This window comes from Thunnus albacares, chromosome 4 (genome assembly GCF_914725855.1).
Source record: "Thunnus albacares chromosome 4, fThuAlb1.1, whole genome shotgun sequence".
In the NCBI taxonomy this organism is placed as follows: domain Eukaryota; kingdom Metazoa; phylum Chordata; class Actinopteri; order Scombriformes; family Scombridae; genus Thunnus; species Thunnus albacares.
In genome coordinates, this window is record NC_058109.1 from 3,141,419 (window position 1) to 3,285,597 (window position 144,179).

The 144,179-nt window shown below is 40.0% G+C and overlaps 3 protein-coding genes and 1 long non-coding RNA gene across 4 annotated transcripts in view; 3 read left to right on the forward strand and 1 right to left on the reverse strand.

The window, feature by feature from the left end:
• Nucleotides 1-12,545: 12,545 nt before the first annotated feature.
• LOC122979999 lies at nt 12,546-18,357 on the forward strand. Its single transcript, XM_044347664.1, has 3 exons — nt 12,546-12,556; nt 13,398-13,399; nt 14,480-18,357. Exon 3 carries the CDS (start codon nt 16,726-16,728, stop codon nt 17,728-17,730), a length of 1,005 nt encoding a protein of 334 aa, XP_044203599.1. The 5' UTR covers nt 12,546-12,556; nt 13,398-13,399; nt 14,480-16,725; the 3' UTR covers nt 17,731-18,357.
• An 11,732-nt stretch (nt 18,358-30,089) lies between these two features.
• Nucleotides 30,090-108,056, forward strand: mmp24 (matrix metallopeptidase 24). The gene is made up of 10 exons (XM_044349993.1): nt 30,090-30,504; nt 60,874-61,022; nt 62,891-63,007; nt 71,981-72,080; nt 72,791-72,995; nt 83,493-83,654; nt 85,784-85,998; nt 94,252-94,390; nt 99,358-99,624; nt 105,774-108,056. Exons 1-10 carry the CDS (start codon nt 30,364-30,366, stop codon nt 106,136-106,138), a joined length of 1,860 nt encoding a protein of 619 aa, XP_044205928.1. The 5' UTR covers nt 30,090-30,363; the 3' UTR covers nt 106,139-108,056.
• Nucleotides 108,057-120,788: 12,732 nt separating this feature from the next.
• On the reverse strand, nt 120,789-129,896 carry LOC122981416. Its single transcript, XR_006403231.1, has 3 exons — nt 129,696-129,896; nt 121,941-122,068; nt 120,789-121,273 (listed from the first exon to the last, which is right to left on the reverse strand). It is a non-coding gene; the product is annotated as an uncharacterized LOC122981416 (long non-coding RNA).
• Nucleotides 129,897-134,440: 4,544 nt separating this feature from the next.
• eif6 (eukaryotic translation initiation factor 6) overlaps nt 134,441-144,179 on the forward strand; it is a 9,967-nt gene continuing 228 nt past the window's right edge. Inside the window, exons 1-7 of the mRNA XM_044349807.1 lie at nt 134,441-134,542; nt 135,692-135,826; nt 137,343-137,428; nt 138,050-138,225; nt 139,038-139,214; nt 139,410-139,594; nt 143,431-144,179. The exon at nt 143,431-144,179 is cut by the window's right edge and continues 228 nt beyond it. Of these exons, the coding sequence (XP_044205742.1) occupies nt 135,720-135,826; nt 137,343-137,428; nt 138,050-138,225; nt 139,038-139,214; nt 139,410-139,594; nt 143,431-143,440 (741 nt within the window). The 5' untranslated portion in view covers nt 134,441-134,542; nt 135,692-135,719 and the 3' untranslated portion in view covers nt 143,441-144,179. The remainder of the gene's footprint in view (nt 134,543-135,691; nt 135,827-137,342; nt 137,429-138,049; nt 138,226-139,037; nt 139,215-139,409; nt 139,595-143,430) is intronic.

Here is a 144,179-nt window from a genome sequence, read left to right on the forward strand (position 1 = left end):
TTTGAAGACTTTTAGTAGCTTTGATGTCTACCTTGTAAGTGTTGATTGACAGTTGTGATTCACAGTTTACTTGAACATTGACCCTCTGGTGGCGCAACAGGAAAAGTCAGGAGATCACCAAAGTCATTAGGATTCATTCTCTGTACCTGAAGAGAATAATATTAATTACAAAATATACTTGCAGATCTGGTTTATACATGGTGTAGCCTCTCTGTCTTTTGCTGAGTTTAATATTTGATTTTAGCTCTAATAGTGGACCTTGGACACATTGGGACATCAGGGACAGATCAACAAATACACCCAACTTTACAGAGACCTCATTGGTTCCTGGTGTCATCATCCCGGCTACATATGACTCTGGACTTTATCGTTATACATTCTGAATTACCTGAGGTTCAGTCTGTTGGACACGTCTCGTTCTTTCAACCTCACAGATCAAGTTTGAGAACATGGGAGGTGGATGCTCACACAACCCACCAGGGTACGATGAAACGTACGCCCTTGGTTTGTATGAAACAGCTTTACAGAGCTCATGCCTCCTACCTGATGTCGGCATAGATGAGTCCCTGATGAAATACTCTGGTCTCAACTCCAGCGCTGAACTGCAGGCGTACTCTGATGAGCTGCTCAACAGCGTACCAGGCTACGTCGAAAAGCTGTCAACTGGTTTGGGAGCATTAACTTCCGTCTCGAATGCTGTTGGACTTGGAGCAATAGTGATTTCCATGATTATGGAGATAGCCATCAAGAGCTCCCAACAAACAAGTCCTGATACATTCAGTTTGCTCCGACGTGTATTTGGCGAAGAGAAAGCCTCAGCTGTTCGGGACACGATATCAGAGTATCTGAGGCGTCATGAAATGTACATCGACGATGGCCAGCGTTTGCCAGAGGAATTACGGAGACACGAAGAGCAGCTGAGCAAACAACTCACCATTCTGAAAAACTCCCTGATACATGACAATCAGATGAGCACCAGAGGGTTCAAAATCTGGGTCAATGGAGCCTCCTTCCATGTCCAGATGATGATCCATGAGGCACGGCTGAAGGTTCAGGCAGGAGAACCTGCATCAAACTTGGTTAGAATAATTGACACTGCCATTGGTTTGTATTTGCAGGACCTTGAAAGTTTGCTGGAGAAATACAAGTCCTATAAGATTAGCACTATGGAGCTTCATCCAAATGTGGAACTCACCTGCGGGCGCAGAGCCTGTGGATATAAACATTCAAATTGTTTTATTATAAATCCTGATGTTGAAGGGTGTTGGATATTTCATAGACACGAATCACATCACAAATGTAATGGTTGTGACATGACTAAGTTTCTTATGAATAATGTTTTTTCAAAATATGAACCCATCTTAAGTTTGAGGAATCATTTTTCAGATATGAAGAACAACATTAACTCTCTAATCAACCAACATGATGTGTTCACTCTGCCATCAACAACCTAAGATCACTTTCCCCAATAACTTTGTTTAGTTTAGTTGTTGTTATTTCATCTTATACATCTTAAAGGACAGGTTCACAAGTTTTCAAGTCTGTCTTAAAACAGCAGTCAGGTGTCCATATGAACAGTGAGAGAAGTTTTCCTCGCTGTAATCATTCCTGCTGTTCATACTGGATATTAAAAGGTCCTTCAAATGTGCTTTCAATGGAAGTGATGGAGGCCAAAATCATCAGTGTGTCCACACAGTCATTTAAAAGTTGATGTGAAGCTTATATGAGGCTTCAACAGTCTGAGTTAGTCATATCAAGAGGATATCTGACACATTTATAGTACATTTACAGACAGATGTGAAAAATTGTGAACCCGTCCTTTAAATATCATTACTCATGCACACATAACACAGTAATGGACAAGAAATAATGTGAAGGAAAATATTGCACAAAATTTTAACTTCATCTGTTAGTTTGTTGTTAATTATTTGTGAACTGACTGATCAAGTGAGAGGATTTCTCATTCATTCATTTTAAAAGGAAGAACTGACTGAAAGTGTCATTTAAAAGATTTCATGGAAGCTTTGTTAATTTACTTTATTCTCATTTACATGTTTGATCTGTTTTTGAATTGTCTGTATTGATGATATAGGACAGTGTCAGTTATGTGATTGTGATTGTTTTGCTTTGCTGTTTGTGATGGATGTTATCAAATAATGATGTTCTACAGAATGATGATTCCCTACAGAAATGTTTTAAGGCTCATATTAAAAATACTTTTTTACATTTTAATTTGTGTCATATGTGTTTTATTCCCCAAAAAACATTTACAGTGTAATCATATTTTAATACATCTTCAGTAGAGTTTTATGTCACAGTTAAAGATGTCAGTAAGTTAATTATGTCTGAAATACACATTCAACCTTTGTGATTTACAGTTTTATTTGTTAACAAGAGCTACCAACCATGTGCTGTGGAGAGTTTCTTTGGTTCTTTATGTGAGTGGTCTGGTGTCTTTCCATTGGGGTAAATTAAATTAATCTAACAAACTCATAATCCACTAAAAGGGCTAATGACTCATAACTAATAATTATACCTGCATATAGTAACTTTAAGGTAAAGTAATTTTTTTTCCTCTTTTTGTGTCTAAAACATAACTCAGTCAGTTTCAGGTGGTTATTCACAGGCAGCCATGTAAACACTGTCAGCAGCAAGTTTAACCTGCAGTGAACTACATCACAGTGCTGCCACCTTGTGGTTCAAATATTCATCTACATGACACAGCAGAGCGTCTGCTGCACAACTCTTCAACTGATATCTTGACCACTTATTTAAATGTGTTATTTTCATATTAATGCACTTTATTTTGAACATTAACAGACACCCCCCATTCAATTTCATATATTTGTATTTGGAGTGTAGAAGGAATGACATCAGCTGGGAGTATATAAGCTGTGAGGCTGCGCAGCTTTCTTCAGTTGGCAGTTAACGTATAATCAGTAAAACCACTGAGGATCAGCAGACCCATATTTGATTTAGCTCTAATAGTGGACTTTGGACACAGTGGGCCATCAGGGACAGATCAACAAATACACCCAACTTTATAGAGACCTCATTGGTTCTTGGTGTCCTTTGTCCGTCCCGGAGTATACAGCAAATTAAAATCAATGATTTATGACATACTTACATTTTATGGTGAAACAGATTCCAGTAATGTAGGAATAAAAGTGAAAAAAAGATTAAAACAGAAATAAAAAAGACCATTTCAATTTAATAAATGAGTAGAGATCAAGCAGCATCAACCACATCTTGAGGCTGAAGAACCTTAAAGTGCAATACTACTGACGGTCACTACATGATCCGACTGACTCCCATCAAAAAATGTCAAATTCTCTCATGAAATACTGAGTCAATCAGTTTTTTTTTTAACAAGTCATTATGGTCTCAATCTTAAATTCAGGCCTTCTCATAAGTGTGCTGGTGATCATTTTGGAAATTGTTGCTCTGTTAATACGATTAGAAGACTTTTAGTAGCTTTGATGTCTACTGTGTGGGTGTTGATTGACAGTTGTGATTCACAGTTAGCTTAAAAATTGACCCTCTGGTGGCACTACAGGAAAAGTCAGTAATTAGGAGGAGGATGAGGAAGATCCATCATTAAGCCGCCTTCGCTTTTTCTTACACTGAACCAAACAAAGCCAGCATAATGCCGCCACCGAGCGTGCTTTTACGTAGCATGCCGTAACACAACAGCGTCAGCTCCCTGTCCCACTGTGCTGGCGATCCTTTACACAAACGTCAATCCAGCTCTGTGATTACCTCTGTTGTCGGCTTATTAACAGAGCTAGTTTAAAAGTGGAAAAAAACAAAAAAACAAAGGCACAGCCTCTAAATCCACTGCACCAACATCAGCAGCAATGATAATAGATGACAGAGTCTGACTCTGACAGTGAAACCCATGTATAATATGAATTCTACTCAAGTAGCCCATGACGTACGGCTGGTTGATGTGACTGACTTACTGAATAGTTTATTGTTTAATGGCTATTACTGTAGCAGTTTGCAGTGTTGTTACTTGAATTCAATTCTGTTAACGTTGTTGTTTGTAAGGTCACCGTTTACATTTACAGTTGTGAAACACTGAATTTTATTTCCTCAAATAATTTTAATAGACCTTCTACAGTTTCTAAAGAGGATGTTTTAAAAAAAAGACCATAAACTAGAACATTTGAAAGACTGCAATGAAGTTTTCAACTGATCTATAACTAATGCATTATACATGTACGAAGGCTACTAGAAGATCAATAGAAGCCTAAATATTTAGAACTGTCTCCTGCTTTTTCTCACACATACAGATGGTATTCTATACACATACACACACATTTCTCTTTGAAACAGCAATAGTTTGCTTTTTACTGACTCATGTTGGCACAAAGTGGTGATTACTGCATGCATTTTCTCATTTCACATTATGCACTAATTACTATTTTTAAAATGTGCCCCCCAATTTTTTTTTTCTAAATTCCCTACACTGATGATATAAATTACAAAATATACTTGCAGATCTGGTTTATACATGGTGTAGCCTCTCTGTCTTTTGCTGAGTTTAATATTTGAATAATAGTGGACCTTGGACACAGTGGGACATCAGGGACGGATCAACAAATACACCCAACTTTACAGAGACCTCATTGGTTCCTGGTGTCATCATCCCGGCTACATATGACTCTGGACTTTATCGTTATACATTCTGAATTACCTGAGGTTCAGACTGTAGGACACGTCTTATTCTTTCAATCTCACAGATCAAGTTTGACAACATGGGATCTAGATGCTCACACAACCCACCAGGGTACGATGAAGCGTACGCCCTTCGTTTGTATGAAACTGCTTTACAGAATACATGCCTCCTACCTGATGTCGGCATAGATGACTCCCTGATGAAATACTCTGGTCTCAACTCCAGCACTGAACTCCAGACGTACTCCAATGAGCTAGCCAACAGAGCACCAGAATATGTCTACAAACTGGGAATTACTTTGAGAGGATTGAGTTTAATCCCGAATGCTGTTGGACTTGGAGCATTAGTGATTTCCATGATTATGGAGATAGCCATCAAGAGCTCCCAACAAACAAGTCCTGATACATTCAGCTTGCTCCGACGTGTATTTGGTGAAGAGAAAGCCTCAGCTGTTCGGGACACGATATCAGGGTATCTGGAGCGTCATGAATTGTTCATCGACAATGGCCAGCGTTTACAGGAGGAATTACGGAGACACGAAGAGCAGCTGAGCGAGCGACTCAACGCTCTTAAAAACTCCCTGAGTCTTGACAATCTGATGAACACCAGAGGGTTCAAAATCTGGGTCAATGGAGCCTTCTTCCACGTCCAGATGTTGATCCATGAGGCACGGCTGAAGATGCAGGCGGGAGAACCTGCATCAGACTTGGTTAGAATAATTGACACTGCCATCGGTTTGCATTTGCGGAACCTTAAAAGTTTGCTGGAGAAATACAAGACCCACAAGATTAGTACAATGGAGCTTGAGTCAGACGTGAATACCAACTGTGGATATAAAATCTGTGGACCACCGCGTTCAAGTTGTGCTATTAAAAATCCTGATGTTAAAGGGTGTGAGATAATTCGTAAACAACAAGGAATTGTCAGATGTGATGGTTGTGATGTGGCTAAGTTTTTTATGAATAATGTTTTTTCAAAATATGAACCCATCTTAAGCTTAATGAATCATTTTTCTGATATGAGGAACAACATTAACTCTCTAATCAACCAACATGATGCGTTCACTCTGCCATCAACAACCTAAGATCACTTTCCTCGTTTAACTTCATCAGTTTGTTATTACTGATTTGGGAACTGATATGAGGTGAGAGGATTTCTTATGAATCAATTATATCAAGAACAACGTTAACTCTAATTAACCAACATGATGTGTTCACTCTGCCATCAGCAACCTAAGATCACTTTCCCCAATAACTTAGTTTAGTTTAGTTGTTGTTATTTCATCTTATACATCTTAAAGGACAGATTCACAATTTTTCAAGTCTGTCTTAAAACAGCAGTCAGGTGTCCATATGAACAGTGAAAGAGGTTTTCCTTGCTGTAATTATTCCTCCTGTTCATACTGGATATTAAAAGATCCTTCAAATGTGCTTTCAGTGGAAGTGATGGAGGCCAAAATCATCAGTGTGTCCACACAGTCATTTAAAAGTCTCTGTGAAGCTTATATGAGGCTTCAACAGTCTGAGTTAGTCATATCAAGAGGTTATCTGACACATTTATAGTACATTTACAGACAGATGTGAAAAATTGTGAACCTGTCCTTTAAATATCATTACTCATGCACACATAACACAGTAATGGACAAGAAATAATGTGAAGGAAAATATTGTACAAAATTTTAACTTCATCTGTTAGTTTGTTGTTAATTATTTGTGAACTGACTGATCAAGTGAGAGGATTTCTCATTAATTCATTTTAAAAGGAAGAATTAACTGAAAGTGTCATTTAAAAGATTTCATGGAAGTTTTGTTAATTTACTTTATTCTCATTTACATGTTTGATCTGTTTTTGAATTGTCTGTATTGATGATATAGGACTGTGTCAGTTATGTGATTGTGATTGTTTTGCTTTGCTGTTTGTGATGGATGTTATCAAATGATGATGTTTTACAGAATGATGATTCCCTACAGAAATGTTTTAAGGCTCATATTAAAAATACTTTTTTACATTTTAATTTGTGTCATATGTGTTTTATTCCCAAAAAACATTTACAGTGTAATCATATTTTAATACATCTTCAGTAGAGTTTTATGTCACAGTTAAAGATGTTAGTAAGTTAATTATGTCTGAAATACACATTCAACCTTTGTGATTTCCAGTTTTATTTGTTAACAAGAGCTACCAACCATGTGCTGTGGAGAGTTTCTTTGGTTCTTTATGTGAGCGGTCTGGTGTCTTTCCATTGGAGTGAATTAAATTAATCTAACAAACTCATAATCCACTAAAAGGGCTAATGACTCATAACTAATAATTATACCTGCATATAGTAACTTTAAGGTAAAGTGATATTTTTCTTCTTTTTGTGTCTAAAACATAACTCAGTCAGTTTCAGGTGGTTATTCACAGGCAGCCTGCATGTAAACACTGTCAGCAGCAAGTTTAACCTGCAGTGAACTACATCACAGTGCTGCCACCTTGTGGTTCAAATATTCATCTACATGACACAGCAGAGCGTCTGCTGCACAACTCTTCAACTGTTATCAGTCAGTTATAAGTCTCAAAAGCATCGACTGTGAGGAAACACACACTGTGCATTACACTACTGTCCCAAATCCATTCAGCAGCTCCAGCTTATCCAAAATGCAGCCGCAAAGAGTTAGATCATATCACTCACTTCACTGGCTACCTGTCCATTATAAAATACATTTAAAATCTTGCTTCTGGTCTAGAAAAGCCCTACATGAAGTGGCCCCTGAATATATATCTGACATGCTTCCAATTTATCAACCAGGCAGAGCTCTCAGGTCCCAGGACAGCCTTCTTCTCCAAATTCCCACATTTAAAGGCCAGATTCACAATTTTTTAAGTGTGGCTTAAACCAGCAGTCAGGTGTCTATATGAACAGTGAAAGAGGTTTCCCTCGCTGTAATCATTCCTTCTGTTCATACTGGATATTAAAAGATCCTTCAAATGTGTTTTCAATGGAAGTGATGGAGGACAAAATCCACAGTGTGTCCACACAGTCATTTAAAAGTTGATGTGATGCTTATATTCAGCTTCAGCAGTCTGAGTTACTCATATCAAGTGGATATCTGACACATTTACAGTCTTTTTAGCATCAAATTCCCTCTTTGTGTTTCCTCGGACAGTGTTTCCCTGTTGAGCTGCAGGTGGAAGTATAGTAACAAAAAGAGGGACTTTGGCACTAAAAAGACTGTAACGTTGAAAGATATCTACTTGATTTGACTCATTTGGACGCTGAAGCTTCATATTAGCTTCAGATAAACTTTTAAATGCATTTTTTGCACAGAGGGAGGACTGTGGATTTTGTCCTCCATCACTTCCATTGTAAGTGCATTATGAAGGGATCTTCTAATGGTCAGTATGAACAGGAGGAATGATTACAGCAAGAAAAATATGTTTCACTGTTCATTTGGGCATGTTTATTTGTTGATGGCCGGGAGCTTATAAGAAGATCAACTTGTTAAGTTTTTTTTTGTGCCTTAAACTGCACAAATCAGTGAAGTAAACATGGCACATAGGAAATTGACCACTTATTTAAATGTGGTATTTTCATATTAATGCACTTTATTTTGAACATTAACAGACACCCCCCATTCAATTTCATATATTTGTATTTGGAGTGTAGAAGGAATGACATCAGCTGGGAGTATATAAGCTGTGAGGCTGCGCAGCTTTCTTCAGTTGGCAGTCAACGTATAATCAGTAAAACCACTGCGGAGCAGCAGACCCATATTTGATTTAGCTCTAATAGTGGACTTTGGACACAGTGGGCCATCAGGGACAGATCAACAAGTACACCCAACTTTATAGAGACCTCATTGGTTCTTGGTGTCCTTTGTCCGTCCCGGAGTATACAGCAAATTAAAATCAATGATTTATGACATACTTACATTTTATGGTGAAACAGATTCCAGTAATGTAGGAATAAAAGTGAAAAAAAGATTAAAACAGAAATAAAAAAGACCATTTCAATTTAAAAAATGAGTCGAGATCAAGCAGCATCAACCACATCTTGAGGCTGAAGAACCTTAAAGTGCAATACTACTGACGGTCACTACATGATCCGACTGACTCCCATCAAAAAATGTCAAATTCTCTCATGAAATACTGAGTCAATCAGTTTTTTTTAACAAGTCATTATGGTCTCAATCTTAAATTCAGGCTTTCTAATAAGTGTGCTAGTGATCATTTTGGAAATTGTTGCTCTGTTAATACAATTAGAAGACTTTTAGTAGCTTTGATGTCTACTGTGTGGGTGTTGATTGACAGTTGTGATTCACAGTTAGCTTAAAAATTGACCCTCTGGTGGCACTACAGGAAAAGTCAGTAATTAGGATGAGTTCACTAACCAAGACCACTCCTTCTAGAATATGGATTTAATGGTTTATTGGGAGTGTGATGGAAGAGCAGGGTGAAAAGGAGGAAGGATAGTTAGAGGAATGGTTGGAGAGGGAAGGATGGATGGGGGAAGGGAGAGGGTCGGGGGTGTGAGGATGCGGGGGTGAGGGTCGAGGTTGTGGGATGCGGGATGAGGGGGTAGGGGTCGAAGGGATGAGGGTCGAGGGATGGGGAGAAAGAAGAGCAGGCGGGAAAGAGGGGAAGGAGGGAGGGGATAGGAGAGTGATAGATGAAAGGAGGAGAGGCGTCGACATCGGGGAGGTAAGTGGGAACAGGGGGTTGAGACTCAGGGTGGGGGTGCTGTCTCGATGATCTGGCATCTGTACGAGGCCCCCAAAGAGACTTTAACCAGAGGGGCGAGAATGGGATCTCTTAATGTTATCCGGGTCGTGATGGATGTAGGTATGAGAGTGGGACGAGGCTGGGCATGGTGCTCCAGAAATCAATTTAATGAAGAAATTGATTCCACTGAGGTAGGTCTGTATGGTGGAAGACTTGATCTTGAGTTGAGTGTGGGAGAATGTAATGAAGCAGGAGAGGGTAAGAATGTCTGGTGAAGGGAATGGGAGTCCGTGGGAGACGTGAAAGGTTTTAAAGGAATTCCAGCCGGTGAGGTATGAAGATAGTGTTCGAGGGGCGACGCTGTTGATGATGTTGTCCCGTGAAGTGGTGACCAGTTGTTCCAGTTGCGGGTTCAGTTGTAGATTGTGGCTGAAAACGGTGGGACTGGAGTTGGAAGAGGGTTGGAGGCTGGAGCTAGTTGTCTGAATTTCTGAAACATGAAACGAGAGAGTGAATTAGCGATTGCATTTTTGTGGCCTGGAATGTGGAGTGCTCAGATGATGAACTGGTGCTGGGCTGAAACCAATGTGAGCTTGCGCACGAACTGCATGATGTCCAGATTGTGTGACCGGCCTTTGTTGAGGATGTCGACGACAGCGCTGTTGTCAGAGTGGATGGCGATGGTCTTTTTGGACCATTCATGCCCCCAAAGAATGGCAGCAATGACAATCGGGTACATTTCCAAAATGGTGGAGGAAGGGGCCAGGGAAGAGAAGTCGGGTGGCCATTCGGCAGAGAACCATCTGCCACCGTAGTAACCACCGAAGCCGACTGAAGGGGTGGCGTCGGTGTATAGCTGGATGTCATTGGCGTCTGTAACGTGGACGTTGTAAAAGAAGGAGATGCCGTTCCAGGAAGAGAGGAACTGGTGCCACACTTTTAGTTCCATCTTGCACGCATTGTCTAGCGTGACGTGGTCGTGGATGGATGGGACGGCGGTGGCTATGGAGAGAAGGTGTGACAAGAAAGATCGGCCCTGAGGGATGATGCGGGTGGCGTAGTTGAAATGGCCCAGCAGAGAGAGTAATTGACGTTTGGTGCATGTGTTGGCCATGAGAAAGTTTTGAATGAGTAGAGAAATGCGGTGGAGTTTCTCAGTAGGCAGAGATGCTTGGAGTGTAATGGAGTTGAGGGTGATGCCGAGGAATTCCAAGGATGTGCTTGGGCCTTCTGTTTTCTCTGGAGACAGGGGAACGCCGAGATCTGAAAGACGGGAAAGGGGGGCTGGAGAAAGGGCCAATCATGAAGGCGTCATCAACTTCTTTTTGCAGTAGTCTGTCAACTGTGTTGGGTTCAGACAGGGCTGATTGCAAGTTGTTGCATATGTGAGTGGACTCAGGCGTGGCCTGCAGACCCGGATGGAAACCGTAGGTGAAGCCCTGAATGAGGAAGTTGACGAACTGGGTGTCTGGATGGTTTTGTAGGGCGGTGGCTAGGGCGTTGATGTTAACGGGGGTATTGAGATGCTTACACAGCTGTTGCTTTGTCGGGTTGTGTGGGCATGCGGCTCTGGTATGGGCTCCCCCGTAGAATGAACAAGTGTGGAGGAATTTGCAGCTGGAGGAGCTGCAACCGAAGTCGTTGAAGTTATTGCAGATCATCCGTCCTCCCTGGTAGAGGACAGGTCTCCCTCTCCTGTCCATGCCTTTGGGGCGGGGGCTGAGGATGGACGGGTGATCTAAGGCAGGTTTGGGGGTGATGGATGGTGGGGGAGCTGCCAATGGCAAGTGGTATGGCATGGCTGGGCTTCACTTGTCTGTAACCGAGGCGCGGGGCAGGGGGGCGGAGAGAGTGCATGCTGCGGCGGGATGGAAAGGGGCGCCGCATATTTTGCGGTGCAGAGAAGCACGAGCTGCGAAAACTCGGCAGTAGAGCTCGTGGTCCAGTTTTCCCCAGTGCGTGCCCTGGTTGAACTGTTGGAGGCGACCGGCGGCTTGGGAGGCGAAGAGGATATGGTAGGAATAAAATCCATTGCCGCCGAAACACAAGGCCAGGTCGAGAATTAATGACAAGTAATCATCGAGCTCGGACCTGCGGCCGGGGAAGGCTGAACAAATTATGTCTCTATACAATGAGAACGCAAAAGCGAACTCGGCGACTGTGAGGTCCTTGGAGCGAGCAGGAAGTGGCTGTTTAAGTTCCAAGGGGCCGAATGAGGTGAGCAGTTCCCTGGGGATGTGAGGATTAATTGATGTAGGGTGAATGAGTTGAGCGAGATCAATGTAATTACCGGTTAGGATCTGCTGCCTGAGGGTGGGAGACACGGGGGAGGGCCGGGCGGATGCTAGGGGGCGCACTGGTGGCTGGGCGGTGGCCAGGGTGTAGCTGCTGGATGGAGGTGCGGGAGCCAGGAAAAGGCCGAGGCTGGCCGTGTGTAAGGCTGTAGGATAAGGAGGTGAAGGTGCTGTAGTACGGGTAATGCTAGAGTGCGGGTCGTGGGGAAGGGGGGGGGTAGGGGAGGGGACAGGGAGGGTGAAAAGAAGAAAGAGGGGGGAAAAGGTTGGGTGTAACTCGTGGAGCTGCTGGGGCCCGCTGTTGTTTGTGCTGTCTGACCGGCTGCCGAGGTTGGTGCGGGTGGAGGAGCAGCTGAGATGGCCGGGAAGGAAGGGGCAGTAGAGATAGGAGCCAGAGAGGTGGAAGGGATGCTGGGGTGGTGGGATGTATACGCGTGGGATGTAAGTGCGGCTGAAGAAAAAGTAGGAGGAAATGGCTGTGGAGCAGAGAGCGCCTGCATAGGGTTAGAAGCAGACTGTACTGGAGAGGCTGAGGTTGCTGAGGAGGAAGGTGTGCGTGTGGCGGAGCGATGTGCCGTGACGTCACGGACGCCGTCGCGCGCGCGACACCGGGAACCCGGAAGATCGTGGGAAGATGGACGGGAGAGAGTGCTGTCCTGCAGGGAGTTTGTGTATAATTGAAACAGTCTTGCCTTGTTGTCGGTGCGGTGGAAGGGAATGTTATTTTGGCTGAGGAAATGCTTTAAGCGAGCGACGGTCCACTCGGACATGTTTGGGGCTGAGGAGCGTTCGGTACACCGGTGGCGAGGAGAGCGCTGCGCGCGGTGGCTGCTCCTCTTGGGCGTGCTCCGGGATCTCGAGCGAGGCTGGAGTGAGCGTCGGGAATAAGTAGCTTCCTTCGGATGCCGAGTACGGGACCTTCCCCTGGAGCCGCTGGGGATCGAGGGCTCGACGATACCGTCGTTGACGGAGGATGAGGGCCGAGAGGCCGGGATGAGGGAAACTGAGGAGCGCAGGCGAGGCTGCCGGAAAGATCGGACGCCGGGTGACTCCGGGACATCGAACAAGTCCTCGTCCGAAGCGTTTAGGAGCAGTTTGAGGTCCATGATGTGAGTAAGAAAGTTTTTTAGTTTAGATGCTGGTGTGTCACAGGGTACTTGCAAGCTGAGACAAAGAGGAGAGGAGCGGATATGGTGTGTCTAAATACCCTGTGGTGCGGAAATGGGTTGCGTACAAGGCGTGGTCTTAAGCCGCCTTCGCTTTTTCTCACACTGAACCAAACAAAGCCGGCATAATGCCACCACCGAGCATGTTTTTACGTAGCATGCCGTAACAGCACAGCGTCAGCTCCCTGTCCCACTGTGCTGGCGATCCTTTACACAAACGTCAATCCAGCTCTGTGATTACCTCTGTTGTCGGCTTATTAACAGAGCTAGTTTAAAAGTGGAAAAAAACAAAAAAACAAAGGCACAGCCTCTAAATCCACTGCACCAACATCAGCAGCAATGATAATAGATGACAGAGTCTGACTCTGACAGTGAAACCCATGTATAATATGAATTCTACTCAAGTAGCCCATGACGTACGGCTGGTTGATGTGACTGACTTACTGAATAGTTAATTGTTTAATGGCTATTACTGTAGCAGTTTGCAGTGTTGTTACTGGAATTCAATTCTGTTAACGTTGTTGTTTGTAAGGTCACCGTTTACATTTACAGTTGTGAAACACTGAATTTTATTTCCTCAAATAATTTTAATAGATCTTCTACAGTTTCTGAAGAGGATGTTTTAAAAAAAGACCATAAACTAGAACATTTGAAACTGCAATGAAGTTTTCAACTGATCTATAACTAATGCATTATACATGTACGAAGGCTACTAGGAGATCAATAGAAGCCTAAATATTTAGAACTGTCTCCTGCTTTTTCTCACATATACAGATGGTATTCTATACACATACACACACATTTCTCTTTGAAACAGCAATAGTTTGCTTTTTATTGACTCATGTTGGCATAAATTGGTGATTACTGTATGCATTTTCTCATTTCACATTATGCACTAATTACTCATTTTAAAAAGTGCCCCCAAAATGTTTTTTAAATTTCCTACACTGATGATATCAATTCAAAATATACTTGCAGATCTGGTTTATATATGGTGTAGCCTCTCTGACTTTTGCTGAGTCTCATTCTTTCAATCTCACAGATCAAGTTTGAGAACATGGGAGGTGGATGCTCACAACAGTCACAAGGGTACCAAGATGAGTATGCCCTCAATTTGTACCACACTGCTTTACAGAGCTCATGCCTCCTACCTGATGTCGGCATAGATGAGTCCCTGCTGAAATTCTCTGGTATGTACTCCAGCTCTGAACTGATGAGCTAGTCAACAGTGTGCCAGGCTACGTCGACAGGCTGGGATCTAGTTTGGGAGGAATGACTTAAATCCCGAATGCTGTTGGATTTGGAGCATTGGTGATTTCCATTTTTTTAGAGATCTTCATCAACCTAAGATCACTTTCCCCATTGAGCTTAGTTCAGCTTAGACAGCTCCACCTAATTCACTTCCATTGTAAGTGCCTTATGAGGGGATCTTCTAATGGTCAGTATGAACAGGAGGAATGATTACAACAAGAAAAACAGGTTTCATTGTTCATTTGGGCATGTTTATCTTATTTGTTGATGAGCGAGAGCTTATAAGAAGATCAACTTTGAAGTAAACGTGGCACATAGGAAACTGCCGACTTATCTAAATGTGTTACTTTCATATTAATGCACTTTATTTTGAACATTAACAGACACTCTATGGGCGTAACATAAATGCTCATTAAAAGGTCAGACAGCTCACTGTGTTACTATGTGTTTAAGGCTGTTTAATGAAGAGTGACAACATTTGTCAGACTCTGATCAATACTTTGGTGATCAGTTTGTAGTTTCAGTGTTTCTGTGCAAACTGATAACTTTGGGTGGGGCTGGGGCTTATTTCTACCATTTTTAGAGGAAAAAATCCAACAGGTGTATATAGTCTCTTGTCTGTGTGGCTGATCAATACTGTTGATGAAATCTTGTATTGCCTGTAAACACTGCAGTTCAGTGTCTAGTACATTATGAGGAAACAGCAGGATTGCCAGAGTGTGCAGCAGTTAAACTGCAGGAATTATATGCTAATTTACTTGATTGTTTTCATGCTAACGTTACTTTAATGTTTTTATGTTTACATTATTTTATTGTTTTCATTTTAACATTACTTTACTATTTTCATGCTAATGTTACTTTGTTTTCATGCTAAGGTCACTTTATTATTTTCATGCTGACGTTACTTCACTGTTTTCAGGTGAATGTTTATTTTTTTATGCTAACATTAGTTGCGTGAGGGAGGCTTCTGTGTTTTTAACTCATGATGTTTACACATTCAGTTAGATTTTCTCTACTTGTAGAGCTAATTTTGTGTAGTCTATGTAAGTTTCTGAAACGCAAAGATGAGTGTTGCATACAAAGTCACCTCTAAAAAGTGATTGTAAGGGTTTTCAGCAAGTTTATTTTTTTCTAAATACTGAAAATGTCCACATATAAGCTATCACGACATTGTGGCTACATGTTTTCTGACACATCCTCGATTGTTTGTTTGTAAAAGGGAAGCCGGTCCGTTACCTCAGTGTAATATTTCACTTTTGTGTGAAAATGATGGATGTCAAAATTGGTGCTACAGGAAAAGTCAGGAGATCACCAAAGTCATTCGGATTCATTCTCTGAAACTGTAGAGAATGATATCAATTACAAAATATACTTGCAGATCTGGTTTATACATGGTGTAGCCTCTCTGACTTTTGTTGAATTAAATATTTAATTTTAACTCTAATACTGGACCTTGGACACATTGGGACATCAGGCATGGATCAACAAATACACCCAACATTACAGAGACCTCATTGGTTCCTGGTGTCCTTTGTCCTTCCCGGAGTACACAACAAATTAAAATCAATGATTTATGACATACTTATATTTTATGGTAAAAGAGATTCCAGTAATGTAAGAATAAAAGAGAAAAACAAATAAAAACAGAAATAAAAAGACAATTAAATAAAATGTAAAGAAAAAAAAAACTCAAGTAAAATCAGGATAAGTTCTAAGATGAAAGTATGTTTTTAGAAGAGATTTAAAAGATTTTTTTAATCACAAAAGACTCATTTACAAAAATTAAGGCATAGAAACAGTAAACACCTGTAAACCAACAAGATACATTAGATAAAGAGAACTGAGGATAACAAAGAGAGACATGCAAAAAGCTGATCTACAATAAATAAACTTAAACGTGTGTGTGTATGTGTGTGTGTGTGTGTTTGTGTGTGTGTGTGTGTGTTTCTAAAAACAGAAAATGGAGATCTAGCAGCATCTACCACATCTTGAGGCTGAAGAACCTTAAAGTGCAATACTACTGACAGTCACTACATGATCCGACTGATTTGCATCAACTTCTCTCATAAAATACTAAGTCAATCAGTGTTTTCAGAGTCATTATGGTCTCAATCTTTAATTCAGGCCTTCTAATAAGTGTGCTGGTGATCATTTTGGAAATTGTTGCTCCATTAATAAGATTTGAAGACTTTTAGTAGCTTTGATGTCTACCTTGTAAGTGTTGATTGACAGATGTGATTCACAGTTTACTTGAACATTGACCCTCTGGTGGCACTACAGGAAAAGTCAGGAGATCACCAAAGTCATTAGGATTCATTCTCTGTACCTGAAGAGAATAATATTAATTACAAAATATACTTGCAGATCTGGTTTATACATGGTGTAGCCTCTCTGTCTTTTGCAGATTTTAATATTTGATTTCAGCTCTAACAGTGGACCTTGGACACATTGGGACATCAGGGACGGATCAACAAATACACCCAACTTTACAGAGACCTCATTGGTTCCTGGTGTCATCATCCCGGCTACATATGACTCTGGACTTTATTGTTATACATTCTGAATTACCTGAGGTTCAGTCTGTTGGACACGTCTCGTTCTTTCAACCTCACGGATCAAGTTTGAGAACATGGGAGGTGGATGCTCACACAACCCACCAGGGTACAATGAAGCGTACGCCATTAGTTTGTATGAAACAGCTTTACAGAATACATGCCTCCTACCTGATGTCGGCATAGATAAATCCCTGATGAAATACTCTGGTCTCAACTCCAGCGCTGAACTGCAGGCGTACTCTGATGAGCTGCTCAACAGCTTACCAGGCAACGTCGAAAAGCTGGGATCTAGTTTGGGAGGAATGACTTCAATCCCAAATGCTGTTGGACTTATAGCAATGGTGATTTCCATGATTATGGAGATGGCCATCACAAGCTCCCAACAAACAAGTCCTGATACATACAGCTTGCTCCATCGTGTATTTGGTGAAGAGAAAGCCTCAGCTGTTCGGGACACGATGTCACTGTCTGTGACGCGCTGTCACACATTCATGAACAATAACCAGCGTTTGCAGGAGGAATTACGGAGACTAGAAGAGCAGCTGAGCGGCCATCTCACCACCCTCAGAAACTCCCTGCTGTATGACGATCAGATGAGCTCCAGAGGGTTCAAAATCTGGGTCAATGGAGCCTCCTTCCACGTCCAGATGTTGATCCATGAGGCACGGCTGAACGTTAAGGCTAGAAAACGTGTATCAGATTATGTTGATTCAATTAAAGCTACCATCAGTTTGTATTTGCTGGACCTTGAACGTTTGCTGGAGAAATACAAGACTTACAAGATTAGTACTACTGAGCTTGCGCCAGACCAATATTGCGTGGCAACCGGATGGGGATATGTATGCAGGCCAGCAAATTGTTATATTAGAAATACTGAGAAAACAAAATGTGAAACACTTTATGAACAATGGCCTGATTACCCCTGTGTTGGTTGTGATATAACTGAGGCTTATATAAATCATGTTTTCTCAAGATATGAACCAATCACAAGCTTGAGAAATCATTTTTCAACTACCAAGAACAACATTAACTCTCTAATCAACCAACATGATGGGTTCACTCTGCCTTCAATATTCTAAAATCACTTTTCCCATTTAGCTTAGTTTAGTTTTTGTTATTTCAGCTCATTGACCTTAAAGGACAGCTCCCCCTAATTCACTTCCATTGTAAGTGCCTTATAAAGGGATCTTCTAATGGTCAGTGTGAACAGGAGGAATGATTACAACAAGAAAAACAGGTTTCAATGTTTATTTGGGCTCCTGACTGTTGTTTTGAAATATTGTGAACTGTTCCTTTAAATATCATTACTCATGCACGTACAACACAGCGATTCACAAGAAATAATGTGAAGGAAAATATTGTACAAAATTTTAACTTCATCTGTTAGTTTGTTGTTAATTATTTGTGAACTGACTGATCAAGTGAGAGGATTTCTCATTAATTCATTTTAAAAGGAAGAATTGACTGAAAGTGTCATTTAAAAGATTTCATGGAAGCTTTGTTAATTTACTTAATTCTCATTTACATGTTTGATCTGTTTTTGAATTGTCTGTATTGATGATATAGGACTGTGTCAGTTATGTGATTGTGATTGTTTTGCTTTGCTGTTTGTGATGGATGTTATCAAATGATGATGTTTTACAGAATGATGATTCCCTACAGAAATGTTTTAAGGCTCACATTAAAAATACTTTTTTACATTTTAATTTGTGTCATATGTGTTTTTTCCCCAAAAAACATTTACAGTGTAATCATATTTTAATACATCTTCAGTAGAGTTTTATGTCACAGTTAAAGATGTCAGTAAGTTAATCATGTCTGAAATACACATTCAACCTTTGTGATTTACAGTTTTATTTGTTAACAAGAGGGATTGTGTTTAAAGACATTGACCTGGGTGAATTTATATCATTTAAATATCTCACTCTTGAGCTCAAAGCAGATTTATCAGCACTCACCATTACAGTATATTAACCAAATAACCAAATTATTAATCACTATTTCTACAGGTATTCTCAGAGCTGATCTCACTTGGTATCACCAGATATGATTGGTTAACCATGAATAGAGACTTGAATATTCATATTGATAAAAAGAATGACTCCAAAGCTGTGGAGCTTATAAATTTATTGGACAGCTTTGAACTCACCCAACATGTAAATGAAGCCACTCATCAGCATGGTAACACTTAGTTATAACAACAGGGTTAAACATTGATAATGTTTCAGTTTTTGAATTACATATTTCTGACCATCATTGTTTGCTTTTGATACCAACATAATCTTAAGAAAGGCTAAAAGGGGATTTTTGGTTCAAAAGAGATTCTTAGATGGCGAGGCTGAAGTAAACTTCTCTAATATTACGATATTATTTTAGCCACACAGTGATGATTACTCTTTAAATGACATGGTTGAAAATTTCAACAATACCTTGTCATCTGCTTTAAATACTGTTGCTTAAAAAGAAGTCAACTGACAGAATCTCCCCATGGCTAAACAATAACAGCGTTAATGAAATCAAGAGAATCTGTCGGGCAGCTGAAAGAAAATGGAGAAAAACTAGGCTGACAGTTAACTGTAATATATACAAAGAAGCCATGACTGCCTGTAACAAAGCAATACATCTGGGAAGAAATGATTATTTTTCCAAGCTATTCAACACTGCCCCCCTTTTTCATATTCATAATTTCTCTGGTTTTGTTAGTTTTACTTGTCTTTGAGAAGTATTCCACCAAATATAAAACGTGAGATGACCCTGAAGCTAGGCTGAAATACAAAGTAAGTAACAGCGGGACCAGTGAGCCTTGTGAAATGTTCAAAATGCTTAATTACAAAATGTACTTGCAGATCTGTTTTTTACATGTTATTGCCTCTCTGTCTTTTGTTGAGGTAAATATTTGATTTTAGCTCTAATAGTGGACCTTGGACATCAGGGACAGATCAACAAACACGCCCCAACTTTCCAGAGACCCTGTTGGTTCCTGGTGTCATCTCCCTGCTATATCTGAAGCAGATGACTCTGGACTTTATACATTCTGAATTCTGAGATTCTACATTCTGAGATTTGAACTTTTGTTTGCGCCTTGTGAATCTCTCTCTCTCGTTTTTTAAGCCTCACAGATCGAGTGTTAAAACATGGGATCTGGACCCTCACAAGAAGATTATGATAGGATGTCTCTGGAGTTTTATGATACTGCTTCAGTGTACACATGCATCCTACCTGATGTCGGCATAGATAAATCCCTCCTGAAATACTCTGGCATGAACTCCAGCGCTGTATTGGAGGCCTACTCTGATAAGCTGGTCGACAGTGTACCAGGCTTCATCGAAAGTCTGGGATCTAGTTTGGGAGCACTGAATTCAATCCCAAATGCTGTTGGACTTGGAGCATTTCTGATTTCCATGATTATGGAGATCTGCATCAAAGGCTCCACACAAACAAGTGATGAGTCATCCGGCTTGCTCCGACGTGTATTTGGTGAAGAGAAAGCCTCAGCTGTTCGGGACACAATGTCAGAGTATCTGAAGCGTCATCACACATTCCTTAAAAATGAACAGCGTTTGCAGGAGGAAATACGAAGACTAGAGGCGCAGCTTAGCGGCCATCTCACCACCCTCCGAAACTCCCTGCTGTACGACAGACAGATGAGCTCCAGAGGGTTCAAAATCTGGGTCAATGGAGCCTACTTCCACCTCCTGATGATAATCCATGAGGCACGACTGAACGTTCAGGCTGGAAAACGTGAATCAGACTATGTTGATTCAATTAAAGTTACCATCGGTTGGTATTTGCGGGATCTTGATAACTTGCTAGAGAAATACAAGACTTACCTGACCAGTATTACTTCGATCTACATTATCAGGTGTTATTCCCCCGAATGTGCCATAGTGATTTCCCCATCTTGTGATCTTAAAAATAATGAGGCAACGTGTCGAATAGGAATTCGCTCACAGAGCGGTTGTTCAGATTCTGAGGTGATTGAGGGTTATATTAAAAATGTTTTTTCAAGATATGAACCAATCACAAGCTTGAGAAACCATTTTTCAAATATGAAGAACAACATTAACTCTCTAATCAACCAACATGATCCATTTATTCTGCCATCATTAACCTAAGATCACTTTCCCCGTTTAGCTTTGTTTAGTTTAGAGAGACTTTGGCACTAAAAAGACTGTAACGTTGAAAGATATCTACTTGATTTGACTCATTTGGATGCTGAAGCTTCATATTAGCTTTTACACAGAAGGAGGACTGTGGATTTTGTCCATTACCACTTATATTGAAAGTGCATTATGAAGGGATCTTCTAATGGTCAGTATGAACAGGAGGAATGATTAAAGCAAGAAAAACAGGTTTCACTGTTCATTGGGGCTCCTGATTGTTGTTTTGAGAAAGACTTGAAAAATTGTGAACTTGTCCTTTAAGTATCACTACTCATGCACACATAACAAAGTAATGGACAAGAAATAATGTGAAGGAAAATATTGTACAAAATTTTAACTTCATCTGTTAGTTTGTTGTTAATTATTTGTGAACTGACTGATCAAGTGAGAGGATTTCTCATTAATTCATTTTAAAAGGAAGAATTGACTGAAAGTGTCATTTAAAAGATTTCATGGAAGCTTTGTTAATTTGATTTATTCTCATTGACATGTTTGATCTGTTTTTGAATTGTCTGTATTGATGATATAGGACTGTGTCAGTAATGTGATTGTGATTGTTTTGCTTTGCTGTTTGTGATGGATGTTATCAAATGATGATGTTTTACAGAATGATGATTCCCTACAGAAATGTTTTAAGGCTCATATTAAAAATACTATTAATTTTAATTTGTGTCATATGTGTTTTATTCCCAAAAAAACATTTACAGTGTAATCATATTTTAATACATCTTCAGTAGAGTTTTATGTCACAGTTAAAGATGTCAGTAAGTTAATCATGTCTGAAATACACATTCAACCTTTGTGATTTACAGTTTTATTTGTTAACAAGAGCTACCAACCATGTGCTGTGGAGAGTTTCTTTGGTTCTTTATGTGAGTGGTCTGGTGTCTTTCCATTGGAGTAAATTAAATTAATCTAACAAACTCATAATCCACTAAAAGGGCTAATGACTCATAACTAACTAATAATACCTGCATATAGTAACTTTATGATAAAGAGATATCTTTTCTTCTTTTGCTACATAAAACATAACTCAGTCAGTTTCAGGTGGTTATTCACAGACAGCCTTCATGGAAACACTATCGACAGCAAGTTTAAACTGCAGTGAACTACATCACAGTGCTGCCACCTTGTGGTTCAAATATTCATCTACATGACACAGCAGAGCGTCTGCTGCACAACTCTTCAACTGTTATCAGTCAGTTATAAGTCTCAAAAGCATCGACTGTGAGGAAACACACACTGTGCATTAAAATACATTTAAAACATTGTTGTCTGGTCTAGAAAAGCCCTACATGAAGTGGCCCCTCAATATATATCTGACATGCTTCCATTTTATCAACCAGGCAGAGCTCTCAGGTCCCAGGACAGCCTTTCTCTCTAAAGTCCTACAGTTAAAGGAAAGATTCACAATTTTTTCACCAGGAGTTAGGTGTCGATATGAACAGTGAAAGAGGTTTTCCTCGCTGTAATCATTCCTCTTATTCATACTGGCTGTTAAAAGATCTCCTTCAAATGTGCTTTCAATGTAAGTGATGGACGCCAAAATCCACAGTGTGTCCACACAGTCATTAAAAGTTGATGTGAAGCTTTTATGAGGCTTCAGGAGTCTGAGTTCAATGGTGTTAATGTTGTTGATAATTAACACACATAGAACAGAAATTCACTGATTGGCGGTATCTTATTGCTGCTGTAACAGTATTGAACACTTTCATTCAGTGTTTTTCTCCGCATTCTGTGGACTTGTGAGTACATTGGGTTTACACAAGCTAATTGGATTTAATTCAATGGTGCACAAATCAAAACTAAGGTACCTAGATTAAATGCTTAGATTATATACTAATTAGATACTTAGATTAAGACTAGATTAAGTGGCCTAATAACTCAGAACATGGTAAAACGGCCACTATACAAAGTCTTTTGGTTTCTCGGCCATTTTGCAAGTTCCATACGAAAAAAAGGCAGTATTTAAGCCTGTATGCTGCTCATACACAAACAAAAAACTGTCTTCACCTCAGACCAGATATCGAATCAAAGTCCTTACCCACAATCCTCCCTGCTCACTGGCAGACAGTGTGTGAATAAACACCATCTGAGAAGAGCAGGGAGCCAACAGCCCAACATCCATCTCTGCTCTCACATCTTTATATTATCTATCATAAGAAGCGTTCTGGCTGTGTCTTCACTCCTTCTCTGCCCTCTCCACCTCTTCTTCCTCTCTTCCTCACATTAGATAGTCAGCTGTCCACCTTCGCAACACTTCATTCCCACTCTGCGTCATCTGTCAGCTCAATAATCCAGTCTGTCGGCCAGCTTCTCACGCTTTCGTCATGTCTTTGTCCCCCCCTCCTCACCTTTCCTGTATTACAGCTTATTTTTTTTAACTTGTTTAAACCTCTGTCCTCGCCTCTCCTCATGCGTCTGTCCTTCAGCGCTCCATCCCTGTTTTTATTCTCTCATTCTCTTTCAATCTTCCTGTTCTCTCCAGCCAGTCAGATAGCCAATTCTCACCACCCACTCCCTCCTGTTCAGTTATAACAGCTTCTAATTTCTGTGTTGTGACCCACTTTTTAGCAGCTGACATGTTCTGTTCTGGTCCAGTTTTGGGACTCCTTCTGCTCCGTAGCCTTCAGTGTTAGCAGACATTTACCAACACTCGGGATGTGATGTAACGATCGAGTGAATGAGTATCCAACAAACATACGTACCAAACTTATCAGAGCAACACATACAGTTTAAACAACTACAAAGAATGCAAAAGCACAAATAATAATAATAATAATAATGATAATAATGTCTGGTTGGAAGGATCATCTAGAGCAAATCTATGAATCTATAAATTTGTCTGCTTCTAGTTTCCTCATGAGACTTTCCTCCCAAAAAAAACAACAGTATCAGTTCTTTCAACAACTGCCCCACAACAAAATATGTTTGCGTTCACATGACAGCGCTCTCTAGTGGCAGAAGTGATTATGATGGAGGGAAAAGAGGAAATCAGGTGATGGTATTATTGAGCAACAAAGACCAAGTAGGGAGGAGGTTAGGGTGGATGGATGGATGAACAAAAACGTCACTTTAACATGAGAGATCTTGGACCGCAGCAGGCAGCTGTTTTCAGAGAAAAAGTTCTAAAAAGCCACTGTACACTACCTGCTCAGCACCAAACGGCAAATAGATAGTTAACTGTAGACTAGCTGGTGAACATAGTGGAACATTTAGCTGATAAAGAGCCAGATATTTCCCTCAGGATTTGCTAGAGAGCAAAAACAGAAGCTAAAAGAGAGTGAATATTGGACTCACATTCACCAGGTGGACAGAAACACGACTCCAAATGAATGATAATGTTGCTCCGTAACTGCTGGATGTGGAAATAATCAACTGTTTGCTAACAAGTTCAACATATCAACTTAAAAGCTGATGGATGTGATGATGATGAAGCTGATGATATGTCAGTGTTTGCGTAAAGAAGTACTTATTTTAACCCAAACCACAATCTTTCCCTAAACTTTACCAAACCTTGGCACATCATAAAAACCTTTCAGGTGGTAATGTGTGACGGTTTTGTAAGGCACAGAAAAATGATGTGGTCCTGCTGATAGGGGCGTCAAATCAGAAAACGCTTGTTTGAGTTGCTCTGGAGTTCATGGACCACCGTCTTTCGTTTAATTTGGAGGACTTGAAGATTCGTTCTGTTCATTCCTCCCATCCTGCTGTCTCTTCTTCTTTTTCCTCTTTCCTCTGTGGAAGCAGGTGACAGAAAATGTCCCTGGAATGACATAAACAGCGACTTCTCACTCATCTGAGCCATTTGTGATTCTATATTTGTAAAACTCTGTCGATTTGATTATAAGGTTTAGACTGGCAGAGTGCTTGTCGACAGGTCTGTCATTATATTGATTTCCTGCTTCAGCAGCTACAGAGCATTTTAAGTAAAGGGCAATTATAGAACATGTGGTGTACTGTGATCTCTCTGAATGATTAATACTTTCCCCCTATATCCCTCTTTCTCTCACTCTTCAGGTAGTTCTCCCTCTGTTTCACACACATGCACACACTATCACAAGTAAATACACACTCAAATACATGATTAGCACATACAGTGCTGCTTGAAAGTTGGTGAACCCTATAGAATTTTCTCTGTTTTTTCATGAATATGACTCAAAACGTGATCAGATTTTTACACAAGTCCTAAAACTAGATAAGGGGATCTCAATTAAATAAATCAATTCATTTATTTACTGAGGAAAATTATCCAATCTTACATATTTATGTGAGGCAAAAGAATGTTAAACCTTGCTTTCAGTAACTGGTGTGACCCCCTTTTGCAACAATAACTTCAACCAGACATTTCCGATAAGTGTTTATCAGCCCTGGACATCGGCTTGGAGGAATTTTGGCCCGTTCCTCCTTACAGAACAGTCCCAACTCAGGGATGTTGGTGGGCTTCTTTGCATGAACTGCCCGCTTGCGGTTCTTCCACAGCATTTCTATAGGATTAAGGTCAAGACTTTGACTTGGCCATTCTAAAACATTATCTTTCTTCTGCTTTAACCATTCTTTGTTAGAGTGACTTGTGTGTTTAGGGTTGTTGTCTTACTGCATGTCCCACTTTCTGTTGAGCTTCAGTTCACAGATGGATACCTTGACATTTTCCTGTAGAATTTGCTCAGAACTCATAGCTCCATCAATGATTGCAAGCTGTCCTGGTTCAGAGGCAGCAAAGCAGCCCAAACCATGATACTGCCACCATGTTTCACAGATGGGTTAAGGTTCTTATGCTGGAATGCAGTGTTTGCTCATCGCCAAACATAATGCTTCCCATTCAAGCTGAAAAGTTTGATTTTGGTCTCATCCATCCACAGAACATTTTTTCCAATCGCCTTCTGACATATCCACGTGGATTGTAGCAGCAATGTTCTTGCAAGTCTGCCATGAACACCATTGATGTTCAATGTTCTCTTGATGATGGACTCATGAACATTGACTGTAGCCGCTGTGCAAGAGGCCTTTATTTTCCTAGACGGTACCCTGGGGTCCCTTGTGGCCTCCCAGACTATTACACGCCTGCTCTTGGCATGATTTTTGTTGTTCGACCACTTCTGGGGAGGGTAACAATGGTGTTGGATGTCTTCCATTTGTATGCAGTCTGCCTGACAGTCGACTGGTGGAGTTCAAACTCTTTAGAAATGGTTTTGTAACCCTTTCCAGCCTGGTGACCATCAACAATTCTTCTTCTAAGGTCCTCAGAAATCTCCCTTGTTCGAGCCATGACACACCTCCACAAACCTGTGTTGTGAAGCTCAGACTTTGATAGTGAAGACCCAGATTTCTCTTTTTTAAATAAGGCAGGGACCCCATGAATCAGACTTGATTGTCATCCTATTGATTGAAACAACCAACTCTAATTTCCCCTTCAAATGAATTGATAATCCTAGAGGTTCACATACATTTGCCACACACAAATATGTAACATTGAATAATTTCCCTCAATAAATAAATAAACATGTAAGGTTTTTGTCTCATTTGTTTAATTGGTGTCTTTTTATCTAGTTTTAGTACTTGCATGGAAATCAGGAGGACAGACTACACATGCACACACAGGAGACTCACATCTCACCATTCATGTACATGGGAGAAGAGACAAGAAAAGACATTAGTCATAGAGGAGAGAGACGAGGGTAAAGACATGAGGTGAGGCTGAACTCCTGTAGGATAGGAAACCAGATCCAGAACCTCAGGAAATGGCACCGACAGCCAGGGAAGCAGAGCGGTTCCATGATGGATGCTGGTCCAGAAAGAGATGTCTGAGAGACAAGAGAGGACAAGAGGAGAAAACAGGGAGAGAGAGGGAGAGAGGAGTGCACAGCTCAGACTCTCATGTACTCGTGGAACAAAAAACAGGGAGAGATGTAATGGTTATCATAGCAGCTACAATAATCAATAATCTCGTCAGCAGGACAGCATTTAGTAAATTCATTGAGACAGAAACTGACCCAGGTCCCGCCCCTGCCTGCCTGCTGGGATGGGAGTCAGCACCTCCAAATCTGGGGACAATGCCAGTAGTAAGTGAGAGAGAAAAGTGAGTGGGAGTGAGCTGCTGCCCCAAGTGAAGGAGTTCAAGTATCTCGGGGTCTTGTTCACGAGTGAGGGTAAGATGTAGCGTGAGGTTGACAGGCGGATTGGTACAACATCAGCAATAATGCGGGCGTTGTGCTGGGCTGCTGTGGTGAATAAAGAGCTGAGCCAGAAGGCAAAGCTCTCAATTTACCAATCAGTCTATGTTCCAACCCTCACCTATGGTCATGAGCTTTGGGTGTGACTGAAAGAATGAGATTGCGGATACAAGTGGCCTAAAGGAGTTTCCCCTGGAGAGTGTCTGGGCTCCGCCTTAGAGATAGGGTGAGGAGCTCGGACATCCAGGGGGAGCTCAGAGTAGAGCCGCTGCTCCTTCACATCAAAAGGAGCCAGCTGAGGTGGTTTGGGCACCTGGCTAGGATGCCTCCTGGATGGGCAGACCCAGAACATGCTGGAGACATTAAATATCTCTCCTGGCCTGGGAATCCCAGGAGGAGCTGGAGGGCGCTGCGGGGGAGAAGGATGTCTGGGTTTCCTTACTCAGTCTGATGCCTCCATCCTGGATAAACAGCGGAAAATGGATGGAATGGATGGATGGATGGAGAAAATGACACACTGTGCAGTATGAGGTAATGAAGTACTCAATTTAAGGCAACTAATTGTAGGTTAAGGGAAAAAGATGAGTTTTAACACAGGAGCCCTGCATTTTGAGAGCCAAGAGCTTGCGACGGAATATAAGGGTTAAGGAGATGAGGCAGGCATGATGGGGCCCATTTAGGATTTTATAAGTCATCAGAAGCACCTTAAAGTCTGATCTAACATGGATAAGAAGCCAATGAAGGGAGGCTAGAATTGGTGTAATATAGTCAAATTGTCTTGTTTTTAGTTAAGATTCTAGCTACAGCATTTTGAACCATCTGAAGATTTTTAGGACTATAGCACATGGCAGACCTGAAAACAGAACATTACAGTAATCAAGTCTGGATGTAACAAATGCATATATTAGAGCCTCTGTGTCAGCCATGGACAGGGACGACCGAATTTTAGCTATGTTACGTAAGTGGAAAAAGGCAGTCTTGGTGATTTCCTTAATGTGCTTATAAAGGAGAGGATGGGATCAAACGTAACACCAAGATTCTAGGATTCCACACTTTTGTGAAATAGTTGTCGAGTGTCACTGTTACTTGATCAAACTGGTTTTATGTCTATCAGGGCCAATAACCAGCTCTGTTTTATCCGCATTTAGAAGCAGGAAATATAGTGATTACAATTTTTCACAACAGCCAAGCTGGCCTCTAATTTAGTAATTTGAGTATGATCATCAGCCTTTATAGGTACATACATCTGAGTATCATCTGCATAGCAACAAAAATTTATGCCATGACTTTGTATAATTTGGCCAAAAGATATAAAGAAAGAAAAGCAGAGGGCCAAGAACCGAACCCTGAGGTACGCCATATTAAACTTCAGAGAATTTGGATGTAATATTATTATAGCAGAAACACTGTGTGCTTTCAGGTACTTAGGTTTAAGCTAAGAGAGAGCGTGGCCAGAGACACCAAAATTACAATTTAGTCTGTCTAATAGTATACAGTGATCAATGGTGTCAAAGGCTGCACTGAGATCCAGTAATAGAAGCACAGAGGTGGAATCTGAATGCATCATTTACCATCTAGTTAGAGCAGTTTCAGTGGAGTGACGGGCCCTGAAGGCCGACTGAAAAGGTTCATACAGATAATTTTCTGTTATATGGGTCAAAAGTTGTTGAGACCTAACTCTCTCTAGTAGGCCACTTTACAAAAGAATGGAAGATTAGAGACTGGTCGGTGGTTGTTAAGAGAACCTGGATTGAGGTGCAGTTTCTTAAATAGAGTTTTAATCACAGCTGACTAAAGCTTCTAGGGACAATTCCAGTAGTAAGTGATAAATTAACAATATCTAGCATTGTAGCTCCCAGGAAAGACCACTACTACTTTACTGTGAAGTCCATTCTCAGTTTATGTGCATGACGGCTTCAAGTTTCCACATCATACTGGACCATGATTGGCTCCAAGCTAGTTGTGATGTCACAAATCTTGTGTTTTGTGAAATGTCGTTGTGTTTTGTGAAATGTCGTGTTTTCTGAAATGTTGTTGTGTTTTGCACCTCAGGGCCACTGTCATATTGGCTGTTGCACGGGGCAGATATGAGAGTATGGCTGAATCCAAATGTCTGGACTTCACCGCACTCGCAGAGTTGTGGACTTTGCAGGCGCGTTCCTGGGAAGTCTGTGAGTGCTGAGGGTGTCCAAACCCACAATTCATCAAGTCCACAAGGGACCTCCAGTGGACTTTCTGCAGACTTCCAGAGAGTCTGCTCAGGTTGCAGACTTCACCAGACTTTGCGTAGAAAATGACTCATAATCCTGCAGCAACAGGCTATAAAGTGACGATGTAAAGAATACTACTAATTATTATTATTAACAATAAAAAAACAATAATTATCATGATAATAATTGTAATAATAAGCTGTGTGAAATATTAACTTTTGATGACTTTTTCACTTTTGTTGTGTACTGAGGTATAATGTACACACAGAATAACATTCCCATAGGCTTAATAACATGAATTTGTTTATCATAATGTGCTAAAGAAGACGGGCAAAGGTTGTTTTTGTCCGTCTAATATGTGAAAGTCCTCAGTTTAGAATTTAATTAATGAATATAATATCAGCAGTGTTTAGCAGCTCACGTAAAGGAAAAATCTCACTGATCATTCTGACCAGATGTGCCAGAACATATCGGAACCGTTAAGAAACGTTCAGAAAAACACTTTGAAATGAGTTACAGGGTCAGAAATTTCAATCTCTTTATCTCTGTGGAAGCGCTTGGGCTCTTCAGTCCCGTCTCAGAGCGCATTTTTATCCCCTTGAGGCCCAGCGCCCTCGCAGACTTAACGCGATGACGGTGAACACGTCACGGTACGTACGACTGAAGTCCGCGAGGGCTCAGTCCGCAGGTCCGGTGGGTGGACATTAGGATTCAGCCTGTGAGAGATGTGTGTCTCTGCATCTGTAGCGCTCTTGGTGTTGGCGAAGCGCTACTGCAGCAGCATCCATCACATGTCTTCCCTCTCTCTCTCTCTCTCTCTCTCTCTCTCTCTCTCTCTCTCTCTCTCTCTCTCTCTCTCTCTCTCTCTGTGTCCGTCCCTCCCCCTTCTCCCCCTCAATGATACCCGAGCGGACCAACCTGCATCCGCGCTTTATTGTAACCAGGCTTCCCCAGCTGTACCTATATGAGCCTGCGCAATGAGCCCTCGTCAAGTGTAGGAAACCAATAGCGCGTCTGCACAAGTGAGAGACAACACACACACACACAGAGTGAGAACAGACGTGATGAAGCAGGAGCACACGGACTGTTTCCTCCGGTAAACAAGCGGAGCAGGAGCCTGGAAATCACCGGCGGAGAGCGGAGGGGGGGATTTTGGGGACACAGCCATGGCGACGGGAGGAGGAGGAGGAAGAGTGAAGCGGAGGAGGAAAGCGGGGCTCCCTGGATTGTGCTGGAAAACCTGCTACTTTCCCATTTTGTTCTGGGTCGTTTCCGTCTGCGGAGAGGAGAATACGTTCATTGTGGAGGTAAAATCCAAACACAAACACGGTTATTTAGATGAAAGTGGGAATTTCAGGTGTTTTTTTTTTTTTGTTTAATCTCCACCCTGATGTTGGCTGAATGCACAGGAATGAACATCAGCTCCGTTTTACTCCATCACTTCAATTCCGTTCCGTCTTACGCACGCAGGTTGGAGCGGAGTCGTGCGCTCCTCGGGATGTTTTTATGAGCGTTTCCACCTCTTTACCGCCGTTCCTCTCTCTCATCCAGCCTGCCTCTGCCACGAAAGTGATACCCACCCTTCCTGTAAGGAGGGACAGGGAAATAAAAGATTCAGGAGTCAGTGAAATGAATAAGTTAAAGCAGATCAACTAGAGAGCAGCGCTGTTATCTGCCTGCTTTGAGAATCCTCGCTGTGATCTTTTTGTTTTCCAGCTGCCGTTCAGCTGAATTGACTAATTACAAACAAAGGTGGCTTAATTGCTCATCAGGTTTAATTGTTTTCGTTCGTTCATGGGCTCCCTTTCGGTCGCTGTGAGAGCTCTAGAATCGTAAATGTGCATAATTTGCTCCTCAGCTGTTTGGGCTTTTTGGCGGAGGAGTCTAAAATGGTGAGATGCAGAGAACTGTGTCAAACAAACACCATAGTCCCTCATAACACACGTTGTATGACGGATTTACAGCCCGCTATTCATGCTTGTTCATGGGAGATTGGGGTTATTAATCCCACGTCTCTTGTGCGCAACTGGACACGCACAATGGACAGGGAGGGTTTTTGATTGTGTTATATTTCTGGTGACTGTAGAAGTTTCTCTGTAATGAGCTCTCAGCCCATATTGTCAATAAATACCCATCAGCATGCAGAGAGCATTAAAATGAACCTGAATGAATGTGCTGCTTTCATGTCTGCTGAACAAAGCATCTCCAGATCCCCCCCCCCCCCCTCTCTCTCTGCCTCCACTCAGTCCAAATATAGCCTTCCTCCATAATTTATGGAAATGGCAGGGAGTTGGAGGAGAGAAGAAGAAGAGAGATGGGAGAGGTGCAGACAGAGATGTTTCTTAAAACTCTTTTGCAAATGACGGCCAGTCGTTGTACCTGATGTGTCTTGAAAGCAGGTTGCTGTCACACAAAACCAGATGCAAAGAGAAAGTTGATAATGAAACTGTGAAGGTTTGATGATGAAATGATGCTCCCAGTGTCTTCTCAGCCTCAGCAGGTCTTTGTCCACATGTGTGATGAGATGCGTTGTTCTTCGGTGCTGAGCATGCATGCTACCCTGTTTTTAGGAAATTTGGGTCATGCATTATGAAATGGGATGTTTGCAGCACCTCTCAGCTCTGGCAGACGTTTTTATTTTGCGATGTTTGTGTTGCTAGTGACACTTTCATTCAGACAAAGGAAGCGCCTGTGGCTGTGCAGAGCGTGGCTGCTAACAGACGGGGTATATGTCATGGTGCTGTGCACAGGATGAGATGTTTTCCCTGTGAAATCATAATCCTCCCGTGCTATTGTTGTTACATGTCATGCTAATGTGACCGCACACAAATGTACGGTACAGTATGAGCCACAATTCAAGGTTTGATTACAGAAGAGCTGCTGTGAAAAATGCGCTGCCCCAAATCCTTTAGTCAATATTTCAGCCAATTTGTGTGAAAATGTCTGTGGATGAAACAGAAGAACTCACATTATGCTTTGCTTGCATGCCAGTGATCAACTCATAAGAGAATTAGAAGACATTTTAACATCTCATATAGTATGCAAACATAAATATAGTCAGCATGGCATCTTGAATTGAATGTTTTCTGTGAGCATCTATTCATATGTCGTGATCAGCTTATGTGCATTGGATTAGTGTGTTTTTACATATTTATTTGCATTATGTCTGTGTGCAAAGTGCAATAAAATGACAGATGTTGCTCCTTCCTCATATATTTCCATCTCTTCAAATCTGTTTTAAGAAAACAGTAACCTCCAAAGATCAATATATTGAAATATTTTCATTTCATAAGAGCAGGGATTATCATTTTTTCCTCCATATTTCCTCTTGAAGATGTTCTCGTGTAATGTTTTTAAGAAGGTTTCTCTTGTGAAGTCACAGCCAGCCAATCGAAACGCGCTCATCCTCGGATTTTCACAGCATCGAGGTTTCTTTGTGTCCATGTGGAGCCACTGTGTTAAGTAACTGCATGAACAAAGCTTCAGTCCCACAACAAAGACGTGGCAGTGTTGGAAACGTATCTCAGATTGTGATTTCTCCTGCTTTACTGTAGATCTTAATTGACATTAATTATTAAATGCATCCCCCTTTTTATTTGTATAATTGGAAAAGGTTTGGTATACAGATTGTCTGCCAGCTGCCTGCCTTGTTGTGTTTGAAAAAAGCTCAACCATGCTAGACTTTAAAGATCAGAGATGCTGTAAACATTGCTGTGAAGTTGTGTTTGGTGGTTGACAGGCTGAATGTGTCTGTGTGTTTAACCTTGTCTCTGAAATGATTATGAGCGCACATGCTGAGATCTTTTTATGACAACTCTGCAGAGGAGATGGGGTTGTAACTTTGGTCGCAGGGGTCATGTCTGTGTGTGGCGTGATGTTTTCTGTGAAGCTGCATGAAAACATGTTTTGATCACGTCTCAACTGTCATTACTGTATTTATTTGCTTCACTTGGTGGTGCACATCATGTTAAAGTTTGAAATAAGCTATGATCCTGGGATGTAATGAGCGATTTAACTATAGTTCTCAGAGGAAACTTCTTCTCTGCTTTGAGGTTCTTGTAATGTCTGCAGAGCTGCATGTATTGACTGTTTCAAACACATCTGTCCCATGTCACATGTGTTTAAGTCAGACACCGACACGCCCCTCCAGCTTCCGTCAATCAAACACAGACACCAACACGCCCCTCCAGCTTCTGTCAATCAAACACAGACACGCCCCCTCCAGCTTCTGTCAATCAAACTCAGACACTGACACGCCCCTCCAGCTTCTGTCAATCAAACACCGACACGCCCCTCCAGCTTCTGTCAATCAAACACAGTCACCGACACACTCCCTCCAGCTTCTGTCAATCAAACACAGACATGCCCCCTCCAGCTTCTGTCAATCAAACACAGACACGCCCCCTCCAGCTTCTGTCAATCAAACACAGACACCGACACACTCCCTCCAGCTTCTGTCAATCAAACACAGACACCGACACGCCCCTCCAGCTTCTGTCAATCAAACACAGACACCGACACGCCCCTCCAGCTTCAGTCAATCAAACACTGACACGCCCCTCCAGCTTCTGTCAATCAAACTCAGACACCGACACGCCCCTCCAGCTTCTGTCAATCAAACTCAGACACCGACATGCCCCCTCCAGCTTCTGTCAATCAAACTCAGACACTGACACACCCCTCCAGCTGGCTGAGGCTAAAAGGAACATTTCTGAACTGAAAAACATGTTGCAGTGAGAGATGATTAAATGTTTCAGTTGGACTTTGAAAGGTTTAGTATAAGAAAATCTGACATTTGGTATCAGCACTAAGGCTGTGATGGTATGGATTTTTTCTTATTGCTGTAAAAAGCAATGTATCTCCATGTTTTGGTGGGGTTTTTTTGTTGACATGCAATGAGATCATCTCAATTTAATAATAATAATAATAAACTTTATTTATTTAGTACCTCACATACAGGGGGTGTAGCTCAAAGTGAAGAAACAAAAGAATAAATAAAAACAGGCAAATTAAACAGGTACAAATGCTGCACGATAAAACCAAACAATCACATGAATAACAAACAAAAAGAAGCAGCAAAAAGCAGGAGCAATAGAATATGTGAAAGATAAAAAAATAAAACAAAAGAAGGCATAAGAACATTAAAACATGTAAAGGATAAGAATAAAACAAAGGAAGAGTGACAACTAAAAGCAATGTTGAATAAATAAGTTTTAAATTGTGTTTAAAGATATTCATGTTGCATCTCTTATATCCTTGGGCAGGGAATTCCATAGTTTTGGTGCATAGTTATAAAAGCTGCTGATTTTCTTATTTGTTTGATAGTTTTAACAGTAGTAGAGGATCTAAGAGGTCATGAAGGATTATAAAATGACAAAGAATTAGTAATGTAGACTGGTCCCAAACCATTAAGAGCCTTGTGAATAAGTAAAAGAACTTTAAAATCAATCCCAAAAGACTGTGGGAGCCAGTCCAGGTTAGCTAAAACTGGGGTGATACGTTCTCTCTTTCTTGTTCTAGTTGAAATCCTGGTAGCAGAGTTCTGAATTAATTGTAGTTTATCAATGGATTGTTTTTGAAGACCAGTGAAAAGAGCATTACAGTAGTCTAATCTACTTGAAATAAACACATGAACAAGTTTTTCATCATCTTGTTGGGATAGAAACAGTTGTACCTTTGCAATATTTCTTAAATGAGAGAAAACTGCTTTGGTCACTTTCTTTATGTGGGATTTAAAGTTTCTGTCTGAGTCTAGGATAACGTCGAGGCTCGTGACTTCTGATTTAACTTGTGGGGCCAAACTGCCGAGTTTGGCGAGAACTAGCTCTCTTTTTGTTTGTGGACCAACTAATAAAATTTCTGTTTTGACACCATTCAACTTAAGAACGTTGGTCTGCATCCACTTGTTTACTGCAGCCAGACCAGTTGTTAAATGGAAAAGGGTTTTGTCACCACTGTGTGTCATCAGCATAGCTGTGGAAACTAAGCTTATGTTCTCTGGTAAGAAAGCATGTACAATGAAAAAAGCAGAGGACCGAGGCAGCTTCCCTGAGGAACACCAAAAGGTATTTCCCTGATACAGGATCTCCCATCGTGACAAAAAACTTTCTCCCTGATATGTAAGAGCAGAACCAATTTAAAATACTCCCAGAGAGGACAACCCAGTTCTCAAGGTGCTCAATAAGAATACTGTGATCAGTGGTATCAAAGCAGCACTTATATCTAGTAGAACTGGAACAGAGATCTTGTTGGCATCAGTGCTGATCCTGAGATGGCTGACAGCTTCAGTGAGAGGCTGTCTCAGTGCTGTCCTGAACCCTGACTGAAACTTAACTGAAATATTGTCTTTGTTTTACTTTCTGTTTATTTTCTTTTGGCAAGCTCTGACACACGATTCCTAACTGGATGTGAACAAGCGAGCGAGCGAACATCAGATTGTCTTCAGTAGTTCCCAATGAAGATGTCTTAACCTGCGTCAGTGAACAGGCTGAGCGATGTGTCGCTCTCCCCGGCTCTTTTGCAAAGTTTCGCGCACCTAACCCTGTTTTCATTGGTCAAAATCGACGCTGACGTCCGTGACATTTCTGTTTTCCCTCCTGTCAGCAGTCAACATGGACGAAGAAAGAGCGAGAGTGAAGATAAATCCACTTTTTAATCCCAAAAGTTTAAAAAACAAACTGAGCTCTCCTCCCGCCGGTAACGGCTCCGGATCAGAACAGAACGCGGTTTGCCTGCGGCTTTGCCCTCGACGCTCTGTTAGCGAGCAGCGGCTCTGTCCCTCCGCTCCATCCGGTCCTCCACACTCACACTCAGCGCTGTGACATCACTCGTAGTAATTTTTCACGCTGCATCCACTACAGTTCGCTCACTCGCTGTACGTTAGGAAGAGGTGTGAGCATCCGTCAACAGCACCGTGACACATGAAACATTATACTGTATGTCTGATCACCGACCTCAGCATGAGATGCACTTCAGGTTGTTGCAGTGACACGGAAACACACAGCTTTGCTTTCTCAGCCTATAATCACAGAAGGAAGGTACAGCTTTGGAGTGAGGCTGGCGCAGTGAACACACAGATGGTCGGTTTTGTTAGCAGATGAGCAGATAGAGAGAGAAAAGAGAGAAGAAGGCTTTCAAGTCTTCGTCTGACTCACTGGCCCATGCTCCTTTGTCTGTTTGCATGTTTACGCAACAGGTCAAATTTCTGCGGTCAAAACCTACAACAGTTTCTGTGTTTTGGAAAGAATATTTTTGGCTGGCAGGTATAGACAACTGTTGTGTGGGTTGTAGCTGATGAATTGTCTTTTTGTGCTGACAGTTAAACAGTGTTAGTGATTATCCTAATGCTGTTTGATTGATTGATTAATTGGCTGGTTGATAAACAAAGGATGACAGTGTTTATAGATCACAAACAGACTGAGAGAGAAAAAAAAGTCATTTTTAAATGTCACTGTGGCTTTAAAGAAGAGCGAGTAGAGTGATATTTAGGGCTGCAACTAACAATTAATGCCTTATTATTAGACTTTATGTCTTTGGAGCTAAACAAACTAACGCGACCAAACTCTTAATGATGAAGGAACATGTCACTCAGTGCAGCGGTGAGACTCACTGCTGCACTGCAGCTTTTGTAAAATAGCTTTATAAATCAATAAAAACAAATGCTGATCCCTCCTCACTGATAGAGCAGGTTGGCCAGTTTTTGATATATTATGCAATGGTGTATCTCATATTCTCTCTATTATGGTGTTACTAACAGTACACATTTCAAAACTAACATAGTCAGTATTTCTGTCATTCGAAAGCAACATCTATTTTTTTTTTCTTTGCACAGTTTAGGACCAGTTTCAAGTGTTTTTGAAGAAGTTTCAGTGATAGCTGTAGATTTTGAGTGGCAGCATGAACAGAATCTGCACAGGAATAAAGAACCACATCATCTGCGTATAGATGGAAGTTGCAACTTTACAATGAAGAGTAGGGATGCACGATATTATCGGCATGTCATCGGTATCGGCTGATAAAAGCTCTACAATGAAATATCAGCATCGATTATGAGAGGCCGATATGTTGCCTTCCCCTCCGCCGCCGCCTGACTGTGCTTCCCTCGACGGACTGTTTCACCCCGACGGTCCCGATGCTTCATCCGCAGGCTCCACTTCCCTCAGCTGCCCGACAGACCAGCTGCACAGATAGGAAACACTTCGGCTGACAGGATGTACCACTGTGTTTGGGGGGGGAGAAGAAAGTCATTGTAAAAGCAGCGAGTGGTTAACTGTGACAGTAGCTTTCGTTAAATCAATAAAAAGAGCAGCACAGTGTTTTTTGTTGTCTAATGCTGAGACTATATTTTTAATAACTAAAGAAGTAGCAGAAACAGTGCTATGCTTATGTGGATAAAAATGATTTCAACTGTTCACTAACAAGTGACTCAAGTATTTTTGCAAGACAAGAAAGTTTTGAGATAATTATTTAATTCAGATTTGCTACCACCTTTATAGAGAGGAAGAACACAGGCAGTCATCCAAACTGGAGGAATGATGCAAGAAATAAAGCTAAGATTGAAAATATGAGTTATATACTCAGAAAAGAAGCCGTGCTGAGAATTTCAAAGCAAATGGTTCCAGTTCGTCATCACCTGTTGATTCTCACGCATCAGTATTGCATAAAGCGTTCAATCCTGTTGGAGACAGGAGATACGCTGAGGGAGTGGTTTACCTCAGCAGTAGTATTAAGGAAGGATGACCTGTGTTCTTCCACACAACAACAAGGACCAACACTACGACTGTCAAATAACTGACAAGATGCAGCAAAATGATTGTTAAAATCAGCATAAATTTCATGGCTATCAGTTATCTGAGTAAGGCCATTAACAACATCGGCAGGCAGAGAAGTGCTGGAATTGTTAGAGGTAGATTTGACTATTTTCCAGAATTTACTGGGGTTATAAGAGGAAATAGTGAAAGAGTAAAGATAATATTCAGCTCTCTAAAGGTCAATGCCAATGACCGGAGTCTTTGGTGCATCTAGCCGGAGCCCAAGCTTTGTTTCTGGAATAAAATAAGTTAGAAAGCCCAACAGTGAACCAGGGAGTGGAGCTACAGTTGGTTCTTATCTTTTTAAAAGGTGGATGCTCGTCTAAAACCAAGTTAAAAACGTTGTTAAAATAACTTAAAGCTAGTTCAGGATCAGTAAAGGTGATGTAGAAAAGCCTGGTCACTATGTGTGAATTAGTTTTCCTCTGTTTCACATCTCTAATGCAAACAATCAGGCGACGGTCACTGACACCGAGGTCAAAAACACAGCAGGAAGGATGTTTCTCTGGTTTGTTACTATTAAATCCATTAAGCTTGACTGGGAGGAATCCTTCAGGTTGGGGCGAGTTGGATGTGAAATAAGCTGTGTAAAATTAAGATTGTAAAAAAGTTCTTTAGGTACGCTGGTCTAAATTGAGGATAATCACCTCATGATCAATCAATGGTGCAACTAATTTACCCAATTTCTCTTTGACTTCTGAAGAAGCAGAAGGAGGTCTGTAGACATCAAATACTGTAACTGCATTATTATGCCCCAGATCAGTTTTCAAGGAAATTAATTCAAAATATTTAGGTATCGAGACTGAAGTCAGCTCAAGTGCAGAGAGATGATTTTACATATATTCCCAGAGCTCCTCCTCTACCAGCTCTATCTGCTCTGAAAATATTAAAACCGCTAAAAGTAACAGTTTGATTAACAACGTCTTTTTTCAGCCAAGTTTGAGATAACAGGATACTTAAGTGATCATATTTGTTATGACTTAGTAAAGTTTTTATGCAGTCTGAAAAACCTGTGGATCATTTAAATCATTTAAATTAGAGTGAAGAAGACCCAGAAGTAGTCGACCTTAGAGCGGGAAGAGCTGAAAGATCAGGCTTCAGGCGATTCTGAGGCTGCACATTAACAGTAATGAGGTTCCTGGGACATGAACCAGATTATCTGACTGCAAATCTCAAAGGGCGTCTATATATAAGTGATTATCACAGGGATGTCAAAAAATGTCCGTGTCTGGTCCGAGTCCGGTAGAAAAGTTACCAAACGGATAGGGACCGGGACCCGAGGAGCATCAGACTCTGACGGACCGCGGTGACGGCGATGATGATGATGATGGTGATGTTGAAGGCTGTAATGGCAGGAACGATGACAGGTTTGTTGATGACAGTAAAAAAAAAAAAAAAAACAGTCAGGGTGGTGATGAATATGTGATGATGATGATGATGATGATGATACGTGACAGGGCAGGCAGTGAAGTTGATGGTTTTATAAGATGAAAGTGTTTTTTCCAAACCTCTTACTGTCTGTTTTTTTTCTCCCGCCTCATGAGAGGAGAGCAGCTCGGGGAGAAGGGCTGGTCTCTGGGGTGTTGTAAAGACTACATTACACCCGAGAAATGGGCTAAATGAGCCTGCAATGCTGCATTTATCAGAGCTGCGTGTGTGCATGTACGCCGTGTAGGCGGGTGTGAATTCATGGCTGTTACTAGTAGTCTTAGGTCTTTGTCCTGGTTTGCCTTCCTCGCAGTGAAGCACGCACATATGAAGGTTTCATATTCATGTCTATTTTTGCGATCGCTGCCCGCCGCGCGTTCAGAACATTTTGGCTTTTTGAGCGACAGCCTCATTGTTTTTTCGACCCTTCCTCTCTGTCTCCCTCTTTGTCTTAGTCTCCAGTTTTGTTTTGTTTTTTTTTCTTCACTTCCCTCCTCTTCACTCATTGTCTTTCTCACACACCCACACACACACACACACACACACACACACACACACACACACACTTTACCGCACGCTCAGCGCAAGCTGCAGCTGTAAACAAGAGGAGTTGTCACTGCGCATTTGATGAGGCTTTTGTGCCGTTTGTAAGCAGCGAGTCAGGGACAAACTACTTGAAAAACTCTTTAAAGTACTTACAGGCAGTGATGTGTGGATGTTGAGCTCAGCTGAACTCAACCTTTTAAACAATTTACACGCTTTTTTTAAAAAACTACTATAATATAAATTCATAACCAGGGCTGCAACGAGTCATTATTTTCATGATCGATGGATTAATCGTGCAGTTGGTAAAATGTAAAAAAAAAAAAAAAGGTGAAAAAATGGAGGCCACAGTAGAGTGATGTCTGGTTGTTTGGCTTTAACCTTTAAATTTACACACATCCACACTGTGAGGAAAAGTGCTGCTACTGTCTACTCCTACACACAGTACACACACACACAGCAAAACACATGAAGATTAATAAAAGTAAAAAAAGTCAGGACACTTAAAATCAGTAAGTCATGGGTCCAAAATAAGGAGTAATCTGGTTCCTGATCTGCTGCATGTGTACACAGTTTTACAGTCACCGGGTTACTACAGAGCATGTAGCATGCTCTGTAGTAACCCGGTGTAGACGCTTTCTCTGATCACCAGCAACCTGCTTATTTAAGTTCATATAAACACACTGACTGTATAAACTCGTAGCAGGGTGCTGAAGGGGCGATGTCATTCTTTCAATCCATATAGATCCATAAAAATATATATTATCTTTGAGGACTTGTGGAGTTGTTTCCCTCTCTCTCTCTCTCTCTATCTCTCTCTCTCTCTCTGCCTCCCACTGTGTTTGCATGTACTCTCTATGCCTGCAGCCTGTGTGTTCTCATGTCTCTGTGATGTGAGTCATTCCTTTTGCAAACCTAATCTAACAGGATTAAACCAAATTACATGCAATTAATTTTATGTATAAATTTTATGCATTATGTCTTTTAATATTTCAACATATAATGCACAAAATGTGTTCATATGCATTTGTTTGTTTTCCTCCAATCACCTTTAAACCTGCACTTGGCAAAATTGAAGTGTTAAATTGAGGCTGTAACAGTTGTTTGTTGCGTCTTATTCGCGGAATAAAAGTCCGACATTGTCTGCACTTCACCTACAAGACGAGATAAATCACAACCTGAAACTGCTTTTCTTCATTCTTTTCCTTTGTTGTAAAGCGTACGCACTCAGTAGGTGGACTCCAGTCAAAATAACAATTTTATCTGAACCAGGAACAAAATTTCACTGCAACCTGAGCCGGACCACTGAAGAGTCGCTCTGGTTGATAAAGAGAAATGTCTTCAAAAGTAGCTGATACAAAAAGGGAGTTTGACAGTGAAAAACATGCATTGAAGGATAAGTAATAATAATATATAGCACTTTTCTTAACAATGTTACAAAGTGCTTTACAAAGGAAAATAAAACCAACAAGGCAGATAAAATAAGCAAAGAGGAACACAGAGTTAAAGGCAGAAGTACATAGTAACAATAGAAGATGCACAATAATAGTAATAATAGGACAATAGAATGCACAGGAGCAAAATAATGATAAAAAAATAAGATAAAATAACACAATTAATAGGTGTAAAAACAGTAATTAAAACATATCAAACATTTCCAAAAGCTTTCACAAAGAAAAAAGTTTTAGGACGAGTTTTAAAAGAAGTTAGAGACCAAGTGTGTCTGGAGTTCCCGCTGTGACCTGGGAATGACCAACAGGGCTCCATCTGCGGATCTTAAAGGTCGAGGTGGCACATACCAGTTCAGTAGATATGTAACTGGGAGCAAGGCTGTTTAATGCCTTAAAGGTAAGTAATAAATCAATACAAAGGCTAACTGGGAGCCAGTGTGCTCATACCTTTTTGTCCCAGTGATGAGACGAGCAGCAGCGTTTTGGACCAGCTGGAGACGGTGAAGGGAGCCCCGGCTGATACCAGAATAATGTGCGTTGCAATAGTCGAGTCGAGAATATATAAAAGCATGTATAGTTTTAGATTTTAGAGATGATTTTCAACCGGTAGAAACACAACTTCACAACATTTTCGACTTGATTCTCAAAACAGAGGTTGGAGTCAAATATGAGTGAATAAGTGGAGTAATAAGTGTTCATTTTCACTGAAGGAAGTATGAGACTGTTGACAGTGTTTCTAATGAAGAGTGGGAACGCAAAACACCACTGCAACAACAAAAAAACGATCCCAAAAACAAAGAAGATCCACAAAACTGATTCGGTTTAAGACTCCAGATGAATAATAACATTTTCAGCGGTGAACACGGTGAATAACTCACTAATGAGCTCTTACACAAGGACTCAGTTACACAACGAAGGTGTCACGTCTCCCATTAATGCAGAAATGCTGTTCATGTACAGTTATTCTACTGGAATATCATCATCATGTAAAGCACCCTGACTGCACCTTTGATGAGTTGGATATTAATTAAGTGGACCCGTAAGACTTGAGTTCTCCTGTTTTAAAGAAATCATAACTGACAGTTTGGTCGACATCAGCTTTCGTTTTTAAAACCACGTCAAAGTTTTGTATGTTTTTAGCTGCAGCCACAGCTGGTCGACGTGACCCTGCCAGTTGGTCCCAAAACAAGTTTGAAAGAAAAAAAAACCTGAACTGCACATATGCACGTGTGCCACAAAGATACAAAGACTCTGAGTCTGATCACAGCTGAGTCAGTGTTGTGTCAACATGATTCAGTTACGTCTCGTTGTAGCTGCCAACACCCAAATTTTCTACTTCAAGGTTCAATTTATGTCTTTATATTGTATATAATGTTTCATTTAGATTTGTGTCAGAATCAGAAATGATTTTCTCTGGACTGATTTCTTACGCCTGGCGCAAAGCGGCGCCAAGCGCAACCCGAGTGTCTGTTTAAGATCGACACAGTTGTCATTTTCCCGTCCAGTGCCCACATTTTTTAAATAGCAATTGCACTTGCGCCCATCTTAGCACCCATGGGCGTGTTGGTCTTAAAGTGAGGTGTGGTCAGGCGCATTGTTGGTGCATTGCTATCTTGAGGCAGCAGAGAGGGACTGCGCTGTTGACCAACAAAAACCTGGTCTGAAGGCAGTGGCGCAGAGTTTCACTGTTATTTCAAGGAGCATTATCAGGACCGTAATATGTGGCTACACAGGACGCAGCAGCACACAGACATGCAAAAGATTACAAATAAAAGGATTACAATGTTAAAGATTATTATTGTGTATATTAATATATTTTAAAAAATACATGTCATAATGACGGATAAAATTACTTAATTGTTTGACCAAATCTTGGCAAAACACGTCGGTATTTAAACAGACGGACAACAACGGATCAAACATAGACTGACTTTCCTGCTGCATCAACACATGATGACATGAGGAAATAAATGAGGTGAAAACAATGATTCAACTAAAGAAGGAAATAAATCTGCACAGCTTCTATCTGCTGCCAGCAGCAGGATCAGCACCTTGGAGAGCTCATCAAGTCCTGTCAACTGTGTTGATGATTCTTTACATGATTAAAATTAATTTTTGAACAATATTTAACAAATATTCTTTAACATTTTTGAGATTACAGTGATCAAGTTTCCATACTTTCAACAATTAAAAACCCTGCTGATTTGACCTGTTACTGCATGACTGAACAAAACGGTTTTAATGAAACCAAAAATAAACCTTTTCAAAAAACAAATGAACAAATCGCAACAAATTAACGAACAGGATCTTAAACTGGTGGTCTGGGGCCACAGGAGGGTCCAGGAGCAGCAGTGTGCTCGTTATGGATCATGCGCTTTCACTTTGCGCACAAGCAGATCCGTTGCCTCTGCAGAGAAGCGTCTCTTCTGGCAAATGCGCCATCGTAATAACAATCCACCAAGGTGCGAGCGCACCTGGCTCTTAAAGGGAATGGGAGATGACACTCTGATTGGTTTATTGCATGTTACGCTGAAAACACACCCATGATTAATTAAGAGACTAACCCTTTGAACCATGCGCCTGGCACATCGACCATTTTTTCCACCATTAAAATAGCAAAAGTGGATTTGGACACACCCTCAATGCACTTCTGACCGCGCATTTTAGATCATTAAAATAGGGCTCACAGTGTTAAACGCTCATGTTTTGACATAATCATGAGCACAAACAGCACAAAAACAGCAAGATCTTAATGGAAAGACCATTATGGAGAAACATACAACAGGAGAAAGATCAATCAGATCACTTTTAACAGAAACAAATACACACTGCGTTCTTTCCAGCGTGTGCAGCTGAAGCTCTAGACGAGAGTCCAGCAGCGCAGCGGAGCTTCATAACACGAGATACCGAGCAGGACGGAAATGCAAGTACAGTTCTAATTAAAAATGAATATGAGGCAACGCTCTGTCTGTTATGAGAAAAAACATCTTGCCTCTCTATAAGCTCCCCGGGTGCTGCGCAGGAGGACCCAGAGCATGGATTACGTTTGATTGCTGTAGTCGCACAGGAAGAGGAAACAATTTCACACCGAGATGTAAATTTAATTATACTATGTGCCTGCAGCTAGTACAGATCATCCTGCTGTAGCACCATAATGTTCATCACTGATCATAAAGTAATTGTTTTTTTTTTTTTAACTGAAATAGGATATGTCTTCTCTAAGAACATTAACTCACTAATAAAAATACAAAATACACATTTACAGCAAGAAAGTCTCAACTTCAAGCTCTGAGAGAGCGACGAACTGGTCCGACTGTGTTTCTGTGGAGTTTGCATGTTGCTTCTGCATCAGAGACATGAAGGTTAGGGGAAATGTTGCGTTATGAAATTGTTTAACCGAAGTGTAAAGCCTGCCAGATCTTAAAGGATAGGTTCATAATTATAAACTCTGTCTTACAGTAATCAAAAAATAATCATCAAATAGCAACATTCAGAGACAAAAATGATACGAAACCTGCTGTTTCTGATGCAAGCGACAAACATACTCACAGCCACTCACAATGTAGGCCTTCAGTTTCTAAGAGACTTCGAATAAATGCAGTTGAATCAGCTCAAATACTCAAGACACACACACACACACAGACACACACACTCACACACACACACACACACACACAGGTTTATGTAATGTGAAACCCTTTTGAAACTCGCTCAGGTGAGACTGATGAGCTTGTAGCTATGACCTCATGTCTGTGGTGTCATATAACACACACACACACACACACACACACACACACACACACACACACACACATCATACACACACACACACACACACACACACACACACATCATACACACACATACACACACACACACACACACATCATACACACACACACACACACACACACACACACACACACACACACACATCATACACACACACACACACACAGAAAAGCACCACAAAGGTCCTCGGCCATGTGCTGGAAGACACACCGATCAATGACTGCCCAGATATAGATGATGTTACGGCCACTGACACACACACACACACACACACACTTATAGTTATTTCACCAAAGACAGGTTTGCAGCTGATATTGGTTTAAAACTGATATATCGCTGCTATGGAGTAAAATAAAATAAAGTATGGAATAAAGTATCTGTTCAACTGGAAAGTGTGTACATTATATATATGTGTGTATATATATATATATATATGTGTGTGTGTGTGTGTATAAACGCTCACCAAGCACTTTATTAGGAACACCTGTGCAATTTAATGCAATCAAATGCAACAACAAGCCATAAATTCTACTCTTCTACCTTTTTTGTATTTATATACAGTACTGGGCAAAAGTTTAGGTTTACTATAAATGTTTAGATTTTTATCCATTATGCAATACCATCAGGGACGTGTCTGATCGATCCCAAATATATTCATGACATGACAACGACCCCAAGCGTCCAGCTAGAGTCATGTGTTAAAGTGAACCGAGGAGAACCGCTGCCGCTTTAAAAGCAAAGAAATATTGATTTCATTTAGGTTTTTATTCTGCTCACTGAACTTTGCATGAAGTTAATTGATAAATAAAAACCATTCATGGCATCGTTTTACTTTTATATACAGGATATATATATATATATATATATATATATATATCCTGCCCCGGCCGTAACAGAAGCACCACCGTGTTTGACAAATGAGGTTGCAGATGCTTTGCGTCATGAGCTGTTCCTTTTTTTTTTCACACAAGAAAACATTTAACAGCCAAGTGTTGAATTATGTTTAAACTTCGGGCACTAGTGTTAAAAGCGTGTTAGTGTTAAACTCTCCCACACAGTTCTTTCTATATTGATGTAATAAAGCTGAGACTTGGCACTTTAATGTAGTATTTTATTTCACATTAAATGTGCTGAAGCCTGAAGAACAAAAACCAGTCCATCCTGGACTGGATGTACAAATAAAAACTAAATCAATGAACCCACATAAACATAAAGAAAAAGCTGCAGATTACAGATTGTCATGAAATACATGTAAAATAAACATCATAACTACTACCTCGCTGTTTCAGTGACGGTCTGTAAACAACATGCAGAACTCTAGAGATCTTTACTGCATCACATCAAGTGTGGTGTGATGGACAGATGGATGAACAGATCTATCAACAGATCGATGGAGATTTGACAGATGGATGAAGAAGAAGAGGAGGAGGAGGAGGCCTGGAAGTGCAAACCTTCAAATTCTTTCACTTGCAGGACACATTTTTGATAAAGATTCTGGTTTATAACTTCAACTCACACAGACTCAGGTACATAAAACATACAAAATACATCAAACATGTACATCGAGTGATAACCTACAGTGTGCAACAGTGCAGCACAGAAGACTTATTTCACTGTCTGCTGATCAGCTGATCAAATCACACCTGAATGTCGCCATAAACAAGGAAAAGAAAGCTTTGTTTACTGTTTGTAGCACATTTCATCCCCAGCAGAAAACACAATGAGCTTTATAGGAAAAATAAAGAAAATGAAGATAAAAAACAAAATCATATTGCTCAAAAACATCTGACATATTTTGTAATGTTTTGTTTCAGTTTGACAGAAGATTCTCTGCAGACGTCTGGGTTTATAAAAAAAGTCTTAAAACCCTCTGGACAAACAAGCTAAAACCAGGGCTGTTATTTTTGGTTTCTGAAAAGTTTGACATTTCGGAGACAGAGGATCTTTCACCCGACAGCGACTGTATGCTATTTGGCAGATGCTTTTTTATCCAGAGTGCCTCACAGCAACATGGCTGCATACGTTTGAAGCTTTGCGTTGTCCTGGTGGGAGCTGAACCCTCAACCTTTACTGTGTTAGTTACTCCGTTACTGTTACTACGGTTCATCGTCAGCGTTCCTGCAGTCGCTGCTCAACTTCTACTTTTAGTTTTTTCCCCCCGAAACATGAAAACTTCTTCAGCTCAGTATCTCTAGTGTGAGTTTGTGGAACTGCTTTTACCTTGAATAATGATTTAAGGAACTTTGTGAATGTGAGGATTTTTTGCTTTTATATCATCATCAATTGAATATCTTATGGTTTGTATCTTGATCACGGCTTGTTCATTTAGTCTGACATCATGTTTATGTTGTTTTGTTTTGTTAACTAATCAGTACTGGGTGATGTGAGCATTCCTTCGGCATAATAGTGATGGTTTCTCTGAGTTAAAACGACCCGTGTTGATCTCGTCCACTCCTGTCTGCATTTTTGTGGCTGTTTTTCTGACTACAAATTCAGCTCTGATTGGTTCATCTGTCTCTGACCTCTCTGAACACCAGATCTGTGAATTGCTAAAAGAAAAATCTATGATGTACGCAAAGTTTCAGGGATCTGGAGCCAAGCAGGCTACGTTTGATCAGACAAAACATGAAATTTAAAATCGCTTCATCGTCGGAAGTTGAGAACAAAACGTGGCGCCATAGTTGCTGAGCAGCGTAATCTTTAACAGGCTTGTGACAGTGAGTGTTAAGCTCTATGATTGGATATTTCTCACCAAAATGCACCTTGGGAGTTGTAGTTAACGTCTACCTCAAAGTTTTTATGTCCATAGTCTTGTACCTTTGACGTCTTATCAAAGAACCAGATATGTTGTTCATCTTTTGTACTGATGATTCAACCAGGAGAGTTTCATGTTGATCCAAACCGTAGAAGTGCTCAAACTCTTGAGTCATATAACATCATCGACAGGAGGAATGAATGGGAACCGAGGGTGTCTGAAATAGCTCCTCACACTTCACAACTCTATAATGAAAATAAATGTACAGCTACAGCCTTAAAATCTATTTTTATTAAAGTCATAACTTTAAAAGGAAGTGAAAAAGGACAGAGTACTTTTTTAAAAACAGCTTGGATGCTGAAACTACCAGCACTCAAGAGGAAATTTCATTCCATATACTTCACGTATTTTCGTCTTCATCAAATCAAATCAAAATCCAGCGAGGTACACGGAACCGACGGGTAAAGCTCTTCACTCCCTCCTGCTGCTCTTCGCAAGATGCCAGGAAGCCAGAAATCAAGCCACCAGTCGAGCTTTTTACAATCTCAGCCGGCATCTCTTCAGATACCCCCTGAGCCGCGCCGCTCACATTCAACTGACAGACGAGAAACAATCACAGTAGGCACCGCGCGAGTGTGAGAAAGTGTGTGAGAGAAAGGTTTTCTGAACATTTGTGACAAATGCGTCCCTGGCGGCGAGGAGCTGTTGTTGTGTTGCTGCCTGGATGGAGACACAGAGAGAGAGAGAGAGTTGTAGATGGAAGACGATGAAGTGTGTGTGTGATGTTTGTTGATGGACCAATTCCAAGAAATAGAGGTTTGTATATTTGCATGAACTGTCACATTTATACAAAGGTTTGTTTTCTGGATGGGGAGTGAAGTAAAGTAAATATGTACTGTATATAATTTCCTGAATTTATATACATTTAAATCTATCAGCAGTTGTTAATGTAATTTAGACGTTTCATGCAAACAAAGCGCTTAATTTGGAGGTGATGGCGGTTGGATGGTGGACAAAACACAGGACGTTGACATCAGAGACCGAGGTTCACATCACGAGCGTTAGGTGAGATTTAGGCAACAAAAGCATGTTGGTAAAAGGATATTTCTGGTGATTTTCTATGTTTTTCTTCTTGTCAACAAATCTCATGTTTGGATCCGAACCAATAATGAACTGATCTACTAACAAGTATTGTGTGTGTATCAAAGCTTGTAGTCCAGAAACTATTAAAAACACGTCAATGAGCCACATCGCTGCGCTGGGTGACATGTTCCTTCATCATGAAGAGTTTAGTTTGTTTAGAAACGGCTCCAAAGATTAATTAGCATCACGTTTTCAGTCTCAGGAGAGTAGTTCTGTGTAAAGCAGACGCCACTGAGCATGTGCAGAAACACGGTTCAGTTTACAGCTTCACTAGCTTATCGTGCTACATATCACATCCTCTCGACTTTATACTACATTATAAATAACTTTCTGACTACAAGACATTTTTTAGCAGCTAACTTCATGTCAAAGTATTCCCTCTTTATTTCTCTGCTGACACGCTGTTGGCAGCTGGATTCATATTTTCTAGTTGTTTCAGGTCCTCTAATCTGACTACCGACTCTGCTTTGCTGATTTCTGACAGAATACTCTTTGGGAGTATTTTTGTGAATAGAATCTCAAAAGAAAAGAGCGCTTGCAGACACAATACAAATGCTCCCAAAAAAAAGTTGATTTATTGAGTACAATTACAACGTTTTGACTTCTATTCAACATGCGAAAGATTTCACCTGAAGTCTTGACCCAGGTGTGGATATCAGGTCAAGCTTATCAATTACATCAATACGTATTGTAAATCAAATTATTTACAATATTTACACACTTAGAGGATTGTTTTTGCCTCTTTGTAAAAAATAAAGTCAGAAATGTCCTTGTGGTTTGGTGTATTTTGGACAAACTCTGATGATCTCTATTTCTAAGCACAAAACTGCTACACGGACTCACATATGGAATATGCTATGGCACGACATTATGTTCAGGGTAACTATGTCTCTGCAACCTCATTAAAGTTCTGGGGGATTGAAAAAATGTCCCTGTCACGTAGAGTTGGTGGTATAGTTAACTCACTGCTTCACGGAGAGGATTATTAGAATATTGGCTGAATGAAACTCACCCACAAGCAGAGCAGAGCAGTTCGCTTTATGGCAATTTAGGGGCGTTTATTATGTTAATGATGAAATCTCATGAACATTCACCTCATGAAGTTATGACATTCATCAGGATGCAATTTGTGTTTGTCAGGAGAGTTTGTTGAGTCTTGGAACACTTGTACAGACAAACCTCACAGAAAAAAGTCAGAGAGATTTAGGAGAAGAATACAAAAATGTTCTTGCATGAGACCCAATATTCAGAGAGATTTTAGGAAGAAATTCAACCTGAAACAGTAAAAGTGAGGGAGACCAATGCAACCCCAGTGGAAATTACACCCTTACGTAGGCACCTACACACTCTTGACTTCATGTTTTACTGAAGCTCGCTCACATTCATTTGTGTTTAACATAATTTTCGCCTGCAGAAGAAGAGGTAGGGAAACCCTGAGTTTATGCCAGCTGATAAATTTGATCATGTCAGAGATTGTCTCCTCATCATCTCTTCCTGCTTTGTCTCGCTCATCTAATCAAGTTGAAAACACAGAGTGCAGAAAAGATGGGAATGAATTTCATTACCAAACATCTCCAAATCTGCCTCTTCATTCCCCGACCCTCCGCCGACGAGGGAATCCTCCCTGACAAAACGATGCTGACTCCTTTTCATTTTCCTTACAAATATGAAACCGCATCAGCAGACGTGGAGCTCTACGGGCGGCACATCGCAGAGTGATTTCATCCATTAATCACTCGCTGTTCAACACCACTGCAGTCTGTGTTGACTTTTGATTTCTTCTGTGGGATCTTAATATTGTACGTGATGTTTGCAGATACAGGAAGCGGGGAGGAAGAGCACACAGAGTCCAGAGTGATTCAGCTCCCTTTTCTGTTGCCTCTCACAAAAGATCCTCCTGGGGACGATCAAATAAGACTTTCATATCCTGCTCAGATGGAGGCCGGGCGCTGAACCTCAGTACATTTAAAAGGACATTTACTAAAGCAATGTACTTAAGCACATATTTGAGGTACTTCTACTTTACCTGAGTATTTCCATGTCATGCTACTTTATACCTCCACTAATATGATGAGTTTTATAATTATGATGCACTGTTATAGATAAAACTGCCCAACAGAATATAAAATGGTTAAAATAATCTCAGTAAAATGCTATTTACACATTAATACACCTGTACTAATTATCCAATAATAGATATTAGAAACAGTCACAGGGGCCAGATTTTTTATTTTGGCACAGTTTTTTTGTCTGTATTAGTCAGTTATTGGCAGAGAGGTCGACAGGCAGCAAGGACAGGGAGAAAGTCTCTGCTGGACTCAAACCAGGGATGCTGCAGATATGTGGCAACTGCAATAACCATTCAGCTACCGCGTCACTCCAGATATCATCTTATTTTATTCCACACATTCTTCTTCCATGTTCAAACTTGGCTCCTACATTACCCACAAAGCAACCCGACCACTGACAGTGGAGATTGAGGTGTGTTATGCTATTAGCGGCTAATGTAGCCTGGAGCTACTAGCCTCCAGCAGAGATGAGGAGCAGATACCGAGGTCTGGTGTCTCCACACACACCGATGTTTTTACTTTTCAGACTTGTAGTCTTCAGCCACCACCCAACATCTCCCTCTGGAGACACAAAAGGCTTTATACTACTTTTTACACTAAAATCACTTGGAAACAGACGCTGAGGTGTAAAATCAGAGTTCCCCTTTATATTTAAACAACATGAAATACTTATACATTGAGAAGTTTGGCTCATTTTGTTAAAGGAAAAGAAGCAGATAAAGTGTTGATATTCTTCAAACTAAGGTGTTGAAATAAGTATTATTTTAGTATCATACTGGCACAACACATTTCAAACAACACCCAGCCCAACTCTAAACACAAAATACAATAAATAAGCATTTCTAGTAACAGTGGTATAAGCTCAAGTGATACAAGGAGCAAGCAGTGTTACCTGAAGTAATAAAGAGGATAACTGTAAAAATAAAAAGGGATGATAGTGATTACTTGTTCTTAAAGAGAGGGATTAGGAGGAGCACTGTCTGAAATGGAGGATGTAGGAAAACTTGAAATTACTCATTGGGACCAGGGGTGTAATGGTACCTGTATTCATCCCGAACTGTCACGGTACAGACGTTACGGTTCGGTTCATGTAGTCGTACGAAGAATATGCTGCGTGACCCAAACAATTACTGTCAAAATAGTTTAATAATCCACTTAGTCCGATGTGCGGAACAATAATTCGAGTTCCACTTGGAATGTTTTAGCAGCGCACCACTTAGCTGTAGCATGCTCATAGATGTATGCTAACTGGCTTTGGAAAGGTAGCCTGGTTACCGTGGTTGCCCTGTAGTGTCACTGCTGTCACAACGACAAAACGAGAGACCCATAACACTGTCTGAGTGTAACACTGTTATTAAAATATGCTCCATTATCTCTGCAGTGAAACAATACTGCGTCTCCATGTCTCCCTCCCCTCTCTGTGACGGTCGTCTCCCTCCCCTGTCTGTGACAGTCGTCTCCCTCCCCTGTTTGTGACGTGGTCTCCCTCCCCTCTCTGTGACAGTCGTCTCCCTCCCCTGTCTGTGATGGTCGTCTCCCTCCCCTCTCTGTGACGTGGTCTCCCTCCCCTCTCTGTGACAGTCGTCTCCCTCCCCTGTCTGTGACAGTCGTCTCCCTCCCGTTTGTGATGGTCGTCTCCCTCCCCTCTCTGTGACGTGGTCTCCCTCCCCTCTCTGTGACGGTCGTCTCCCTCCCCTCTCTGTGACAGTCGTCTCCCTCCCCTGTCTGTGACAGTCATCTCCCTCCCCTGTTTGTGATGGTCGTCTCCCTCCCCTCTCTGTGATGGTCGGCTTTTCACTTCAGAACAACAATAAAAACAGTTTTCTTTTTTCACTGCAGCACAACTAGACTGTGTCAATAATAGTTATGACCAATGAGCCATTGTTGGATGTTTACATTTTTAGAAATAAAAGACCAAAAAGTTATTTTCTGCCTTTCTTTTTTCCTGCTGTACCAAAATTACACCGAACCTTGAATGTTGTGTACTGTTACACCCCTAAGTCCTTTTAAGATGATACTCACTTCCCTCCAGGTGCTGCTATTTTTTTCTCTGTCTGACATTAATGCAGTGAAAGTTGAGACATATTCAGTTTGGGGCACAGGGGAGTTTGCTTACATACACAGTTTGGAGGATGACACAACCAAACAGCTGAACATAACTGAAAATAAAGGGCAGACACTCTAAAAAAAGTCTGTGTCTTCTCAATGAAGCCTTCAAACCAGTATAACACCTTGAGATTTCACAAAGTTTATTAGAGGAAATATTCAGTATGCTAAACAGCCCACTTATCAGGCCATACACACACAGTTTGGACGGCGGAACTGCCTGGCGGGTTGCACCCGTTGCACTCAAGCTGAGAGACGGTAAATAGTTTAGCAGGGGGAGATAAGGTCTATTTTTATCACAGCAGACAGACGGAGGAGAAACACTGGCAGGCTGACGCACAGGTTGAGGCATCAGAGAGAGACGGACACAGACAGACAGACGATCAGGTGGACAGACAGGCAGGTGGACAGAGATGCAAACAGACAGCTGGGCTGAGAGAAAACACTGGTGAAGCTTACAAACTTCTGTGCTGGAAGCTTTTCAATGCACGAGGAAAAAAATGTCAGCGCTGTTTTATTGTCACCACTTTAAAGGGTTTAGTATTCTTGAAACATCAAAGTATTTTTGTTATTTCCACAGCAAACATATGAGCATAAAAGGCAGAACAAAAGTTTCACCTCATGCCATTCTCTGGTCTTGCACACAACCTCACTGGATCGCTTGGATTCAATAAGGTTTTATTTTGATCTTGGACTAAGTTATGTGGATATACTTTAAGCACAACACTGTTATCTCTGAGATCCCTTATAATATCCCGTACGATCTATGAGATAACAGACTTTTTCGCCAATCCGTAACTTTCATGCTCCTGCGGATGTTATCCAGTTCATGAAAAGGCAGTTTCAGGGTTCTGGAGCTCTTCATGGATATTGATGGATTCACAGTAAGTGCAAAGAACGTGGCGTTCTTGTGAGAGAGGAGGATTCACGGCTAATCCTGGCTGCTTTCTTCAAACTTCCATCCGACTGAATGCGCTCGGTGCCTTCTACAAAAGGGGAACGGACAAAATAGTTAAATTTAGGGCACGAATTATCAAATCGACAGCGCTAATTATTAAATTCAGGGAAAAGATTAGTTTGTTTTAGTGTCACCAGATTATTCATGTGTTTTAAAAATTGTGGTTATTCTTTGGTGTACTTAGGTTAGTAGTAGTTGTATTATTTTGTGGATCATGTGGATTCATGAGATGCAAAAATATCAGCCTCTTGTCAGGTATATTCACACAAGCTTTCAGTTGTTTTAAGTCACCAACGCTGCCATTTCTCCCAGTCAGTACAGTCTGCTTGATAATCCGGAGCACTGGTGGGAAGAAGTTTGACAGGCTGGTACCACAGTTTGTTCCCAGCAGGTCCAGCATGTCGAGGCAGTAATCTCTCAGCCGCAAGCCTTCATGTCTTTTCTTCCTCACTTCTCTTTTTCATGATTTAATTTCAAAGTGGAAAGTGAGTCACCTGATGTAAAAAACAAGGGATGATTTAGGTACATCATCTTTTTAGGAAGATGTCATCATATCAACCAACTGAGCACAAGAGGAAAAAGAGACCATTGACCCTTAAATTAATCACTGATGCTGCTTCAGGCACAAGAAATTAAGATTTAGATAAAATTCTGACACAGACACTGTTCAGCACCTTCCCTGACTGCTTCCACCGCTCGCACTGAAGTGATAATAATCATTTTCTGCTCTGTAGGCATGAAAATTCATTTCGTGAGGTCAGCAAAAGCAAAATACAAGAGCACAAGGTATAGATTTTGCAATGAGCTGGTTGTGTTTTATACTTTATGATGTGTTTTATTTGATTTTGCTTCACTGCGGAGGGTTTGTGAAGCTGCAGGTTCAGGGTCGCTGTGCAATATACGCTGCATCACACAAACAGAAACACTGAAAATTGGTTGCATCAGTGAAACTTAAATCATCCGGATTCACTGCAAACTCACAGCTGTCATACATAAAAATCTGAATATTAAAGCACAAATATTTACATTATTATATACTTTTGTTTTACTCTGTCATTTATGGCCTCATCATCTGTATTATTGTTTGTGCTTTCAGACTCTCTAAGGTCTCTTCTCAGCCTCAATATTCATACTTCTCTTCATTTTTTACTGGTTTTCAGTTATTTTAAAACATTTGGCTGCAATTATTCGACTAATTGTTGCAGCTGCTGATATCACGGCTGCTTCCACTGAGTCATACCATGTTCAAAGTGAAAACGCTACAAAACAGCCAAGCGTGTTGAAGTGTTGCTCAAGTGTTCGTTGGCGTGGTGATGTCGTCATGGGCTTGTGTACAATTAATTTACGATTATCTTTAGTAACTAGTAAACAAGATTTAGTATTAAATAACACACTACCACAGGTTGCCTTTGTGTGTTTTAAAATGTACGTTACATACCTGGTACTCCTGCAAGCCAAGCTGCTTGTTTTTGTGTAAGTGTCACAGTAAATGAAAAGGTTAAATAGAGCAGAGAACTGGCTGACGGCAAGAATCAGGTTTTCTTCCATTTTTTAGATGGAACGGAAAAGGAATTGTGGGGAGAGAGAGAAGGGGAGTGGAAATGGTGAAATAAAAACATGATTGGTTGACGCTTCCGTGTCTGAAAACCAGCTCGTCATGCAGTCACACGTGTCGGGCGTCAGTTTGTATCTTCGTGTCGCCGGCTGCCATTGAAGATGACTCGGAGCCTGTTGAACACAGTCAGGAGGAGTCAAGATTACAGACAAGTGTTGAAGATGTTTTTACACCTTTTCAACATTTAGCTAGAATGTGACTCAGGTTTTGGTCTCGAATGCTTGTTGGATTCACATTTTTTATGCTTCCCAAGATTCATGAAGTGTAAATGGAGTCTTTAATTAGGTAATAAACAAGCCTGACCGATGCACATTTATCAAAACGTTATTAATACATTTGATCATAACTTGACCTTTAGTAAACATCTTGTAAGAACAGTAATAGATGGATGTTGTCATAGCAAAAACAACAAAGACAAGTGACTTAGAGAACTAATCAAATACTGGAACATTACAGCTTTATTTTACTGTTTTCTGTCAACTAAACATAATAACCTTGTTACTTTGATAGTTTAACTATTTCCTTCAAAGTTTTTATGCACAATTGGATGAAAAGGTGCCTATTAATGCACACTGATGTTCCAAAAAAGTCCAAACTGAGCAATTATGCTTTGAAAGCCGTAAATCTCAGCACCCGGTGAAGTGATCATTGGAATTATTGGTTCTGATCATCAATCCTGTCAACGCCCTGATGACATAATCTGGTTATTTTTGTCCTCCAGGATAATAAAAATCTCATTTATCCCACTTTTAAGGACAGTATTACTTTCGTTGAGGACATGAGTGTGCTGCGGTCTCTCTGTGGGCAGCACCTCAATAATCCAGCGCCGCTTCCTTCCTCGTCTTCTCTGGATAATTGTGTTTCTCAGATCTTTTTTGTCACTGAAAAGTGTCTCTGTGGTTTATGAAACTCCCAGAACATCTAATGAATCACTGCCCACCAGCTATGAGAACACATTTTGTCCAAGTCAGAGAAGAATATTAATTAAATATGTTCACATACGGAGGTTTTAATCTCGCCAGTGATTTATGTTCCTTCCACATGTTGTGTGAAAGACTCGCGTGTGTGTGTGTGTTTGTGTGTGTGTGTGTGTGCAGAGCTTTGATGGCACTGTAGTAATTGTTGTATAATAGCAGCTGGTGAATTATTTAATTCAAACTGCTTCCTCTGAGCCAGTAGCAGCTGGCCCACTCATCAGCACACACACACACACACACACACACACACACACAAATATGGGCATACATCTAGGGGTGAAAGGACACACACACATACAGTATGCACAAAGACATACACAGGGATGCACTTACACACACAAACTTGTACTTCCACACACAAGCCTACTGACTAATGCAGTGTTGAGATCCTCAGAGACTTCATTGCAGAGTGCTGTGTGTGCATGATGAGAGTGTGTGTGTGCATGATGAGAGTGTGTGTGTGCATGATGAGAGTGTGTGTGTGCATGTGTGTCATGCAGGGCACACTCACACAATAAATAGATCAGAGGTTCTTTTGCCTCCGGTTCAGCATTTTTGGCAACTTTTCTGTTGCATGTAATGTAGTTATTTGTTGAAGGAGTTTACAAAATGAAATCCTAAAGAGGACATATGATGCTTTTTGTGATCTTCTGTTATTTTTTATATATTTTATTCTGATGTCGAGTGTTAAACATGGTCAAAGCTTGAGGTGAACGTATGTAGAAATGCTGCCTGTAAGTCCAAACTCAGGGCTTCAACCTGCTCCGAACGCTTCATTTGCAACGTTTTTTTTCTACCTTGCTGACGAGCTGACATCGGCTCGTCACACATGCCCATTAACAGCCATCTGTTTTCTAGCCTTGGTTGCTAAGGTGGTTGCTAAGGTGTTTGTTTGTGTTGTCCGCTCTCATAACAGATCAGCTTTTGGCTCCAACATGTATGGATGGATTTGAGAAGTTGACATTTATAATAAAGATGGTTGAGTGAGTGTGTGAGAGAGCGAGCGGCAGAAAAGTGACAGTGAATGTGAGCGGAGCAGAGGAAAAGGTTAGCAGTAAGTTCTCAATCTGGCAGGAAATGTACAGTACAGACTTGTCAAGACCAAGGAAAGTCACGTCTGTTGTTTCCTCAAGTGCTGGAAAATTGAAGGGTGTTAGCTCCAAATTTAGCAACATAATTAGCTAAACAGAGAAATAGAGAACGGAGAAATGTGTAGCTGCTGAGTCTCCCAACTGTTGCTCAAGTTTAAGTGACAAGTAGGAATTATGACTCGTATGAGTCAGAGGGAAAGGAGACAAACTCTGTGAAGGGAGGATGGATGAGTCAACAAAACATTCAACTTTAACATTTTTCATTTCTGCTTACTTCCAACAAGTAAGAACACAGTTTCTCATAGCCATGACGATGGATGTCCCCCTAACCTCAAAGCAGCTATAATCAATATTTTTATATATTTTGTTATGAATATTATCACAGTCTGTGTCAGTGTGTAATGTGTTTGGCTGGTAGTGATGAACCTGCAGAGGATTATCAGTGACTCTGCAGCTCCTCTCGGCTTTACGGAGCTTTATAGTGAGTTTCAGCTCGTTGTTTATCTGTCCGGCTGCAACTTTACTGTTCTGGTTCACTCTCAGCGTCTCATAGCGTCGTTTTCAGAGAGAAAAAGCTGTAAAAAGCCGCTGTACACTACCTGCTCACCACCAAACGGCAAACAGACACAGTTAGCTGTAGACTAGCTGGTGAACATAGTGGAGCGTTTAGCAGCTAAAGAGCCAGATATTTCCCTCAGGAGTCGGTGGAGAACAAAAACAGAGCTAAAAGAGAGTGAATATTGGACTCACATTCACCAGGTGGACAGAAACACAACTCCACATGAATGATAATGTTGCTCCGTAACTGCTGGATGTGGAAATAAACAACTATTTGCTAACAAGTTCAACATATCAACTTAAAAGATGATGATATGTCAGTGTTGTGTTCATTACCTGTTTCTGCTGAAAGCTAGCAGACAAAAATCAGTTAAAAACATTACCAAGTCTTTTTGCTGTCAGATCATAAAACATATTTATTTGATGTTATTCTCTTAATAGGGGCGTCAGTTTAATTTGGAGGACTTGCATATTGTAGAGAAATGAGTGATTTGTATGTACATATATATATGAAAGTGTGTATGAGGTGGTGTTGTGAGTCAGGGCCCATCTTTCTCTCCGGGGAGAAGTGACAGACTGAATCCCTCAGCGCTGGTAACCTCCCCGCGTCCGTCATGGTAGTTAGGCAGACGTTCATATTGTAGCTGAGTGCTGGTTGATGGGCTGTACTGGCTGAGAGAGGCTGGCACACACTTTGAAATATTAATGACCTACTGTAGAGAAGGGCTCAACCTCCCCCCCCCACCCCTCGTTATCTCTCCTTCCTTTCCCTCTTCAACCCCTCCATCTCTCTGCTGCTCTTTCAACTCCCTTCTTTTCATTTTCCTCTCCTCTCTCTCTCTCTCTCTCTCCTCTCCTCTGCCCCCTTCTCTCTCTCTCAGGAGGGTTGTGACATTGTGTTATGTCACATTAAAGAGACAGACGCGCTGCAAAGTGAAAAAATACGACATAATAGGAATCATCCGAGGAAAACTTGTGGATCCGGCATCGATTTTCGGATCAGTGTGAATCAAATTTTCTGTGATTCGGGGAGGAAAAGCTCTTTCCTCATCCTTTCATCTCTTTCTTTCTCTCACTTTGTCTCCGACAGATTGGACAAATCTCTCTTCTCTCCTCAGCCTCAATCTCTTTCTTTCAGTTTGTCATCCTTTCTTTCTTTCTCTCACTCTGTTTCCCACATTAAAGGGAAACTCCTGCATGAGGAAACGTAATATTTGTGCCTTAATTGCCGGTTGCTGTAATAAGTGACATGTTTATACAGAATACTGTAACGATGTGTGATTAATGTAACACAATAATGCTTCAACCTGCATCCACTTCATAAAATCTGTGGTTGTAAACACTCACAGCCAGAGATGTGTTCTATGTAGGGCTGCGACTAATGATTATTCTCATTATTGATTAATCGATTAGTTGTTTGGTCGATAAAATGGTGAAAAATGTTGATTTCTCTTTTCCAAACTGCAAGATTTTGTCCCGACCAACAGTCCACAACTCAAAGATGTTCAGTTTACTGTCAGAGAGGATTAAAGAATTTAAAGAAAATAAATTTTTTCTTAAAAAAATGACTCAAAACATTTAATTGATTATCAAAATAGTTGCTGATTAATCGTAGAAAAAAAGCATGTAACATTTCAGCTCGTTCTGAGTTAAAAAATGTGTAATTTTGGGGATAAAGATGAAAAAAATTGCCAGATCTGTAACTTGTGTCTTAATTTATTTGGACAGAAAACACTAAATGCAGCTTCTGTCTTTAAATCCTACAAGTAGAATCTGCTCATTGAGTTTTTAAAAATATTTTCTCATCCAAATACTGATATCAGTGAGACAAGAGCACTCAAAGGAAATTAAAATGAAATACTCCACAGTTGTATAAATATGTTTCATTTTTAATTTCATATATATAGAATCGGCTTCCCCTCTTCGCTGATTAGTCATCTAATCGTTCAGTTGGATCTTTTTTATGGAGACTTGAGTCATTAGTCATTACTGGAAAATAACATCACTGAAATATTCACAAACGTGTTTGGTCTTTAATATTTTATGAGATCCTTCTGCATGGCTGCATTCATCTGCAGCGGGAAGATAATACTGGAGGAGCCGTTTCACATGTTTTCAGTTAAATGGATTAATCTGTTAGTCAAAGAAATTTTACTTCTATTAGTTGAGCTCATTACTTCTAGTTTATTATTCAGTATCACCAACATACTGTATGTGGAATATAGTCTAGCAGAAGTTGGATTTATGTTTCGCTCTAAAAATGTGTTGTCTGCACTTTTTTTCAATGGTTAAACTTGGATTTTTTAATAGAGTTGTAATGGATTCTTACTTTATTGATCATTCTTTGTACCTGCTCCCTCTCTCTCTCTCTCTCTTTCAGACGTGGCTGAAGAACTACGGCTACCTGCTGCCTCACGACGTCCGAACGTCAGACCTGCGGCAGGAGAAAGCCATGCAGTCCGCCGTGGCCGCCATGCAGCGCTTCTACGGCATCCCCGTGACGGGAATACTGGACGAGACGACTATAGAGTGAGTCAGCGGAGAGGAAGGAGAGGGGTGCATAAGAGCCAGAGATAATCTCAGAGAGAATTAACTGATATCCATCTATCTATGTAGGCTTCAGTGTCAACAGATAAGTCATTTTTTTGTGAAATTATGTGTGTTTTCAAACAGATACTTATCATGAATAGTTTGCTCTAAAAGCCCCTGAAGTACAAACTATAATATGTCCTCCCTCCTCCATCATGTGGAGGACGGACGGACTCTGATGCTGTGTCTCAAATCACGTACTTCTGTTAGTACACTTTCATGTAGTACACTGTGTACACTATATATTACTGGCATAGTGCGTGAATTTGGACAGGGTAGTGTCGTCTCAAATCAAACACAGCCGTTGTGTACTTACTGGAAATGACGATCGTGTACTAGCATTAGCTAGCGTTAGCATTTGTGTTATCGTTCGTCCTACCAAATCATTACAGACTGCTAAATTAACCCAAAAAACATACTGATGGCTTATATCCGACAACAGTAGAGTGGTGCTTAGTGCTAAAAAACACATGTATAACTTACATTTGTATAATGTGGCGATGTTCACCGTAGTTACTACGTACCCGGCCACCATTTCCAGTTTGAAAAGTGGTCCCTCCCCTTCTGCTACGTAGCCAAGATGGCGACCATCGAGGGCAAGAAGTATCCATAGTTCCACTCTCAACTTTTTGACCGTTTTGAGTGCACCATCCGGGTTCTCACAGTGCATTTTTCCATACTTCTCAGTGTGAACGCACTTATGAGCTCGAAGTGTGAAGTGTAAGTACAGAAGTACGCGATTTGAAACACAGCATGTGTCAAAATCTAGTTACAGCTCACATTGTCTTCATTTGTTGTAAAGTTATCTTTTATAAAATTGCACAGAGAACACAAGGCAGGGCAGTAGTATTCCCTCATAATACTGTAAAGGTGAAGACCCACGACCTGAGTTAGCTACCCTTCATTTGAGACACGAGTGAATCGCTTCACAAGGCATTGTGGGATTTCAGGTGACATGAGAATGACCTGTAGCGCAAAAAAATCAAGGGATTGAAAGTTGAAAAATGTCAAATTTATACAAATGAGGGATAAATTGACAAAGAGTGGACCAGGAAGCTAAGAGAAGAGGAAGAGAGGGAGGCAAAATAATTGTTGCTTCCCTGCTCGCTAAGAAATGCTAACAGGCTAAAAATGTAGCTCAAATGTTACCTGAAACACACACAGTGGCACTTCTCCGCTAGGGGTGCAACTAATGATCAATGAATCATATTTTCTTAGTTAATTGATAAGTTTATGTCTGTAAATGTCAGAAAATAGTGAAAAATGTTGATACCTGTTTCCTAAAGCTCAACATGACGTTCTCAAATGTTTTGTTTTGTTCACAACTCAAAGATATTCAGTTTACTGTCATATAGAACCAAAGAAACCAGAAAATATTCACATTTGAGAAGCTGGAATCAGACAATTTTGGATTTTTCTTGTCTTAAAGAATGACGATTAATCGATTATCAAAATATTTGGCAAAAACTGATGTCGATCAGCTTATTGTTGCAGCTCTGATCTCTGCGTCCTTGTCAGTCGGTGTTGACGCGCCCATATGAGCTTTCATTATCAATAGGTCTGACAATTATTGTCGTTAATATAAAATGTCAGAAAATAGTGAAAAATGCTGATCATTACTCTCTGAAGCCTGAATTAACATATTCAGATGGAGGTTGGATCATGTTTCCACTATAAATGTTTGTGAGACTGCTTCCTCTAAAGGGTCTCTGTGTTGTGTTCAGATCTGCACAAACAAATCGCACTAAAGGAGGAAAAACCAACCGGAGTCCCGTTCAACATGACTTACATGTTGGTTTTGTGTACAGGTGGATGAGGAGGCCTCGCTGTGGCGTTCCAGATCATCCTCACACCAGCCGCCGGCAGAGGAATAAACGCTACGCTCTGACGGGACAGAAATGGAGAGATAAAAAGATCTCCTACAGGTAATCTATCTATCCCTCTGTCTCTATCTTCTGTTCATGTAAATGTTTCTCCCTCTCTTTCCATTCTGTTTTTTCTCTCTTTCTTTTTCCCTTTCTCTCCTTCTTTTCATTCACTTTCGATCTCTTCACCCCTCCTCCTCCTCCTCCTCCTCTCTCTCTCTCTTAGCCTGAACTTGGCGAGGCCCTGATGTAAATTAGCTCCGTCCCACGGGACCCTGAATGCATCTCGTATCCTTGCGTTACATCCACCCACTCGTCTCTCCGTCTTTCTCGTCACTGTTTCTCTCTTTCCACCTGATTCTACTGTGTTCTACTGTCTACATACAGTAAAAACCCTCCACCGTGTGATCCGACAATCCAACCGGCAGCTCAGCCATGTAATATAGGTCTAATGCAGATTACAGCCGTCCCTCGAGATCCTGAACACATCCCGGCTCTCAGTGCTGCTTCTGCCCACTTTACTCTCTCTCTCTCTCTCTCTGTTTCTTTCTCTTTCTGTAGGTCTCTCTCTCTCCTTCTTTTCTCCCACTCAAAAATCTAATTCAAAATAAGATTTTGAGGTGTAAATCAAATAGAAACAAGTCTACATGTGTTTAGGCCTCGTTTCCTGCTGCAGTTTCAAATAACAATATGACTAAACATTTCTTCATGAACTCTTTGTGAACACCAGAGACGTATATGAATGAAACTTTTAGCAGACAACAGATTTGACTACATGTATGAATTATTACATTATTACCTGAATTATGTTTTTTATCATCAAAACAAGGAAATGTTTCTGACCTGCCGGACATCCGACAGATCGTCAGACAGACATTAATCAGCTGTCGTGACCTCAAACTCAATGTGGCCTGATTCTAAAATTAGCTGTGAGCGAACTTAAAGGACCATATCAGTGGTTTTACACGTTTAAGACAAACTACAGACATCTGAATACAGCTGCTGTTACTGCGTCAGTTCCCAAAACATGCAGCCATATTTCAGCTTTTGTAATATTTTGCAGAATTCTCTAAATCTCTTGAATGAAATATTCAGGTGATACACCCACCTTAAAATTCAGCGCTTCACCCACCCAAACACACGTCTGCACTTATAACTCACAGTTATTATGATTGGTGCGTTCATGAGCTGTCATGTCGCTAAAACTGACCTTCACTCGTGAGGTCAGCAAAATAATTTTCATTTAATATCAAAATAATGACAAGTTTTTACAACATTGATGATTATTTGTGTTGAGTTTCCAGACATCATAGTGAAGGAATGTAGTGGTATGTGGCAGCTGAATGGAGGATGTCTGTTGACTGACCTTCACTTCAGCATGTGAACGCACCACGAGGATTCACAGATCACTCTGTGATTTAAATGCAAGTAAAACTCTAAAATTAACTAACTTATAGAAAAACCAGTGCGGACGTGTGTTTCATTACGATGCGTTTCACTGTGTCGAGCCAGTTTCAGTCACCTGTCGGTCTTTGTGACTTCAGGTTTTGGTTTGTTTGTCGGAAGCCAAAAAGCTGCAATGTAATTTTTTCATTTGGTCTGAAGTGCAGGAACCAAATTACAGCTTAAATTTAACCGAAGAACCTGAACTAAAGCACATTTTCAATATGAGACTAATGTTCACCGACACTGAAGGAATCTTTAAAATGTTTTTTTGAGGTCAGAATGAGATTAATCTTTTACGGGTTGAGCGAGTTTTCTCTTGGAAGTTAAAGAGAATTTGCAATTGCACCATTAAATATTAGACAGTTCAGTTCCCTTATTTTATTATTTTACATTAAATAGTGCATTTAAGTTTTTGCTTTCTTCCTGTTTCAAACTAACCCCTAACCCCCAAACCCTAACCCATAACCCTAACCCCCTAACCCATAACCCTAACCCCCTAACCCATAACCCCTAACCCTAACCCCCTAACCCATAACCCTAACCCATAACCCTAACCCATAACCCTAACCCCCTAACCCATAACCCTAATCCATAACCCTAACCCATAACCCTAACCCTCTAACCCATAACCCTAATCCATAACCCTAACCCTAACCCATAACCCCTAACCCTAACCCCCTAACCCATAACCCTAACCCATAACCCTAACCCATAACCCTAACCCCCTAACCCATAACCCTAACCCATAACCCCTAACCCCCTAACCCATAACCCTAACCCCCAACCCATAACCCTAACCCATAACCCTAACCCATAACTCTAACCCCATAACCCCTAACCCATAATCCTAACCCATAACTCTAACCCCATAACCCCTAACCCTAACCCCCTAACCCATAACCCTAACCCCCTAACCCATAACCCCTAACCCTAACCCCCTAATCCTAACCCCTAACCCTAACCCCCTAACCCCTAACCCATAACTCTAACCCCATAACCCCTAACCCATAACCCTAACCCCCTAACCCATAACTCTAACCCCATAACCCCTAACCCATAACCCTAACCCATAACCCTAACCCATAACCCCTAACCCTAACCCCCTAATCCTAACCCATAACCCTAACCCATAACCCTAACCCCCTAACCCATAACCCTAACCCATAACCCTAACCCCTAACCCTATCTCTAACCCCTAACCCTAATCCTGTTTCAAATTATGGTTCTAATAATGTAATAATCTGTAAGCATCTTTCTGATTTGTATAATCTGTTGGATGTATAAAATATGACAGAATAGTGAACATCATAGGAACAAATATTTCAAGTTTAATTTTGAGATTAAATCTTGATTTCACTCTGAGTCACTCTCCCCGACTTCCTTCCCCTCATTTCCTTCCTTCTCTTCTTCTATTTTAGTCTTTTTTAAAATAGTTTCGACACAGTTTTCTGTAGCACTCAAGTTTTTAACAACTTGTACTGCTTGAACTACCACTGATAAAGATTTTTTATTAAGACACTTGAATCTCTTCCTCTCGCTCCTCCTTGGATCTCTTCCTTTCCCTCCTTTCCCCTCCACGCCGTCCTACTCAGAGCTTTATAGGTCTCATGTAAATTACGCCGCTCCCACGAGACACTGAAGGCATCCCAGCTCTCCTGCATTACAGCTTCCCACTCTGCAGCGTTACATAAAACCCACCGTGTGAGATCACAGTCCTATCTGGTTACCCCTTACTGTATTTGAGTCTCCTCAGTTCTTCCTCCTCGTGTTTCACCTGCGATCAGCTGTCACATTTCTGCAGTCGCTCAGTGTTGTTCAAGCTGCATTTACTGGAATCGTTTTTAACTTAATTGTTCTTCTTCTGAGGCGCCAAAACCATCTCTAGAGCCAGCGCTGTCTCCTATGAATTACACCCATATGTAACTAATTTGCAATGGTTAATGTTTCTGAGAAGACATAATGCTGCCTAGATTACATTACTCACATTAGTACAGTTTGATATTCTCTTACTGGAGGACAAATGTTCAGTACAAAACACATTATTTGGACCCTCGAGACAAGAGTTTGTATCACGGCTCATGTTTTAAGTCAAGTGTATTTTAGATGCTGAACCTAAACCATCGACCTTAACTTATCACTGCACTAATGATCAATATCAACCAACTCTAAAGCTTTTAAACCTCTTCAAGTTCATTTGTTAAATTTCACCATTTACAGTAATGTTTAGTCTCTTTAGTGCTGAAAACAGTATAAATTCATTAAACTCCACCTCCAGTCAAAAATGTGTTTTTCTTGGTGGAAAAACTCCCCAAAAAAGCCTTTAATGGGGAAAAATGGAAGAAACCACAGAGAGTCAATCTGAGTTTAACCTACGAGCAGGATTTGTGACATCACAACTAATTTAGAGCCAATTGTAGTCTAGTTTTTAACAAAGTTCATCTTATATACGATCATTTTCACATATTGAAACAAATAAAAGTAACGTTCATTCATTTTGAAACTATTGAAGAAAACACCAAATAGATTTTTAAGGATCAGATTATTTTTTCAGTGGTGTAAAATTAATTACATGACAGTTATAATCCCAGTAACGCTCCGTTACTGGGACAGTTTGGGGATGGGCTTGTTTGCCGTCTTACTGGTAGTTTGCTGGAGGGTTGATACCAGTTCAATCTCAGTGGGAAGGCTGGTCCGCTATATGCTAGCTTGGTGTGGGGACGCAGTTAGTCACCATCTACACTGTAAAATATCATCATTAACCTAATTCAACCTAAAATTTCTATTTTTTTATTTATTTTTCATTTCATAAGTCATATTTATGAGTTCCTCTGACTTGAACTCTCTTGACTTGAATCGATGAGTTGAACGAATGAACTGCTGTAAGAAACATGATCAACATATTAGCAGATTTCCCAGCATGCATTGTTTGAGACTCGTCTGTTTTGTAGTTAGAAGAAAACATACATGTGTGTCTTTAATACATGTTAAATTAAATCATGGTTGTTTCTTTTCATCATGATAAAAACAATGCAAATAATGATGAAGGTCAGTCTTTAATTCAGTCCTATAGGCGACGACGATGATGATGTCACCAAGAGCAGCTTTGCATTTCCTCTTTGTACTGTTGTTGTTTGTCAAATAAAAAACTGGCTCTTCATATTAAAAAATATAAATGAAAACCAAAATTAATCTGAATTAGATTTAAAATTTCAAACAACTAGTTTATCCGAGTAGTTCAATGAATTAACAGATCGAAATCCACCAAACGAAGGCTGAAGTTTATAAAAAGTGATATTTAGTCAAGATAACTTTTGGTTGGTGTTAGAAGAACTTTTTATATCTGTTGAAATTTTAAGGCGTCCCTTTAACTCATATTTTTAAGTTGAAACAAGAAGTTACATTTTACAGTGTAAAGAGGAGAAATGTGACTCATTTACATGTTGTGTCTTTTTAGCTGTCTCGCTAACGTTAGCCGCTGCTACATTCAGAGTTGGAGGCTGTGAGAACAAAGCTACGGCTAACGTTAAGCTAACTGTCAGCTGGTTACTTGTTAAACCACAACGTCTCCTCGTCTTCTTCTACACGTGTTAGAAGATGGAACATGAGGCTGTGGAGTAATAAGTAGAGTAATTTTTCATGTAACCTGCCAGACACTCATACAGATGAGCTCAGTCAGGATGATTTTCTTCTCTGCTCTGCACCGCAGCTGCAGTAATGTGTTGATGTGACACTGACGGCGATGCAAAGAGATGCATGTAGAGGGATTTTTAGGGCTGCTGGCGACTGTAAATCATCTCCCTCTGCTAGATGCTGGAGCTGCAGGATTATGCAACTGTATCTGTAAATGAAAATTTCCACTGATGCCTCAGGGCAGGGAGGTGAATTTAAAAAAAAAAACACAGTTGAGAGATTTAGAGAGAGAGAGAGAGAGAGAGAGAGAGGGGGAAGAGACAAGGGAAAAAAGACGAAACAGAAACACAGAGAGATGCTGAAGTTTTATGTTGCTGCTTTGGCAGCATTGTTCTTAACTTTCCTGCCAACAAAGCACATTTGATTGAAACTGACTTGAAAGAGAACATCTGCATCTGTATCTGCTCTACCTGACTGACTGACTGAAGGTCCTCTGTGGATGATGCGTGTTTTTTATGAAGTGATGCTATTGTGATGAAGTCAAAGAATCAGAGATTTGTCTCATATGTTTTTTATCCAGCGCGCCTCTAAAGATGTCGGTTGGTCCAGACTGAAATATCTCATTAACTATTATATGAGTTTATGTGGAATCTGGGGCTAACGCTTCATGCTCCCCAGAGGATAAATCCTACTGACTTTGATGAACCTTTGAGTTTTCCTGTAGCACCACCGGTTTTTGTTTTTTAGTGAAATATCTCAACAACTTTTGGATGGATTGCTGTAAAATTTGGCACAGAAATCCATGAAACCCAGAGAATTAACACTCTGTACTTTGGTGATGCTCTAACTTTTCATCTAGCGCCATCATGAGGTTGATGTTTATGGTTTGGATTAAGGCTGCAACTAATTATTATTTTAGTTATCGATCAAATTATCTGCTTCAAGTCTGATTCTCACTCGTTCTCACCTTCATTCGATACCTTTACTCCTAATTCTCTGAAAAGGGTTTTGTTATTTAAATGTATCGGGTGTGTGTGGCTGCTGTCTCTGCATCTCCAAATAGTGTGTGTGTGTGTGTGTGTGTGTGTGTGTGTGTGTGTGTGTGTGACAGTAGGCTACACCATCTGTGTGTTTTGGCCACAGGTCATTTGGCCAGCTTCACTGCCGTAACGTTCCACACCATTTACTCAAATCAGACAAATGCTACGTAGCTGTCTGCCTCACGCACACACACACACACACACACACACACACACATTAATCGCTGGGCTTTAGGGTGGAAAGTTGGATTTATAAATATACTTTATAAAGGGATTTGCATGTAGACAGTTATGAAACTGTCACTGTCCTCCCAAGAAAAACAACACAACAGGTCATAACGTCAGTCGCCCAAAAACGACCTGTAGTTACGTTTTAGTGACAGCTGCCATCTAGCGGTCGTAGTAACTGTGAGCAGTGGTGCAGTTCAGATGACGTTTATATATGTGGACAGATGGAGGTTTTAACCAACAGTGGACTTTGCTGCAGGAGACGCTGTTTATTTCCTGTTTCCAACCGCGAGTCAGGACCATAGACCGTATAAAAAATGGACGTAGTTACCGTGATGACACCCGTTGGTTTCTGAAGAGCGGTTTTGAAGCTCAAAGCGAGCCGCTCCGGCCGTCGCCATCTTGACAGTGCGTGACGCTGCCTAACTCCCAGCCAATCAAAAATGGGCAAAGAAACAAGCCACCTAGCGGCTGGCGGACCTGTCACTCAAAGCAGCCATGTCCTTCATTATGCAGAACTTTACGGCTTAATAAAATTTAAATGGGTGAGTTATAAAAAAATTCACCCCCCGTACAGTCGTCATGAAAGAGGAAATTAGCTACAGAGACCAAAACCGTTGTTTGTACCAGGCTGTGGCTTTTAAAAAGCTCAACTACGATCTCCCCCTAACCTTAACCCCATGGTTATTATTGTAGCCATGACGACGAAGGTGGCCTAGCAACATTTTAACCCAAACCATCACCTTTCCCTAAACCCAACCAGACCTTAACCACAGCAGTGTCACATCATGAAACATCATTATTGTTTAACAGTGATGTGTGACGGTTTTGGAAAGCACAGACAGATGATGTCATCCTGCTGATTACTGCTGATAGAGACGCCAGAAAACTAGAAAACGCTCCTATGTGTCGTGCTGGAGTCACATGATCAAACCAGGTATCGTTTCATTTGGAGGACTTGTTGCAGTCTGAACTCAGAGGTTCTCAAACTTACTTGTGTCCACTGTCAGCAAACAAATATATATTATATGTGTAGACATGAAAGTCAATGCCCTTTGTAAAGGGTTTATAAGTATTGATTAACGGCTTCATTAATGGTAAAAAAAATCATTTATAAGCCATAAGTAAGAATAACTTTATCTTTTTTAGTTTTTTAGTTCATCAGGACGACCCAAAAGTTATTCTAGTAAATGTCTCATAAATTATTTTTTAAATAATTAGTAAATGATTCATTCATCATTAATAAAGCCATTAATCAATGCTTATAAACCCTTTACAACGGACGTCTTATCAGAAAGTGATATATTCTTGATTTCAAGATACAAAAAAAAATTTATTTGATACAAAAATACAATAAAAACTGCTGCCAAACAAGCGTGAATGAATTCTCTTCTCTCAGTTCAAACCCTGCTTCGTGTCTCTCACAACAAGTTGTTTACAGAACAACAACGGTGCAGTAAACAACCTGTCAGAGAGAGAGTCAGCGTGGCAGCGCAGACACAGAGCGCTCTTTAAAGTAATTCCCTCTTTATGTTTCATGTTTTATATCTCAAATCGCTCTTTCACAGCAATCATCAAACAGAAAACATAAAAGGAGAAAAGTACAATCTAATTATTTAAATTGAGTCGTATATCCCTTTAAGGACGTCTCGTTCAGACTCAATCTGCATCTTCCTTTTATTATTATTATTATTATTATTCCGGTCGTGTTTTATATTCGCTCGCGTCACAACTCACAATCCCTTCCCAGCATGAGGCGGCGCCCAACTGGCCGTAAACTACAGAAAGTGCAATAAACATTTCCACTTCTTAGCCAGATGGAATTATTTATTCACATCAGGAAGCTGCTGTGCGCTCATGTATAAATGTTGAATTACGGCCCATCCTGTAATGTGCTGATATTTATTTCCATAATGTATTTTTCTAGATGGGAACAAAGCATTTGCCCCCTGCTGCTCTTGTCCGAGCTTTTCTTTTCCACCAACCCTCCTCCTCCTCCTCCTCCTCCTCCTCTCCTCTCTGCCTCAGCCAATCAGTCCATCTGTCCTCCTCCTCCCTCCTCGTATCTCTCTCTCTCTTGTATTCTCTGGTGCAGTTAGAAAGTGATACCAGAGGTTTAAAAGCTTTCTTTCTTCTAAAAGATGCTACATGAAAGTGTCGGGTGACGGTGAAGTGACAGATAAAACATGTAATGATACACCTTCAGCCTCTCTCACAGCTGAATAGATATGGATGGCACGTCTCCTCTCCTGCAATTACTCTATAATGACCTTTCTGCCTCATTCGTCTCTTATAGCTGCACATTTATCACCCGACGGAGGGAAACAGCTTAACTGTGCTGCTGCTGCTGCGATGGTTTCTGAGCACTAAAGCTAAAGAACTGACCGATACTGGATATAAATTCATTCATCTTAGTAAAAATACAGGTTTGGACAGATTAATGAGCACTGAACATAAAATTAAAAGGGTGTATTTGGGATTTCTATGTGTCATGTGATGTTTTAGGGGTTCTGCTGGTGTAATAAGTGTAGGTAGGTGTGAATGTTGGTTTCAGGAAGTCTTTGGACACAAATTCCAGCGTCATAATAGATATTCGATGAGCTGAAAAGCATCTCTGCAGGATTATACTGACTGGCTCCTTTCTGTGTATATTTGTAACTTACGCTCTTGTTTTTTTTCTTTCCCACAGCATATCTAACTTCACCCCTAAAGTGGGAGAGAAAGACACCCAGAGAGCGATCCGACAAGCCTTCAACGTGTGGCAGACCGTCACTCCGCTCTCCTTCCAGGTCAGAGAAGATCACACTACATTACACTTCTGCTTTCACAGTCTCTCAGAGGCCACAGCCATGTCTTCAGTTTGACTAACGGTCCGAAACCTTCCAAGATATTCAAGTCACTGTTATGTATGAAAAATAAAAAAAAACAGCAAATACGAGAAGCTGGAGCCAGAAAATGTTCTGCATTTCAGCTTGAAAAATGATTATTGCAGCCGACTCTATACATTATTACAAACAGTCATTTCTGTTGTCTTTTCCTCTCTGATTGTGTTTTTATACTTTCATCATTTTGAAGACATCTACTGCATCAAGATTAAATCATGTAAAATAGAACAGAAATGATCAAAACAAACAGAAGTGAACATAATAAATCAGAGCTATTTATCATTCAGTACCAAACAAATTGTACCAATAAATCATCTTGTTATAAAGACTAAAGAATCTTGTTATACTGAGAAACTCTTCACATCATGAGGACGAAGCATTTTAAGGAAGAAAAACCATCTACTGAAAATATAAACGTTCTCATATAAAGATTATTATCATAACAAAGCATCTCGTTACCATCAGAGAAATAAAGTTAATATGATGGTTTCATTATCAAAAAGTTCTCATTACGTTATTATTTTGATGTCACACAATCAAAAACATCTCGATATAATGTTGTTGTTCGTCGTTTCTTCACTTCGCTCCGCTCTTCCTCTCATCCCGCACCTCAGGAGGTGCCGTACTCGGAGATCAAAAACGAGGGGAAGGAGGCTGACATCATGATCTTCTTCGCCTCCGGTTTCCATGGTGACAGCTCTCCCTTCGACGGAGAGGGGGGTTTCCTTGCCCACGCGTACTTCCCCGGCGCCGGCATCGGAGGAGACACACACTTTGACTCTGACGAGCCCTGGACGCTGGGAAACGCCAACCATGACGGTGAGGTCATTCGAAGGTTTCTGCTTTTTTTTTCCTTCAGATGTGTGATGAACTTGATTCTACTGTCCTCAGATGGAGAGATTAAGACTCATTCAGACTGTTAGTATAATAATAATTGATTTCTCTAGAGGGAAAGTGGGGTGATTAAAAATGTACCTGTGCAGTCAGTGATTTTTACCCACCGCAGCAACAAATACAACCCCAGTTACCTTCCTGTTCTTCTCACTGGTCTCACTGTGAACTCACTGGTCCTCCTGTTAATTAAATCCAGTCTGTCAGAAAAAGACACTTCAACATGTCTCATATTTGACATCAGCGACCGATGACGTCACTTGTGTGTCAATGTGAGGGAACAGAGCTGCACAGAGCCTGAAATTACAAACTCAACTCACCTCCAGTTACGGTTACCGTAGTTACCGACGCCTCTCCGTCCAGGATCTCACCCAAACAATGCGCTTTTTTTTTTCTTCTTTCTTTCTTTGTTCTTCTTTTTGAGCCTTTTCCCAGTCATAATGTTTATGCTCCCTCTGACTGATTGAAAAAAATTGGTGCCAGTTGGTGGAAACAGTCTTTATGGTCTGTCCAGTCTTTGTAGGTTTCAGCTTGTCTTCAGGTGTGTGTATATTTTATTTCCAGCTCTATATTTATATTCTGGGACTCTACTGGAATATCTTTGTACGATTTCCAGTTAAAAACTCCTTATTTATCTTCTACTGGTCCTTTATGCAGCCCCTCAGTTCAGCCTCTGTCTGAAACAGGCCGTTTTAGCTCCTGTCTCTTTAAGGCCCCGCCTCCTGATGAGCCCACTCTGTTCTGATTGGTCAGCTTCAGGAAGCTTCCTCCTCCGGCTCCGGAGGCTACGTAAACAAACTATAGTAGCAGGATTTCACTTCTTTTTCTCCTTCTTTACTCCAAATGTCAACTTCTCAAATCCATCCGTACACGTTGGAGCCAAAAGCCGATCTGATATGAGAGCGGACAACGCAAACAAACACCTTAGCAACCACCTTAGCAACCAAGGCTAAAGAACAGATGGCCGTTTATGGACATGTGTGACGAGCCGATGTCAGCTCGTCAGCAAGGTGGAAATAAAAACGTTGCAAACGAAGCAGGTTGAATCCCTGAGTTTTGACTTGCAGGCAGCATTTTTACATACATTCATCTCAAGTTTTGTTTGACATGTTTAACATCAAACATCATAACAGAAAACCACAAAAAACTTAATATGTCCCCTTTAATTTGATTATTTTGACTGTGACCTTGGTAAACAGAATTGTTATTAACGTGGCAGCTTCTTATTCAGAGTGTTGTTCATGTAAACATACTGAACGACTGTTATGCAATACCAACTGATTAAATTATTATTTATTTATTCTATGAATATATATATATATCGCATTTAGGAAATAAATGCTTCAACTGTGAAGACATCCTCAGTCGTCACTCCTTTATCTTCGAGCGCCGCAGTGTTTAGTCATTGGATGAAAAATGGAGGAGGAAAAAAAAAAAAAAACACTTTGTAGTTTTTTTTCCCCTCTCTATTTTCTTCTCTTCTTCTATCTCTGTTTGACAAATGACTTATGCCAGATTCCCTCTGCTTGAATAACTAACGTGTTGATAGAGAGAGTGAGAGATGAAGAGAGAGAGAGAGGGAGTGATGGAGGGGGAGAGGAGTCTGCTTTGAGAGCTTAGCAGAAAAGAGAATTAGCTTTGACAGAGAGGCTCTAAATTTGCCATCGCGCATTACGGCGAGTGTGTGAGTCTTATTCCAGTATGAAACATCCCAGGAAATGTTTAGTTTCTCAGGATGTTTGTATTTTTAATGCGTCGCGGAGTCGATAGAAACAGCTCATACACATCAGTTAATCATCTATAAGTGTCTGTGTGTGTGTGTGCAGTCATCCTCACAAACGTCTCTTTATCTCTAAAATCCCTCCAAACACACACACACACACACACACACACACACACACACACACACGCAGTAATTGAAAGATTAGAGACAAGATAGAGAGACGGCAAAGTTCTCAGACGCTACAAAAACTAATTCATGGTATCAGCTTCAGAAGGGCGTCACTAGGACAAACGGGACTCATTTTCACCTTTAACATTTAACCTGTTAACACCTGGAGGAGAAACACAAGAGGCTGAAACTGCTGAATGCAAAACATCTGTCTCCCTGTTCGGCCACCTCGCAACTTCTGTATTTTAATTTGTCGTACGTTTCTTTTTCATGCATCTTCTCATATCTGTAGACACATTACTGTGCAAAAGTTTTAGGCAGTGAAGATGTTTAGATTCTTATCCGTAACGCATCTCCATCAGGAAGGCGTCTGATCATCCCAAATGTATTCTGCAGCCATGACAACGAGAAATTCATGCCTGTAACAGCCCACATAAGATTTTTTTTACCTGAAGGACTGTTGTTCATCATTTGTGATGTGAAAACATCAGATTTCCACTCAGTCAGAGAAATGAAAAGTTTGTGTCCTGCTGCTGACACTGAAGCTGAGAGCGTCAGAGCACCAGGAAACAGAGTCAATCTGCTCTGCGTCCGTTTCCATCATGTGTTTGGGTCATTCAGTGTGTTTACATGCACCGAGTAACCAGGTTACTCAGAGAAACCAGGTTACGTGGGTAATCGAGGAATTTGTTTTCATGTACTGTAGTAATCTGGTTACTGTGAATCTGCATTTACATGTAGCAGATTATTAACCAGATTTGAACTGATTAGTAAAAGAAGATGCTGCTTCCTGACTTATTTTGCAGACAGACAGACAGACAGAGAGGAGCTCCTCCTCGCAGCGGGAAACTGTCTGAATTAACAAACAGTCAGATATTCAGCAGTGGAAAGTGACTTATTTAGATTTCTACTTTGTTTTAGTTTCAGTTTTAGTCGGACCTTGGAAGGAATTAATTTTAAATATGAGGACACTGTGCGCTGTCTGCTGTACTCTCTGTCTGCAGTCTGTTGTTAAAAGCTGATTAGAAACCTGGTTTTAACTGTCAGGATAAATCTACCTGAAGCCAGGTTTGTCTAATCCTCTACCCCGATGACGGAAACCAGGTTTCTTGTTTACATGACAGTTAAGAAATCAGCTGAGTGGAGAAAGCTTCAGTCCGTATAAACAAGAGGTTTCAGGTGTTTCTCCACTGATTATTTCAATCATCAACATTTAGGGTCCAGCCTCACCTGTTAGCATGCAAACGTTTGCTGATTAGCACAGATGAGGTTGATAACAAACTAAGTCACATATTCTTCCACATACTTACAGTCTGCTTGTTTTTACAGCTGCTGTGTATTGAAAAAAACTGCTCATTTTCTTCTTGTTATGATTATTTCCTGTTTCTAAGCTCATATTCTATTTTCCCTTCTCATTTTTCACCCCCAACAAGCTCGTAATCCCACAAGAATGATGAATAATACCGCCTTAAATCCAGGTCATGACATTTGTCACAACGCTGCTGCTTTAAGCAAAGTGCTGTCGCAGACGTTGTGATCAGTGAATGTAGTTTGTCATCTTTTATGTACAAACAGCTTGACTCAGTTTTGCTCTCTAGAAAGTCCAAAAACGCAGAAACTAAAGATAAACAAGAGAACAGAACATGATCCTGGAGAAGAGCAGAGACAGACTGACGCAGCGAGTGTCCAGAATGAAATATTAGCCGTCAGTAAAACCTCTCAGCAAACCCCAAACGCCATAAAACACATTTGAAGTCTCTGACATTTCAGTTTCCACACTTTTAAACACGTGTTAGTCTCTGTCTATTTTAACACACTTAAACTAATACAAACTCTTCATCCTGGTCGTTTGCTGTCAGGAAGTGAAGCTACGTTCCTACGATGTACCGCAAGCTACCTGTATGTAGCTGCTGTTTACTGACACCGTGTCCGTCCTGTTTTGTAGGACGCATTTCACTGCTGCAAATTTGTTTTGACAAAACAATAATTTAGTTGCTAATAAAAGCAAAGAACAACAAGCTAACACTAATGTTAATGACTTGTGGGTTATAGTTTAAAGTCACCTTAAATTCTGAAGCTTGTAATTTATAAAGTCTAAAGGAACCAGAATCCGATTCAACCTTTAGGTCTTTGCACACCAAGTCCGTTTTTTTTGTCCGAAATTGTCGCACATTGTGTCAATTATGTTTACACACCGACTCCAAATCCGTCATTAAAGTTTTCAGAGCAGGTTCGATTTTCTACGTTTTTTTTGCATCTGTCAAAAGCCTTTACAGAGTTGTTTGACCGCTCAGAGCCACCGTACACGCAAACAACAGCCTGGAAACACTGATACTATCAGCTCCAGCAGAGACGTTACACACAGACTGATCACAGGACGACTACTGATCATCATCTGGTCTGTATGTTGTAGCGTTTTGAGGCTGTGCCCTGAATATCTGCAGATCCAGTCGAAAGGCCGATCACCTGTGATCACCTGTGATCACCTGTGATCAGGTGTGTGTGTTCAGGATCAATTGGATTGTGGAAATTGGTGGTCTTCTCTTTACTGTGTGGTTCTTTCTTTTTCTTTCAAGAACTTAGAGAACCACAAAATCATCCTCACTGCTTGACGACTCCATTTTGCCTCGTATTGGGAATTTTCTCAAAGAATATAGTAATAAAACACATCGGACTCAGTGTGTGAGGTTTCTGTACGTAACGATTTTTTGTCGGATGACGGATTAAAAAAACACATACGAAGAAAACAGACTTGGTGTGCAAAGACCTTTAGTCTTGTTTCCATCAAAAGCTGACATCAGTACCTCATATAATACTTTTGTAATTACCACTTTTGTGCTGAAACATCAGAATTCAGTCTTTCTACCTCAAATTTTACTCTTTGCAGGATGAAAAAGTCTCTGAAACAGTTTTTATTCCATCGAGGGACACTGAGGGCGTTTTCACACACGTTCACACAGTAGATGAGACGTTTCACACGGCAACATTTCAAGTGAACCAAAATGTATCAACAAAAGTCATGTGAGAGCTGTCACTCCGTTCATTGGGCAGAAATCTCGCGGGAGAACGGAGAGTTTGTTTTTCTTAGAAATAGACCATTAGCAGAATTGGCGTTTCTTCATAATTGCGGTCAACTGCATATACAAAGCTAAAATATGCAAGCAGAATGGCACATTTTAATGCAATGTGTTGCATTAATGTATTATGGCCACTGCAGTTTCACGCCGGCATCCCCCTACATATAACCGACAGTTTGAACCAAGACCACCTCTTCAACGAGGTCTCGGTCCGGTTGTACCCGAGTGTGATCGACGTGTTCACACCTGCCCAAACGAACCACATCAAGGAGGTAAACACTCCAGGGTTCGATTCAACCGAACTAAACAAGACAGGTGTGAAAACGCCCTAAAACTCTTCATTTTTAATCTGCTTCTTTTGGCGGAACAATCCACCGTTTGTTTTCATGATTTACAGACTTGATCCACTGTAGAAGTGACGGAGCAAGTGCTGAATAAATCTGCTCTTGTCCCCCTTTATTGAAAGAATATTTCACACAGGACCATATTCTAGACAAGCATAAGTTTGAAAAGGGGGGGGGGGGAGTCGGTTGACATGATGACATGAAAAACGTTCTGCATATAAATGATTTTGGCTGGAGAGAAAACATATTTCTGGCGGGTAATTTTTTGTACTTTGCTGGTTCTTGGCAGGTGAGCCACAAAGTTAATTTCAAACGCTGCTTGTATAAAATGATCTCTGGCATGCAAACTCATCAGTGCCAAAAAAATGAACGTTTCAGCGGGATGACTGCCCGAGTGGAAGATAGCGGCGGACTCTGTGGACAAACGTCAAACTGGGATTACTTGAGAGACAGGTTTCATCACGGCGATATCAAACATCATCTTTATCACTGGCGTGCAGACGACTGCAGGGGAAAACATGATAGAAGAAGCCGTTATCGTCGCTGCGGGGCGCCGGAGCAGACTATAGACCAACCACAAGGGGAGAGGCAGACAGAGAGAGAGAGCCTGCTGGGAATTCCCTCAAGACGTTGTACATAAAGTGTACGTCTTGTGCTGTAAAATCATCTTTATCTTTCCTGCGACATGTAAGAAAGGGAGGCACAGGGAGAGGAGAGATAAAGGCTGGTGGAGGGGACGCAAGGGGGAAGAGGAGGAGGAGGAGGAGGAGGAAGAGGAGGAGGGCTGCGGTGACAGAGAGAGATAAAAAAGAGGCAGAGGAGGAGAAGGATGAAAGAAACAGCGGCGTACAGAAGAGTACGTCTGTGTTTGAAGGTGTGAGAAAGAGAAGAGCTAAATCTGAGGAAAAAACAAGTACAGAGCAAAAGAAACACAGAGATGAATAAACGGCTTTTTTGACATTAGTTCTTGGTCATTCCACCGCTTTGGTACAAACCTTAACTTGTATATAAAGATGGATATAGTGAGGTGTGATGTCATCCATTGATTTTATTGGAACCAGTTTGGAGCATGGATGTGTTATAAGAAGTGGATACAGGACTCAAAGATGGCGCCCACTCATTCCTATGAAAGTTGCTCCGTGGTGCATGAAGCCAAAAAATCTGCTTCTTGCTGAATGTGGATGAAATAATTTTAGCTCTTCTAGACTTTCCGAATATTATCGGATCGAATTCTGATAATAATAGGAGTCATTTCACTCAAACATTTATTCACAGTTTTACAGCTGTTTCTTTTCCAATGATTGTGTTTGGGGAGAAACGCTTATTGGGTCAGTGTGCATCACATGACAGACTCGGAAGTTGTAATTATACAGTTTGGCCACTGTGTCAAATTAACGCTACATTGCATTTAATATCAAATGTGAAAATGTTAGTGAAAAGGCTTTAAACTCAGGGCTAACGTTAGCTGGTTAGCTGTTGATTATTTAAGTAAAGAAAGTTCACCAACATGTAGCTGCTGTTTAACTCTGTCCATCCTGGTTTGTTGGACACATTTCAGTGCTGCAGATTGTTTTGACAAAAACAATAACTAATATTAATTACTTGTGAGTTATAGTTAAAACCAATGATGCTAAAGTCACTTTAAAAGGAAATTCTGAAGCTGGTAATTTATAAATTCAACTCTAACCCTAGAAAGTGTTTGTGTGGTTGTTTTGGTCTCCAGCTCTGAAACAAACTTAGTCTTGTTTCTATCAAAGCTGAAATCAATACCTTACATAATACTTTTGCCAAAACATTGTCAGAATTCAGTATTTCTGCTTCAAATTTTGACTCTTGGCAGGATGAAAAAGCCTCTCAAACAGCATTTATTTTCATCACAGGACACTAAATCTCTTCGTTTTTAAGCTGCTTCTTTTGGCAACGCAATCCACCACACTTCATTTAAAGGAAAACTCTTTTAAATCAAGGCTTTTGAAGAATTACTCTGCTCTCACATGCTTGTCTCAAACTCCCAGTCCCCCGACCATCAACTGGATTCGGATTGGAAACACGGAGGGTGTCTGCATCTATATTTATAGTTTTGATTTCACTGAAGAAATTGCAGAAAATACCCCAGTTGCTCCCCAGCGCTCATTCTGTCTTAATGAGGAGTTGAAAGGTTGATAAAAAACTAGTGTATCAAAATCATTTCAACAGAATAGAAAGAAAGAGAAGAAAGAGAAGCAACGGGGGGGAAAACAGTCAAATAATTGACTGAACATCTGTTTACCTCAGAGAGAGAAACAAAAAAAGAAACAGTCAGCAGCTTCGGCTCTTTTCCTCCGACCATCTTTACAGTAACGTTCGTCTATAAGTCAGCTTCTGACCACCGAGGCTATAATGATCAAACAGACCAGCCGGGGTAAAGAGAAAAAGATAATTACGTTCTGTAATTAGGTTCAAACACAGTCAAACCAATTACGGAGACGATGAAATGTATTATTTGAGCTCTGCGTTCGGAGCGTAAGAAGTCATTAAGTGTCTGACAGCAGCTCCGAATCTCTTACGATGATGACAGAGAGCCTGGTTTCAACAAACCACACAGGAATACATGACGTCCGGGAAAACGGTGTTATTGGGTGTTACTCTGATTAGTTTGAAGTATGAATAGTACAGTTTGCATTGTTTATATTGAAAGATCATCCCTTTAAGAGATCATTCACATCTTCCATGTTTACCTGAATCACTCCGTCCTCTCTGTGTATTTTAAATTGTTTCATCGTCTTACATCCTTTCCAAGAACATCCTGTATTTACACTAAGGATGTCCTGAGTTCATCCTACGGCTGGGTATCAGGGCTGATAGGGAAGGATCGGTATCGGCAAAGACGAAGCCGATCAAATGTCAATCCTTTGATTACTCTGCAGTGTTTTTTTCCACATGTTTGTGTCGCAGCGCTGCTCTCCTGCATGTTTCCTCCGGGTGCTTTTAGTTTTGTGATAATGCTACGTTGTCACTCATTCACTCATTTTCACAAGTGTTTTTTTATGACAGAACTATGACAAGTTTCAACTTTGTTATAATAAAGTGACGTCATCAGTATTGTGTGTGAGAGCTTACTGAGCTAAATAAAAAGTTGCCCAGTTCAATTCCAGCAACAGAGTGAGACGTCTTCTCTGTAGCGTCACATGGATTTCATTCACATCATATCAATAATATCAATAATAATAAGCTGATCAATTTAAAAGTTTTGTAGCCTTTGTTGCTTTGTTGTCCACTCACATATATACAATACAAATGTATTTGAGAAGATCCATTTGGAGTAAAGACGGAGAAGAAGAAGTGAAATCCTGCTACTATAGTTTATTTACATAGAGGAAGCTTCCTGAAGCTGACCAATCAGAACAGAGTGGGCTCATCAGGTGGGGGGGGGGGGGGTCTCGGACTGCTGCTTTTCTATATTTGTAGAAGCGATAAACCTGATAACGTGTGGAATTGTACCAAATAATACATAGAGCAGTTCAGGTTAAATAAACAGCTGCGTAACCAGAAGAGATAGAGAAGGAGTTGTTTGTTGCCAGGTCACTTTGACCAACGCTGATCATTGACACACCCAAAAAATGTCAGCCAGACAAACAGGAGACTTCTCAATATTCCTAATGTACACCACACGCACACACAGCGTGTAAAGACGAAGTTAAGAAATGTCCTACTCTCATTGGTCAAAATCCAAGTGATCATTGACTCAGGAAAGAGCCAAAAGTCACGTCTGCTTTGGTATAAATAGGGGTTGACTGTGAGTTGAAGGGAGCTGCTGCACTGGTGATTTTCTGAGTTTTGTATGTTCGTGTCTGCACTGGTCTCTCTAGTCCCAGCATTTGGTGTGAACATCTTTATATAGCCTATATATTTCTCTTATTGTCAACAAATGTCATGTTTGGATCCAAACCAACAATGAACTGATCTACTAACAAGTATTGTGTGTGTATTTAAAGCCTGATATATCTTATTCCTCCGTTGTTGTCCAGAAACTATTAAAAACACGTCAGTGAGTCACAGCGCTGCACCGGGTGACATGTTCCTTCATCATGAAGAGTTTGGTCACGTTAGTTTGTACAGAAACGGCTCCAAAGACTAATAACAGCATCATGTTTTCAGTCTCTGGATCGCTCTTTTAAGGGTTCGGATCTGGATTGGGAAGAAAAACTTAACATTTTAGCTTCATTTAGATGCATCTGTTGCAGCAAAATGAGATTTATAACATTTAACAGAGTTTGCACGGAGCAATAAATATGAAAACACAGATATTTAATTTGAAATTCATAGTTGTTTCTTCAGCTGTAACATTGAAACAATGAGGCATCAGGTTGCAGAGCGTCAGTAGGATATTTTAATATTCTAAACTCAACACATTAGCTTATTCATGAGCATATTTTAAAATCCTGAAGCAGCGGCACATTATTTATACATTCACAGATTATATATATTCATATAACATGAATTTTACTGAACATGGCAGCAAACAGTTTACCCCTCTCTTCAATAATCCCCGTCAAGCAGCAGCAGCGTTTGAAGAACTGGTTCACGCTGGACGTACAAAGCTTCACATCCACAAGATGACAGTTTCTCTCTCGCTCGCTCTCGTTTACCACAAATTCTTCTTTGATGTGAGATTTTCGTTACACTGCTGATGAGTCAACAGCATCACAGACTAACTTTAGCTCATTTTTCCAGTGTTTGACGCTGGTGTCTTTGGTGTTTACACCGGGGAGGCTTTGTTCTGGCTCAGACAAGAGGGAGACGTTGAAGTTTTTTTTTTTTTTTTTTTTTTTGGTTAAGTATGTTTTTTTTTTCTTTAGGTGAACAAAAAAATATGTCAGCAGCACAAAGTGGTTCTTGTTTTGATTTCTGCTGTGAAATAATCTTTCAAAAAAAAGCTTTTTAAGGACTGTCAGTGATGTTGAAAGTGATGATGTTTCTCTTCCTCTTCCTTTTGTCGGCTTATTTGTTCTTCTCTCCGTACCTCCACCTCTTCCCTCTCCTCCTCTCCCATGATCCTCTTCATCATTTTGTTTTTTCTCTCTCTCTCTCTCTCTCTCTCTCTCTCTCTCTCTCTCTCTCTCTCTTTCTCCAGGTAATGATTTGTTCCTGGTGGCGGTCCATGAGTTGGGTCATGCGTTGGGTTTGGAGCACTCCAACGATCCCAGTGCCATCATGGCTCCTTTCTACCAGTACATGGACACACACAACTTCAAACTGCCTCTGGACGACCTGCAGGGCATTCAGAAAATCTACGGTAAGGATTCATTTAGTATCCGTTAATAGATAACTGTTACTCAGGGTTGTTCTTTTGTTGGTCTGTTCATCAAAATAATGTGTTTTAATAAGTCAAAATTATACTGATACTTGTCCAAGAAAGGACGCTGGGACGTTTGCAAAAAAATCCAGCCTGCTATGATGCTTCGTGTGCAAAGTTACCTCTACTTCCTGATTGAACTGACGTCAGATTGGCCGCACATGCCTACAAATGGCCATCCGCTCTGTAGTTTTGTTGCTAAAGTTGTTTCCTGTTGTTCACGTCGTCCACTCTCATATTTCAGATCTGATTCAGCTCCAACATTTGCAGATATATTGAAGGAGTTCTCATTGGGAGTAAAGAAGGAGAAAAAGAAGTGAAATCCTGCTACTATAGTTTGTTTACGTAGCTTCCGGAGCCGGAGGAAGCTTCCTGAAGCTGACCAATCAGAACAGAGTGGGCTCATTGGGAGGCGGGGCCTTAAAGAGACAGGAGCCTGTTTCAGACAGAGGCTGAACTGAGGGGCTGCATAAAGGACCAGTAGAAGATAAATAAGGAGTTTTTAACTGTAAATTATGCAAAGATATTCCAGTAGAGCCCCAGAATATAAATATATACCTGGAAATGTGCAGAATACATCTTCTTTATGGATTATAACTTTAAAATTTGGTCTCACCTGCTGTGAAACTTGACAGCCTGAACACTTGACTTCACTTGAGACCTGAAAGCAAAAATGTGCAAAAGCAAAAACAACACACCTCGGATATTAATTATTAATCATAAAGCCCAGAATGCATCTGAATTATGAAGAACTGTTGTCCAGCGTCCAACAGCACAGCACAGCACAGCGCTGCGCTGCGCTGGGTGAATATATATGAATGTAAATCTGCATCAGGCTGATAAATAATACACAGCTGGGTAATCTTTTCCTGGAAAGAGAAAAGATTTTAAACTAAATGTGTGACTTTGTGTTCTTTGGTCTTTTCTTTTGTGTCGGCACCAGGGACACTTTGTTCCATCCCAGACAAGATAAGATTTCAGTAAACTCTCTTATTTTTTAAGTGAACAAAGGACAGTGAGGGCCTGTCAGCAGCCGACACGTTTCCTAACACGCTTCCTGTTTACTCTGAAATAATCATGACAGCTTCTGTTGTAATGTAGTGTAACATTTATTTGTCATGCAAATACACAGAGGCAAGAAAAAGAAAGTCTTTTGAGTCCGAAATAAAGAATATTTCCAATAACATTTATCATTTCATTAGTATTGATAACTGTATGTGCAGAATCTGCTTTGTTCTTCACTTACATTGGTTTAGTTTCCTGTAAGCTTCATAGCAGGAAGGTTCATCTTTGTCCTTCAGAACAAAAGAAGGATCTTAACATTAAAGGTCATGATACACAGGTGACATTTTGAGTCAACATCGAAGGGGAAGTGCTGGCCAAAACGGTGCGGTCAACAGTATTTTTCCACTGTGCTTGTGTTCAGTGTGGATAACAGAGCCTGTTATTTCATCTGCTTTGAGTTCATCCTATTTGCCTCACTGCTCTGTCTCTCCAGCACCTGAAAATACCAACCATCCACTCTCAGTTGAAGGGCTTTATTTCAAAAATGCTGGTGTGCAGGTTCCTATTCAACCTAAAAACAAAAGACAACAAAAAAAAACAAAAAAACTGCAAGCTTTGTGAGGGTAGATTTATTCTTATTCCTGAAATATAAGCTGCAGGTATGAGCTGTAATTGTCCTCCTGCATTTAGAATTAAACTCTGTGGTTTGTGGCTTTAGAAGAAAATTATCGGTGCGTCATCCAATGGAAAGACAAATTCTGGCTGCCCTTTTATCTGTCATGCATCACCACGGCGCTCTGTTCTGAGTAAGAAATTATTGCACCTGAAAATGAATCACAGAAAATTACTCATGTTGTTTATCTCTTTGTGTGGTGTCTCAGAGGATCTTACATAAAAATTCATATTTACACAACTAAAAATCAGTCAATAACACAGTGACTCATGTTTCTGTGGATCTTTGTGTTCCAAACCGAACTGTATCGCCTCATAAATCCAAAAAACAACATTTGAGCAAACGATGGAACGATTCACGATTCGTCGTTACTGATGGTTTTTTTCACCAGGTATCCCCACGGCCATGCTGGAACCCACCAGACCGTTACCCACCTTACCTTCTCGGCGGACACACTCCACCTCCGAACGTAAGCATGACCGTCATTCCCGTCCGGCGCGTCCGCCCGGCGACCGGCCCGCACTGCCTGGAAACGGCAAACCCAACATCTGCGACGGCAACTTCAACACTGTGGCCTTCTTCAGACGAGAGATGTTTGTCTTCAAGGTGAGCAGAGAAGCACACGCACACACAATACAGTCGTCTTTAGGGGGGCGGCTGAGGCTCAGGAGGTAGAGCGGGTTGTCCAATAATCGGAAGATCGGCGGTTCGATTCCCAGCTCCTCCAGTCAGCATGTCGAAGCGTCCTTGGGCAAGATACTGAACCCCAGATGTGTGTGTGAATGATAAGATCCCACTGATGTGCAGGTTAGCTTGTAGTGTAGAAGCACTTTGAGTGGTTGGAAGACTAGAAAGGCGCTTTATAAGTGCAGTCATCCATCCATCCATTATCTGTACTTATTGATTATGGACACATTATGGGACAATGGAGCCCTGAGCGCAGACCATAGACTGTATAAAAGTATGGACGTAGTTACCATGACGACACTCGTTGGTTTCTGAAGAGCGGTTTTGAAGCTGAAAGTGAGCCGCTCCGGCCGTCGCCATCTTGGCAGTGCGTGACGCTGCCTAACTCCCAGCCAATCAAAAATGGGCAAAGAGGCGGGGCCGAACGGCTCAAAGCAGCCATGTCCTTCATTATGCATAACTTTACGGCTTAATAATATTTAAATGGGTGAGTTATAAAAAAATTCACCCCCCGTACAGTTGTCATGAAAGAGGAAATTAGCTACAGAGACCAAAACCGTTTTTTGTACCAGACTGTAAACATGTTTATTTCTGCTGTAAAGTTGGGCATTTTAACATGGGGGTCTATGAGGATTGACTCACTTTTGGAGCCTCAAGTGGTCATTCAAGGAACTGACTCAAAAACTGCACCTGAACTTCAGTATTTAGTTCTTGACGGAGCAGCGTCGATCCATCAATGAAAACTGTGACGAAAAATATTTGTTGACGACCGTTTTTCATGACGAAACGAGACTAAAAGTAAACAAAAAAATGAAAAACCTTTGAAAATGTGAAAGACGGATGAATGAACAAATTGACAAATGACCAGAAATAACGTGTCGTTCAGAAGTTGATTTAGCTGTTTGACTTGTTGCTTTGCTGTCGATAAGAAGCATCTTCATTCAGTAAACTTCAGTAAAGTCATCTGACGATTCTTGGAAGAAACATATTTATCCGACATGATTGATGTTCAAGGTGTTTTTATGCATCGTGGGCTGCTTCTGTTTTATGCACCTTATTGTGTTATTATAGTGTTCAGTATGCAGTGCATTCATTTCAGCAGCCTTTATGTTTATGCATCTTTTGTTTATGTCAAAGTAAGGGCTGGTCAATATCACCTAAAATCAATATCACCATTAATTGCCATATTTACCTCTGTAACGGATAATCAGAGGATATCTTAAACTGGATTATGACTGATTTATTTACCATATTTAGTAGTTAAGAACACTTTTAGGTATTTGTTTGCTGTTTGAGTAACACTTTTATTACCTCTGTTATCTCATATTAGCAGAGTGCAAAGTACGAAGAATTAAACTGTGACCTTGAAGGAGTGGGGAAAAAAAATCAGTCACACCGAGATATTTACTGTAAACGAATTTAATTTTAGCCGTGTTACTTTTCTACATTTGATCGGATGCACTCATCTGTATGAACATGGACAGAAATAGCAGCAACAGTGGAAGCAGCAGTAAACTGAGTCTCTGGTAACAACAGATTAATGCTCTTGATAGGCTCATTTGCCAGTAATTGCAGAAATGCAGGAAAGCTGGAAAAGCACTGACGTAGAAGCAGATGAGGCTGGTTTTTTTTTTGGGTTCAGTGCATCCAACAAGAACATAAATCAAAAAATATAGAATCCACTAAGATATCAAAATCTTATATTATAAAAGAATCCGGGGTGCATTTTGTCTGCAGGTATTTGTGTTTCAGACACACGTGTGGGCTCTATTCGAGGAGAGGATCCTTGTTCCGTGTGTAATTAACGGTGTTAGCCGCGACAGACGGTGAGTCATACGGCCGTGGGTTGCTATATAAAAACAGGGTGACACTGGGGGATTTAGATAAAGCTTAATTGAACATTAAGTGGAGAGGACGAAGGGGGCCTGTGAGCGAGGTATGGTCGAACGGTCGCTCCGACGCTGGCAGCTTTACGGGTTTTGATTCCCACCGGGGAGGCTGCCGAGGATAAAAATGTGAGCTCTGATAGGACTGTAAGGCTCTTCAGATGAAAGATTCAGCCCAGTGGCATATGGTACCATCCAGCCTGGGATCATTAGCACTCGGCATATGCCTGCAGTACAGTTAGTAACAGGCTAACGCGGCTTCAGTACGACTATCATACCGACACACACGGAGCAGGCCTTTACATGACGATGTTCACGTAAAGATGCTGCTGCCAGACACAGTGTGTGTGTTTGACATATCATACATGTATGAATGTGTGTGTGTGTGAGAGAGAGAGAGAGAGAGAGAGAGAGAGAGAGAGAGAGAGAGAGAGAGGACTGGAGCAGAAAAGGAAGAAAATCCATTTTGATGTCTCTGATCGTTAAACTGAATGTTACAAAAGGTCATAAACCCGTCTAGCCCTCCGTCTGTCTGTCTGTCTGTCTGTCTGTCACCGTGTGTCTTTCTCTCTTCTATCTGCTCACCCGTCCATACCTCTCTGTCTCTCTGTTGCTGGTGGATTCCCGACTATCCGCCAAACTGCCCATATTGTCTCATCGGCCTCTCCGCCTGTCTGTCTCACTCTGGTTCCCGTCTATCTATCTGTCTGTATGTATTTCTGTCTTTTTACTCAATATGATGTGAAGATTTTGCCGTTGCCTCACAAATTCCCTCACGACCAAGCAGCAGCAGCGACCACGTCTTGTAGCCGAAGCACCCAGACGGCCGCTAGATTGACTCCCGTTCAAAAAAAACCCTCAACTTCTCTCCAGAAATACCGAGTCAATCATTGTTTTCAACGATTCATTATTGGTCTCAATCTCTATATTCAGGCCCTCTAATAAGAGTGCCGGCAGTCATTTTTGGAAGTTATTGCTCCGTTAATAAGATTTGAAGACTTACAGTAGCTTTGATGTCTGTCGTGTGGGCGCTGCAGGCTGTTGGAAAGGAGAGCACGAAGAAGAAGACAGTAATCAAAGGACTGACACTTGATTGGCTGAAACACCCATCTATAGGATGAACTCAGGACATCCTCAGTGTAAATACAGGATGTTCTTGGAAAGGATGTAAGATGATGAAACAAGTTAAAATACACAGAGAGGACGAAGTGATTCAGGTAAACATGGAGGATGTGAATGATCTCTTAAAGGGATGATCTTTCAATATAAACAATACAAACTGTACTATTCATAGTTCAAACTAATCAGAGTAACACCCAATAACACCGTTTTCCCGGACGTTATGTATTCCTGTGTGGTTTGTTGAAACCAGGCTCTCTGTCATCATCGTAAGAGATTCGGAGCTGCTGTCAGACACTTAATGACTTCTTACGCTCCGAACGCAGAGCTCAAATAATACATTTCATCGGCTCCGTAATTGGTTTGACTGTGTTTGAACCTAATTACAGAACGTAATTATCTTTTTCTCTTTACCCCGGCTGGTCTGTTTGATCATTATAGCCTCGGTGGTCAGAAGCTGACTTATAGACTAACGTTACTGTAAAGATGGTCGGAGGAAAAGAGCCGAAGCTGCTGACTGTTTCTTTTTGTGTTTCTCTCTCTGAGGTAAACAGATGTTCAGTCAATTATTTGACTGTTTTCCCCCCCGTTGCTTCTCTTTCTTCTCTTTCTTTCTATTCTGTTGAAATGATTTTGATACACTAGTTTTTTATCAACCTTTCAACTCCTCATTAAGACAGAATGAGCGCTGGGGAGCAACTGGGGTATTTTCTGCAATTTCTTCAGTGAAATCAAAACTATAAATATAGATGCAGACACCCTCCGTGTTTCCAATCCGAATCCAGTTGATGGTCGGGGGACTGGGAGTTTGAGACAAGCATGTGAGAGCAGAGTAATTCTTCAAAAGCCTTGATTTAAAAGAGTTTTCCTTTAAATGAAGTGTGGTGGATTGCGTTGCCAAAAGAAGCAGCTTAAAAACGAAGAGATTTAGTGTCCTGTGATGAAAATAAATGCTGTTTGAGAGGCTTTTTCATCCTGCCAAGAGTCAAAATTTGAAGCAGAAATACTGAATTCTGACAATGTTTTGGCACCAAAGTGGTGATTTCAAAAGTATTATGTAAGGTATTGATTTCAGCTTTGATAGAAACAAGACTAAGTTTGTTTCAGAATCAGACTCTGGTTGGTTTTCACCCTTTTGGTGCGATTCGTTCAGGCAGATCTGAACACAGTAGACGTACTGGTGTGCAACATGAGGGTCGGGACCCCCACACGGGGTCACTGGATTAATCCAAGAGGTTGCGAGATGTTAAAACAACAGAAAAATCAAGCTTTCCTCAAATATTTGTTTTATTTATTGTGAATGACTGTATTTTATCTAAAAGCCTCTAAAAGTTATTCATATAAAACAAAATAAATCATTTTTGTTTGACTCGTACGCTGGACGCTGTTTGCTGTCATTAGTGATGAATCTGTTGATTATTTTCTAGATTAATCGATTAGTTGTTTGGTCTATAAAATGTCATAACTAGTGTTTACTGTCATAGAGACTAAAGAAACCAGAAAATATTCACCTTTAAGCAGCTGAAATCAGAGAATTTGGAATATTTTATAAATAAATTCCTCAAAATGATTCGTTGATTATCAAAATAATTGCTGATTAATTCAATAGTTGAAGACTAATCGATTAATCGACTAATCGTTGCAGCTCTGCGTAAGACGAGGGGTCCTTGGTCGACTTTGCTTTATTTTAAGGGGCCACAAGCCAAAACTGTTGGGAACCAGTGCTGTAGAGGATGTGGTTCCGGTCCGGTCAGGAACGTGATCCGACCTCCATCTGACCCAACTGTTAGGCGTACGATGTAAAGATAAACACTCTTGTGATTGACAATCGGCTCACCTGCTGCTCACCAGGCTCCAGGACTCAAACTGAGTCGGACTATTGTCACAATAGTGAATACGAACATTCCCAGTTAGCTCGCGTTAGCTCGGGTCCGAGATAGCAGGGCGAACTATGAAGAACGAGCAGCAGCTGCAGAAAAGCTGTTTAATGAGATTTTACAAGTGCAGATATTTTAAACTCAGGTGCACATATACTGTATATGTAAATATATATATATATATATATACATATACATATACGGTATATATGGATCAGCTCTTTCAAACTGGGTCATTACCTGCTGAGGAGCGTGCAGGTGAGTGTTTTGGGTCAGTCGGCTCCTCATGTGTGATCATGATGGTTTAAACATGTTTAACATGTTTATCTTTCTAACATCATCCAACATCTCACTGCTGACTGTTTATTCACTAAAATACAACAATCTAATGAAACATGTAGAGGTGAAGTTGTCCAACTGCTGCATCTTTTTCTTTTTGTATCATGTTTAAAGTTTAATAGTGTATCTTACATATAGTTTTTATAATTTTGATTTATAATTTACAGCCAGATATAATAATCATGTTTAGAGCTGCAACAATTAGTCGATTAATTGATCAACAGAAAATTAATCTGCAACTATTTTGATAGTTGAAGCAAAAATGCCAAAAACATCTGCAGATTCCAGCTTCTCACAGTGATGATTTGATGCTAATAAACTAAATATTGACCCTTATTTCTCACTAATTTCACACGATTAACTGATCAATCGAGAAAATAATCAGCAGATTAATTGATAATGGAAATAATCGTGAATTGCAGCTATAATCATGTTTTCAAAGAGAAAATATTTTATAAAGATTATCAAGAGAAAATAATGTTTTATGAGGTTTTATAAAAATATGAAAAGACTTTAAATGATTTGCACTGTTTAAAAGGAGAAGAACTGTACGTTTAAGTCTCTAAACGAGTCTCCTCAGCGGTGCAGCGACGCTGCAGCAAACATTTACTGTATTAACGTCGCTCGCTGAGGGAGTTTATGGCCCTGAAAGAAACACAAAAAGCTTTTGTACAACTTCAAAAACGCATCATTATCATCGATCAGAAAAACAAGGCTGATTCCTTTTTTCCTTTAACTCCGGGATGGGGGCATATTAGGACATAAAGAGCACTGAGAGCCAGTGGGCGTTTGAAAGGAGACACTCATTATGGGATGTTTCCTTGGTGAGAAACACTCATGGTTTGTTTTGCTGGATGTTGAAGCATCGATTTTCTTTTTTTTCTGTTTGGGTTCAGACAGAAAAGCATTAGTGGCCTGTGGATGATGTTTGATCATTTGAGATGGTGTGTGTGTGTGTGTGTGTGCATGTGTGTGTGTGTGTGTGTGTGTGTGTGCGTGTGTGTGTGTGTGTGTGTGTGTGTGCGTGCGTGTGCATGTGTGTGTGTGTGTGTGAGAGAGAGAGAGACAAAGAGAAAGAGCCTATGCATTTGTGCATTTGAGTGTGTTAGAGTGTGTGTCAATGTGTCTTTGTGTCTCTGTGTGAGTCTGCACCTGCCTGATAGTGTGTGTGTGTGTGTGTGCGTGCGTGCGTGCGTGTGTGTGTGTGTGTGTGTGTGTAGCATGTGTGTGTGTGCGTGTGTGTGTGTGTGCGTGTGTGTAGCATGTGTGTGTGTGCGTGTGTGTGTGTGTGCGTGTGTGTGTGTGTGTGTGCGTGTGTGTGCGGTTCAGTGGGGACTGTGTTTGGCTGTGTCCTAGATCCACTGAAGCCAAATGATAATGAGCTAAGATTGATGTTCGCCTTCTTCTCCTCCTCGTCTTCCTCCTTCCTTTGCTTCTGTCGTCTCTTTTGTCTTTCTGCTTCCTCTCCTTTCCTTTCCTTTCCTTTTTTTTTTTTCTTACATCTCTTTCCTCCCGCCTTCCTTCACTTCCTCCACACACCTTGCACAGCCTGACTTTTTCTTATCTTGTCAGCTGTTTCTCTTCCTCTTTTTTCCACAAATACCTCTCTCTCTATCCTCATTATTCCTATTGGTTAAATATCACTAAGTACATTTACTCAAGTACTGTACTTAAAGGAGACATATCATGAATTCTGTTATTTACATATATCCTGCTCTGATGTTAAACATGGGGTCATTTTTTGCCTTTCTTTGACAGTCATTAGTGAAGAGACAGACAGGAAACGAGGGGAGAGAGATGAGTTTAACTGGGACTGGAGCACTCCCAGAACAAATATTTAAATGTAATTTGCAGAGTAAAGATATCCTCCCATTGGCTCTGCAAGTTGACATTTTTGAAGACATCCACATGGAGGAAAGGCTGTGTGAGCTGTGGAAACTGGGAGAAGTTGACATTTTCTTTTGTACAGTCAGTACAGTAGCAAGTGAAACGTATGAAAAGAGGGAATGGCTGTTTAATTTTAGCATCTTTAAGTTGGCAGATTTTGTTTCTAACAGCTGGAAATAAAGAGACAGGCTGGTTTATTTGTTTAAAGGAGCAGTGTGTAAGATTTGTGTCATCTAGCTTCCCTTCCAAGTGTGTAGGAGAACCTACGGTGGCCGTGAAACCAGTGTTTGGTTTGTCCGTTGTGGGCTACCGTAGAAACATGGTGGTGCAACATGGAAGAGGACCTGCTCCCTCTGTAGATATAAAGGGCTCATTCTAAGGTAACGAAAACACAACGATTCTTATTTTCAGGTGATTATACACTAATTAAAACATACTTATGAATATTATATTACATTTCTGCCAATGACTCCCCCTGAATCTCACACACTGGTCCTTTAATAGTTGTATTGTAAATTATTGTCAATCATTGTAAATCATGTGGGATGCAGGTCTGGTCTTTTTCTTTAAAGGTGTCTTGTAAGTCCATGTGGGCCTGGCGTTTGTAAATGCAGGACACAATAATAAAAATCAATCAATCAATCAATCAATCAGTCATCTCAGATTAACATAAAAACATATGCTGAAGCCAATGAGGAAGTGCCAAAAACTGCAGTTCCTTGAACGACCACTTGAGGCTCCAACAGTGAGTCAATCCTCATAGACCTCCATGTTAAAATGTCCAACTTTACAGCAGAAATAAACATGTTTACAGCCTGGTACAAACAACGGTTTTGGTTTCTAAAGCTAATCTCCCCTTTCATGACAACTGTGTCAAATATGATCAAACATCTGTCTTCTACGACCAGGAGGACGACCTGAACTTACTTTATCTTAAGTTTTGTTTATTCGTAGCTCTCCTGCAAGTTATAACTCAGAGTTGTGGTTCAAAAAGTTTCTGTAAGTGTATTTTAACGATCACCAATGATACTCAACTTATCACCTGTGACTTGGTCGTGTTGCAGGACCGCTGGTTTTGGCGTCTGAGGAACAACAAGGTGCAGGAGGGTTATCCCATGCAGATCGATCAGTTCTGGAAAGGCCTCCCGCCTCGCATCGACGCCGCCTACGAGAGATCTGACGGAAAATTCGTCTTCTTCAAAGGTAAGAGGAAAAAGACGTCGATGTCGAACATATTTTTGTGTCCTTATTCAACATCGATACATCACGTACTGTCTGGATCTCATGGGTTCGGAGGCACCGTTAAAACTGTGTTATATTTGCAAGTCAAACTGGTGCACCAGTTTGTCATTTTAGAGTCACTGTGGAGCCGACGGCGTGCTGACAGACGGAGGAAGGAGGCATCGCTACATGTTGCTTAAGAACATCAATCTCGCTTTATCTCTCCGCTAGACGTTTCCTTTGATTTTAGCTCACTTGCAGGTCCAATTAGTTAACTTTCCATGTTGTGAAGAATGTTATTATGTTTCTGTCAGCTGCTTTGTTGGGGTTAATTAGTCATAAATTATTATCTCATTAAAAAGCAAATCATTTTTCCTCATGCAACATTTTCACATTCTTTAAAACTCTCATAGTCTGATTCCATAAACTCTCTAAACTGCCCAAACTTGCAGTAAATCTCCGGTTTCACCTTCATCATCAGCATCATCATCAACGCCCCTAACATGTCCATATTAGACGACCTGTTCTGCTCTGTCTGTTTCATTCACAAAAAAACGTTCCCAAAGAGTGAAAAGAAGACACGTTTATCAGAGTCAGTCGCCATAGCAACAACTGCACCATGATGGAAATAAAGAGGAAACGCTTTGACGTGAAGTTAAAAAAAACGTCTTTCTAAAGCGAAGCGATCCGTGACTCGTATGAGAGGAGGTCATGTGACCGTCACAGAGATATTACAGGCTACAGGAGGTGATGTTACACTGTCAACATGATGCCGGACAGAGAGCTGCTGCTGTTTACTACGACTGACATGAACATCAGCACATGTAAAGAAAACAGTGGCAGCCATGATGATGTCATATTTAAACTCCCTTTGTGAAGAAAATCTGTTGAATTTCATTTGTACCTCTGAGAAAATACTAAGTAGAAGAAAACTGATGAAAGCCAGACATTTATTATTATTTACGATTATTAAATTATTTACCAACTATTTTGATGATCGATTGATTGTTTGGAGTCATTTCTGAAAAAGATCATGTCCAAATTGTCTGATTCCAGCTTCTCAAATGTGAATATGTTCTGGTTTCTTTAGTCTTCTATGACAGTAAACTGAATATCTTTGAGTTGTGGATGAAACCAGACATTTGAGGACGTCACTGATCAACGTTTTTCACCATTTTCTGGCTTTTTTTTTTCGCTTAATGGAGAAAATAATTGACAAATGAATCGATAATGACTCGTATGTGCCTCTTCATAACGGCTCTGTTTATAGGAGGCCCTTTGCACATTTTCAGATTTGAAGTTTTTGTGTGTTGTTTTGTTCTTCTTGCAAAACTGCTTCAAAAATCAACCGATTTCTCTCGCGATCTTCAGCGGGGGAAAAAAACTTAAGCGAAATCACAGCGGTGGCATTCGAATCTACGTCTGCCATCTGCTCCGGTGTTATTAGACTCCGTCCTGCTCTCCACGTTCCCTCCTCCTCCTGAAAATATATTTAATAAAGTGTGAAATAGAGAATGGCGAGGCAGCGGGGAGCAGCCGGCCTAAAGTAATAGAATTTCAGTCTATGTACGAAACCTCCCTCATCCCCCTGCCTGCTGACTGTGGAGTCACTCATCTCTACCTCTTTCTGTTTCTCCATCTCTCTCTCTCTCTCACTCTTTCTCACTTTCTCTGTAACACACACACACACACACACACACACACACACACACACACACACACACACATACCGACATCTTCTGAAGGAGTGTCCTGCTATCGCGGGCAGCCAGGAGCAGATATTAATAGCTTTGCTCTCTCAGAGCTCTCAGCTGCCGTCTCTCTCTCTCTCTCTCTCTCTCAAACACACACACACACACACAGACACACACACACACACACACACACACACACACACACACACACGGTGATGCTTCTTGCATTTATTTGGACGAGAGCACAGAGACACGTGTGGACAGGACACACACACACACACAGTATCAGAAGGAGGATTTGTTGTTTGTCAGTGTGTTTGAGTCTGTTTTGGTTGCAGGTAATACTTTTAGCTTTTCTGGTTCAGAGAGCTTCGTTTTTAAAATCTTCTATTTTTATGGTGGTTTTTTACCTTGTAGAAGGTGGTTTGCACATATCAGCACACAAACCGCACTACCCAATAACCCAGAGACTGTGACAGTGTTAATTCAATCGTTTCTGTGCTATAAATGTGGATATAAAATCGATACATTATGTCTTAAAACAACACTCACACATATGTACAGTGAAAGTGCTGTTGGCTGTCGTCCATACTAGCTGCAGAGTTTCCTTCTTAAAGCACTTTCAATAATAGATATCAGTAGATAAAATCCAGGCACATATTTCTCTGCATAAATTAATTATAATTCATGAACAAAAAGCTAATATGTGATTTCAGCAGCCTGAGTGAGAACTTACAGACCTTCAGTATGAAATTCTCTTCACAGTTCAGCTAATAAACAGTCAGAGGCACAGAGGATACCCCCTACCAATTACAGGTGTAACCCCCCACCCCCCCCCCCCCCCCCCCCCCCCCCCCCCCCCCACCCCCCATCAACCTGCCACCACCACTGTTGAGCTCTCATTACGTTACTGATGTAACAAAACTCACACAACCACCACAGAATGATTCGTTTCACTATCAGAACTTGATCCATTCAGTCTGATAACATTTGGAAAGTCTAGACGAGTTGCACGATTAAATTATTTTATCCTCATTCAAGTTAGCAGAGGGCTAACTGGAAGTTAGCTGGCTCGGCCGGCAGATTACGGATTACCGTAATTACTGGGAATGCAGTAACGAAAAATTAACAGAGCAAACGGAAGCAGAAAACAGAAAACGAGGAGTCTTTGTACTAAAATATGAGCAAATATACGTATCAAACAGAGAGAATTAGAAATAAAGGCCTCTCTCTAATAGAAGGCTGCTTCCAATAAAGACCTGGTACCCTCTGCAGGTGAGGCAACTATTACAGGAAATACAGTAATTTTGTTTACTTAGTTAATATGTAGACTCTTCTTAAGAGAAGTGCTTTTTATTTATTTATTTATTTGTTATTTACTTAGTTAATTTATGTGAAGTTAATTTATAAGTTAATCTACCTTCATACTGTTCTTTAGTGTTCTCATATTCCAAATTACATTTGATTAAATAAAACCCAGAACCCCCCCCCACCCAAAAAAAAGAGTCTGAAAGTCTGAACCAAATCATGGATTTGGAGAACCGTTACAGCCCTACTAGCAATAATACTGCCAACGTACATGTGGACATACGATTATTGTTTCAAGACAGAGAAAAGCAACAAACTTAAAGTTGCTCTGTGGAATTTATTTACACTTGTTTACATTCAGTGTGACTCATCAAAACACACTGAGTGAATCTCTGAGCAACAATGTTCTTTTAATCAGTGTGTTTTCCCAGTTACGCTGTGGGATCAAATGTAAATGATGACTGGATTATTTGTGCTAAATGTATTCACTGCACAGAAGATGTTTTAACCAAAGATCATGATTGTTAATGTTACCCAGGTGCTGCCAGAGTCTCAACACAACCACAATACTGCAGTTTCTACCTGCCAGTAACGTGCTGCAGGATCAGATATTTTGGCAGAAAACAATCAACATATTCAGTAAATCAATATTCACGTTTTACAGATTTACAGAATTTTCCAGATATGTTAATTAACAACATTTCCTCGTTATGTTAATTGAAATGTTGCAGTTTGATTGTATGTAAACATAATTTCTAGGAGACAGTTTCCTTGAAGCTGAATAAACATTTTAATGTATTTGCTTTTTCTTTCTTTGAATATTTTGAAACCTGGATTGTTTACATCCTTGTTTACTTTGCTGACAGTCTTTCCTGCCTTTTTCTGGTGTTTCGCTGCAATCAGTGAAATAATCTGAAACCGTTGGCAGGAATGTGTTCAGCGTCAGACGAGACGTCAACAAAACAAGAACCCGCTCATGAAACCATCGCTCCATCGTCTCCACCTGTAAAGCTCATTGGTTTTGGTTTTTTACACATTTTCAAAGGTCCAGATTGGTGTTTTGTTCTCTCACACACAGAAGTGTTTCCTTTTTAACGTTCCAGATTACACCAATAAATTCAGATTAACAACAGAAGTGATGCTGTGACTTTCCTTTAAAAACACAGATTCCCTCAGTGGATTTAAATATGTGTCTCCGTGAGGTATTCTAATGATAAAAAACACCCGCTAAAGGTCTCACACTATCTTCCAGCACCGTCTATTTTAAAAAAATGAACGCTGAGTCAAGCTTCTTTAACTGCCTGAGGAAAACTATTAGTGGCTGAAAAGGATAAAATGAGGATTCAGCGTTTTATATTAATCTTTGTTTGTGTTCATTGTTCCCGTATGACGAGTGCAGGCTGTTTAAAATGAGTTGCTGTCAAGTCTGTCTAATTTAATAACCTGGTAAAAAAAAAAAAAGCTTTTATAGAGTAATTCTCTGATTTAACAGCCTGTATTTCATTTCTATTGTGTTTTTCTTTCTTTCTTAAAGCAGCTGCAGATTTTTTATTTAATCTACTGTGTTAAACTACAGTTGAACCACAACTGTGACTGTTTTTAATTTATTTAGTTTCAGTAAATTCAACCTTAATTTATTTATGTGTATGTTTTGACATGTTTTCATCTTTTTTATCGTGTCTGTCTACTAGCAGGATATCTACAGTCCTTCATGGGAGGAACAATTGATTAGATTTTGATGATGATCTGGATCTGGGATTTTAACCATTAGATAATTACTCATAAATATTAAACTAAGGGAGAAAACACTGCATTTCAAATTTACAGGGTCTTTTTTGAAGGGTAAGAAATCAGACTTAAATAAAACTCACAGTTTCTGTCTTTAAAGTTGATAATAAATATGTGATAATAACACTGAGAATATGTGTATTATCATTCATCTTCCAGGTGATAAGTACTGGGTGTTTAAGGAGGTGACGGCCGAGCCGGGTTACCCTCACAGCCTGGTGGAGCTGGGCAGCTGCCTCCCTAAAGACGGCATCGACACGGCGCTGCGCTGGGAACCAGTCGGGAAAACGTACTTCTTCAAAGGCGACCAGTACTGGCGCTACAACGAGGAGAAACGCACGGCCGACCCGGGATACCCCAAACCCATCACTGTGTGGAAGGGAATACCGGACGCACCGCAGGGGGCCTTCATCAGCAGGGAGGGATGTGAGTGTCTGACTGTCTGCTTTCACTGATATCAACTCAGCTGTGATGTACAGGACGTTAGTTAATGGTTGGAGCGTCTTAGAGGTATAACGGTGCGTTAAATGATGGTGAATTTAAGTTCCAAAAACTCAGCATTTCTGTATTAAAGGGAGAAGTGACACCGTTGAGAAACCTTAAAGTCCTTAAACTTTCATTAATGATTCTGCTGCAGTGTGACATTCATCATCGAATATGTTTGATTTTACATTATTTCTGCTGGAGACTTGATATCAGGACTCACCTGTTCAGTTTTATGGTTCTTGCTTTTGTGTTTTCGGGATGGTTTTGGAAGTTTGGTGTCGTCATTACGGCCACTGTTTCATTGCAAATCAATCACAAAGGTCCTTGTACTTCCCCTTCTCCAGTCCAGTCATCCTTAAATGCAGGTTTCTCACTGTCAACCCTTATATATAAGGTCGTATAGCTAGTTTGAACTACGTGTTTTACTCTTTGAACTGGAGCTGAAACAACCTTGTTAACTCTGGCAGGCGGCTGAGTGACAGGTGAGGTGATGTGACAGCGATGTGTCACTCAAAAGAGGTCCGGGTCAGATTTGTTCCCAGTCCAGATTAAATTGTTATTTGGTTTGGATTCAGACCTGAGTCTGCCTATTAAGAATGTGTGTATAAATAGACTCCATTTGAAAATCATACCTACTCTCTGTTATAGAAATAAAACCGTCTACATTATATATGTAGAAATGATTTTTTCGTCTTTCAACAAATTGAGCTCAAGAAGCCATTTTCCTTCTAAAGGGATAAATATCAGAGAAGAACGTCTGACCGAGAGACTAATTAGTCAACAAGTCAGTTAACTGGTCGTTGAAGCTGCCGGACAGACGACCAGACAGTCCCACACTGAATGTCTTCTCTCTTAACTTAGTGTTTATGTTATAGCAGCATCACATGGCTCAGGAAAAAATGCCAGACACACACACACACACACACAAACACACACACACACACACACACACACACACACAAACACACGCATACACACACAGTCCTCTGGAAGAAAACTGCCCATCATCACTTCTACTTGTCGAGTTGTGACCTCATGACCTTGTGGCTGCCTCTGAGGGAATTGACAAGAGCCAGAGTCAGAGCTGGCTGTATCTGTGTGTGTGTGTGTGTGTGTGTGTGTGTGTGTGTGTGTGTGTGTGTGTCTGTGTGTGTGAGATCAGAGGCGGTGACATGGTCGGTCGGGTGTGGTGTCCTGGTGTTAGATGAGAAGCAATCCTGCAGGGACTTTGGAGGCAGCAGACAAGAGAGAGAGAGAGAGAGAGAGAGTGTGTATGTGTGTGTGTGTGTGTGTGTGTGTGTGTGTGTGTGTGTGTGTGTGTGTGTGTGTGTGTGTGTGTATTACAGCCGCAGAGATCTGATATGTTGTTCTGATATTTAAGGCTGCGACTAACGATTACTGTCATTATGAATTAATCTGCCTGTGAAAAGGTTGCTCTTCTCTTCTTCTCACTGTTCTCAACATTCACACAGTTTTTTAAGTGTTAAATCAATAAATTCAGTCCAAAGTTTCTGTTAATCTGTTCATTTATCTCTCATGTTGTCACTTTTTGTTGAAGGGCTTCAGTCCTGCTGTGATGTGTTTGTGACGTTAGTGGTTAATCAGTGACAGTGACAACAGGTGTGCACCATTAGATGCACTAAGCAGTGAGTCAAGTTGAGGCAGGAAAGATAAAACTCTTCTGTTGTAAATTACATTCTGTATAATTTGGTGCATTCACAACATTACTGATTAATCTGTTGGATTTTTCCTAAATTAATCAGTAAGTTGTTTGATCTATAAAATGTGAGAAAATGGTGAAGACGACGTCCTCAAATGTCGTTTTGTCCACAGTCCAAAGATCTTCAGTTTACTGTCATCGAGGACTAAAGAAACCAGAAAATATTCACATTTAAGAAGCTGGAATCAGAGAATTTGGACATTTTTTAATGTTAAAATAGTCGGCAATTAATTTAATAGTGTGACAGTAGAAGACTGTGATTGTCAGCAGTAGCAGAAAAATCCCATATTAATAATATTCTATGTGATCTGAAAGCTCGGTACCAGACCAGTTCACCCTGCGTCTCCTGTGCTGATGGTTCATTCCAGTCAGCTGAAGCTGAGCAGGTCACTGGTCTGTAGTGATGGAGGGACGGAGGAGGTGGCAGCTTGCTACAGATTTTTTCCTCCTGCGTCCGTCAGAGGGCTCATTTTGTTTGTCTGTTTCATCAATATTCTTATTAATAAACACAACGTTCGCCTGCCTTCTGACCTGCTTCCTCAGCGTACCCTTTAAAGTTTTCCAGTGCCAAATAACATCTTCCACCCTTCGTATGGGCTGCTGGCGCTACACTGTTGATTATTTTCTTGATCAATAATTTTTCTAATAAAATGTGAAAACTGTGAAAAATACCTGTTGTAATTTCTTAGAGCCTGAGATGACGTCTGCAGATGTCTTATTTTGTCCAAAGATGTTGAGTTTAGACACATGAAAACTTGAAACTCTCATATTTAAGAAGCTGCAACCTGCAAACGTTTGTCATTTTTCTTTAAGAAATGACTAAAATGATTATTCGATTATCAGAATAGTTGCTGATTGATTTTCTGTTGATTGATGGTTAATCATTGCAGCTCTAGTGATATTTAGAGTTTATGTCTGACCATTCTCATACCAAAAACATCCAAATACTTTTCTACAGTATGTTTCCCTCTAGAAGTGTGTCGTCATTACTTTAAAAGTAAAAACAAATTTTTACACCATCTGAGGAAACTAAAGCTTTCTACTGAGACTCCTGAAACGCTCGAAGGATCAGCGGATCACTTCTGTTTTGGAGGAAACTGTGGCAAAAGAAGACTTTTAACCTGAAAGCCATTACGCTTATATAAATATTATAATTTAATTTAATCTTCATAGTGGAATTTTGTTAGACTTTAAGACACATTTTCAGTGATTGAATAAGCTGATCTTCAGCCTCTTTGCTCATGATCAAACCTTACGAGCTTTCTGCAATGACAAAGAGAATAAAGTCTATTCAAACCAGAGCAAATTGTGTGAATCTAAATTTACAACATTTGTATGCTAATTTATACTCTTGTCACCCATTAACCTGCTAAAATAGGCGATTGACTCCTTTCCTGCTGCCAGTTGACAAGTTTGCTTTTCTGTCTTTTTGTTCTGGTGTGTCATGTTCAACATCGCGGCTAGCAGCTAGTTATGAAGGCTAGCATTGTTAGCATAGCTGTGCCATGCTGTGTGTATAAAAATAAGCAGCAGCATTTCTGGTGTAACGGCTGGGCAGGTGACAGGTGTGTTTACGGTGTTTGTGCGCTCTGAAAGACGTCACAGAGTGGATATAAAGTCACACAGATGGACTGTTTGCCTAGCATACTAATGCTACATAAAGCTAGCTAAAATTAGTGTGTCCATCTGGGTGTCATGTTTCCATCACTGCCAATTGGAGCCGGAGCCGATAAATACCGGTGACTACTGCAGAGTCATTTGACCCCGAATGAATGCTGATTGTACTCTTTCATACTGAAGACAGATGTTAGTGGGTTTTTTGACCATTGTGGACGAGATAGAAAGCTAACTATCAAACATCAGACATCATTTTCATAACCTCACACAGCTGCAGAGGAATTAATGTCCAGAAAGTTGCAGATCTCAGCTTTAAATTAATAATTGTTACAGAACACATATCTGAACAATAAACACAAAACACAACATAATAAAAGAGATTAACTGAAAGGTGTAATGTAACGTGCTAAAAACAAGTTTTACTGATTGTTTTTAGGTTGTTGTTGGTCAAGAAGAAGATTCTAGCTTTTCCTCACATCTGTCTGAATGTGTTAGTGTGTCTCTCTCTTTCTCACATACTGTCCCATTTGTTTCCCAGCTACAGTGTTTGTCTCACAGGCATTACATGATATTGCCCTTCAATAAAAACAACCACTGCTGGGACCAAAATACTGTAGCTGCCTATAAGCTCTGTGTCACAATAGAAATGTTATTGCCTCTAATGAGATTCTGCGCCACAGGGATAAACCAGAGCTGAGAGAGGCAGCTGAGGACACTGAAGATGGATGTTTTTGAGTTGAAGAGAAAGCTTTTCTTAAGGAGTGGGGGACAGTATTTGTCAGTGTTTGTTGTGCATGTAACTGTGTGTCTCCTGAGAGTGAGATTTTGAGGAATTTAGAAAACATGGTGGAGTTTTCTGGGTGGCAGTTATTATGTGTTGAGCCTCTATTCTTCCGACACAATCACAGAAGTGCAGCGCCGCTTTAAAGGTGGAACAATGTAGTTTTGGTGCTCATTTTGACTTTCTTTCAATCCAATATATGTTCACTCAAGCGAACAGACTCATTCTTAAGTGACACATACAAGAGATTGAAGAGCATTTGTGGCATTCATCAATTTTCTTGTACTTTAGGAATTTCTTTAGGTATGAAAAAAATCTAAAAATGGTCTAGACCTGTCGAACAGTCACAAACTGAGAATTATAATGTTTTAATCTGATTTGAAATTTAAATATGATATCAAAATCAACTAAAACAAACTTAATGCATAATATATATTTGGTCATCATGGCGGTTTACTGAGAGGTTTTTAGATGTGTTGATGTGGGGGTGTGTGGTCCATGAAGGGCGCCGCCCCTCCTGCAATTCCAATTGTTAAATACATATTTTAAAGGACCAGTGTGTAGGATTTAGTGGCATCAACAGTGAGGAGGATGCAGATTGTAACCGACTGAATACCCCTCCCCCTCCACATCCAAGTGTGCAGGAGACCGTGAAAGACCCTCTCTAGAGCCAGTGTTTGGTTTGTCCATTCTGGGCTACTGTAGAAACATGGCGATGCAACATGGCGGGTTGCGTGGAAGAGGACCTGCTCCCTATGTAGATATAAAGGCTCATTCTAAGGTAACGAAAACACAACGATTCTTCAGGTTATTTTACACTAATTAAAACATACTTATGAATATTATATTAAATTTCTGCCAAGTCTGTTTTGCTAGATGCCAGTAAATTCTACACACTGCACCTTTAATGAAAATCGTTTTTGTTAATGTTGTGTGTATGTATATATTTCAGTCGTTACTCTTACATAAATCATACATAATTACAGAAATGTGTGATGACTAATGAAAAAGTGCTGCCTACAAAGAGCCTGTCGGCGGTATGAGTGTAAGATGTTCGGTTTTTTCTGGTGGCCCAACCTGATTGGTTGAAACCACACGCAAATTTTCCAGTTGCTGATTCCTTATTAGTAATATATAGATAATATTTACCCCCTGAAGGCAGGCAAAACATACATGCATCATTGTGCAACTGTAATGATATCCGTAAAGTGAAAGCAGCAAAAAGTAAAGCTAGCCACCAGCAGCTGCTACACTTTACTGCGCGTGCTCATGGCCAAAATACACAGAGCTACCTATTGGCTATGGCCCCACCTAGTGGAAACATCAGGTCATGCCACTGTGCTAGTTTTTATGTCAGTAGTAGTAAACGGCAGCCTCAGGCTGTCTCTGCAGCTTTCTGTCCAGTATGATGTTGTGTTACAGCTGACAGTGTAACATCACCTACTGTAGGCTGTAATATTCTCTCCTCTAATATCTCTGATGGTCACATGATGCCTCTCATATTAGTCACGGAGCGCTTTGCTTTAGAAGGACATTTATTAGCATCTAACTTCATGTAAAAGCATTTCTGTCACAGTACAGCGCTGCTTTGATAGACTCATATTTTCTAATTGTTTCAGCTCCTCCTAAACACACCATGCCAAAAATCATTTTCTTCTTCAATTTACTTACGTCAAAGACCTTCTGCTCTGTTTCTGTATCACCTAGTAGAGTGTTTTTCTTTCCGGCTAGACGTTTATGCACATAGTCACTGTGGTTCAGGAGTACCAACCATTTTAATTTGGGTATTTCATTTTAGGTGTTTTTACCCAAAAACAGGGATAAAGTGGAAGATGTTTATATTACAAAGATAAATGCACTAATTTCTCTTCTCTTTTCTCTTTTCTTTTACCTCCTCCCCACTTTTTCTTCCATTTTCCTCCACCCACCATGTCACTATGATCCTCCCCGGCCTGTCATCTTCACCCTCAGACTACACCTACTTCTACAAGGGGAAGGAGTACTGGAAGTTTGACAACCAGAAGCTGACGGTGGAACCTGGATACCCCAAGTCCATCTTGCGCGACTGGATGGGCTGCGACCAGTCCGACATGGAGCGCTCTGGTGGCAATGGTAACCGTGGTGACCGCCAGCTGCCCCTCGACGACGTGGACATCATGGTGACCATCAACGACGTCCCGACGACAGTCAATGCCATCGCTGTGGTGATCCCCTGCATCCTGTCGCTGTGCATCCTGGTCCTGGTATACACGATCTTTCAGTTCAAAAACAAAGGAGTGCAGCAGAACACCATGACGCAGCACTACTACAAATACCCCGTTCAGGAGTGGGTATGACAGGCAACTTTGCTTAGAAGAGGTCAAAGTTCATGGAGTGGAGGGGGTCGAGTCGTCGTCATATTGTAGCTTATGTTGGCTAATAGCCAAGAATGCTAGCAAAGAAAATGAAAGTCACTGCTGAAAGACGCTAATTGTGCTAGCTACTGCTACAAGAAGGGCGCGCACTGGAATTGCTCTGCAGGAGTAGATGTAGACATTTGATCAGAGTGAGTGTGAGATTTGTGCCTGTCTTGTGTAAAACAGGAAGGATTCTGATTTTGTCTTTTCCCCTGTTCTTCTCCGGGCAAGGACGCTTAAAACAAACATGGCTGACGACAGCAAGAACAAGTCCAGGAAGATTTGATTGGCTAAGAGCAGATAAACTGCAGATTTTTCAGTCTCACCCACAACTTCTCTGGCTGCAAGTGAAATGGGATCTTAAAAGCGACACTGAACTTTGACTCTTTCTTCTGGGACCTACAACACACGACTCTCCTTCTCTGTGAAAATAAAAAGAAAGAGGAGTAGGGGCAGAATATGCTCCTCAAAGCCAGACACCACCTCCAAGTCTGTTCTAACAACAGCTTGAACTATTTCAACTATTAAGTCAGATGAAATTTAAAGAAAAAAAAGAAAATAAATTATTTAAAAATATCAAACTTGAAGATAAAATGTAGGTAGAAAGGCCATAACAAAAAGAAAACCAATGATCTCTCTGCGGATCGCTGAATTTTGTTAAAATTATTTTCAGTTGTGTGGAGATTTAAAACTGTCAAAGAGGACCTTTTTCTCTCTTTTCTCACCATACACAACAAGAACATCCTCATCAGCATTAATTCAGACCTTTATCAACTTAAAACTCCCCTCACTTAGTCAAACAAACCACACAGCTTGGACCATTGGGTTTCAGCAGAACATTAGGGTGTCATCGGCATATAATGATAGAATAGATTAATATCAGTTTAACAGCCTTATCTGTGTTTCCACAGGCCTAACACGTTTGCTCACATTTAACAAACTGCACCCAGACAACCAGAGCTGAACTAGTTTTGTTCCCTCAGGTCTTGTCTTTATCCTCGTCTTTGTGTTTTTTGTCTTTCCACGCTCTACCGGGGAGGGAGGCTCAGAGCAACAGGGAGGGAGGAAAGAGAAAGTAACAAAGAGGACAAGGAGGCAGAATAAAGCTGGGTTTGAAGATAGTGAGTTGGAGGGGGAGGGAGGGATGCACAGAGGATATACACTACCGGTCAAAAGTTTTAGAACACCTCAATTTTTAGGTTTTATTGAAATTTACTTTACTTTTTAATGTCTTAATGTACAAACAATTGGCGATAAAAAAAGAAAAGATGTAATCTTTTTGTTTAATAAAATTTAAATCCAAGTTTTTGACTCATCAAAGCAGCCATCCTTTGTAGATATAACAGGTGAACACACTTTCTTTCTACAATGGAAATCAAATATTGATGGAAAGCTCTTCCCAGCACTGTTGCAGAATTTTCTACTAATGTGTTGCACTTGCAGGCTACTTTGCTTTCACCCTTCTGTCCAGTTCATCCCAAACCAACTCGATGGCTGTGCTGGTTGCATGATTTGAAGTCTAATGTCTTATTCTTTTCTTCTAAGGTAGTTCCAACAGCCTGGAGGGGTTTTTTTGTATCATTATCTTGCTGTTGGATGAATTCCTGACCAGCTAGGTGTAGACCAGAAGGTGCTGCATGGCTCTGCTAAATACTGCCAGTCAGTCTGTGCAAGTCACCAGCAAAGGAGCCACAGACAGTCACACTTCCTCTTCCATGCTTTTATACAGACAGAGGGTTTGGAAGTAATCAGCTAAAGTTGGGATTAGGGCTGCCGCTAATGATTCTTTTCATTATCGATTAATCTGTTGATTATTTTCTCAATTTTCTAATCAATCAGTTGTTTGGTCCATAAAAAATTTAAGAAGCTGGAATCAGAGAATTTGGACATTTTCTTTCTTAAAAAAATGACCCCAAGCGATTAATCGATTATCAAAATAGTTGCAGATTAATTTAATAGTTGGCAACTACTCGATTAATCATTGCAGCTCTAATTGAGACATCTGTAGGAGTTGTTTTCATCAACTCTCAGGCTTCATTTACTTCCATTGCTGCAGAAAAGCTGTGAGTTGTTAACCTATTACTTGATCCCTGAAATTAACATAATTTTTAAATTTTTGGTAGCCTAAACTTTTTTTTTTTTTTTTTTACCTCTGGCAGTTTACAGCTTACCTTTGTACCATTTAAAGTTCTTCACCGGACTTGAGCTGCTTAAATTTCAATAAAAACCTTTGACCGGTAGTATATGTAGGCGTGTATTAGTATGCTGGCTGTGGCACGGCGACATCGACCGAGCTTAATGAAGTACTTCTGTTCACAAAGCTTTAATAGGGGCCACTCACCCTCCACATCCCTCGCTTTAATCCGACTGTCCTCCCTCGTCTTTTCTCCCCGTCCATCTGGCCTCTCTGTGCTGGGTTCACTCGCTCTATCTACCTTCTCGTCTCTACTTACCCTGTCTACCTCTGCTGCGCTCTCTTTTATTTTTTTTAATCAATACACCATCTATATCCAGGTTGCTTGTCCACATTCGGTCATGTGCATCAGAATCTGGCTGCTTTCTTTATGATTTATGAAGTGCTTTTATTGTATGATTGTTTGTTGTAATTCATTTCCTGTTTTTTGTCATAAGTGCCAAAATTTCTCTTTGTCTTTGGCCCTAAATCTAAAATAATTTGTCGTTTTCAACACGAAGACACAGCTTGTTTTACTTTCTGTATCAGTAGAAACATCAGTTGTCTTGTGACTTGCCTTGAGCTGGAAAGTGAACTAAAATGTGTTGTTGTAGACTGCAGCCAAAGCTGTGTTATTCTGGTATAATCAAGTTCACTTCATGCTCCACAGAGTTAATGATAGGGCGTATGGATTATTCAGACACAGACTCAAATCAAGGTTTTTAAATACAACATGCTGAAAAAGGCCAAATTGTTATATAAAATGCATTTGATTCTGGGTGTCAGGAAGGGTTTCCACTTTTCAAAAAGACACAAATTAAAGCCCTTTTCAGATGTGTTTTACATAACACTGCTGGCTTCATCTGTCTGTTAAAGTGACAGCTTTTTGTCATTCGGACAGAGGTGACTTTTACGTAAATGTTCCCCGCGGCTTCATTCAGACATGACAGGACATTTACGGAAAGAGCTGCTTTCTGGCACAATATTTGGCAGAGAGAGGTTGTTTTTGACAGCAGAGGTGTTTTTTTGTTCTCTCTCTCTCTCAGGCTGCGTCACTGATGGATTTTCAAACTTATTTTTCTGTTGAAGTCTTAATGAAGGGGCGTCGCTCTCCTGCAGCGCCTCACTCGAATTCACTGATACGTTTTCACATCAGTTTCATCATTTATTAGAGAGCGAATATGGGGAGAGAATGCTGCTCAGAATATTATCGTGGTTGTTTGAGGGTTTTTAACCTCATTTACTCCGGTTGCACTGCAGAGTGGAAATAGTTTTTATAGACTGATCTCATCAACTTCAATTTGGCTTGTTTACAGCATAGTTTATTAAAATGGATTTATTTTCTTTATGAAAAAGAGATAAAGATAGAGTAATAGATTTATTTATGTCTGTTAAACTGACAGCATTCAATTCAGATTTGCGTCTTGCTGAAAGTGTTACAAAAACATTTCAGGTCCGACCTCGTAGGTTACTGCCGTGACGCTTATTCAGACATGAGACCGACATGTTAAATTAATACCAGATTAATGTAGAGTAATGTGTTAAGAGATGCATGTCTGAAAGGGGCTGATCGAACGTGTTACCTGACTTCTGAGTATTTTTTTTTGATTTTGAAGTTCGGGTGTTTTAATCAGCCGCCATTCGACCGCGCAGAGGGAGCGACACACGTACGAACACATCGATTTGAGTTATCTGTCCTTTAAAAAACAGGACAGATGCTCTATCCTCTGAAAGAGCAGCACTGCAGTTCTGACTATACAGCACACTTTATTTAAATACACAGGCTGCTCATTTAAATGTCATTAACTCCAGTGTGACTCATAATGGTTCACTCTGAGGCCACTCAGGCTGGGAACCACTGCTGTAGGGCAAGCTGGGACATCCTGACTGAGTCATCCAGACTGCTGATTTTCAGTTGGTTGAAAACTCATCAGATGTTTTTAAAAAAAATTCTGTCATCAGGCGAAAAGTGTCCCCGTTTTATCTTGCTCCTGAAAAGTTTTTAACTGAAGAGTTTTTAACTATACTATCCATACATACACACGCTCATAACGCAGCAGCACGTCTCTCCACATCATTTTTAAAGCTACTTGAGACTCCGTACGTTTGAAACTGTACATAATGTCTGCCTCTTTACATGCCTCTCTGCTTCCCCTTGTTCTTGTTCTCATTCGCTCAGCTTTGTACTTTATTCACCGCTCTCTGTCCTGCAGTAATTGAATGTGTTCTCAGCCCATATCCTCGCAATTACTCGCCGCTGTCGAGAGCAATTCAGCACACGCGGCGTTCAGCACAAATCGATGTCGTTCAATATCCTACGGCGCTATTTTGACTCGGTAGAAAGTGCATATTTGTTCCTGGAGGGTGTTCAATAAACACAGAACAAGACATTCTGCTCCTTTTTTTACCTTTCAGCCTGTACACAGTCTGCAGGGAGGGGCGTGTACGTCTGTGGAAAACATGAATGTCTATCCAAAGAAAATTGCCTATTTGGACCAAACTTGTCTTTTCTCTTTGTGTGCTCTCAGCTTGTGTGTGATGGTCCGGACGGAGCTGCTTGAGTCAAATAGAAATGAACACCAGAGCAAAATTGAAGTGGAATTGAAAGTTAAACTTCAGCATTAATGGAATAAAAGGGCCACAAGCTTAATATGAATATTAAGTTTTTGTGTAAGTAAATGTGAATACGATCGCTGGTGAGAAAATAGAACAGTTAAAGCTGAATTAACGTCCATTGTTGAAATATTCATCGATGAATTGCTTCTTTCAAATAGACGTTTATCATTTTGGAGTTCAAGTCCTGACTGATGATAAACTGAAAGGTGCTTAATAATAATTGAAAGGAGTCACAAAATACTGAAGATATGACTCATCATGTGACCAGATTATAAGAAAACCAGCTTGTGTAATTTGACAGGAAAACAGGATTCAGCCTGTTTGTTTACTTGAGACAAAACTAACATTCATGTGGAGCCATTAGGCTGATAATGACACACAGCACTGTGGCCATTACTAGTTAAGACATGCTCCATGTTTGGACTGTTTATCTTGATACCACTGTGTCATGTATTAATTTATTAATTGTCTTCCTTATTTTTCTGGGTGGGGGGGAAACACTCTGCTGTACGTCTCTGCTGAATCGTTTATTGATGGAAAATACTTCAGGTTTTGCTTTTGTGCACTTCAAGGCTAAACAGGGGTAGATAATACGTGATCCATGTCCTGTAAAGGTGGTTGTCGGCCGTGTGTTGTCTCTACTCGACGCTGGTGCACTCTGTAAATAGTAGAGCTCCGGGCTAGTTGTGAAGCCGTGCAGGTTTGTCATCAGTTGAGTGTTTTGTTACGCTGTAATTTAACATGAGAGATGATGGAAAGGGAGAGTCGTGTAGCTTGTTCCCTCGATGCGATTCTCCCCAAGGGCGGGTGGGGGGGAACATTTCATCGAGCTAATGAGGGGTTTCCATCCCACTTCAACACACCCACGTGTAATTTCACTCGCGCTCATTGTTGTTTCTAGGTGCTCATTCATAATGAAAGTGGCAGAGGTGTCGTCGCTGCTGGAAATAACTCAGCATACAGGATCACAGCTAGCGTCAGTGCCGCTATCAGGAAACTAACTGTAGGTCGCACAGTCGCAGACGTGCAGGCGGATCATTCGTATCTTTATATTTGCAAGTCACTGATGCGGTCGGGGATTAAGTGCCTTGCTCCAGGGCACCACAGCGGCAGATGTCGATGGGGAGAGAAGAGCACTTCTCATGCAGTTTCCTCATGCTGGTTTTTTTGCCGCCCCGATGTTGTTTTGAATGACTCCTGTTCTCACATCATCCTCATCAGGACCCGTATTTATCAAACTAATAAAAGGACTTAAGATAAAAGTAAAAATGTTTCATTTTTACTTTAAAAAAAACAAAAAAAACGTTTATCAAACTTTTTTGTTTTCTTCAAAATGCTGTTAAATGTCAGAGAGCTGCAGAGGTTCATAGTCGATGACTTCAGTACAGAAACACATTTTGTTTTTTTATTGAATGTCAATAAAACTAATACAGGCTTTATAAAGGTTATTATTTTGTCATTAACTCAAACTCAAACACAAACGACTCGTCCACACAGACTCACAAGAAAGCTGCATATGAACATGTGATGATAAAGAAAATAATGTTTCAGATTTGTTGAAATAAATCAGTGAATGAATAAAAGAATAACCATCATTAAATACATTGTAGATAATTTTATGACAGTAGATGCTTTGTCAAAGGAAGACTTCTGCTTTCTGTCTGATTGGACTAATTATCATTTGTAATGATGCATAAATCAGTAAGAATAGAGTCAATTGAACATTTGATAGCATCTTACGACACTTTTTTCATTCTTTTTTTTTAAATATATACAACAGGAGTGAAAAACAACAAGAATAAATCTGCATTGATGTGATTTGTAATCACTTTCTAATCATCTTCACATTTCTCTGACCAACAGCAGAATGTTTCACTGCACGATTTTACAGTATTACAGTATTTCACCCTTATTTATATGTTTAATCATTATAAATATATTAAGATTGTTGTTCATTCACATGTTACATTATTTAGAGATATAAAGATTTCACACACATATAAAATGAACTTATACACGTTCCTGCAGAATAAACTGTAAGGATGTTTTTTTTAAATGAATGTAGAGTCAATGCACATCTCTGATTGGTTATCTCGTCATGTGATCATCTGAAACTTTTACACCTGGCTGTAAATAGCAGTCGGTGATAAAAGTCTTTACTGTGTTTTTACTCTGAAGTTGGTTCTTTAGAGCATTTTTGAGTGTAAATCCAATAAGTTTGATAAATACTGGTCCTGGTTACAGTGGTTTTATCAGTGAAGCAGTACTTACTGACAGATCGCGATCTGTTGAAATTTAAAGGGGGGTAATGAGCAGGTAAATCATCCTTTTCCATCATGTTTTACCTGGAAAAAAACATCTTTACTTAGATATATTAAAGCATACAGTATGCCCCCCCCCCTCTCATATCTGTCTGGGAGAAAAGTCTGAAACTGTGTATATATTTACTGAGATTTACAGAAGAATAGCAGTTTACAAAAGAAAAGTGTATTTCAGCAGATGTCTGTTTGTGGAAATGGAAGAAGGGTACTTGAAGAAAACATAGTGATTGCATTATTCATATTACTTATGGAACACACATAAAGACAAAATATATGTACATGAGATTTTAATATGTTGGACACCGTCTGTCCGCTTTTCTGTTTGAAACGTATTTATTCAACTTGTCACAGAGGGCGAAGGGTCCTCTGAAAAATTTGCCTCTTTTATGGATATTGTATGCAGACCTGGGATGAACCGACATCATTTACACACCGGTGTTGTTGGATTTGTCTGCCTTGGAGTGCCAGCCGGGTGGGGGGACAGTCCACACTCGCCACAACAAGTCCCATTTCCTCCTCTTCGTCACCACTTTACCCTGCATCCATCATGAAAGCATTACCTTCACTTTAGAAGAGGAAGGAAGGAGTTTGGGTGTGCCAGGCAGACAAGTTCAGTAAACCACAGAAAAAAAAAAAAAGAAATAACTCTATAAAAAAACACAGACAAGTTCGCTCGAGTTTAGCGTCACTTTGCTTCCTTTAGAAAAGAAGCGGAGAAGCTGATCTCCGGTGAGAGCGCGGCGTCGTTTCGTCCCAGGTCTGGTGATGTTCTGGTGGCTTCAGACAACAGTGAGTTGCCTTTAAAGGTAGACTTAGTTATCGGACGTCGCCACTCCCAAACAGCAGTGACACTCGCCAGAGACGGTACGTCTGCATTACAGTAAAAAACTACACTATTTAAAAAAAAAAAACAGCAATCGATCAATGAAAAGCAACATAATGATGCAACTGCAGATTTGTCTTTTAGTTTTACAAACATTTCTGGAAGTCAGAGCTGATCTGAACGTAAAGAAAACACTTTATTTCACAGGTTTCATAGTTTACTGTAGTTTCCTAAAAATGACATGTAATTGTAAAAAGGTTAAAAGGACTAATTGTAGAGAAAATGGACAGTGTTTAATTGGTACACTTTAAACTAATTCCAATTCGTTTGTAACATAACCTTCTTTTATTAAAGTCTTTCTGCAGGTAGAGTTGCAACGATTAGTCAATCAACAAAAAGAAAGCAACTATTTTTATAATCGTTTCAGTCATTTTTCAATCGAAAATACTAAAAAAAAATGTGAGAATTTGCTGTTTTTCTTCTACATATATAACAGTCATTTAAATATCTTTAAGATTGAGGACAAAACTTTACATTTCACAGACCAAACGTTGAATCAATAATGAAAGTTGCAGCCCTAATTATAGGCAAGCGTACAATTCAACAAATATGTACAACTTCAGTAATAAATGAATATTTAATTGGGTCTTAATTTATCTCTGTCAGCTTTTTCAAGGAAATTCTTCTGGATTTCAACATGAAATCTACACGTAACTTCTATATAATCTCCTGTTTCTGGTGCTATGTGTACTGTCTCAGACACAGTCTCTATTTTCCATATAATTAGCCCCAAACATACAGTAGTTAAAAAGTAAAGTAGTTAGAAATTATTAAAGAGGACTTTTACCCTCAGGGGCTCTACTGGAATATCTTTGCATGATTTAAAAACTCTTTATTTATCTTCTACTGGTCCTTTATGCAGCCCCTCAGTTCAGCCTCTGTCTGAAACAGGCCCCGCCTCCTGATGAACCCACTCTGTTCTGATTGGTCAGCTTTCAGGAAGCTTCCTCCGGCTTCTTCTTTACTCCAAATGTCAACTTCTCAAATCCATCCGTACATGTTAGAGCTGAATCAGATCTGAAATATGAGAGTGAACAACACATGGAAACACCTTAGCAACCACCTTAGCAACAGCCTTAGCAACAAATATTACAGAACAGATTTCCGTTTGTGGGCATGTGTGAACAATCTGACATCAGTTTAAGAAGGAAGTAGCGGTATCTTCGTCTTGCAGGCAGCATTTCTACAAACGTTCACCTCAAGTTTCTGATCATGTTTAGCATCTGACATCAGAACAGGAAATAAATAACAGAAAATCACAAAAAGCAGAATACATCCCCTTTTATGGAATTATGGAACCTGTGAAACAAAAGTGAATAAAGCCACATTCACATGTTTAGGTATATGTTTACATGCCTACAGTTGCCTTGGTAGCAAAGGTATCCTAGCAACCTGAAACTGCTTTCAAACCATCAGCAGGTTTCATTAGATTTCAACTGTTTGCCTCTTAACTGTCACTGAGTTTAAACTCATATTTACTTCCAGAAAAAACACATTTCACAACTTTAAGTGTATCAATTCAAATTCAGACTTTTTCCACTTTTAACATCATAAACTCGTCTCAGACGAAACGTCGCTGTGAGTTTGGAAGTTTGGCTTCACCTTTCTAAGTCTTCCTTTAACCCGCCTGTTGTTGCCTTTAGTTTCTAACGTTCTCTTTTCTTAAAAAAAATAAATAAATAAATATTATACGTAGGTGAATAAAAACATATCAAAAGGTAGTCTTGGCAGACTTTTTGAAGATATATTGAAGTTCTTTGGATAATATCACAACTACTACTACTACTACTTCTAGGGAGATTTTATCAGACATAGCTTTAAGAGAGATTCATTTCTGTTAGTTTTTCTTATTAAAAAAAAAAAAAGAGAAGTTTTCTGTAAATATAATATGATTTTTGTTTGGTTTTGGGTTTTTTGACTAAATGGGTTGATTATAAAATCAAAATGAAAAAAATCTGACCTTGGCTTCACTTCTTTACATGCAAAATGATGCACCGTTTTTTTTATAGAGTCATCATGTCCAGTCAGATATCAGCTCGTGTAAATAGGAAGAACAACAAAAGCTTTTTGAAATTTTTTGTATTTTTATTTCTGTCTCTTATTTAAGATGAAAGTCATGATTCTTTGCACATAATGTTCGACCATTTTTATGACGATGCTTATATCGGATAGGCATGTTTACGTTGATGATGAAGATATTAAAGAAGATATTCTATAAATCCAGTTTTATTTCTAATAAGACAAAGTTTTATCATTTAAAATGTTCACATGACTGGAACAGAGATGATTTTTTTTTCTATGTTTGGTTTGGTTTTACTGTCCCACACCGATTATATACCAATCACATCATGTTCTGTTAATGAAATGTCAATAAAAGTGAAAACTTCATTGTCTCACATGTGATGATCATTGAGAGGAAGAATATTCACTTTATTAATATTTACTTCTAATGAAGCTGTTTCCTGTTTCAGTGGTTTCACAGGTCAGAGTTCACCTGCGTCAGTTCAGCCAATAGAAACACGGCTGCTGTGTTTGGTTAATGGAGCCGTTATTATTTTTGTGTGTTTCGTCACCGTTTTTAGTAAATAATCACAGTAGCAGCAAACAAACAGTAGCATCACTTTCATCAATATTTATTTATCACAAATGTGACGTCACGGAAACACGTGAACACACCTTATTCCTGATGTTTTTACCGGAGCAACGAGGTAGTTTAATCTACACTGGAGCTGATTCACCAAAGTATTAAAACCTTTTAACTTCAAGACTCTTAAAGTCTCCGTCCACTCAAAAGTGTGTTTTTCTTCTTGTTCCTTCAGCTGGATGTTGTTTGTTTTCATTCATCTGCTGAAGGAGGAAGTTTCTCTGTGATCACCTTAAATCTGAGATCAGCAGCTACGAGCAGGATTTGTGACGTCACAACCAGTTTGGAGCCAATCGTGGTCCAGTATGAAACTTACACAAGTATGATGTGGAAACTCGAAGCCTCCGGTGCACAAACACTGAGAATGAACTTTACAGTGAAGGAGGAGACGTCTTTGCATCCAGCAGTTCAACTTCTAAAATGAACAATATTTACATATTCAGATATTCTGGATTTTTAGAGAGGAGAACGAGGAGGAGATATAAATTTAAGGATTTTAGTGGTAATGATGCTTTTGTTTTTTTGTGGAAAAACCATATCAGACACATTATTGTTCCTAGCGGAGTGTTTTTATTTGTCTTAATACATGTCTGGAGGGGATCTTTAAACTCTCTTGTTCTCTTGTTCTCAGTGAGTAGATGAGCTAGTTTGCTGCAGGTGTGAGAAACGTCTCCTTAAAGCCCACAAACACATATAAAACACCCTTACAACTAACGTCACCGTCTACAGCAGGAAAGAGACAATATTCAAGACTTTTTTAAGACCTTCTTGAAGAAACTGAATTGACTTTTGAAGACCTGCGGAAACCCTGACATCCAGAGCGGATCTCTAAATATATTCAGTATTACACAGCTGAAGAGTGCAGCTCATACCAGATGAATTTCTGAAAGACCATTAACAGTTTTTGGGGGGCATCTGTGAGATTATGTGCAGTATAAATCTACCAGATGTGCATAATAAATCTGCCTTGTGGTATCTTGCTGAAATACCCCTTTAGGGATATATATCCTCCTCCTCTGGTGATGTGCAATATGTTCAACCACCTGCGCTGTAATGAGACCGGACACGCAGGCTCTGTAGATACTGATTGCCCCCAGAACCGGTTTAATTTCATGGCAATTTAACTTTGTCATTTTGAATTTTCATGAGAACATTTCATTTCTTTTATTTTGGTCTAATGGATCATTAAGTCGCGTTTCACTGACTTATGCTGAGAAGTAACATTAACCTAAATGGGTCAATACATCACCGTCTACCAGAGTTAAAGGTACCCTGTGGATGGTTTTTTTTTTGCTCATCCACTGAACTCAGGACAATAAAGGCACAAATCCAACATTTTATCAGGCAGACAGAGACCGGAAGGCTTTAGAACATATTGAATTTTCACAATAAGTGTTTTTTAATTAGCCTGTTATTAGTCTTTGGAGCCGTTTCTAAATAAACTAACGTGACCAAACTCTTCATAATGAAGGAACATGTCATCCAGTGCAGCGATGTGACTCACTGATGTGTTTTTAATAGTTTTTGGACAACGAGGGAGGAATAAGATATATCAGGCTTTGGATAAACATACAGTACTTGTTAGTAGATCAGTTCATTGTTGGTTTGGATCCAAACAACTCAAAAAATATAGAAATTTGCCAGACATGTATACTTTAAACATGTTTCCTGTTGCTTTTAATTGACGCCACAGTGTCATTTATGTCCCTACTAATTATTTGTTTAGTTTTATTGAATTAAGGGAAATTAGGGAATGGTAAATCCAGTAATGGATATAAAATGGATATACCACACAGCAGCACACAATCACCACTTATGTCTGGCATCACATGTAGCACACAAATTTAGATACATTAGCATAATTATCATTAATCCTTCTAGAGGAACGGTAGCCTCTAATGGCCTCGACGTTTTTTCATTGTGCGCTGCTGAAATCTGTCTGATTAAGTGCATATGGAGCACTTGTAACGTGTTAATCCTGTTCGTTAAAGCAGAGAAAAGCTAATGCATGTAGTTAAAGGAAGGTTGTACGAGTAGGAACATCCTCTTTGCCATAGGAGGAGTTTTTATTAGATAGAGGCTGACAATCATCTAAATTATGATCCTTTGCTTACAGCGGTTTTAAAGGACGGCTTCAGCATCCAAATGAGTCAAATCAAGTAGATATCTTTCAACGTTACAGTCTTTTTAGTGTCAAAGTCCCTCTTTTTGTTACTACCACCTGCAGCTCAACAGAAACACAAAGAGGGAATTTGATGCTAAACAAACTGTAAATGTGTCAGATATCCACTTGATATGACTAACTCAGACTGCTGAAGCTGAATAGAAGCTTCACATCTACTTTGAAATGACTGTGTGGACACACTGTGGATTTTGGCCTCCATCACTTCCATTGAAAGCACATTTGAAGGATCTTTTAATATCCAGTATGAACAGGAGGAATGATTACAGTGAGGAAAACCTCTTTCATTGTTCATACGGACACCTGACTGTTGTTCTAAAGGTGCAGTGTGTGAATTTAGTGGCAACTAGCAGAATGGAATATAATATTCATAAGTATGTTTTAATTAGTTTAAAAACACCTGAAAATAAGAATTGTTGTGTTTTTGTGACCTTAGAATGAGTCCTTTATACCTACATACAGAACATGTCCTCTTCCACTAATTTAACCTCTTCCACTCTATTTCAGAGCAAAAACTAAAATGACAAACCACAGTGACTATGTGCGTCAGTGAGGTCTTGCCAGAAAGGAAACCTCCCAAAGTTTCTTGTTTCTTGAGGTGCTACAGAAATAAAAAATAATAAATTCATTTTTTCACTCTAAATACCTTCATGTGCCTCTATCTGTCTGTCTAAAACACCCAGTGTTGTAATAGGAACCAGCTATTCTATAAGTTAAAAACAAATACTTGATTTTGTATAAATAACGTTAATAAAACAGGATGAAGAAGCCGATCTTTTGGGAATTATCATAGAAAATAATGTGACAAACACAGAGAGTAGGAACTAAAATGTCTTAATTAATAATTAAGAGATGTGCAAAATCTCAACAACTATCAAAGAAGTGATGGAAGTTTTAGTTTTGTTGGTTTTGTTTCACCTGGATTATTGATCAGTAGTTTGATTCAGTCATCAGGTCCAATAAGGCGGCAGGTGCAGCTTCTTCTCTAATCGAGAACAAAAGTCACTAAAATAAATGAATGTCTCTCTTGGTTTGAAGAGAAAACTAGACACATTGATGGTTTTCATTTGTAATGTCATAACAACAAACACTCAACAATATTTATTTTTTACAAGAAACTCTCCTTTAGTACAGATACAATTATTTAACAAGACATGATGCTGGAGGTCGTTTTATCAAAATCACAACCTCATCAGTTCAACATATAGTAATAAACCAAACAACACAAGCATGGAATTCACTCCCAAATCATATCAAACAACAAAATTATGTATCTGCTTTAAAAAAAAGTGCTAACAGCCCATTACTTTAGAAGAAACTCTGGTAATTAATAAGTATTCTTATGGTGTGAAATGGTTCTAAGGGCATTAAATGTTAAATGATGATACAGTCAGTCAGAGCCTTTTATTTTCTCTGTTTTTGTGTTGTTTACATTTTGTCAATTTGTTTTATTTACAGCAGATGTGCGTTATGATGCGTGTTGTCATGTCAGTGTATTGTGATGAGTTGTGTGAATATGTATTCTTGTCACCTTGTTAACTGTGTGGTTACAGGAAGAACAGCTGTTGCTATGCAGAATATGTAAAGGTAAAGTGTTGTATGGTTGTCAACAAACTAGTGAAGACTTGACTGAAACTGGAAGAAGACAGTATGAAACTTCAGTGTTTCTTTCATGAACAGCTGCAGGCGGATTCCCAAAAAGGACTTTTGGCGACTCCAAACTGCTGTAAACTTCCTGATTACTGAACCACAAGAACAGGAGAGAGAGCCAACCAGCTGATACATTTAATGAGCTTAAAAGATGTAAGTTACACATAGCATTTAGCTCCTGTCAGTGTATAATACAGGCTGTATGTATATTTATTATTTGAGCTGTAAAACAAGGACAGGATCTTATCTAATGAAGCAGGTTAAAAGTTTAAACACAAAAGCAAAATTCAGCATTAAAGAGCCTGACTCATCTTCTACCATCATATTAACACTGCAGGATATTCAAAAACAAGTCCTCTTGGGAGCAGAAGCTGAGCAGCGCAGAATGTGAGACTGAGATTTTCGGTGGGTTCATGAATGCAGCATCTGGCCCACAACTCAAACTCCACGTTTCCCACCTTCTCACTCTCTCAGTTTTGCTCACATTAACATATGAACCCGTCGTACCAGGACCATTTTAGTACCAGTTGGTGCACGAGATCATGAAACACATGTTGTCCACCTTCCTGTTTCCCATCTGGCACTGGGGCAGCTCGCCGGCGGTGTCTGTAGGAGTAAAACACATTACTAGAATGCAGCAATTTGGGTTTTATTTTCAGTGTGAACAGAAACATTTTGCTTTCCAGATGTGATTCAGCTCCAACATGTACGGATGGATTTGATAAGTTGACATTTGGAGTAAAGAAGGAGAAAAAGAAGTGAAATCCTGCTACTGTAGTTTGTTTACGAAGCCTCCGGAGCCGGAGGAAGCTTCCTGAAGCTGACCAATCAGAACAGAGTGGGCTCATCAGGAGGCGGGGCCTTAAAGAGACAGGAGCTAAAACGGCCTGTTTCAGACAGAGGCTGAACTGAGGGGCTGCATAAAGGACCAGTATGAGATAAATAAGGAGTTTTTAACTGGAAATCGTGAAGATATTCTAATAGAGCCCCAGAATATAAATATAGAGCTGGAAATAAGCAGAATATGTCCTCTTTAAGGGGTCACAAGCCCCATAAAGTTAGAAACCACTGGTTAAATCCTTGAAAATGTGTTGTATTTTATTAGTTTACTATGTTTTCTGAAGTTAATTCTTAATCTGAAAAGTATCTAATGACTAATACTGATGAATGTAGGGGAGGAAAAGTGTAAAGTTGCATAGAATTAAAGCACAAGTACCTCAAAGCTTTAATTAAGTTGAGTAAATGTACTTAGTTACTGAACATGAACATTTACCTTCAGCAGCAGCAGCAGATCTGTCCGTACTGACAGACTCCTGATGTTTTTCTCCTGATGTTTCCTCTTCTGTCTTCTCAGCCTTCCTCTCATGGCTCTGCTCTCCTCCCATCATCACACTCATCAACCTGGAAGAAACACACAGGTGTGAGCGTGCACAGTGACAAACGTCTTCAATGGACAATAGTTTAATAACCAGTCACATCTGCAGTTAGTTTCTCTACAGACAAAAAGAAAAGTATAAATATTGTAACTGGAAACGTAAGTTGCTGTAATTGTTTTTAATGTGGTTTGGACTCATTTGTTTTGATGTGAAATCCTTCTGCACTGTATGAGTCAACATCAAATATGATTTCCTTTGTTTTGCAAAAGTAGCAACACTTCTGCTTTTGACTGCAGGTTATTAATTCTTTAATTGTGCTTTTCTGACGAGCATTTTAACACCCACAAAAGCTGATATTGATAAATGGCAGAATACAAGTTAGTTTTAGTTTTCATGTTTTCAGAATGACTTCAGCTTGTAGTTAATACCTTCAGCTAGTGGATGAAAATCTATACAGGAAGTGTGAACACAGACTCGAGATTAAAGGATCAGGATGGAAATATCTTAAGACCAAAACCAACAGTTAGTTGATCTACTAACAAATACTGAGTGTGTTTCCAAATACAGTTTATTCCTCTGTGCTAGAGGAGCTCCGTCGTTGCCCAAAAACGATTAACAACACGTCAATGAGTCACATCGCAGTAGTCACACACATTGTCCTGCTGCCAGAAATACTCACTACAGCACCAAATCTGGATTCATCCGCCGCTGAAAATAGTCCCCAACACATGCACTATTTCCTCCTGTTTGTGTAATGTTTGCTAAAAGCTAAAGTGAGCGGCTGTTTTAGGACATTTCCAAGCATTTTTTTTAAAATCTGAAACTATATATATTGTGGCAGTTTTTAAAGATTTAGGTCTTCAATAGGAACGGTTTTGGCGTCGAGTGCCATAGAAAGGGTAGAAAAGTCGGAAAGTATCGAGAGACAGACTGATGCATTGTTGGTTTTGATCTTTTTCCAGGTGGAAGGTAGAAGGTTCAGCTTTACTGTCGTCATTCAGCACAGGGTTTAATAAAGTTGTAGCCCAAACAGGTCGAAATTGAATAAAAAACCATTAAAAAAAAGACAAAAATAGAGCAAAGTAGAATATAAAAAGTAGCACTGAAGGAAGAAATTCTAAAAAAGAAACTGTTGTATTTGCAAGAAAGATATAATGTTATTATGCACATATGAAGCTCAGCGTCATTCATTCATTCATAATTTCACTCTTCTTTCTCCCTCTCTCTCTCGGCCCCTCCCGCTTTCACATCAGCTGTTAGTCGCGTCACTTCTAGTTAACAAATCAGATTTCTCCATGATCCCTAAACAACCAATCACGGCCTAGCTGTCTAACTTTAAAACCGTGTTGCTCTCTGTCGCCGTCAGCTGTCACTTCAGGCAATAATCGCATCCACCCCCACCCCATCCACCTCCTCAGCCGCAACACCGGAGCTCGCTCTTCGCCTCTCCATCCCGGATCATCATTCGTCCGCCCAACCTCACGTTCTGGCAAGGCCCCGAGGACCTCAATCCACGCCTCTTCATCAACCGCCACCAGTGTCTAGACTCCATCGGGCGGGTTATCCTATTCATGCTTTCATCGCCCCCTCCATATTCGGCCACATCACAATGGAGTCTAAACCCCATTCACTACGTAAACCGAGTCTCTCCTGATTGAAAAGCTAAAGCTTGCTGTGTGTAACACTGGGGCTAAATAACCGACTGGGTAACATTAACCCAGTATTGTATTGGTGCTATATCGACCCAAACTGGGTAAAATCTTAGACCACCATGTATAGTGGGGTGGTCAACGTGGGCTCCGTGGGAGGTTAATCATGTTCGGAGCTTCACAGATGAAAAAGTCAGATATTTTTCAGCTGGGAGGCGTGTTTGGAGCGTTTCAGGGAATAAAACGGAGAGCGAGAGAGGCAGAGATAGAAAGAGGTTTGATAGAGAGGACGAGAGAGATCACAGCCGCTGCTGGTTATCAGCTCGGACATCTCTAATCCCTCCCAGAATGATCTGTCCAGGACGCCAATCCAATCAAACACAACACAATCAGTTTAGCGGACGCAGCTGATGGGATCATCTTACTCTGCTCAACACTTTACACGATCGCTGAAAGCTTTCCCGGTGGTCTGTAATGCATGCTGGGAAATTAGACATGATGAGAAGGGTCTTTAGATGTCTGTAGGGTTTTTTTCTCCTCCTCTCAAGACAAAAACAAACTCAGACACCCAATAGAGATGCAGCTAATGATTCATTTCACTACTGATTCTTTTTTTTATTCATTGACTGTTGTACAAAATGTCAGAAAATGAAAATAATGTCATCACAAGCTTCCGGATTTGTCTGAACAACACTTTAAAAACTCAAACAGATTCAGTTTATAAAGATGTGATGTCAAAAAAAGCTGCAAATCTTCACATTGGAGAAGCTGGAACAAACATGTTTGGTGTTTTCATTTGATTAATTACTTTAATTACCACCTCAGTAGTGCAGCAGCCCTAATGGTAACACTTAAACGCACAATATGTAATTTCAGCCGCTAAGCGTCTCAATCAAAACAATAACAAAAGACGGAGTGTGATGACGGTGTGAAGTAGCAAGGGATCATGGGAGTTGTCGTCTTCGTTGTTAAATAACCAGCTTCACCAGGATAGGATTACTCCAGTGTTCATCATTCAGGATGTTTGTATCCGCAGAGGTCTCCTCCTCTTCAGAACAAACGGACCCGGAGATTGAAATCGTTAAAAATACTAATTAAAGCTGTTTTACCTAAAAAAAAATCAATATTTCTCCGATGATGTACGGCAACCACCAAACTTCCTGGAGGGGCTGTTAGCTGAGCTGCTGCTAACGTTTGTCCAGTTTATTTCTCTGATAACTTAAGATCCAGACGTCCAATGACTAAAATCCTTCTTCCAGCTAAAAGATATAGTTAAAAATCACCTAAATTTATCATGAAAATGAGGCTTAAAACTGAATAAAAGTCCATTTATAACAGTTTCTGTGGAACAACCACAACGCCGATGTATTATCTTGTATGTGTGTAAGTTACTCTTTGGTAGACGCCATTGTAGCGGACAAACACAGCGCCGCCGTATGCATCTCGTGCGTGTTTACTCTTTGGTAGAGGAGGTATGACACCATCGACAGGCGACCAAATGAAACGGTCCGTTACTTTGATTAAATTACAGATTTCTCTGAGTTTGAACATTGTTGGAAACATTTGGGATAATGTAAGTACACAACTCAACAACATATATAACACACCTTTTTATATATATGTATATATACATTTAAGTAAAGTACAAGTACCTCAAATGTATACTCAAGTACAGAACTTAGTTACATTTCAGAACTGAAGAGGTGAAAGTTTCCTGAATTTCACAGCAAAAAAAGCAAAAATGAAAATCGTTTTATGTAACAGAAACATATTTTTCTTTCTGATCATTTTAATCAACTTGTGATTGTTCAGATTTGTTGGGAAACCAGGTTGTTGGCCAACAAACTGATCAATTCATCAATTATTTTACTACAGTCAGCGTGTACAGTACAGTCTCAGTGTCCTCTATGTAAAGTTTACTGATTTACTTACTTAAAGCAATTAATGGATTATTGAATTTATCGATTAATCTTTTAGGCTGTTGTTGCTGATGCATCGATGTGTAAACAGCGTTTTTCTGTTGTAGACGGTTGGTGTGCAGCTAATTTTAACTACTTAACTGTCGGGTAGTTTAATGTATCACAATACATTCCAATAAGCCGACCACACTGTATGTTCTGACATCTTCTACTTCAACTACAGTTGACAAATAAATGTAAAAAGTAAAAAGTTGTACTACAGTAACAGTCTCAGTGTCCTCGCTGGTTCAGGCTGCTGAGACGTAGATTGTAGAACAAACAGGATATTTTATGCTGAATATTTTCACACTCGACAAACTAGATTTCATTCATAACACGATGACAAACGCAGATCGTAACCGGTGTGTCAATAAGCCAGCAGAAGAAGTAATGTGTGTGGCAGTAAAATCAGGGAGCACGCCTTTAAAATGAGGAATTAACTGCCTCACAAATGAGTAACGGCGATGGCTTTCTGCCTGAACTGCGAAGCAATAACTTGTGATAATTTTCACATAAAAGTTGATTACAGGCCTAACCTTTAACTCCACAACGACATTTAACATCAGAGCGGGACCTTCTGCTGGACACACATAAAAAATATGAAAATATAACATCAGCAGAGCAAAGCGGTGAGTATAATATAGAAGATGAAAAGAGAATTATTGGATTTATGGTGCAAAATTGATATCTGGTTAAAAATACTTCTCTGAGGAATCCTTTTATTCTTGTTCTTTCCAAAGAAAACATATTTCATCTGAGCCGAGCAGCAGTGTGAAGCTAATCTGAGCTACACACGCTTCATTCATGAACTTAAGAGCATCTCAGTCATCATTCAGCGCCGTCGCTTCCTCGCTTCCCCTCCCAGCTGTCTGCGCAGCACAAGTCACAGCTGGAGAGAAAGCCGAGCTAAATATAGCCGCCCCCCCCTCTCTCTCTCTCTTTCTTTCTTTCTTTCTCACAGAAACTGTTTTGTTTTGACTCGTGCCTCCTCGTCTCCGCTGCTGCCCTCTTCAGTTCCAGATAAACTGAATCTTTTTGTCGTCTTTTACTCGACAGAAAAAAAAAAAACCTACATGTGACCTGCGGGATTCATTCGTTTGTCCCCGTTTGACTTCATATTTCAAGGATTAGAGGTTTAATCCCTGCAGGAGACACACATGCAGACAACAGCTGGGCCAGTTTATTAGTCATACTCAGATAATAAATACAGTATGATGCAATACTGACCGTCATTATTGATTAGGTCATTAATTAGTGCTGCAAATAATAAGAATTTCCATTATAACTTCATCTGCAGGTTATTTTCTCTATTAGTTGTTTTAGTAAATAGTGAAAAACACTGTTTTCATTTATTAGAGCTCATAGTGACGTCTTCTAATGTCTCGTTTTGTCTGATCAACAGTACAAAACCCAAATATATTCAACAAGCTGCAACCAGCAAATATCCAGCAAACAGTAACGAAAAGCTGATTAATCAATTAGTTGATTGAAAGGAAATTAACAGGCATATTTAATTGTTTCAAGCAAAAACAGCAAAACATTTTCTGCTTTCATATTCTTGATGATTGAATGCTTTTCTCCATCAAACATGATCATAAACTGAATATCTTTAGCATCTGAAGACGTCGCCTTCGTCTCTTAACCGTCATTTTATGAACCAAACGATTCATCAGTTAATGAGAAAATAATCTGCAGATTAATCGATAATGAAAATAATCATTAGTTGCAGCCTTGAACGTGATTAAAAGTTATCTGAATATCAAAATAGTTAATAGATTAATCAACTTGCAGCTCTACTTATAATGTTCAGTTTTAATTAATGTGATTTAGAGACGTGTTATTTATTTATTTTAGACCTTGTTTACACTCAGTTTTAAAATGTGTTTTGAGCAGTTGGATCACAAGTGAACGTCCACCGACACGCATCCGATCACTCAAACCACACGTTGAGGTGGTCTGAGACACATCTGACCACATCTCATTTGTAATGTAAACTCCGGCCCATGTGAAACACATCTGGCGTCAGACTGATGTAATAACTGTGCACGAGGCCCTTTGACCTTCTAGTGGAGGTGATGTCGGCAGTAATGAGACACACAGGTGTGAACATCGATGTGTCTCGGTTGTCCGCTCGTGTTCAGATCATCGAAACACATTTTATAACCAGTAAACAGTGTAAACAGCCTCTAATTCATATAAATGGGAACCAAATAGTTTAACAGCATCATAAACTGCTGCCATAAAACAAATCAACATCTCTCAGATTAAATAGTAACTAAACATTATAACCTTCATAAAGATATGATTTATTGCAGCGATATTGTTTTGTACTGTATTAGTCTTATCTGTTAAACCTAATAAACTGGCATGTGAGTGTTTTTCATGGTAGGAAACTGTGTGTTAGTCTCCTTTATGAATGAGGTTCATCTGCTGACAAATAATTAAGATAAATAACGTCTCAGCGGCAGATTAATTACAGCCGAGCTGCATTATTGATTGGATTACAGTGAGAGTGAGTTTGCTTCGGCTTTATTCTTCCTCCTCTTTAATGAATACGCTTCATTAACTCAGGACTGCTGATGGACGTCAGACTGTAAGACACGTACAAGACATAAAGTAAAATCAGAGGAAGAGCAAACGCAATCTGAACTTTTATTTATCTGATTTTGAAGGATAATATTCAGCGGTGGGAAGAACATTTACTCAAGTACTGTAGTTAAGTACAGTTTTGAGGCACTTGTACTGTACTTGAGTATTTCCATGTGATACTACTTTCTACTTTCTACTCCACTACATTTATTTAACAGCTTTAGTTACTTTTCAGATGAAGATTTGACACAATGGATAATATAACAAGCTTTTAAAATACAACACATTGTTAAAGATGAAACCAGTGGTTTCCAACCTTTTTGTCTTTTGACGTCTTACAAAAAGCAGTGTGTAGTCGGGGTCACATTTCACATGTCTATGAGTTGTTAACAGCTCCACCAAATAGTGATTTTTCCCTCTAAACTTCTCACATGCTTTCATTTCAATAAATGTTCAAATGATCCAATATTTCACCAAAAATCAAAGATTAGAGAAAAAGTCCAAAAACTGAAAACAGATTTGTGTATCAGAACTTTGTTTTTTCTTCTTTCCTCTCCCATTAATCATCTCACCACCCCTCAGATTTATCTGCTGAACCTTTGGAGGGGCCCGACCCCTAGGTTGGGAACCACTGGACTAAACTAGCTAACTGTATATAAAGTAGTGTAAACTAGCTCCACCTCCAGCAGCTACAACAGTAACATGCTGCTCTAACACTGATGCTTCACTATTCATAATCTAATGATGTCATATATAATAATATATCAGTCAGAGGGACCAAACCACTACTTTTACTGCAATACTTTAACTACATCAAGCTCATAATACTTATGTACTTTTACTGCAATACTTTAACTACATCAAGCTCATAATACTTATGTACTTTTACTGCAATACTTTAACTACATCAAGCTCATAATACTTATGTACTTTTACTGCAATACTTTAACTACATCAAGCTCATAATACTTATGTACTTTTACTGCAATACTTTAACTACACCAAGCTCATAATACTTATGTACTATTACTTAAGTGGGACTTTTTATACTTTATACTTTTTTACATTGCTGCATTAGTACTTTTACTCAAGTGAAGGATCTGGGTTCTTCTTCTAACACTGGTAATATTTGACTCTTTATGATATAATATTGTTGGAAACAGGTTTACATAACAACAATACAATAATAATCTTGTGTAAATGGTTTGTTGGTTTATTTTTAGTGTAACTTGTTGGTCTCATGTCGACCACAGACTGCAGGTTAAAGCCTCAACACCTTTACAAACACCTCTGTGGCTGCAGAGAGCTGACATGTTTACAACCTGTGTGTGTGTGTGTGTGTGTGTGTGTGTGTGTGTGTGTGTGTGTGTGTGTGTGTGTGTGTGTGTGTGTGTGTGTGTGTGTGTGTGTGTGAGCTGTTAGCTGCTGTCAGGAACAGAAATTAATTGTATCCCACCTAATCGACCCCCACGTAGCCTACGAGACCCGTCCGTCTCTGTCAGCCGCTGGTTCCGGTTAGTTTACGGTGTTTCCAGGCAGAGTATCGATCCCGTCCGACGTGTGTGCGGAGCGGCTGACTGCAAAGATGTTTTATATGTGAGAAGAGGGATCACTCCATGTAACGACTGCACCGGACATACAGAAGGCCTGCTCACTCTTCTTCTTCTTCTTTGTATTTATTGGCGGATTAAATACCAATTTATAGGTGCATACCGCCACCTGCCGTACTGGAGTATATAGAACAGGATTCAGTTTACAATATCCTACTAAATAAACACAAAAACAAAAGCAACTATAATATATTCTGTTAATCAGTCTCACCTTATCACCACTAGTTCCTAGTATTCCTTCCAAATCCCGTCCCCGTTCGGTTTCTCTCACCCTTTGTTGTAACCTAACTCTTTCTCTGTCAGTGTGTTAATACGTGTTCAGCATTTCTAGTTATATTACAATGTGAACATGCTTGTGAATTTACTTTTCCCAATAGAAATAGTGTCTTATTTAAACTCAGTCTGGATCACGCTACTTCCTCTCTTCTGTTTCTTCCTTTAACACTTTGTGCTTGAGCTGTTTTTTGTATCTTATAGTATGTTCTGACTTTACTGTCCTCATCCCACTTTTTCTGCCAAAGTTCCAATAATTTATTTTTAATTAGTGTTATATGTCTGTTATACTTCATGCTCTTTTTGCTGTCCTGTCTGCAAATTCATCACTCTTTAATCCCAAATGTGCAAGTATCCAATATAATTCTACCACTATTCCCATTCTCTGAATTCTACAACATTTCAAACAATAAATCTTCCCTGATTGATTTCAGGCTTTATAAACTCTGCAGCAGAGTCATTACACAGGACGACTCTGTCAGGTCTTCTTCTTCTACCCACTGCAGACCAATAATCACCTCCATCATCTCAGCTGTATAAACTGATAAACTGATCTGTCTGGTCTTTTGAACCGTCACACACAGAATGCCATTCTCTAGAGCAACACTTTGTGTCACATCCACACATGTACTGTAAACAGCACCGTCTGTATGTTGGCTGAATCAGTAAATCTCCTTTTTTTCATAACCAACTGTTCATGTGCGTTAGACATGACCTTAGTCAACAGTGTGACATCGGAAAAAAATGTCTCTTACACTTAGCGTAGTGTCGTTTCTAAACAAAATATCACTGCCCGACTTAAAGGACCAGTGTGCAGGATTTAGTGGCATCTAGTGGTGAGATTGCAGATTGCAACAAGCTGAACACCCCTCCCCTCCCTCCTTCCCCTTACAAGTGTGTAGGAGAACCTCCGGTGGCCGTGAAAAAACAAGAAAGGCCCTTTTCCAAAAGGGAGCGGTTCTTCTTCCAAGGAGGCTGCCGTGTTGTACCGCCATGTTTCTACAGTAGCCCAGAATGGACAAACACTGGCTCTAGAGAGGACCTTCTGTGTCTTTTACAAGTTTTTTCCGCCACCGTAGGTTCTCCTCCACGCTTGGAAGGGAGGGGGGAGAGTATTCAGATGGTTGCAATCTGCAACCTCACCACTAGATGCCACTAAATCCTACACACTGGTCCTTTAAAGCAACATCTGAAATGGGAAAACATGATGGTCCATCACACCTCGCAACTCTGTAAGTTTGGAAGACTTATAGTAGGTTTGATGTCTGCTGTGTGACAAACAAATGTCTGTATCAAATGTAATGTAGATTCAACAGTTGGTGACATATAACAGTCTGGACTAAAGTGGTTCAGACTGAGCCACGTCGCTAGTGTGGCAAATAAAGACACCATACAGTTGTTTCCTTTGATGCCATTTTTAAAGCTCTTATCAAGGTCGTCTAAGCTACAACCTGCTGATAGTTGTGGCGGTTGAGAGCCTCCCATAACAAAGCTTACATACCTCACATTCTGCCTCAAAGTAACACATTTTGTCACCTTTACAAACAAAAATAGATTTTTTAGTTTAGAAGAGATCATATTGGTGTTTATAGTAGCAGACAAGGCTGCAACAGTGGGACATATATCACAAAACTCTCAAATAAATGAGAATGAGAGCCGACAGTATGCTTAACTGTCAAGATGGATGTTGTTAAAATTCTTCTCCTGCAAGACTTTTATCTGGTGAAAACATCCAACTAGTTAGCATGACGGCTAGCTAAGACAAATTATTTATTATTAACATTATATATAAAAATCTGTGTGGATGAAACTTAAACATACAGAGAAGGATGAGGACCACATGTGAAAAATTAATATCAGTTCTCAGTTTAAAGTCAAAATTCTGACATTTCTGAAATAAAACCTTATTGTCAGAATTATGACTTTAAACTCAGAACTCAAATACATTTTTCACATGTGGCCCTAATCATCTTCCATAGAAACATGAGCACCTGCTATACAATGGTCTGTTATTTAATTTTAATTTATTTGCAAATACATAATACTGAATAAAATCCAGATAATGAAAATAAAAGATATGACTGAAGAGATTAAGAAGCCGCAGACTTATACAACAGAGCTCTGCTCCACTTAAGTAGAAAGACAAACAAACAAATAACAAAACAGGGGAAAAAACAAGCAAAAAAAAACTAGACTAACATAATTTTAAATTACAAGGAAAAATAAATGACAACAAGAAATAAAGAAAATGAACAGAAAAACTAATCAGTACACAACAATCCAATAAAACAAATAAATACTGTATGTGTGAGACGATACAGAGAAAAAGGAAAAACAATATAAAGACGTCAAAAAATAATTAGACATGAGAAGATAACAATCTCTTGATAATGAATATTGTGGAAACTGCCTGCAAACACTCATGAAATAATACAAAAAACCACTGATGTAGTTGATTATATATTATGACAATAAATGGAGGCGTTACTGTCGACACACACAGTGTTGTCTCCAAGGAGAAAAGAGCTCAATGTTTCTGACAGTTTTCAGCAAACAAAGGAGTCTTACATGATTGGCCCCTTGGTGCTTATCTAAGACCGTCAACCTATAGAAAAACTCCACATCCAGCAGAGTCCAGCGAGGTCAGAGTTTAACACCATTTTCACCTGCTGAGGAAACGGTAGCAGGAGACTCAGGGAGAAGATGTCTCCTCCATCCCCTCAAAGACTCCCAGGAATGTACTTTAAATCTCTTGGCAACATATATATGTATAGATAAATAGAGAATAAAAATAATACTATTAATAAAAAATAGAAATAAAAGGTCATAAAAGAGATTAAAACAACCAAACAATTAAAAACAGTGGCCCCAAAACTCCTGAGTGGCAGCATATAGAGAGTTATTCCCATAAAAACCTGTCTGAATAAATGTGTTTTTAGAAGCGATTTAAAAGAAGAAACTAATTTTTTATGATTTGATTATTTTAGCCTAATTTCCTCTGACTGGTCATTTAACAGTCAAGGTGCCTTAATCAAGAAAGTTCATATATTAACACAATTTCTTCTGAGATATTTTGGATCAAAACAGTAACAAAGGCAAACAGTAATAATAAAAACCAATACAAAGTGATATTAAATGATTAATATTAATGTTTCAGGCTTGTTTACTTTCACATGTTTTACTACTTTAATTTCACTGGAAGCCACCCAGTAGGAAAACAACAACAACAACAACAACAACAACAACAACAACAGATGTTGAATGTGAGTCAGACAAAAACAGTGAGGAGTGAGACCTCTCTCTCCTCATAGATGCTCTTTGTCTCGCTCTGGTTCGTCGCCTCCCCTCCAACCCCAACCCCAACCTGCTGCAGTGACGTCACGCAGGTGGCGAGCTAATGGAAATGTCAACAAACAAGACGTCACACCGAGAGGCCGACGTGATTGGCTCTGAGTGTCGATCCCGCTGCTGCACGAGGAGACGGGAGAAGAGAGAGGACGGCGGTGTCTGCAGTTGCTATGCAGGTTACTGACGGAGGAATACGGTTTATAGAAGACACACACACACACACACACACACACACACACACACACACACACTGATGCTCAGCATCAGCAGTTGTGAAGCAAGAATAGAATAGAATAACATAGAATAGAATAGAATAGAATAGAATAGAATAGAATAGAATAGAGAGAAACGGGGTGCTGATTAATTCAATATATAATCCAGTGAAAATATAACAAGATGTCATATATAGAATAAAATACATACACTAGAGAAAAATAAGAGAAATATAGACCCAAATGTTACATAACATAACTTGATTTCATTACATTATAACACAATTTAACATAATTACGTTAACATATTTGTAATAAAATAGGATAGAAACAACAAATGTGTCAGAATCAGAAAACTGTTGTATTATGAAACATGATGCTTTTATTGGAAAATACAGGACTGCTTTCACTGAAATACCGTCTTACATTCAGCAGCTCACAAAGAAAATAAAATGTTTATTTATCATTTGTAAAGTTACAAAAACTTGATTAGTCTTTTGTTCTTTATAGCCAACGGACTGTTTTTTAAAAAACAGGCTTAAAAACCTTTTTATCCAGGAAGGATTTTTCATCGTAACTCTTGATATTTTTTTTATTTATGTTTATATTATATTATATTATATTATATTATACTATATTATATTATATTATAATATATTATATTATATTATATTATATTATATTATATTATATTATATTATATTATATTATATTATATTTATACAGCATTTCTGAATGAGACCCTTTTTATAACGGATATACGTACTACGTCACCACGTTAACCCTGAAGCGGAAGTGAACACGTGGGGTTCACGGGAATCACCGAGCACGCATGTTGGGAGGCCACAACTCTTTCTCAGGTAAGTTTACTCCGCTTATCACTGAATATGAGGCGTTATTTAAAAACAGGACTGTACTGTGTGTTGTGCCGAAGCTGCCCGTTAATAAAGCGCGTGTTTGTGGGACAGTTTCACTTCTGTCTGCTAAATATTAACTTATAAAACACCAGCGAGCCAGTTAGCCTGCTAGCTGTGATAGCTTAGTCCGGCTAAACTGTCACAGTTGTTCAACTCGTAAATAACCGGACTAACAAACTCAGTATATGATGTATGTACAGTTATAGAGCTCAGTGTGTGATGTGTGTACAGTTATAGAGCTCGTTGTGTGATGTGTGTACAGTTACAGAGCTCGTTGTGTGATGTGTGTACAGTTACAGAGCTCGTTGTGTGATGTGTGTACAGTTACAGAGCTCGTTGCGTGATGTGTGTACAGTTACAGAGCTCGTTGCGTGATGTGTGCACAGTTACAGAGCTCGTTGCGTGATGTGTGCACAGTTACAGAGCTCGTTGTGTGTACAGTTACAGAGCTCAGTGTGTACAGTTACAGAGCTCGTTGTGTGATGTGTGTACAGTTACAGAACTCAGAATATGATGTGTGTACAGTTACAGAGCTCAGTATGTACAATTACAGAGCTCGTTGTGTGATGTGTGTACAGTTACAGAGCTCAGTATGTACAGTTACAGAGCTCGTTGTGTGATGTGTGTACAGTTACAGAGCTCAGTGTGTGATGTGTGTACAGTTACAGAGCTCGGTGTGTGATGTGTGTACAGTTACAGAACTCATTATGTGATGTGTGTACAGTTACAGAATTCGGTGTGTGATGTGTGTACAGTTAGAGCTCAATGTGTGACGTGTGTGCAGTTACAGAGCTCATTATGTGATGTGTGTACAGTTACAGAGCTCAGTGTGTGATGTGTGTACAGTTACAGAGCTCGGTGTGTGATGTGTGTACAGTTACAGAGCTCGGTGTGTGATGTGTGTACAGTTACAGAGCTCGGTGTGTGATGTGTGTACAGTTACAGAGCTCGGTGTGTGATGTGTGTACAGTTACAGAACTCATTATGTGATGTGTGTACAGTTACAGAATTCGGTGTGTGATGTGTGTACAGTTAGAGCTCAATGTGTGATGTGTGTACAGTTACAGAGCTCATTATATGATGTGTGTACAGTTACAGAACTCAGTGTGTTTCCTCCATCATGGCTGTGAGAGCATCATTTGAGAAAAACAACGAGATCGGCTGCTTCGCCAAACTCACCAACTCTTACTGCCTGGTGGCTGTCGGCGGCTCAGAGAACTTCTACAGGTGAAATTTTACCTTTAACACACAACACGTTTCACTCAGGCTGATACCAGCGCTGGAAAGTAACTAAGTGCATTTACTCAAATACTATACAGTTTTAAAGTACTTGTTTTTTACTTGAGTATTTCCATTTGATGCTACTTTGTACTTCCACTCCACTACATTTATTTGACAGCTTTAGTTACTTTCCAGATGAAGATTTGGCTTCTTCCACCACTGGCAGCTACATAAGCTTGGTGTAGCTGTTTGTGTAGCAGCATGTTGGCTAAAGTAAATTCTTTTGCTCTGACGAGATCTGAGCCTCACTGGCTGATGTAATCAAAGTGTTATCTCTGTTTTATGACGTTAGGTAAGATGAGGTGTGTCAGCTTAGTGACATAAGTCAGTCCTGCATGACAAAGTACATCTGTACTTACAGATGTGGGTCAATATAGAAAAATATGTTGTGACATGTTTCTGATGTCTGATATTAGCATGCAGGTTTGGGGGAATCACATTAGGTTAGTGCTTTTTTTTTTTTGGCAAATTGGCATCATGAAAAGTCTTCCGAATCAGCTGTTAGCAGCTCATGTTTGTATTGTAGCCATGGATATACAGATAACTGTCACTGGATTTCTTTGATACTGAAGAAAACTTAAAAATTCGATGATTCTCAGTAAAGTTCTGAAGCCTCTTTTGTCTCGTATTTCTAAGCAGATGTATGGAGGTTTATTGTTTAAGCACGGGTTCACAATTTTTCAAGTGTGTCTTAAACCAGCAGTCAGGTGTCCATAGTAACAGTGAAAGAGGTTTTCCTCGCTGTAATCATTCATCCTGTTCATACTGGATATTAAAAGATCCTTCAAATGTGCTTTCAATGGAAGTGATGGAGGATAAAATCCACAGTGTGTCCACACAGTCATTTAAGAGTCGATGTGATGCTTATATTCAGCTTCAGCAGTCTGAGTTAGTCATATCAAGTGGATATCTGACACATTTACAGTCTTTTTAGCATCAAATTCCCTCTTTGTGTTTCCTCAGACAGTGTTTCCCTGTTGAGCTGCAGGTGGAAGTATAGTAACAAAAAGAGGAACTTTGGCACTAAAAAGACTGTAACGTTGAAAGATATCTACTTGATTTGACTCATTTGGACGCTGAAGCTTCATATTAGCTTCAGATAAACTTTTAAATACATTTTTGCACAGAAGGAGGACTGTGGATTTTGTCCTTCATCACTTCCATTGTAAGGTCATTATGAAGGGATCTTCTAATGGTCAGTATGAACAGGAGGAATGATTACAGCAAGAAAAACAGCTTTAATGTTCATTTGGGCTCCTGACTGTTGTTTTAAGACACACTTGAAAAATTGTGAACTTGTCCTTTAACATCGGATTTAAATTGTTAATATGATTGACAGATCTGTCATCAGTGTGCTGTTAAATGTCTTTAAAAACAGGAGTAAACCGTGTCGAAATACAGTCAGGTCCAAAAGTCTGAGACCATATTCATATTATTAATATTCATCTCTAACACTTTGCAGTGTGTTTGAAGGGGAGTTGTCAGAAACCATCCCAGTGGTTCACGCTTCCATCGCAGGCTGTCGCATCATCGGGAGGATGTGTGTGGGTGAGTAACACACACATGCACACACACACATACACACACCTTGCCTTATACATAAACATACGATCACAAATAAATAAACAATAAAGGTGGTGCTTTAGGGTTTCCTTTATATGAGAGACAGTTTTTCAGGCTGTCTAAATATACACTAAAAGGCTTTAAATACACTGAAATTTGTTTTTTTGGCTTCAGAATTTGCTGTTGTGAATAAAATATTTCCCATAAAATCAAGAGCAAGTTTACATGATCACAGTCTGAAGTATTTCCTTACTGCTCCAAGAGTTTCCTCAAAGTCGACGGTTGAGCTTCATCTTTGAAGAAAGTTCATCATCAGTCCAAAAGATTTTTAGTGTCAGTGAAGAAAACAGATGAATCAAAGTCTCGTCACATCTTCCACAAAACACACAAATATCCAAATCTAGTTTATTGAGTAACACCTGTGTATTATGTTAACAGAAACTTTCTTCACCCTGTTAAATATTATTTTGTTTACGTCTACGGACGAGGTTTAGTGATTAAGTCTGTCTTCCTTCAGACGTTTGATCTTTTTTGAGATTTTTCAGATGTCAATCAATGCAGACACTTTTGTGCACCTGATGACATCACTGTTTGTCCCGTAACCAGGTAACCGTCACGGTCTGATGGTTCCCAACAACACGACAGACCAGGAGCTGCAGCACATCAGAAACTGTCTGCCGGACTCGGTGAGGATCCAGAGAGTGGAGGAGAGGCTGTCAGCGCTCGGCAACGTCATCGCCTGCAACGACTACGTAGCGCTCGTCCACCCCGACCTGGACAGGGTGAGACACGCAAACACACACACACACACACACACACACACACACACACGTTCACACAACTCACATTTGCTAAATTATTCAGTTAATTCCTATATTTCATCCTATATTTAATCATATATGATCTAATATCAGGTATGACACAAAAAAACTTCAAATCCTCACATTCAAAAGCTGCAACCAGCAAATTATTGTAATTTTTGCTAAAAAAAAAATTACTGAAACAATTATTTAATTGCCAAATTTGACAACAGTTAATAGTAATGTAAGACTGTAATGTTTCTGTTTCCAGGTAATGAAATGTTGCTTTTATAACTTTCTGGACCCAGTTGACAGTGTGGATTTTTTTTTCCTAATAAAAGTTGTTTTTCTCAGCCACAGTGATAGAAAAAGAGTCTAAAAGCTGTTAAAATTCAGCCAGAATCACCATTAATTTAATATTTAGTGATGTGAAACTATTCCTCAGTCAGTTCTAAGTTATGTTTTAAATCCAGAGTGGAAACATTGACATCCTGGAACAGCAAAGTGATTCTAGTGATCTATAAATATTTCTCTGTTTCTCTTTTAGTACGGATGACTGTGTTTTTCCAGTGAGCTGATTGGTCGATAGTCAGACTGTTGACAAGTTTTGATCTGATCCTGTGAAGTGAACCTGCTGCAGAGCTCACTAATCAAGAGATTATTTTATTTGATCATTAGTAGTATAAAAAAAAAAGCAGTTTTAAAAGTTAAAGACGACATCTCGGTGACGTTTGGCAGGATTAGAGATCAGCTGACGTCTCTTACAACATGCTGCGTGTCTCTCTCGCTCTCAGGAGACAGAGGAGATGCTCGCAGACACTCTGAAGGTGGAGGTTTTCCGTCAGACGGTAGCAGAGCAGGTCCTGGTCGGTTCCTACTGCGCGTTCAGCAACCAGGGAGGCCTCGTCCACCCGAAGACGTCTATAGAAGACCAGGACGAGCTGTCGTCTCTGCTACAAGTTCCCCTCGTGGTGAGTGACGGACGGAGAGTCAACAGCTAAAACCACTTCAGTTCCTCTGGGGAGCATGAAGGTGTTAAGCAGCATCTAATCGTGTCATCTAATGGTTGTCCAGATGTTGCCGTGCCGACAGCGACACCGCCAGCACGGCTAAAAAAAAATGAGTTTGAATTTTGAACGCGACAGTAAAGCTAACTTCCTGTTCAGGCCGGCACAGTGAACCGGGGCAGTGAGGTGATCGCGGCGGGGATGGTGGTCAATGACTGGTGCGCGTTCTGCGGGCTGGACACCACCAGCACGGAGCTGTCCGTCATCGAGAGCGTCTTCAGACTGAGCGACACGGCGCAGCCCTCCGCCATCGCCACCAGCATGAGAGACTCGCTGATCGACAGGTGAGACACACACACACACACACACACGTACACACGTCTTACTGTAATTGTGAGGACACTCATTGACACTGTGAATTCCTCAGCTCCTCACCTTAAAGGGGACCTATTACGCTTTTCCTTAGTTTCAGTCTGATATGGCTGCTCTGAGCCCATCGGGAGGGAGACAGCAGCTGAGACTGCCTGTTAGAGACAGAAGCTGAACTGAAGCGCTGCATTATGGGAATGTGTGACAAGCTGTAGGCTTGTCTGCAAGGTAGAAAAAAAACAAACGAAGTGTTGAGAGCAGGTTGAAGCCCTGACTTTGGACTTGCAGGCAGCTTTTTCTACATACGTTCACCTCAAGTTTCACGACTTTGAGTGTAACTGGGACTCAACATAGACAGATGAGAGCGGCGTCTAAGAGCTGCTGAAACGTTTTATCCGTTCAGTCCACACTGACTCTGACCTGCGTTCAGCGTAGAGGTGTGCTTGAATACTAATACATTATTCAGCAAAGCACAAATAGTGGGTTTTATACGAATATTTGTTTCATACAAATATTTAAAAAATTATTTGTTGGGGGTGTTCCCCAGAGATAAAGCTGAGCTCCCAAGAGACTCTTCATAACCTGTTGTTCCTCTTCTCCTTTCCACAAAGTTAGGTTGTAAAAAATAGGCAATAAATGAAAAGTGCAAAGTAATAATAGCCTTTGAAGTTCTTCCCTAAACGTTACACGCTGTGCTGTCTCTGTGTTATGGGTGTATAAATAGGTAGAGGTCTGTCTGCAATGAGACGATGAGTAAAGTTTTAGCTCAGTAGTCAGCGCAGTCGTCATGTCATGTCATGATCTGAGAGACTGCGGTTCGAGACCCGGTGCAGGGACCTCCTTTGTAAGTTAGTTTATTCATGAACACTTTAATTTTCTGAAATTAAAAGTGTCATAAAAACAAAAACAGGATTTTTAAGCCTCTTTCCACTTTTATTCAAATACAAATACAAATACTGGGATCTCTGCACATCTCTAGTTCAGCGTCTCTGTCAGATCCGACTGTCCAGGATCTGAGAGGACAGACAGACTGTCTTCACCAGGCTGACTGACAACAGAAATGTATCGAACTAAAATAGTTTTCATCTCGGCTGCAGGGGGAAGAAATCAACTGTGTTTATATTTGATTGATTGATTTTTTTATTTCCCACCGTAGCCGGCGATGGTGAATCTGCCTGTAGTGAAACAGGCGAGTTAACGAGCAGACCGGGAGCCTTGATCAATCAATATAGAAACTGTTAATAAGTTCAGAACATATAAACAGCTGTCGGTGCAGATTACGCTTCACTAAACATGACGGAGGAGAAATAAATAGACTTGGAGCATAAAAAAAACACACGGGGGATGATTCACCGTTTAGACTGAAGAGTAAAAGAGGTTAATATAGAATATAGTTGACATATCTGACCTGACACACACTCAAAAAAAACACACTAAACCACAAATTACAAACCTTTATGCCAATAACATTCAACTAAATGACTGAATAACAACTGTTAGCTTAGCATAATCTGATATATTTCCCTCCTACTGTAAACTGAACACTGCTAACTCTAAAACACACATATTTCTGCAAAGTCACACCTACAATCACAAACCATTTTATCTTTTGACCCCTAAAACTGTTATTTTGGAAGTTATATTAAAGCTTGTGATGCTTCCTGTTTACACAGTTTGTTGCTTCTTATTGGACGGCACTACAGATGTTTCCTAGCAACCGATTTACACGTTACTAGTGTGTTAACTGCTGCAACACCGTCCTGTTAAACAAGCTGTAAACTCACACGTGTGTTTCATATATTCAGACTAAAAAGTTCTTTAAATGAACACTGAGAACAACAACTCAGATCTTGTTTGACCCAAATTTTTAATGTTTCACCAACATTCACACAGAAATGATTGTAACACTCACAACCTTCGCACTTATGTGACAGACTGACTCATTAATACATCACACACACACACACACTCACTCACACACACACACACACACACACACACATAGGCTTCCATCTGTTCATTTTATAAACTCATCACTTGCAGCCTAGTTTTAACTTATTTTACTGCATATAAAACACATAAAAACCGAAAGAGCTGCAACGATTATTTGATTCATTTATTAGCTGAACAACAGAAACTGTTTTAACAAGCGAATTATTGTTTGTCATTTTTTAAAGCAAAAATGCACCAAATTTTCTGATTTCTGCTTCTCAAATGTGAGTTTAATGCTTTTCTTTGTCATAAACGACAGTAAACTGAATATTTTTGGGTTTTGGACTGTTGTTGTTTGACAGTTAAAGATGTCATCTTTGATTCTGGCAAATCAAAACAGGCATTTTGCACAATTTTTTGTGATTTTTATGGACCAAATAAAATAATCTGCAGATGAATCAATAATGAAATAGTTTAGTTGCAGCTCTACAAACCTTCCAAACAAACAAACACAGCCCTGAATTCAGTTTCCTCAAAAAAATAAAAAACATTAGAAAGTATTAAAGTCTTAACAAGGAAAAAATATTCTTCAGTAAATTAAATGTATTAGTTAAAGTTTTTTTGTACGTGTTTGCGGCTGTCAGGAGACGTTCTTCATCTCTAAACTACAGTGAGACGATGTGAGTGTCGATCACCTGCAGGAGTCTCACTGTAGCTGCTGCAGCTGCAGGAAGTTCCTCCACTCACTGCCCAGGAGACTTTAACTAAAACTTTAATTAACTTCAATTAATTAATCAATCTGTAATTGGTTAATCCATACTTTAATTATCTGCCACCTATCTGGGTCAAGGTTGTGCTAATTGATTAATTATATTACAAGGAATTGTTATTTACAGCTGGAGAGTAATAAATTATTTGAAGTAAGGTCAATAAATTCATGTACTTGGTAAATAATCGCAGGTCTCAGTTTGACCTTCTGTTCAGTATTAAAAATGTCTTTAACAGTCTCATGTAATTTAACACTTGAAAACACATTAACATCATCTTTCTGGAGCGCAACTAACGATTATTTACATTATACATTTATTTTCTGATGAATCGTTTCACATTAACCCAGAATGACATCATCCATTATGTTGTTTTGTCCAAAACCCCAAAATATTTAATTTAGAATCACGTAAGAACAAGAAAAACAGCAAATTTTCAGTTTTAATAACGTGGATGCATCAATTTGGTGTTTTTGCTTGAAAAATGACGATTAATCGATTATTAAAAATAGTTAACAGAATATGACGTCTGTGTTCGTTCTCACGTTTATCTGCTGAAGCTCGTCTTTAAATCTCAGTTTAACACGTCTGTCTACCAGCAGGATTTGTGACATCACAACTAGTTTGGAGCCAATCGTGATCCAGAATGAAACTAACATGTGATGTGTACAAACACTGAGGATGAGTTCAACTTTACAAATCGATAATATTTACATATTCAGAGATTCAGGATGTTTTTAATGAGGGAGAATTTATAACAAGGTCGTTTCACTTTTTTTTTGTGGAAAAATCAAACACAAATTATTATTAAAAGTGGAATATTTTGATCATTGATATTCATCTTCAAACATGTCTGGAGGGGATCTTTGGATTAAAATCTGATTACTTTGACTTCCTGGAAAGTTTCATATTTTCATTGTTTATAGTTATGATGTATCAGTAACGTTCATCTGCCTGTAAAAGCTGCAGCTTCAGTGTATTTTTATGATCATCGCTGCCTCTCTGCCGGCGTTTGAAGAACAGTCCATCTCCTGTTTAATCTGAGTTAGAGCCATTAAATGTTGTTTTCCTGTCACTCCAACCATCTTCTCTCTCTTCCTGTTTCCTGTCAGCATGGCGTAAACCACCGTCTGCCGTCTCCTCCTCCTCCTGCTGCTGCTGCTGCTGCCGGTTGTCCTTCGTCTCAACAAGCCGCCGGACCTCGATTCTCAACTTCAAACACCTCCTTCCTCACAGTTCACCCTCACACAGCTCCCACCTGCAGCCTTATACTACACTCATCCTTTTCTACCTTTTTTAAAACATTTGGTTTAATCTTTCTAAAAGCCTTTTTTCCCCTCTGGTGACTTCTGTAAAATCATCAGTCGGTTACAAATCTGATGAGTTAGCTGGAGGGAAAACGGTGCGGAAATATTGAAAGAAACAGATTTAACTTTTTGAACTTTTTCTCGGTTTGGATATATAAAAAGTGACCAAGGCTGTGCTAAAATGAATAAATTCAAATGTGTTTATGTGCCTGTATCTAAACTCTATTTTGTAGGAGCCTGGACGTAATTCTTATAAACCCTGATAGGAAACTGTCGGTAGCTTCGACAGACTCGCCTCCCTGAAGACGATATCTCAGCAGTTTGTTGCTTTAGTCACTTAAAGTCAGTCAGGAAACATGTTTTTTGCCTGCAGCTGTTAAGAGTTTCCCATCGACTTCATCCCGAAGCCGCCAGCTGCGTCACCACATTACAACGTTTTTTTTCTGATGCTTGAAGACTTTAGACATTATTGAAGGTTTACGAGTGATACTTTTGTCTGAAGCAGAACTAATAACAAGTGTAAACAATGCAGTTAGATAAATATACGCAGGTAG

Excerpts from the sequence above, each read along its gene's own strand:
- mmp24 (XM_044349993.1), top strand. The coding sequence starts at position 30,364 with ATGGCGACGGGAGGAGGAGGAGGAAGAGTGAAGCGGAGGAGGAAAGCG. Across the intron at positions 61,023-62,890 it reads CTGGACGAGACGACTATAGA|GTGGATGAGGAGGCCTCGCT; the intron begins GTGAGTCAGCGG and ends TTTTGTGTACAG. Across the intron at positions 83,655-85,783 it reads GGGCATTCAGAAAATCTACG|GTATCCCCACGGCCATGCTG; the intron begins GTAAGGATTCAT and ends TTTTTTCACCAG.
- LOC122979999 (XM_044347664.1), top strand. The coding sequence starts at position 16,726 with ATGGGAGGTGGATGCTCACACAACCCACCAGGGTACAATGAAGCGTAC.